At 47.6% G+C, this 144,179-nt stretch overlaps 1 long non-coding RNA gene across 1 annotated transcript; it reads right to left on the reverse strand.

The window, feature by feature from the left end:
• Positions 1–9,322: 9,322 nt before the first annotated feature.
• LOC134956841 (uncharacterized) lies at positions 9,323–58,112 on the reverse strand. The gene is made up of 4 exons (XR_010186224.1): positions 57,732–58,112; positions 54,806–55,046; positions 11,014–11,073; positions 9,323–9,528 (listed from the first exon to the last, which is right to left on the reverse strand). It is a non-coding gene; the product is annotated as an uncharacterized LOC134956841 (long non-coding RNA).
• Between the last annotated feature and the right edge of the window lie 86,067 nt (positions 58,113–144,179).

Raw genomic sequence — 144,179 nt, forward strand, 5'->3', positions numbered from 1 at the left:
TGTAGAACTTTAGAGCGGTGGTTAAAGACACTGGCAACTTGCAAAACTTGGGAGCGGTGGTTAAAGACACTGATGATTTGTATGACTTGAGAGCGGTGATTAAAGACACTGATGATTTGTAGAACTTGAGAGCGGTGATTAAAGACTCTGATGATTTGTATGACTTGAGAGCGGTGATTAGCCCGCAGCACACGCTGACTCCAAGAAGCACTGGTGACTGGATTGCAGAGAAACACACCAGCCGCAGTATACGCTGAACTGTGCAGCAACTGGCACCTGGAAGTGCCGGAGACACTGGGGTACGACTGCAGAGAGATACGTCGGGAACAAGAGCACTGGCATCCACGTCAGGGGAAAAGACGATGCTCAGGCGCCGAGGCTCTGCCCGGCGTCTGACTTTGAATCTCGCGCCTCCGCTGGATTGGCGGAACAGTCTGATGACGTCACCTGCCCCTCGCCCACGTGATGCCGGGTGTCATGGCGGCGCCCCTGTCCTGGGGAACCGCGCCAGCCAGACGCCGGAGCCCGTGGACCACCGAAGGCCGCAACACAGAGCAGCAGGCACGCAGGGGTAAGCGCGGTGAACGCCGCCTATGGCGTGTGACACTATATATGCCTGTTGTGAGAGGCAGAGAGGTTCCTGCATTAGGAGGAGGTGCAGGCCCTGGCATGCCGTATGAAGCATTATGGGGTTGCTCCAAGGTAGGTAGCTCTTAGCTTAGATATATTGTAGTAAGGAGTCATTATCATGTGGCTCCTTGCTGGTTAATCATAGACCCAGATTGGGGTAATGGAGGTGTGGGGTGTGGTGCCTCTGGACTGGCTGAGCTGGATGGCTTTAGTGTGGCATACCTTTACATTCTATTAACACTTATCACTTATTAATTTCTTTAATACTATTTCTCCATTTTAATTACATCTCATTTCTGTATCACTTTCTTTATAGCTTCGGCTTCCTAACACTAATTTTTTAACACTATATTTTTTTCACTGTTATGCTGCCCTGGGCTTTCTGGCTTATGCTGATTTTTTGGGGTGCCACACCCTGCACCTAGATATAGCGCTAGGGACCCCAAATATACAGAGAGGCCTTGACACGGCTTTGGGGCTCAATCATACATTTGCGCAAATATTTGTAACCGAGATCTCTAAATTCTAATATTGAGTGGGATTTAAATCTGGTTACTGTTATCATTCAGGGTGCTGAGGGAAACAAAATGCCTTTTTTTCTATGCTTAGAAATACCCCTCCCTTTCAAGCACCTGAATGATATCACTAAGCTAATTGAGCATCTGCCACTATATATCTCTCCTTTTCTCTCTCTACACATCCTCATTAGGTGAGCTCATTAGCTCTTTTGACTTAAATTATCATCTCTACGCTAATGATACTCAAATCTACCTTTCTTCCCCTGATCTCTCCCCTGCTCTCCTCACTCGTATCTCCAACTGTCTCTCTGCTATCTCCTCCTGGATGTCCCAGCGCTTTCTTAAACTTAACATGTCTAAGACTGAGCTGATCATCTTCCCTCCCTCCCGCATAACCTCACCTCCCACAATTTCATTATCCATTGATGGCACAACTATCTACTCTAGCCCCCAGTGCGATGTCTTGGAGTAATCCTTGACTCCTCCCTCTCTTTCAAACCACACATTCAGTACTTCTCAAAAACCTGCCATTTCCATCTCAAAACATCTCCAGATCAGACCCTTTCTCACCCAGGATGCTACTAAGACCCTCATCCACTCACTGGTCATCTCCAGATTGGACGACTGCAATCTCCTCCTATCTGGCCTCCCTCAAAAATGCCTCTCTCCACTCCAATCTATCCTCAATGCTGCTGCCCGTCTTATCTTCCTCACCAAATGTACTAGATCCACATCCCCTCTCTTGCAGGACCTTCACTGGCTACCATTCCCATTCAGAATCCAATTCAAGCTTCTCACACTTACCTACAAAGCCCTCACCCACTCTTCTCCCTCTTACATCTCTGACCTTATCTCTCTTTACATTCCCACCCATCCTCTTCGCTCTGCTAATGCACGCCGTCTCTCCTGCCAACTGATTACCTCTTCCCACTGCTACCTACAAGATTTTGCACGTGCTGCTCCCTATCTCTGGAATGCTTTACCTCTCCCCATCTGACTCTCCACCTGTCTACAAAACTTCAAACAGGCTCTCAAGACCCACTTCTTCACCAAACCCAGCCAACTCTGCTCCTAACCCTCTTGTCTATGCTCACTGTCTACCCCTTCTGTGTCACCCCGGTCTGTTAGCACCTCACCTTTTAGATTGTAAGCTCGCGAGAGCAGGGTCTTCTTTCCTCATCTGCCTTTCCTTTTCTTACTTACACTATCTTATACTCCATATGGCAACTAACCCAGGATTTTCTATACATGTCCTATATTGTCTTGTACTGTAAGTGCTGTTTTCTTGTTTGCTCATTTGATTATGTACTGTGTAATGGGCGCTGCGGATCCCTTGTGGCGCCATATAAATAACGGATGATAATAATAATAATAAATTTAATGAGTTGCAGTTGTATTTTGGACCACATCCCGGCATGCCCTGCCACAGTTTTGCTATTAGGGAATCATACCTCCCAACTTTGTCCTGGCTGGAAGAGGCACACACGCGTGTGTTCCCAAAAGGGTCGTGGCCTATGAAAAGGGGGCGTTGCTTCGTGGAGGACCCGCAATCGCAGGCCACGCCCCCATTTTCGTCAATGAGGGGGCATACCCAACGCTCTGTGAGCCGCTGGCATGCCTCCTCTCCCTCTGACTCCAGTGAATAGACGCTGTGCGCATGCGCACAGCGTCTATTTACTGCTCTGCTAAGCTGAGCAGCGAGAGACAGAGCCTCCCAACTGCCCCCCCCCACCACGGGACACTGCGGCCCGCGGGTGGGACAGTGCCCAAAAAATGGGACGGTCCCGCGAAAATCGGGACAGTTGGGAGGTATGGGGAATGCTAAAACTGTGTCAGGGCATGCTGGGATGTGTACTTTCACAACAGCTGTAATACTAAATGTAAAGTTAAAATTCTAGGTATTAGACTAGTCAACGAATCTAAAGAGCAAAATCATCTGTGTACATAATAGCAGTGATCAAACTAGTAAAATAAAAATAATATAGTGTTAAAAGTGAAGAAGGTTTTATCTGTGCTGTCCCTGCCATTGTTTTCAACTCTCATGTACTATGAGCCCTTACAGAACAACACTACCTAGTGTGGGAAGATCATCGCAGCTCATTTATCACTCTCAAAGTCATGAATAGATGCATCTTACATGAAGTGTAAATTTGCTTTATTGTATTTTAAGTGTATTTTCCCTTTAGGAAGGATTATGGCTCCCAAAGGAAACAGACAGCGGGGAACAAGTAGGAAATGTCAAACTGCTGATTAGCGTGATTAGGTGTCTGGGTGCAGCAGATTGCCCAATGTTATGGATGTTTGAACACTTCTGTTCTGAAAGCTGTTGGATTCTTTACTGCACCTGTTCTGACTGCAATGAGCCAAGAAATAGAACGGGTGTGTGTAAGTTCTTGTTAACACATAAGCGTTTTAGTGAAGCTTTGCTGCAGAAAAAATATCCATCTTCCATCCATTCTATTTATTTATACTGGACATTTGTATACACTGGAAACTGATTATAAAGTGCTATAACTGCATACATCCTACACGATCAGACGGGTCAAGGTGACAATGGTAAGCTGACACAGAAATTAGAATAACTAATGACACATGGTATACACACCACTACACAATCACACTCTAGAAACGTCACTAACATATGGTATCTTTGGTAGGAGTGCAGCAGGACAATGTTTTGGCCAATAGTCCTTATGCTCGGTATGAAAAAACGGGTTGGGTCTGATATGCCGGCAGCCAGAATGCCGGTCGCCAGAATCCACAAAGGCCCCCTAACTCTCCCTGACCGCAGCCTAAACCTAACCCTTCCATCCCCCCACAGCCTATCCCAACCATCCCCGGTGATGCCATACCCCCCCTCCCTTCCAAAGCCTAAACCTAACACACACAACCCCCCCCCCCCATCTTAGGACTAATCCAAACCCTCCCCAGGGGTGCCTAAACCTCCCCGGGGGTGCCCTCCCTCCCCACAGTCGAAATCTAACCCTGCTTCCCCAAAACCTAACCCCATTTCCTTGCAGCAATGCCGTTCTAGCAGCGGGCGAGCAATGCGATCGCACGGTGCACCCGCCGCAGCACTTTTGGGGCTTCCTGCTCCTCCCCCTCCCTCTTCCCTAGTACTCCATTCAGGGGGGCGCAGTTTCGAGGAATGACGCGGTTGCATCTCTTGGAGAGAGATAAAATTGTGAGAGATAAAGCACCAACCAATCCGCTCCTAACTGCCATTTTTCAGCCACAGCCAGTAAAAAGTAAGGCAGGAGCAGATTGGCTGGTACTTTATCTCTCACAATTTTATCTCTCTTCGTTCTTTGATAAAACCCCTCCTCAGGGATCTATTTATTATCATTTGCTGCCAGCACCTGAAAATAAAGATTCCTTATCGCCCCAATTAGCTGCAATAAGGAATCATTATTCTCCCAGATGTACCATTGGCAAACCACTGGGACGTCAGCACATGGTGCAAGCTGGAGCCACTTCGTCTCCGGGCGCCAGGCATGAATTTATGCCCCTGGATACTAGTACATTGGCTCCTGGTGTCTTTGCATTCCTGCATTGTTCCAGTCACAAGGCGTATACATTACTAGAGAGTGCTCTGCGCTTATACCAGCTCAAGTCTTCAACCAGTGGCGGTTATTGCCACGGGCAAGCGGTACTTTTGCCCGGGGCGCAGCCTTCCGGAGGGCGCCGGCGCCCTCCGGAGGGCGCCGCACCAGGGCAAGATCCGCCACTGTGCCCCCCGCAGTGCCCTGCTGTGCCCCCCCGCTTTGAAGGGAACCAGACGCGTAGCGTCTAGTTTCCCTTCATTGAGAGGACCTTAGTTGTGCGGTGCGCGATGACATCATCGCGCACCGCAAAGCAAAGGTCCTCTCCATGAAGGGAAACTAGACGCTACGGTCTAGTTTCCCTTCGTGTAGAGGACCTTTGCTGTGCGAAGCGCGATGACGTCATCCCGCACCGCACAGCATAGTGGCACAGACACTAGGGGTCATAATTGACCTCTAGTGTCTATGCTGTTCTATGGGAGAGACGTAATAACGTCTCTCCCATAGATCGAAGAGAGAGGGGAGAAGAGCGGTGCCGCCGGCGGAGGGGGTCTGGATCAGGAACGGGGATGGTAAGTATTCTTTTTATTTATTTATTTTCTTGCAGCGTCGTGACCACGCCCCCAATTGAAGCCACGCCCCCATATTTTGCCCGGGGCGCCACAAGTCTTAGAACCGGCCCTGTCTTCAACATTACTATAGTGAGCCCCCTGTGTGTCTGTCTGTGTGCCGCTGTCACTGTGGCTGTGTAAGAGGCACGGGGGTGGGGCCCTGGGGAACAAAGTTTGGCGCGCTCACTTACCAGGCCTACGTACCTCACGCCTCCCGTCCTCCACCTTCAGTCCGTCGAGGTAGCTCAGACGATACTGGCACACGTCCAGACACAGAAGAACTTCCTGGGGTGACCTGAAACGAATGGGGGACACACTACGCAGGGGTGGCCTACACTGGGCTCAGTGAAGGGTCATCATTGGCACTTGTGGCCTCAGACTGGGTGCCCCCGTAGTGGTGCGAAGCACCAGGGGCAACCCTGAACGAAAACGCCCAAAGGGGAGGTGGGGGAGGGGCAACATACAACATGAACACACACGAAACACCTTTATGCTCACCAGCTATATACTCGGCTTCCGCCAGATGACTGGCCCTTCTTCTTTGCTCCTGTAAGAGAACACACAACACAGCCCACGGGACGTGGCGCTGCTTACGCTTTATGACGGAGAGACACTTATACAGAGGTTATAGCACAACACCGTAATACTGTTTCAACCTTGTGGTACTCACCAACGCGTACTTCCGACAGCCTACCTTTCATGGGGGCCTGGCTGTGGGGAAAACTGAGAACTCATCACACATGCGGCGTAGCGCCAACTTCAGCAACCTGCGGCGTAGCGCCGACTTCAGCAACCTGCGGCGTAACGCCGACTTCAGCAACCTGCGGCCTATCGCCGACTTCAGCAACCTGCTGCCTAACGCCGACTTCAGCAACCTGCGGCCTAACGCCGACTTCAGCAACCTGCGCGGGATCCGCCGACTTCAGCAACCTGCGGCGTAACGCCGACTTCAGCAACCTGCGGCCTATCGCCGACTTCAGCAACCTGCGGCCTATCGCCGACTTACTGTACCCACCATAGCGTTGGGCTCCTTGCCCTGGATGCCCCTTGCCAATGTCTGCCTAACTGTGGGGGGATAATGGGGGCCTAACGCCCCTTGCTGCTCAGGCCTGGTGCCTGTTTTTTTGCCCCACGGGCCTAGTGCCCACCTAAGGTGCTTCCGGCTAGTGGGCCTAATGCCCCCTTCGGTCCCCCGGGCCTAGCGCCCGCCTAATGCGCCTCAGGCCTAGTGCCTGCATGCCCTCGGGCCTGGTGCCTGAATCCATGGTGGTCTAGGGGAAGGGGGGGGCCACACCGCCTGTACTTACCCGTCCAAAGGGCCACGGCTGGACCAAGTCTGATCCGGCCACCCCCACCGCGTTGTCTTCGCCGGAGGTGGGATGGCTCCCACCACCTCCGGGCTTCCTGGAGACTTCACCTGGGCAGCGGTGGCCTGTGCAAGCTCTTTCGCGTTGCACACCGCTGTCCCAGGGCTTCCAAGGTCTTCACCGACGGGGGTCGGCTCCTTGTACTTCACCCGGCGGGCGGCGGCGTGTCTCAGCTCTTTTGCAACTACCGCCGCCCTCCGGGACTTCCGGCGCCGTCTTCTTTCTTCACTCTTCAGGAGCTCTTCTCCGATCCTTCTCCGTCGCCGACTCCTCTCCACGCGCCCGGCGCTGGCTAATACAAGCCAGTGCCGGGGGGCGGGGCTATGACGCGGCGAGGCGGGATTGGCTCGCCGCCGCTATTCCCGATTGGTCACCAGCTCGTGAGCCGTGATTGGCTCACGGCTGGCGCCAAATTTGAAAATCCGCGATGTGATTGGCGGGGTCTGCGTCCCGGAGGAGGCAGGCCCGCCGCCATCACCCACGTGGAGCGGCGGTGGCCATTCACCGCCGCCCCCACGCCCGCTGCCGAACTCTGCAACTAGCCGGGCAGGGGGAGACCGGACCAGGTCCGGTCCCCAGCACCGCCTGAAGCCCGCGCTACCTCCGGCCCCATGGGACGGCGCCGGGCCGTCCCAGACGAGGAGGGACGCACATGTTAGTAGCAGGGCCAGTGACCGCACGAGTACACTGGCCCTTGCTACAGCTGCATAGAAAGCCTGCTCCAGGCATGGAGGGGAGGGGATAATTGTGGGCACAGCACATTGATGGGAGCGGAGGGAAGAACAGGGGGCACAGGGGCAGGGGGGGGGGGATTAGGGCCACAAGGCAATTTAGGGATCGGTACCTGGTGGAGTCAGACACAGCAAAGTCTCCTAATCAGCAGAAGGCAGAGATCAGAGGGAAAAACACGGGGGCCACAGATCTGCTGCAGCACTGAAGTCAGGTGGAGTGCACAGACCTGCAGCCAGGTGGTACACAGAGGCCAGAAGCCGGGTGGAACGCATAGGCCGGTGTGTAACATCCTGCGGGTGAGAGGAGGACAGCACGTGCCCTCTCAAAGTCAGGAGCAAGTCAGCATCCCTTCAAACCTAGTGCCCAGGTCGTGTGTCCCCCCACCCCCTGTTATAAAACATCCTATTGAAACTAAGTAGTAGCTAAGAACAGAACATTGCTGCTGGTTGGTCTGAACTGATTAAAAGAAACTATGGACCATTAAATGTAAAATATTCACTCCACTCCTCAACAGTCTTACAGTATGTTGAACCACAACATATGTTTTTCCAGTAACAGTATCATGTGCTTCATTGTGATTATCCCCATTAACCTTGTGCCACTGAACACTGGTCAGCGACCCCAATTATAAGGAACACAAAGAACCTAACTGCCGTCCTAATCTGCAAGTGTGTCCTCTAAATGTCTCCATAGTACAAATATAAGCACATGCTCACAGCAGCAGGGAACGGCTCACCTTCATATATTGTTATGCTGCTTCTATTATTATTATTAGATTAGATTTTATTAGATTTAATATTACTATGTCTGTACATTTCACAGGGCTAATATGAAAGGTATACACTGTCATTAACATTTTTAATAAACTATTTAATACCAAATGTAAACTTTGCAATGTATTTAATAATAATATTTCTTTTTATAATTCCGTTGTTTTCTCCTGGTTTTATGTTGGCAGTACCTTTAATAGCCTGCAGCTGTCACTGTTGCTGTTGGCAAAGAGATTGAATTACAATTTATTAAATAGGAGGATCTATCTATCTTCTATATTTTGATTATAGTATGTTTCTATTCTATCATTAACCACTTCTGACATATGGGGGGTTATTCAATTGTAGACAGAACTGCCATCTTGTTGGAAAGACAGCAGTTTCCAACTTTTTTTAGGTCAGAAACTGTTCCGACCTATTCAATCTCCCTGCCATTTTTCCGACAAATCGGCAATTCTGACTTGTCAGAAAACACGTGGATCTGCGGAATAGCCGCGGATCCACGTGTTCTGTCGGAATTGTGGCCAAATCCGACAGGTTTTAGCCCCGTTTCCGACAATGTCAATCCGACTTCAAAAAATCATTGAATACTGAGATGTTTACTTGAATACTGAGATGTATCATTGAATACTGAGATGTCGGATCCTTTCCATCAGAAAGGTTCCAACATCAATTGAATATACCCCATAGAGGTATATACTGTACATTATATATATATATATATATCAGGGACATGCGGAGAGGTAAATGGCTGGTATGTACTGCTGGAAATTTTGTCAGATTTGATTTGTGCGGATAAGGTAGGCGGGAGGGGGGGGGGGAGTCGGGGCACTGCCTCACCGCACTTCACTGTATATATATATATATATATATATATATACATACGTGTGTGTGTGTGTGTGTGTGTGTGTGTGTGTGTGTGTGTGTGTAAAATAAGCAATACCCTTCTTCTGCACTATAGTTAGTTAAGATAAAAGTTAGATGGTAGGCTGCTCTTCACACTAAGTTTTCTGTTAGTCGGGACTAGGATAAAGGTTATACAAGACAGTAGTGGAAAAGCACCAAAGCGGTGTGGATGCACCCTCCAATAACTGATCAACCCACAATCGTGACGGGACAGTTTCTTTACATTGTCAAAAAATATATACAATGTTCCAATCAAACAGATTTATTGAAAGAGTCCTTTCTTTTATAAAAACAAAGAATTTTTCATATATTTGATCAACTAAATAGAACAGCTTCCATGTTATGACATTAAGTCTTTCTCCCGACCTCTTGCTAGGAAGATCTAGTAGTCACAAAAGAATGCATAAACCGATCGCATTTCGTTTCTCATCAAGACTTCATCAGGGGTATGACTGTAAAAGCAGAATAAACAGTATAAACTTTGCTTAAAAAACCTAATTGCATAAGGACATCAAAAACATTGGAACATGTATATCATAAACAGCCAATTAGACTGAAAAGATGGAGAATAAGACTATAGAACAAAACAAAAAAAGAAGAATGAGGAGACCAAGAAACAAAAATGAACAAAGTTAACCATAACTATTTCTAGTCTCTGTTAATTGCAAAAGAGGCACATACTTTCGTATAAAGCATTGATTAAAAACGTCATTTGTGGGGATGCTGCTAATGTAAACTCACTTGACTGATTTAAGGAGACACTAGGGGGTAAATTTACTAAGGTGGGAGATTTTTAGAACTGGTGATGTTGCCCGTGGCAACCAATCAGATTCTACTTACCATTTATCTAGCTGCTTCTAGCAGATAATAGATATAATCTGATTGGTTGCTATGGGCAACATCACCAGTTCTAAAAATCTCCCACCTTAGTAAATTTACCCCTAGATGTCGCATCAATTAAACCTAATGGAAAAACATTGATATTGAGCCTTCTTAGGGTGTGTACACACGGTGAGATCCTTGCTAAGCCCGATTTTTACTTGCGATTTCCATTGAACTCCCCGGAGCCCAGATAGCACAGATTTTGACTAACTTTTCTTGAGATATGGACTATGTGTGCTTACGATTTTGGCTTATGTGAGATGTCATTGACATGTGAGATGAACTAGATAGTACGCCGATCTAGCAAGGATTTACTTGCCTGCAAAGTCTATCTTTTCTTGCGATGCCGACCTGGCGGGACCACGCATCGAGATCGCAAGGTGACTTTCACCTTGCGATCTGCACTAACTTTTCTTGAGATTTTGACTATATAGTCAAAATCGAAAGAAAATATCTCACCGTGTGTACACACCCTTACTTTATATTACAATAGGGTCCTTTATACATGTACGAGGATATGGCTCAATCGGGGCCATTCTGAGTTGATCTCTAGCTGCATTTGTTCACAGCGCAGCGGTCAGGCTAAAAAACGGCAGTTCTGCGCAATGCGCACGCACAACGTACGGGTACAACAAACAATGTATTTTCACACAGGGTCTAGTGATGCATTTCAGTCGCACTGGCTGCCGCAGAGTGATTGACATGAAGTGGGCGTTTCTGGGTGTCAACTGACCGTTTTCAAGGAGTGTTTGAAAAAACGCTGGCGTGGCTGGGCGAACGCAGGGCGGTTTTGTGACGTCAAATCCGGAACTGAAAGGTCTGAAGTGATCGCAAGTGCTGAGTAGGTTTTGAGCTACTCTGAAACTGCACAAAAAAATGTTGCTGCCGCTCTGCGATCCATTCATTCGCACTTCTGCTAAGCTAAAATACACTCCCAGTGGGCGGCGGCATAGCGTTTGCACGGCTGCTAAAAACTGCTAGCGAGCAATCAACTCGGAATGACCCCCCAATATACGTTGGAAAGTCATCTAGATATCATAAGAAGAGACACATACCTGACTTCCCAGATAACTGGTCAATTCGATTGTGGGGGGAGTCACAAAAGTAGATTCTGCCTGATAAATGCATCATTACAGATATCAGTTCACATTCTTGTGGCAGTAAAAATGATAGATTATAAATAGTATCTGGTTGATGCCATTAAGTGATAAATCCAGTAAGAATAACATTGATACTGTATTTTCTTATTATTAATTCACAATAATACTTTACAATAGGGATCGGTATGCATGAAAAGGATGTAGCTCAAATAAAATTAGAAAAAAACCTCCAAACACAATAAGAAGAGACACATACAGTACCTGATTCCTGATAGATTGAGCATAAAATGGTCAAATGACTGGTCAATCCAATTAAGGGTATAATTTCATACAAATATCAGTTCCCATTCTCAAACAAAACATCGGCGGTTGACTATCATCTGACCGCGGCTTCCTCCTGCAGTGAGGAACCGTTACCTTGATTGTAAGGTCAATCTGGCTCTGATCTTACTACCTGGACGTACGTTTCACCACACTCGGGCTTGCTCACCAGTACAGCCTACGTACCATTGTGAGACCATATGCTGGTGCGGTTGGCCCTGGGTTTCTCCTAATGCAAGACAATGCTAGACCTCATGTGGCTGGAGTGTTTCAGCAGTTCCTGCAAGACGAAGGCATTGATGCTATGGACTGGCCCGCCCATTCCCCAGACCTGAACCCAATTGAGCACATCTGGGACATCATGTCTCGCTCCATCCACCGCCACGTTGCACCACAGACTGTCCAGGAGTTGGCGGATGCTTTAGTCCAGGTCTTGGACAAGATCCCTCAGGAGACCATCCGCCCCCTCATCAGGAGCATGCCCAGGCATTGTAGGGAGGTCATACAGGCACGTGGAATATTTCATTCATTCAGATCTAGGATGTGTTATTTTGGTGTTCCCTTTATTTTTTTGAGCAGTATATATAGACGGTCCTGACTGAGAGGCAGAGGCCATGGGTCCTCTGAGAGCATTTCTTGCAGTTCCGGGTACAGAGTCCTTCTTGGCCAATCTGGAGCAAAGAATATTGTTCACACTCCTTCGTTTATTACAATTCTCAGCCCTTGGGTCTGAGAGGAAGAGGAGGGAATATATAGACCGACTGGAACACCCACGGTGTTACTAGTGCGACCACAGCTATCGCCTGAGAGTCCCTTGACCCAGCGTAAAACCTTTTTTATCTTTTTATTGAGGTGGGACGCCATGTAGTCCACCTGAGGTAGTTTCCATCAATTTGCAAAACTGCGTGAAGACTTCCTAATGAAGTCACCACTTTCCCGGGTGGAGGTCGTGTCCACTCCCGGAATGAACACTGCTGACAGTGCGCTTACTTGATTCTCCGCCCAGCGAAGAATTCTGGTGGCTTCTTCCCTCGCCACCATGCTCCTTGTGCCGCCCTGGCGGTTTACATGAGCCCCTGTGGTCTGACTGAATCAGAACCGGTTGGTCGCGAAGCAGGAACTCCGCTTGACTTAGGGCGTTGTATATGGCCCTTAGTTCCAGGATATTGATGTGAAGGCAAGTCTGTTGGCTTGACCACAAACCTTGGAATTTTCTTCCCTGTGTAACTGCCCCCCACCCTCGGAGGCTTGCATCCGTGGTCACCAGGACCCAGTCCTGAATGCCGAATCTGCGGCCCACGAGAAGGTGAGCACTCCGCAGCCACCACAGGAGAGACACCCTGGCCCTGGGGGATAGGGTGATTAACCGATGCATCTGAAGATGTGATCCGGACCACTTGTCCAGTAAGTTCCATTGTCCTTGCATGGAACCAGCCGAAGGGGATGGCCTCGTATGATGCCATCATCCTTCCCAGGACTCGAGTGCAGTGATGCACTGACACCTGTTTTGGTTTTCAATGGATTCCTCACCAGTGTCATGAGCTCCTGAGCTCTCTCTATCGGGAGATAAACCCTCTTCTGGTCTGTGTCTAGGATCATGCCTAGGCGAGGCAGATGAGCTGTAGGAACCAACTGCGACTTTGGAATATATAGAATCCAGTCGTGTTGCCGTTTCACTTCCAGAGAAGGTGATACGCTGTCCAGCAACTGCTCTCTTGATCTCGCTTTTATGAGGGGATCTCCAAGTATGTGATAATAGTGACACCTTGCTTCCGCAGGAGAACCATCATATCCGCCATTACCTTGGTGAAATTGGTAATGACAATCCCGTACCGCAATTCTGAGGTACGCCTGATGAGGTGGATAAATGGGGACACGAAGGTATGCATCCCTTATGTCCCGATTCATTTCAGGCATGCAATGACCGCTCTTAGCGATTCCATCTTGAACCTGAACCTTTTCAGGTATATGTTCAGGGATTTTAATTCAATATGGGTCTAACCGAACCGTCTGGTTTCGGGATTATAACAAAGTCGAATAATAACACCCTCTTGTTGAAGGAGGGGACCCTTGACCACCACCTGTTGAAGATACAATTTACGAATTGCAGTTAACACTGGCTCCCTCTCTTGGAGGGAAGCCCGCCGGGTCCTCGGTGAGGGGGCATCTTCTCACAGTCCAGCCTGTATCCCTGCGATACAATTTCTATTGCCCAGGGATCTAACAGGGAGTGAACCCACTTGTGGCTGAACTTACGAAGGCGTGTCCCCACCGGGCCTAGCTCCGCCTGTGGAGCCCCAGCGACATGCGGTGGATTTTTGTAGAGGCCGGGGAGGACTTCTGTTCCTGGGGACTAGCTGTGTTGTACAGCTTCTTTCCTCTGCCCCCGGCTCTGACAAGAAAGGACGCACCTCAGACTTTCTTGTTTCTTTATTCGAAAAGCTGCATTTAATAATGTCGTGCTTTCCTAGGCTGTGCAGGAATATAAGGCAAAATATCAGAATTACCAGCTATAACTGTGGAGACCAGGCCCGAGAACCTTTCTCCACACAATCCTCAGCCTTCCATATGCCTCTTAAGTCGGCATCATCTGTCCAATGTATATTCTACAGGACACGTCAAGCAGAAATCGACATAGCTTTTGTCTCTAGGACCCAGTATACTCATGTCCCTTTGGGCATGCTTTATAATTATATATCTGTCACTTAAGACAGCATATTAAAATATTTATATGCATACTAGGGTCTCAATCTCTGCTGATAAGGTACCTGTCCACGCTGCCACAGCGCTATAAACCCATGCCGACACAATCGCCGGTCTGGGTAGAATACTAGAATGTGCACGCTATCTGCAGGATCCCTGAGAATAGCTAGTGCAAACAGGACACCCAAGGGGAAGATTCTCAACACATCCTGGCCCTAGTGGGGAAAGGATACAGCCTGAGAATTCTCTTGTGGGAAGCTGCCGTCTCTTGTCTGGAGATTCCCGCTCTTTTTCCTCATGAGAGGAGGGAAATTTACCTCAGCATTCTTCCCCTTAACATGTGTACTCTCGTGTCAGGGACAGATGAGTCATCAGTGATATGCAAATCATCTTTTATTCCAATAATCATATATTGAATATCTTTTAGCCCTCTTGGCTGTAACTTTGCATTATCGTAGTCGACAGTGGAGTTAAACTCTGTGTCGATACTTTGTTATTTTGGATAGTGAACATAGAGAGACTCTGAAGGTCTCTGTGACATAGGGACAGACCAGGGTAGATTTCCTTTCTGTTCCCTAACCTTTTGTGCAATAATTTTACCTCAGCACTTACACATATCCAAACAGGTGTCGGCGTTGTTGACGGAGACACCCTCCCACACACTTATCCGCTCTATCACCTCCTTAGAGGAGCCTTTTACCTCAGACATGTCGACACACGCGTACCGACACACCACACACACAGGGGATGCTCTATTTGAAGACAGTTCCCCCACCAGGCCCTTTGGAGAGACAGAGAGAGAGTATGCCAGTACACACCACAGCGCTATATAATACAGGGATGTACACTATACTGAGTGATTTTTCCCCTATAGCAGCTTATATACACAGTTTTGCGCCTAAATTTATGTGCCCCCCCTCTCTTTTTTACCCTTTGTGTACCAGGATACTGCAGGGGAGAGCCTGGGGAGCTTCCTTCCAGCTGAGCTGTGAAGAGAAAATGGCGCCGGTGTGCTGAGGAAGAAGGCCCGGCCCCCTCAGCGGCGGGCTTCTGTCCTTTTATGTACTTTAATGGCGGGGGTTAATGCACATATACAGTTTATCAGCCTGTATTATGTGCTTTTCGCCAAGTAAGGTAATCTAATTGCTGCCCAGGGGCCCCCCCCCCCAGCGCCCTGCATCCATCAGTGACCGGAGTGTGTGGTGTGCTAAGGGAGCAATGGCGCACAGCTGCAGTGCTGTGCGCTACCTTAATGAAGACCGGAGTCTTCAGCCGCCGATTTTCAACTTCTCTTCGTTCTTCTGGCTCTGCAAGGGGGACGGCGGCGCGGCTCTGGGACCGGACGACCGAGGACTGGGCCTGTGTTCGATCCCTCTGGAGCTAATGGTGTCCAGTAGCCTTAGAAGCCCAAGCTAGCTGCAAGCAGGTAGGTTCGCTTCTCTCCCCTCAGTCCCACGTAGCAGTGAGTCTTTTGCCAGCAGATCTCACTGAAAATAAAAAACCTAACAAATACTTTCTTTTCTAGGAAGCTCAGGAGAGCCCCTAGGGTGCATCCAGCTCTGGCCGGGCACAGATACTAACTGAGGTCTGGAGGAGGGGCATAGAGGGAGGAGCCAGTGCACACCAGATATAGTACCTAATCTTTCTTTTAAGAGTGCCCAGTCTCCTGCGGAGCCCGTCTATACCCCCCCATGGTCCTTACGGAGTACCCAGCATCCACTAGGACATCAGAGAAATAATGTTTTGTAACCGCGGCACTCAGCAGACTGGTCAACGGTAAGAAAATGCCTTAATTTCGGACCGAAATAAAGGCGTTTTCTTACCGTTGACCAGTCTGCTGAGTGCCTCTGTTACAAAACATTATTCAGGATTACAATATCCCCGGAGGGCACCGCAACAAGTAACTTTTACCCACAAGGGAGTGCCGAGCCTCACTGCTGGCTGTATATATATATATATATATATATATATATATATATATATATATTACAGTATATAGGTTAGGTTAAACAATTTAATTGAGTTGTGAGTATACAGTGAGAGAGTAATTGCATTGGTCACTGTGGCAAGCAAGAACTCTCTAAGCCTCATAAACGGAATAACACTTCTGGTAAACAGCACTTCTAAAATAAGAGTTCATCCAATAAAGGAATGACTGGCGTGTTATAAAAAAAAACACAGCTGGGTTTCAAAGATTCTTAATTCCCTTGAAACTCTTGCACTTTAGATCCCAATAAGATGATTTAGCAAATAGCTGACTATGGATTTGGTGTACTATTTCTGCTCGTAAATATCTCCTAAAGGGACATGCTATTTATTCAGACGTATCTTATTTAACTAGGAGTTATCAGGATTGTGTTCTGACATATTTATTGTTTGCCATCTTCAAAGAGAATGTTTTAGCTATTGTAAATATTCTCTACACTCTGATCTTTAAATAAACTACACTTCAAAGTGTTCTAATCCTTTCTTTCCAATGAGATAAAATTCATTTTCATGTAATTTCAAAGACTTTATTTATAAAGGGAACAGCATGCAACATTTCAAGGTGGGGTTACAGTATTGCAGTTTACAAGTATGAACTGAGAAAAAAATTGTCTGACAAGATATATTCTATCAGGGAGCTTGAAATTAGTATGTAGCGTTGCCAGGCATACTGTACCAAACAGTTTTCAATGACGTGAAGGTGAGGCTTGCGGTAATTTCACCAGATAAGATAAACTAAGGGTCCTATTTATTTAAAAAATAATAATAATCAGATATCACCCCATCCACCCAAAGAAAAAAAAATCTTTTATCAACGCATTTCACAGCAATAAGGTTTGTGAAGTTGCCAGGACACAGCCTCTGATAAGAGCACATCCCCGTAATCAATAAGTAAAGTTATGGCTTATGGCCCTCATTCCGAGTTGTTCGCTTGCTAGCTGCCTTTAGCAGCATTGCACACGCTAAGCCGCCGCCTACTGGGAGTGAATCTTAGCTTAGCAGAATTGCGAACGAAAGATTCGCAAAATTGCGAATAGAAATTTCTTAGCTGTTTCTGAGTAGCTCGACACTTACTCTGCCACTGCGATCAGTTCAGTCAGTTTCGTTCCTGGTTTGACGTCACAAACACACCCAGCGTTCGCCCAGAATAAAATCCCCCGTTTCTCCAGCCACCCCCCGCGTTTTTCCCAGAAACGGCAGCGTTTTTTCACACACACCCATAAAACGGCCAGTTTCCGCCCAGAAACACCCACTTCCTGTCAATCACACTCCGATCACCAGAATGAAGAAAAATCCTCGTAATGCCGTGAGTAAAATACCTAACTGTTGAGTAAAATAACTAAGCGAATGCGCTCTGCGAACATTGCGCATGCGCAGTAAGCGACTAATCGCAATATAGAGAAAATCGGCAACGAGCGAACAACTCGGAATGAGGGCCTATGCTACCTCTGTACTTATGGGTTCCTACCTAGCTGCTCAGGCACGGCCACATGGTCTGTGCGACAGAACTTGCGATGGACATTGCAATCACTCCAGCCCACCAAAGAGGCCTCACAAGACTGAGCTCTGGCCAGGCTTCCCCCATAGGGAACAACAAGCTATCACCGACTGAAGAGAAGCTAGTTTGCAAAGTACTGTAGCTGCCCCCATAGAAAACTATATGGAAGGTTGCAGCGTGCAAAGCAGGAGATATCTCCCATATCTCCTGCTTTACACCTTTGCTAATCGGAGATTTAATTCTGCCCAAACATACGAAAACAGCTGTATTAAAAGATATAGAGCAGGGGGAGTGGCCTGGACGTCGAGGGAAGAGGACGTGCTGTGCCTGGGCTCCTGTCTTAGACCAAATTCAGAACCCTTCTGCCCCCTGAGCTATCCCCAGGACCCCCACTAATGCTCTGTAGAGGTCCCCCTGTTCGAGGCAAGGTGGGTTGCGGAGCCGGCGGGTGCCCCCTGTGCCCGTGCGGGTTGCGGCCTACATGCCAGGAATAAGCCGGGGGCTGGATTTGTGTGAAGTCCGGACCGGAAGTGCCGCGGAGAGGACCCTTTGCTGGACGGAGGTACGGGGTCTGCACTGTCTTCCCCCTGGGCGGCTCTGCTGTCGGCGCTGGTTCAGCCGCTCGGCCGGGCTCCCCGGACGCTGACGCTGGCCGACGCTGAGGGAGATTGCCGGGGCGGGAGAGCGGGTCCGCGAACGCGCCGCCCGACCCCTCTGCTGTGACCGCTACCCGCTGCGAGCACTCATCCCTGCCCGCAGTGGACGGAGACCCGAGAATATCTGTCGCTGATACCACCAATGAATCAGGGGGACAAAGATTATCTGAGCTCCTGCAGTTTGTGACGGGAGCCAGGCGGCGCCATTTTGCTTCCTGGCACATTACCACAGTGGAGGCACATACACTCTGCCTGTCAGCCCTCCCATTTCAGCACAGCTGTACATTGGTTCAAACTACCTGAAAGGGGTTTTTATCTACCACTCTACGGGTGCATGTTTTCTGGCTCTTTGAAGGGACCACCTGATACAACAACTGGGAGATTTTAGGAGATTATATTATTATTAACCCTTCAGGTTTATTTGGCCGGTTTCCCCATAGCAGCACCCGGAACCTGGGCGCTGCAGGGGTGTCACAACTGAGGGCCTGAGCTGACGGGAGGCAGCCTCAGTTGTAGGGGCTGAGATGTACCGGAACCTGGGAGGTTGTATCAGACCCCTGGACATGTAAGTAATATGAATAATAACTGCCCGAAGGCGTGACCACGACAACTTGGATAAAAGTCAATGATGTTTATTATGACAACTCCGCAACACAGCAGCAGTAAAAGAAAACGTAAAAGTCAGCAAAGAATAAATACAGTTCCTGGGTACTACAGGATGGCAGGAGCCACAGGGCACTGGTAGTGTGAGATAGTTCTTATGATCTTCTAGATGGAAAGTCCTTACCAGGCCCGACTGTAGCAATGGAGATAACCCAGGATTGTGCAAGCTGGTGTTCCAGGGAAAGCTGGGTTGCTGAAGATAAAACAGCTGCTGTGGATAATGGCTGGAACCAGACTGTTGTTAGCACGGAGTGGATACTGGCTGGAACCAGTTAAATAATAAATGAACTTGGGAGCGATGAAATATGAACTGAAATGTAGAACTTGAGAGCGGAGAAATAATAATACCGGTGGAGAGTGGTAAAGTGTAGAAAGGACACCGGCCCTTTAAGGGAAGCTGTACTCTGCTGGAAGCTGAGCTGGAAGCAGGTAATGTTGTAGCTAGAAACAGATGAATCCACAATGGATTGGAGAGTCAGGCTACACCGCAGGTGGAATGCTGGTGCGGGTCTCTATGGTGGAAGTCTTGAGACAGGAGCTGGAACCTGGAAGACAATCACAGGAGAGAGACAAACAGGAACTAGGTTTGACAACCAAAGCACTGACGCCTTCCTTGCTCAGGCACAGTGTATTTATACCTGCAGCAAGGAAGGGATTGGCTAGGCAATTATGCAGATTATCAATACTGAGAACAGATTGGTGGAAATGATCAGCTGACAGAATCCAAGATGGCTGCGCCCATGCAGACACTTGGAGGGAAGTTTGGTTTGTAATCCATGTGGTAATGAAAACAGTAATGGCGGCGCCGGCCACCGGAGACAGGAGGCGCCAGGCTGACAGATGCACATCCAACCACGCGGACACAGCGGAGGCCGCGGCTGACGTAATCGCCACTCAGACACTCTGCATGCAGAAGTTCAGGGACGGCGGCGGAGGCCGCGGGAGACGCCATGCCAGGTGTAATATGGCGTTTACTGTGACAGCGTCCCAGAGTGACAGGAGAGGATACAGGAATGTACACATCAGGATAACAGATGGGATCCGGTCCTGGAGCGCTGAGCCAGCCTTAGGAGGCATCTGATGGGTAAGAAATGGCGTCCAGATACCCGGATCGTGACAGCACCCCCCCCTTTAGGAGTGGCCCCAGGACACTTCTTTGGTTTTTGAGGAAACTTGGAATGGAATCTCCGGACCAAGGCAGGAGCATGGACATCAGAAGCATTGGTCCATGAACGTTCCTCAGGACCATAACCCTTCCAGTCAATAAGATATTGTAGTTGACCGTAACGGTGACGTGAGTCCAGGATCTTGGCCACTTCATACTCAACGCCTCGTTGAGTTTGGACTTTCGGAGTTGGAGGAAGTGAGGAATGAAACCGATTCAAGATCAGCGGTTTCAACAGGGAAACATGGAATGTCCTGGGTATTTTTAAGAAGGGAGGCAACTGGAGTCTGTAAGCAACAGGATTGATGACTTGTTCAATCTTGAAAGGACCGATATAGCGAGGTGCAAACTTCATACTGGGAACTCTTAACCTCAAATTCTTCGTGGATAACCATACCCGATCACCCACCTTGAGAGCAGGAACTGCTCGACGCTTCTTATCCGCAAACTTCTTGTACCTGAACGATGCCTTGAGCAGAGCTGATCGTACGCTCTTCCAGATATTGGCAAACTGATGCAAGGTGATATCCACTGCGGGAACAGAAGTTGCTGGAAGCGGTTGGAACTCAGGGACTTTAGGGTGGAATCCAAAGTTAGTGAAGAATGGTGTTGAAGCAGATGAAGAATGATACTGGTTGTTATGACAGAACTCGGCCCAGGGAAGTAATTGAACCCAGTCATCTTGAGATGAGGACACATAGATGCGGAGGAAGGCCTCCAAGTCCTGATTCACCCTCTCGGTTTGACCATTGGTCTGAGGATGGTAAGCCGTGGAAAACTTTAGCTTGACTTGGAGGACTTGACATAAACTTCGCCAGAATTTGGCTGTGAATTGAACTCCTCGATCTGAGATAATTTCTTCAGGAAGACCGTGGAGTCGGAAGATCTCTTGTATGAATACTTGAGCCAACTTGGAAGCTGACGGAAGACCGGTGAGAAGAATGAAGTGTGCCATCTTGGTGAACCGGTCAACTACCACCCAGATGGTATTGAACTTGTTGCACATGGGTAAGTCTGTAATGAAATCCATCGACAAGTGGGTCCATGGTCGACGGGGAACGGATAGTGGAACCAGTTGCCCCGCAGGCGACTGGCGGGATACTTTATGTTGGGCACACTTTGGGCAAGATGCAATAAACTCCAAGACGTCCTTTTTCAGAGTTGGCCACCAATAGGACCTAGAGATAAACTCCAGGGTTTTTTGGATACCTGTATGTCCGGCAAAACGGGAAGCATGGGCCCAATGCATGAGCTTCTTCCTTAGCATCGGCTTCACAAAACTTTTCCCTGATGGGGGCGTAGAGTCCATCCCTACCGTGGAGAATGCCAACGGATTTATAATAGGATGCTTGTCTGAAGACTCTGACTCATTTTCTTGCTCCCATGAGCGGGAAAGGGCATCGGCCTTGCGATTCTGAGAGCCCGGACAGAACTGGAGTTTAAAGTCGAACCTGGAAAAGAAAAGTGCCCATCTGGCCTGACGAGGGTTGAGACATTGTGCGCCCTTCAGGTATAAAAGGTTCTTGTGGTCTGTAAGTATGGTGATTGAATGAGAAGCTCCCTCCAACAGATACCTCCACTCTTCTAGAGCGAGCTTGATGGCTAGCAACTCCTGGTCGCCAATGGCATAGTTGCGCTCAGCTGGGGAGAACTTCCGGGAGAAGAAACTGCAAGGGTGTAAATGGCCATCTTTAGCCCTCTGAGATAACACCGCTCCTACTCCAACGGAGGAGGCATCCACCTCTAAGATGAAAGGAGAGTCGATGTCAGGCTGTTTCAGAACAGGCGCAGAGATGAACCTTTGTTTTAAAAGATGAAATGCTTGCATGGCTTCTTCAGACCACTTGGACGGGTTAGCACCCTTCTTAGTGAAAGCAGTAATAGGCGCCACAATGGTGGAAAAGTCTCGTATAAACTTTCGGTAATAGTTGGCGAACCCTAAGAACCTCTGGACCCCTTTGAGGGTTAAGGGTACCGGCCAATTTTGGATTGCTTGTAGTTTCTCAGGATCCATCTCTAGTCCGGAACCGGACACAATGTACCCTAGAAACGGAATGGACTTGACTTCAAAGACGCATTTTTCTAATTTGCAATAGAGATGATTGACTCGGAGACGGGACAGAACCTCTTTAACCCAAAAACGATGTTCCTCTAAATCGTTGGCAAAAATGAGGATATCGTCTAGATAGACCACGACATGACGGTATAGAATGTCTCTGAAGATCTCATTGACAAAATGCTGGAAGACAGCTGGAGCATTGCTCAATCCGAAGGGCATGACGAGGTACTCATAATGTCCGTCACGGGTGTTAAAGGCGGTCTTCCACTCGTCACCCTCACGGATCCGGATGAGATTGTATGCACCTCGCAAGTCCAGCTTTGTAAAGATGGTAGCTCCGCTAACTCTGTCAAAGAGCTCAGTAATCAGGGGTAAAGGATAACGGTTCTTGATGGTAATGTCGTTCAAACCTCTGTAGTCGATGCACGGCCGCAGACCACCATCTTTCTTTTTTACAAAAAAGAAGCCTGCGCCGGCTGGAGAAGAAGAAGGTCGAATGAACCCCTTTGCTAGGTTCTCTTTAATATATTCCTCCATAGAATGCGTCTCAGGCAGAGACAACGGATAAGTTCGGCCTCGAGGTGGAACCTTCCCTGGAACGAGATCAATCGGACAGTCCCATTCTCTATGAGGAGGAAGGATATCAGCAGAAGCTTTACTGAACACATCCGTGAAATCTTGATATGGAGGAGGTGGAACATCAGACGACCTGGGGGAGGAAGAACAGACAGGCAATACTTTAAACAAACATGTCTCAGCACAGGAGGAACCCCATGCCAGGATTTGCGTAGTCGTCCAATCAATTGTAGGATTGTGAAGACGGAGCCATGGAAGGCCCAGGACCACAGGATGTGTGGCTCTTGGAATCACTAAAAAAGAAATAAGTTCGGAATGAAGAACTCCCACTCTCAGACGAACTGGTAGAGTCCTTAAAGAAATAACTGCATCAAAAATTTTGCTGCCATCCACGGCAGTTAAAGAAATGGACGAAGGAAGTCTCTCGGTGGGTAGGGACCACCGTTTAACATAGGCTTCGGTAATAAAGTTCCCAGCTGCTCCGGAATCAAGGAGGGCAATGACGTTCCGATAACGTTGAGCAACTTGAAGCGAGACTGGGAGATTACAATCTTGAGGAGATGGAGAGGAGATCATTACTCCTAGCCGGCCCGGTCCTTGGCGAGCTAGGATTTGGAGTTTCCCGGACGTTTGGGACAGGCATTAATGGTGTGAGACGGAGCTGCACAATAGAGACAGAGAAACTCGGAGAGACGTCTTCGGCGCTCAGCAGGAGTTAAACGGGAACGGCCAAGTTGCATGGGCTCATCTTTAGATGGTGACAGTTGACGAGGAGGAGGAGCAGAAGATTTTGGAGCAGATGATCTTCCACGCTCAGTTGCTCTCTCTCTGAAACGTAAATCAACTTTCGTGCAGAGTGAGATTAGCTCATCTAACTTAGAAGGTAAGTCTCTGGTAGCTAACTCATCTTTAATACGCTCAGATAAGCCATGCCAGAATGCAGCATACAGGGCCTCGTCGTTCCATGCCAGTTCGGATGCCAGGATCTGGAACTGTATCAGATATTGTCCTACAGTACGTGACCCCTGGCGTAAACGGAGAATCTCGGATGAAGCTGAGGTTACCCGGCCTGGCTCGTCGAAGATGCGCCTGAATGTTGACACGAAGGCAGTGTAGGAAGATAGCAGGGTGTCGGACCTCTCCCATAACGGTGATGCCCAATCAAGGGCTGAGCCACTGAGAAGAGAAATAATGTAGGCAATTTTTGTACGGTCACTGGGAAAATTGCCAGGTTGTAGCTCAAACTGAATCTCACACTGGTTGAGAAATCCCCTGCAGAATCTTGGAGATCCATCAAATTTTGCTGGCGTTGGAAGATGAAGACGTGGAGCAGAAATGGGTAAGGTGGGTGGGGTTATAGCTGGAGTCACTGTGGTTGACGCACCAGACGCGCCTGATCCATGGAGAGTTGTCTGAATCCCATCCAGCCGAGTAGAGAGATCCTGGAGACAGCGGATGATGTGGCCCTGTGCAGCCTCCTGATGTTCTAGTCGGGCTGCCAGTTCTTGCATCGGCCTGGCCGCTTGATCCTGGTCTCCGGCTGGATTCATTAGGTCAGTGCTTACTGTCACAACTGAGGGCCTGAGCTGACGGGAGGCAGCCTCAGTTGTAGGGGCTGAGATGTACCGGAACCTGGGAGGTTGTATCAGACCCCTGGACATGTAAGTAATATGAATAATAACTGCCCGAAGGCGTGACCACGACAACTTGGATAAAAGTCAATGATGTTTATTATGACAACTCCGCAACACAGCAGCAGTAAAAGAAAACGTAAAAGTCAGCAAAGAATAAATACAGTTCCTGGGTACTACAGGATGGCAGGAGCCACAGGGCACTGGTAGTGTGAGATAGTTCTTATGATCTTCTAGATGGAAAGTCCTTACCAGGCCCGACTGTAGCAATGGAGATAACCCAGGATTGTGCCAGCTGGTGTTCCAGGGAAAGCTGGGTTGCTGAAGATAAAACAGCTGCTGTGGATAATGGCTGGAACCAGACTGTTGTTAGCACGGAGTGGATACTGGCTGGAACCAGTTAAATAATAAATGAACTTGGGAGCGATGAAATATGAACTGAAATGTAGAACTTGAGAGCGGAGAAATAATAATACCGGTGGAGAGTGGTAAAGTGTAGAAAGGACACCGGCCCTTTAAGGGAAGCTGTACTCTGCTGGAAGCTGAGCTGGAAGCAGGTAATGTTGTAGCTGGAAACAGATGAATCCACAATGGATTGGAGAGTCAGGCTACACCGCAGGTGGAATGCTGGTGCGGGTCTCTATGGTGGAAGTCTTGAGACAGGAGCTGGAACCTGGAAGACAATCACAGGAGAGAGACAAACAGGAACTAGGTTTGACAACCAAAGCACTGACGCCTTCCTTGCTCAGGCACAGTGTATTTATACCTGCAGCAAGGAAGGGATTGGCTAGGCAATTATGCAGATTATCAATACTGAGAACAGATTGGTGGAAATGATCAGCTGACAGAATCCAAGATGGCTGCGCCCATGCAGACACTTGGAGGGAAGTTTGGTTTGTAATCCATGTGGTAATGAAAACAGTAATGGCGGCGCCGGCCACCGGAGACAGGAGGCGCCAGGCTGACAGATGCACATCCAACCACGCGGACACAGCGGAGGCCGCGGCTGACGTAATCGCCACTCAGACACTCTGCATGCAGAAGTTCAGGGACGGCGGCGGAGGCCGCGGGAGACGCCATGCCAGGTGTAATATGGCGTTTACTGTGACAGCGTCCCAGAGTGACAGGAGAGGATACAGGAATGTACACATCAGGATAACAGATGGGATCCGGTCCTGGAGCGCTGAGCCAGCCTTAGGAGGCATCTGATGGGTAAGAAATGGCGTCCAGATACCCGGATCGTGACAAGGGGGACTTGTCCGGGCCCGAGCCGTGCTGATGTGACCTACGCTGTGATGGCTGAATCTCTCCCCCACTCCTGATGCTGTGACCCCGCCTTAGACGCACATATCAAGTAGACATAGACCTCCGTATCCTCCTCCCGATTTCTTCTGTCAGCGATTATCACTGAGGAGGGAGATATCCCCTGGGATAATGCCGCCTAAACGCCAAAAAGACTCGACCCCGGCCCGCCCGGTCGCTTTTTTCAAGCAGTCTCCGACTCCTCAAAGTCAGAAAACTCCCGCTGTGTCGGATTCCCTATCCAAACACTCCCAAGGTACAGATGACGTTTCCGTGACTCCCCGGGTGCATCAAACGAAACTCTTTCAACTGGATGACGATGCACCCCTCACACTCGGCTCTATGCGGCAGCTGCTGGCTTCCTTTAAAGATGATATTACAATGGAAGTTAAGACAGTGCTCCAAAGCTGCCAACAGACAGTCGACGCTATAGGTCAGCGTACGGACCACCTCGAGAATAAGTGTGAGGAGGTGGTGAAGTCTCATAATGAGGTGATTAACCAACTTGAAGAGCTACAAGCAGAGGTCGCGGACCTACGGCGGAAGACCTGTGACCTTGAGGACAGGTCACGCCGTAACAATATAAAGCTCCGCGGCATCCCGGAAACAGTGTCCAACTCAGAGCTCAACCAATTTGCAACGGACCTCTTCATGGCTCTTCTTTCTACCAACTCTATTGATGACTTTCTTATCGACCGCATCCATCGCCTACCGAAGGCTAGAAATGCCCCAAAAGATGCTCTGAGAGACACTCTGATGAGGATGCATTATTTCCATGTCAAGGACCAAATCCTGCGAGCAGCTATGCGCCCGGATCTACCACCCACGACCTTGGGAGATATTCAAGTATATGGCGACCTCTCAGCGGCTACCCTAGCCATGAGACGTGCGTTCTACCCGGTGACTACAGCACTCAAGAGAGCTGATATCCTTTATCGTTGGGGGTTTCCGACGAAATTGCTGGTCAGACGTAACGGTGTCATGCACGCGATAATCACGCCGGAAGCTGGGCTGAAATTGTTGGATTCCTGGAAGAGGGAGGATACGCCTGAGAAGACACCTGCAACCCTTAAGTTGACCCAGGAGTGGTCAATGGCCGGCAAATGACTCTAGAAACTGATTATCTCATTCAGGTTGTATGATGTAGCTGGCATTGATTTTCCTGTCTCCATTTAAATATATGTTTGCCCCTCAGGTACCCTCCCGGGCAATGTTTCGGATGGGCACGAAGATAGATTTATATTTATATAGACGTATGGTGTTAGCTTGGCTTGGGTTGCGTATATAGCATTGTTTCTACTGCCAATGTATTGCCCGCTGCTCGTTTTACATCTCCCTTGCGAGACGTTCTTGCTACCATTAACACTGTGTATGTAACATTGGTGCGGCCCGGGAGGAGACGTGTATCGTATGTCTTCTTGATGTTTTTCTTTCTATGTCTGTTGATTGGTCTAGGAGTGGGGGGGAAGACCCCTCCCTACACCACGCCCCAACCCCATGTGTTGCCTAGCTGGGCAACCTTGTTTGGCATCCTTGCGATGCCCGCTCTGCTTTCCTTTCTTACTGTTTCTTCTTCCTTTCCTGTTTTTCCTGCCTCTCCAAGTTCTAGTACACAAACACGCTAGTAGATCCCGTTACATAGCTTATGTATGTAGACTGATTTTTGCATTGCTCACCGACAGGACTTATGGTTAATGTTCTATCCTTAAACGTGAAAGGGCTGAATTCACCACATAAACGGCGATTGGCCTTGCGCCATTTTGCCAAATGTAAAGCGCACATAGTGGCCTTACAGGAGACTCACTTCATGTCCTTGTCACCCCCCTCTCTTAAGGATAACAAATTCCCCATTGGTTACATGTCCAACGGCCCGAAGAAGAAGGCTGGGGTGGCCATATTATTTTCTAGTTCCTGTGATTTCTCTCTGGTTCATCAAGTCAATGATCCAGAGGGTAGGTACCTTATTCTGACAGGTAAACTGGAGGACAGACCGGTCACCATTGCCACGGTGTACGCTCCTGTTATGCACACCAGTGCCTGCAGGAATGTACTGGTGTTTGAACTGTTATGCAAAACAAATGGACTCACAGACAAACTGGGGAATATGACATAACGTACACAGAAGGTGATAGGGTAACAAAATACACACACAGTGAACAGAGAAGCCCAGAGGCTAAGGAACTGGGTATCTCCCTTGTATTAGAACTGCTCAGATGTAAAAAGCAAGATGTTGTGTTTTAATACGTAGAGAACCCGAAATGCTGTTGCTAAGGGCAACAGCAAAACCCTAAAGGGTTACCAACGGGTGTGGCAGTAAACTCCTTGGTCAGAGATGGAATGATAGACACAAGGAGAGCCTCCACAATCCTGATTCTCACTTGCAGTGCACAGGTTTAAGCTTACTGCCACTAAACTGACCCCTGACACCTAGCACAGTGAGACAGGATTAGACAGGCAAGTGTTAGAATACAGCCGCAAACTTGCTAAGTTCACAGAGTAATAACAGAACCCCAGCAAGCTAAACGACTGACTCCAGTCTTACTGCTAGGTCTGGATTGGCAGAGTGTAATACCAAATCCCCAGGCCTATTTGCAGTAAGCAACAAACAAATACAAAGCTACACAGTACTGGCTAACTTTCATGAACTGACTAACCAACAGAGATTCAGCAGCATCTGCTTACCCTGAAAAGAGGCCTTATAAAGCAGGTGCTGTCCACGCCCCACTCAGACCTCACAGACTGTGAGCACAAAAACCAGCACCGGATCCCCTGCCGTGCACAGAGCCTATAACCACTGCACAGCAAAAGACCCGAACCGGAGTATCAGCTGCGCTCAGGTTACTCCACTAGCACTTGTCTCCCGGTTGCCATGACGACGTGGCAGCACAGGGCAGGAGACCCTAACAGTACCCCCCCTCTGACGAGGGGTCAAAGAACCCCTACCACCGGGTTTATCGGGGAACTGCGAGAAGAAAGAGCGTATCAGTCTGGGGGCATGAAGATCACAACTGCGCACCCACGACCGCTCCTCCGGGCCATACCCCTTCCAGTGCACCAAAAATGACAGCCGACCCCGAACCACCTTGGAGTCAAGAATCCTTTCAACAACAAACTCCCTCTGGCCATGTATCAGAAGAGGGGAAGGTCTTCCACTGGAAGAAGGATTACTAATCGCCCGTTTTAAAAGGGAACAATGAAATGTTTTATTGATACCCAAAGAACGGGGCAGATCTAACTGAAATGCCACCGGATTGATAACCCTGGTGATCTTATAAGGGCCGATGAACCGGGGCCCTAACTTATGAGATGGCTGTCTCAACTTCAAATTCTTGGTAGACAACCAGACGAAGTCTCCTAATTTGAAGCTGCAGGGTCTTTTCCGCTTATCAAAAACCCTTTTGGTCACTAATGACACAGACACAAGGGCTTTCTTCACTTTCCGCCAAATACCTCTAAGGACCGAAACCACAGAGGAACCACCAGGCGTGGAGTCCAGGGGGTCAAAAGAATTGGCCTTAGGATGATGCCCATACACACAAAGGAAGGGAGAGATCCCTGTAGCAGAGTGAGCCGCGTTGTTATAGGCAAACTCCGCCATGGACAGATGAGCAACCCAGTCAGTCTGACACTTGGAGACATAACACCTGAGGAACTGCTCCAAGGACTGGTTCACCCTTTCAGTCTGCCCATTAGACTGCGGATGGTAGCCTGACGACAAGCTGACAGAAATCTGGAGATCGGAACAAAATGCCCTCCAGAATTTGGCCACAAACTGGGATCCGCGGTCAGAGACCACATCAAGTGGCAACCCGTGGAGACGCACAACATGCAGCATAAATAATTCAGACAGGCGTCTGGCTGATGGCAGCCCAACCAGTGGAACGAAGTGCGCCATCTTAGAAAACCTGTCAACGACAACCCAGATGGCTGTCATCCCTGAGGATTTGGGCAAGTCCACCACAAAATCCATTGAAATGTGGGTCCATGGCTTAGATGGGATAGAGAGTGGATGTAATGGGCCAACAGGAACCCCTCTAGGAGTCTTATTTCGGGCACAGATGTCACATGCCCGAACCCACTGATCCACATCCTTAGCCACCGAGGGCCACCACACCGCCCTAGATAGCAACTCCCGAGTTCTGGCAATACCCGGGTGACCTGCCGACTTCTTGGCATGGAATTCCAGGAACACTCGCTGTCTTAACCTAGGAGGCACAAACAAAAGACCTACCGGAAGGTCTGGAGGAGCCTGCTCCTGTGCTCTAAGGACTAATGATAAGAGGTCCTGGGTAATGCCCACTTTAATACATGATGGGGAAACAATGGGCAACGGCTCCTCGGTGGTCTCCTGGATTGGAGCAAAACTCCGCGAGAGCGCATCAGCCTTGATGTTTTTTGACCCAGGGCGATATGTTATCAAAAAATTAAAGCGAGCAAAAAACAAAGCCCATCGTGCCTGCCTGGCATTGAGACGCTTCGCTGACTCTAAATATGCCAGATTCTTATGGTCAGTGAGAATTGAGACCACAAACTTAGCCCCCTCAAGCCAGTGTCTCCACTCCTCGAGTGCATCCTTAATAGCCAACAATTCCCGGTTACCCACGTCATAATTCATCTCGGCAGGCGAAAATTTACGGGAAAAGTAAGCACAGGGATGAAGGCGATTATCAGACACTCCCATCTGAGAAAGCACTGCCCCAATACCCATCTCAGAGGCATCCACCTCCACCACAAAAGGACGCTCTGGATCTGGGTGTCGCAGCACCTTGGCCGAAACAAATGCCCTTTTGAGACGGGCAAAAGCCGCTTTAGCCTCACAAGACCAGTGAGCAACATCCGCCCCTTTCTTAGTGAGTGCCACCAAGGGCGCCACTATAGACGAAAATCCAGCGATAAATCGTCTATAAAAATTCGCAAAGCCCAGGAAACGCTGAAGCGCCTTCAAACTAGTGGGCTGCACCCAATCCAGGACTGCCTGTACCTTGGAACCCTCCATTTGGAAACCTTCTGGGGAGATAATATATCCTAGAAATGCGATTTGCTGAACTTCAAATTCGCACTTCTCCAGCTTCGCCCCAAGCCGGTGGTCTCTGAGTTTCTGGAGGACTAAGCGTACATGCTTCCGATGTTCCTCCAGGGAATGGGAGAAGATTAGGATGTCATCTAAGTATACAACTAAGAATCTATCCAAATATTCCCTGAGCACATCATTCATGAAATCCTGGAAGACTGCCGGGGCATTACAGAGCCCAAAAGGCATCACCAAATATTCATAATGCCCTGAGTGGGTATTAAAGGCAGTCTTCCATTCATCCCCCTCTCTTATTCGGATTAGATTGTACGCACCGCGTAGGTCAATCTTAGAAAAAATGGTGGCAGTACGAAGCTGGTCAAACAAGACCGAAATGAGAGGCAGTGGGTATGAGTTTTTAATCGTGATACGGTTCAATTCCCTGAAGTCGATGCAGGGTCGCAACGAACCGTCCTTTTTACCCACGAAGAAGAACCCCGACCCAACTGGAGACTGTGAAGGTCTGATAAATCCCTTAGCCAAGTTCTCCTGAATGTACTCTGCCATAGCCTGAGTCTCAGGACGTGACAGGGAGTACAACCTGCTCTTGGGAAGCTTAGCATTTGGCAACAAATCAATGGCACAGTCATAGGGGCGATGGGGAGGTAGTACCTCTGCAACTTTTTTGGAGAACACGTCCGCAAAATCTGCATAACACCCTGGCAATCCTGGCAAACTTAGCTGCGAGAGCCTGACTGGAAGGCTCAAGCAACTCCTGAAACAATCAGTACCCCAACTAAGAATCTCCCCAGAGACCCAGTCAAATTGAGGATTGTGGGCCCTTAACCAGGGTAACCCCAACACCAATGGGGCAAAAGTACAGACAGTCACATAAAAGGACAATTTTTCAGAGTGTGTGGCTCCAATAAACAAAGAAATCTTGCTAGTGCAAGAGGTAATTTTACCTTGGGATAATGGTTCCCCGTTTAACCCACAAATCTCAATTTCCGATGCCAAGGGTACTAAGGGAACAGAGTGTTTTAGGGCGAATTGGCGGTCCATAAAAACCCCGTCGGCCCCACTGTCCACAAAGGCCTCAGTCTTGACAGTTTGACCGAGGATCTTCAAGGTCACCGGAATGATAAAAGTCTTCTTGGGAAATTCTGACTTCTGGCCTGACAGGATATTTCCCATCACCCTCAGGCCCTGAAGTTTTCCGGCTTTTCTGGGCATGATACTACCACATGACCTTTATTCCCACAGTACAAACACAACCCCTGCTGTCTCCTCCGCGTCTTCTCACGCGAGGAGAGGCGGGTAGCCCCAATCTGCATAGGCTCCTCAGAAAATTCCTCAGAGTCTGAGGTTCCCTTGGGAAGGAAGGAAATCTCAGTCTCCCTTTCAAGCCTACGCTCTCTCAGCCGTCTATCCACCCGGATGGATAACTGCATGAGCTGATCCAAGCTATCAGGCAAGGGAAATTGTACCAGTTGGTCCTTTATCTGGTTAGAAAGACCTCTTCGGTACTGGTGTCTCAGGGCTGGGTCATTCCACTGGGTATCATGGGCCAACCTCCGAAACTCCGTACAGTAAACCTCAACTGGCCTTCGCCCTTGCTTAAGGATCGAAATCTGAGCCTCGGCTGAGGCCGTCTTGTCAGGGTCATCATACAACATGCCCAGTGCCGTAAAAAAAGCATCAACACTTTTAAGCGACGGACAGTCAGGCTGCAACCCATATGCCCAGACCTGTGGGTCTCCTTGTAGCAAGGAAATCACTATGCCCACCCGCTGAATCTCCGACCCAGAAGACTGAGGCCTAAGCCGGAAGTATAGCTTGCAGCTCTCCTTGAAACAAAAGAACTGCGAGCGATCTCCAGAAAAACGATCCGGGAGATTTACTTTCGGCTCCTTAACCCCTGCAGGTGCTGCTGCTGCGGGAGCTCCGCCAGCAGCCTGGGAGGTGTGCATTTTAATGGACAAATCATTAAATTGCCGAGTCAGGACCTGCACCTGATCGACCACCTGTTGCAACGTATTTTGAGGGGTATGCTCCATATTCCCACAAAATTTCAACAGGAGTATTAGGCTGCTGAATATGTTATGCACACCAGTGCCTGCAGGAATGTACTGGTGTTTGAACTGTTATGCAAAACAAATGGACTCACAGACAAACTGGGGAATATGACATAACGTACACAGAAGGTGATAGGGTAACAAAATACACACACAGTGAACAGAGAAGCCCAGAGGCTAAGGAACTGGGTATCTCCCTTGTATTAGAACTGCTCAGATGTAAAAAGCAAGATGTTGTGTTTTAATACGTAGAGAACCCGAAATGCTGTTGCTAAGGGCAACAGCAAAACCCTAAAGGGTTACCAACGGGTGTGGCAGTAAACTCCTTGGTCAGAGATGGAATGATAGACACAAGGAGAGCCTCCACAATCCTGATTCTCACTTGCAGTGCACAGGTTTAAGCTTACTGCCACTAAACTGACCCCTGACACCTAGCACAGTGAGACAGGATTAGACAGGCAAGTGTTAGAATACAGCCGCAAACTTGCTAAGTTCACAGAGTAATAACAGAACCCCAGCAAGCTAAACGACTGACTCCAGTCTTACTGCTAGGTCTGGATTGGCAGAGTGTAATACCAAATCCCCAGGCCTATTTGCAGTAAGCAACAAACAAATACAAAGCTACACAGTACTGGCTAACTTTCATGAACTGACTAACCAACAGAGATTCAGCAGCATCTGCTTACCCTGAAAAGAGGCCTTATAAAGCAGGTGCTGTCCACGCCCCACTCAGACCTCACAGACTGTGAGCACAAAAACCAGCACCGGATCCCCTGCCGTGCACAGAGCCTATAACCACTGCACAGCAAAAGACCCGAACCGGAGTATCAGCTGCGCTCAGGTTACTCCACTAGCACTTGTCTCCCGGTTGCCATGACGACGTGGCAGCACAGGGCAGGAGACCCTAACAGCTCCTAACACCAAACAAATACCCTTCTTTAGGAAATTTTTTAAACTCCTCCAGATACACTTATCGGGTGCTCTATTACTGCTAGGGGATTTTAACATGGTCCTTGATCCAGCGGTAGACAAATCCTTACCCCGCCCATCTCTCACAACGAACTCGCAGCGGGATAGTTCCCAAGCATTTAGGAATATATTACATGAGTATGACCTTTATGATGTTTGGAGAGCTAAGAATCCTATCTGTAGGGATTATTCGTTCTTCTCCCTGGTACACGGCTCTTTTTCTAGGATCGATTTAGTGATTTCGGATAAGTGGACTCTCCAGCAAGTATCGAGGGCTTCTATCCTGCCAGTATCATGGTCCGATCATTCTGCCCTCTCCGTCAAATGGAACCCCCGACGCGTGCGGTCTTCTCCCTCCTTATGGCGCCTTGGAGAATACCTCCTCACAAATGCGGATGCTCACCGGTCTATTTCACAGGTCCTCTCCTTGTACATCGAAACCAATGCTCCAGCAGACACGTCCATATTTACGCATTGGTGTGCCCTTAAGGCGGTGGTCCGAGGAGCGGCAATCCAGGCGGCTGCTTATATTCGCAGGACCTCCCGAGAAAAACAGTTAGAACTCGAAACCCGCTTTAAAGATTTAGATACCCTATTTAAGTTGAACCCCTCTAATAAGAAAATTTATCGAGATCTGCTTTGGGTCAGGGATGAGATGAATAAATTGGCTTTAACTGAGGTCCATAAAAACCTCTTCCGGCTGCGGCAAAAGTTCTATACGCAAGGGGATAGGGCGGGTAGAATGCTTGCGCGCAAACTGAGGAGGAAAATTGCTAAAGAGAGGGTGAAATCCATTGTCACTTTAAACAATGTCAAGATATCCGACCCGTTGGACATTGCTAACTCCTTCGCTACTTATTATTCCTCCCTTTATAATCTGAAAGATGACGTATCTATCCCACAGCCCACACCAGCCAATATAGCGGCCTTCCTGAAAGATATTAATCTCCTGTCAGGAATCGACTCACCACGGTCACATCTGTCCGCCGGTGCGGACTCCGTCCAGGGTCCCTGCGTTCCACTGTCATCCGCACCTCTGCCATCAGACGTCATCCTGGGCCTGGGAGCGCTCCTGTGACAGCGGGCGTGTAGCACGGCGCGTTCCCGCTAGGCCGCGGCATGGGCGCCGCCATGACAGTCTTCATCGGTCAAAGCACGGCGGCCAATCCGGTGCTTGGCCGCACCTACTTTCCTCACTCCCACCAATGACTGCACATCAGGGGGTATATCAGGAGCTGCAGGATCAGTCTGCAGGCATCCTGAACTTTGTGTCACTCCTGCGACCCATGTGTCTGGATCTGGTTACCTGTTCCTCCGTGTTCCTGGTTACCTGCCTATACCTCCGTGTTCCTGGTTACCTACCTGTGACTTTCTGCTCCAGGTATCCTCTACAGCTCCGTGGAACTACAAGCCTCAGCATTACCTGCTTCTATTTACAGGCTTCACACTAATCACCAACTCAGTGTGCTTCAGCCTAGCAGTAGAGACTCGCTCCAGGTGCATTCCATCTCCTCACCTGTGATGCAGCTTGCTTGCTGCCTGTGCCCCATCACCTGCACTGTGAACATTGCCAGTCTCCTGCCTCTGCTACCAGGTTTGCCATTTAATACCATCTCTGCTGGCTCCACGTTTTAAACTGCTCTGGTTCCCATACCAGATTATCTCCTGCCAAGTTATTATTCATCAGTGTATATTCATCGGTTATTATTATTACCAGTTATCATTCATCAGTTACCAATCATCCATTTGCCATATTTCTGTTGCCATAGACTTTCAGCTTCCACGCTGCACTATTGACATTTGCATTTCTTGTTGTTTATTTTCTGCTGCCGTTGTGAACTTTCTGTATAATAAATATCATTGACCCATGCGCAGAAACTTAATCCAGCCTCCTCGCTTTCTCCCTTCTACCTCCACTGACCCACTAGCGCCCCCTCCGGGGACACAGACAAAACCTACTCTGACAGTAAGTTCAGGATCGATGGACTCGGACGGTGGTCGGAGTGTGGGGTCAGAGGCCTTACAAAATCTGGTCTCCCGTTTGGACGGTCAAGAGGCTGTGCAGCAGCAGATGTTTCAGTTCCTGCAAGGGATGTCCTCCCGGATTGATACACTACAGCAAACCCTGCCTAGTGTACCTACTTCTACAGTTCCGGTTACGCCAGCACCTGCAAGTGCTGTGAGTTCTTCCATACCGGCTGCATCAACTCCAGTGTCACGCTTGCACCTACCTGTGCCTAGCAAGTATGATGGCAGCCCAAAGTCATGTCGCGGGTTTCTTAACCAATGCGAAATCCAGTTCGAATTATTGTCACACAATTTCCCCACGCCAAGATCCAAGGTTGCCTACATTATCTCACTGCTCTCAGGTTCTGCCCTGAGTTGGGTGTCTCCTCTGTGGGAACGTGCTGATCCTCTGGTGAACAACTACGCTGAATTCGTGTCAACCTTCAGACGGATCTTTGACGAGCCAGGTCGTGCAACATCAGCCTCTGCAGATCTTATGCAACTTCGCCAAGGTACCCGTAGTATGGGCCAATATGTCATCCAGTTCCAGACGTTAGCCTCAGAGATCCAGTGGAACAATCAAGCCCTGGTAGCAGCTTTCTGGCATGGACTTTCAGATCGGATTAAGGATGAACTGGCAACTCGCGATCTCCCTGAGCAATTGTCTGATTTAATTTCCCTGTGCATCAAGTTGGACTCTCGCATTCGCGAACGCAACAATGAACGTGCTCGTAGTGAGTCGCGCAGGTCAAGAATGGTACCTCCTGTACAATTTCAGTCTCCACCTTCTGATGAGCCTATGCAAGTAAATAGGTCCCGCCTAACTCCTGAGGAGAGGTCAAGAAGACTTCGTGAGAGACTGTGTCTTTATTGTGCGGCTGCAGGTCACCAGATTAATTCTTGTACAATGCGTTCGGGAATCGCCAGATCCTGACTTGTAAAGGAGGAGTCAAGTTGGGATCTTCTAGTCAAGCTCCTTCAAATCAAGACCTTATTCTTCCCGTGACTTTAGAAACTTCGGCTGGTCTTCAATCTGCATCTGCGTTAGTGGACTGTGGAGCCGCAGGAAACTTCATCACTCAAGCTGCGGTAAATAAATTTCGTTTGCCAGTCTGTGAACTTTCGTACCCAGTCTACATTACCGCTGTGGATGGAAGCCGAATCTCCAAGGGGAATATCTCTCACCAAACTGTACCAGTGGTGTTGGGAGTTGGGTTCTTGCACTCAGAATTAATAAAGTTCTTAGTTATTCCTCAGGCAACCCAAGAGATCGTTCTAGGTATGCCCTGGCTCCAGCTACATAATCCACAGATTGATTGGTCTACATTACAACTTACCTCCTGGGGTTCACATTGCCACCAGTCCTGTTTAGCCCAAGTTTGTCCTATCAAGTCTACCGAAGTCAAAACCCAGTCAAGTCTTCCCGCGGCTTACCAAGATTTCTCTGACGTCTTCAGTGAAAAGGCCGCTGATGTTTTACCGCCCCATAGAGAGTGGGATTGCCCCATTGACCTCATTCCTGGCAAGAAACCACCTAGGGGGCGTACCTATCCGTTGTCCGTTCCTGAAACTGAAGCGATGAGCGATTACATCAGGGAGAACTTACAGAAAGGATTCATCCGTCCCTCATCTTCACCCGCTGGTGCGGGCTTCTTCTTTGTTAAGAAAAAGGATGGAGGATTACGTCCATGTATCGACTACCGGGGTCTCAATGACATTACCATCAAGAATAGCTATCCATTACCACTCATCACCGAGTTGTTTGACATAGTTAAGGGAGCCCGCATCTTCACCAAGTTAGATCTTCGCGGTGCCTACAACCTCATTAGAATCCGGAGTGGTGATGAATGGAAGACAGCTTTTAATACTCGAGATGGTCATTACGAGTACCTGGTAATGCCATTCGGGTTGAGTAATGCCCCAGCAGTGTTCCAGCACTTCGTGAACGAAATCTTCCGTGACGTTCTGTACAAATACCTTGTGGTTTATCTGGATGATATCCTCATCTTCTCTCAAGATCTCTCCTCTCATCGTCTACAAGTCCGTGAAGTCCTCCGACGTCTTCGTGAGAACCGGCTCTACGGAAAACTATCCAAGTGTACCTTTGAAGTTTCTTCTATACCCTTCCTAGGGTATATAATTTCCGGATCGGATCTCCAGATGGACCCGACAAAGTTGGAAGCCATTGCCAATTGGTCCATTCCAAATTCTCTCAAGTCTATTCAGCGATTCCTGGGATTCGCCAATTACTATAGGAAATTTATTCGAGGATTCTCAACTCTCATCGCTCCTATTACCAACTTAACTCGGAAAGGAGCAGATCATTCCAACTGGTCAGAAGAGGCGTTAGCGGCCTTCCAAAAGATCAAGCTGGCCTTTATGTCTGCTCCAGTTCTGTCTCAACCAGACGTAAACAAGCCGTTCGAGTTGGAGGTGGATGCCTCTACCGTAGGAGTTGGAGCGGTTCTCTCCCAGAAGGGAACTGATGGGAAGATCCACCCCTGTGGATTCTACTCTCGTAAATTCCTCCCTGCAGAAGCTAACTATGCCGTTGGAGATCAAGAACTACTGGCGATTAAGCTGGCCCTCGAGGAATGGAGGTATCTCCTGGAAGGGGCCAAATATCCGTTCAACATCTATACGGATCATAAAAATCTGCTATATTTAAAGGCAGCCCAGTGCCTTAATCCTCGCCAGTCCCGGTGGGCTATGTTTTTCTCTCGTTTTAATTTTAAGCTTCATTTCCGCCCAGGTTCTCAGAACATTAAAGCTGACGCCTTATCCCGATCTATGGAGTCCGAAGAGGAAACGTCTAACTCAGTTCCGCATTCCATCCTGAGTCCAGTGGTATTCGCTGCATCTCAAGTTTCTCCGGCTCCTCCTCCTGGTAAGACTTTTGTTTCCCCAGAACTCCGTCCCAAGTTGCTGTCTTGGGCCCATCAGTCCAAGTTCACTGGACATCCCGGTATCCTGAAAACTTTCAAGTTCCTCTCTGAGACATACTGGTGGCCAAAGATGAAAGCTGACATCAAGGATTTCGTGGCATCCTGTCCTAAGTGTGCGCAGCACAAGATTCCTCGTCAGTCTCCAGCAGGTCAGTTACAACCATTATCTGTTCCCAGCCGTCCCTGGTCACACCTGTCCATGGACTTTATCTCCGACCTTCCTCCTTCTCAAGGATATAATACCATCTGGGTTGTGGTGGACAGATTTACCAAGATGGCCCATTTTGTTCCTCTTCAGGGTCTCCCTTCTGCCCCAAAACTCGCCCAAATCTTCCTACGGGAGATTTTCCGTCTACATGGTCTACCCTCAGAAATAATATCCGACCGAGGTGTTCAGTTTGTAGCGAGGTTTTGGAGGGCTCTCTGTTCTGCCATGCAAGTTAAACTGAAGTTCTCGTCAGCTTACCACCCTCAGACGAATGGGCAGACAGAGAGGGTAAATCAGGAATTGGAGACATTTTTAAGACTTTATGTTTCATCTTCTCAGGACAACTGGTTGGATCTGCTCCCGCGGGCCGAATTTGCCCACAATTTCCGCTATCACACAGCTACTGACACAACTCCGTTCTTTGCTGTATATGGGCAACATCCTCGTGTTCCAGACTTCCAAGAACTCCCTCACATGGATGTTCCTGCTGCCACTACTGCTCTGAGTCAGTTCTCATTAACCTGGAGGAAGATTCACACTTCTCTCAAGAAGGCCTCCAGCCGGTATAAATACTTTGCTGACCGCAAAAGACGTGCAGTTCCTAGCCTGAAACCTGGGGACAAGGTTTGGCTTTCTACCCGGAACCTCGTGTCTTAGGGTCCCGTCGATGAAATTTGCACCACGTTTCATCGGTCCCTTTCCCGTTGAAAGAGTCATCAACCCTGTGGCCTACAAGCTTAAGTTACCATCTTCTCTGCGAATACCTAATGCCTTTCATGTCTCTCTCCTCAGACCTTTAGTCCTGAATCGCTTCCAAAGAGCTCTTCCAGTCGGCCCCAAAGTTCGAACTCAGCGGGGCGTGGAGTTCGAGATAGAGAAGATTCTGGATTCCCGTTGCCGGTACGGTCGTCTACAATATCTTATCGATTGGTCCGGTTATGGTCCGGAGGAGAGAAGTTGGGTGAATTCCGCAGATGTCCATGCTCCAAGGTTGGTCCGTGTCTTCCATAACACTCATCCTTCCAAGCCACGTGGGTGTTCAGTGCCCACCCTTAAAGGGGGGGGTACTGTCAGGAATCGACTCACCATGGTCACATCTGTCCGCCGGTGCGGACTCCGTCCAGGGTCCCTGCGTTCCACTGTCATCCGCACCTCTGCCATCAGACGTCATCCTGGGCCTGGGAGCGCTCCTGTGACAGCGGGCGTGTAGCACGCCGCGTTCCCGCTAGGCCGCGGCATGGGCGCTGCCATGACAGTCTTCATCGGTCAAAGCACGGCGGCCAATCCGGTGCTTGGCCGCACCTACTTTCCTCACTCCCACCAATGACTGCACATCAGGGGGTATATCAGGAGCTGCAGGATCAGTCTGCAGGCATCCTGAACTTTGTGTCACTCCTGCGACCCATGTGTCTGGATCTGGTTACCTGTTCCTCCGTGTTCCTGGTTACCTGCCTATACCTCCGTGTTCCTGGTTACCTACCTGTGACTTTCTGCTCCTATCCTCTACAGCTCCGTGGAACTACAAGCCTCAGCATTACCTGCTTCTATTTACAGGCTTCACACTAATCACCAACTCAGTGTGCTTCAGCCTAGCAGTAGAGACTCGCTCCAGGTGCATTCCATCTCCTCACCTGTGATGCAGCTTGCTTGCTGCCTGTGCCCCATCACCTGCACTGTGAACATTGCCAGTCTCCTGCCTCTGCTACCAGGTTTGCCATTTAATACCATCTCTGCTGGCTCCACGTTTTAAACTGCTCTGGTTCCCATACCAGATTATCTCCTGCCAAGTTATTATTCATCAGTGTATATTCATCGGTTATTATTATTACCAGTTATCATTCATCAGTTACCAATCATCCATTTGCCATATTTCTGTTGCCATAGACTTTCAGCTTCCACGCTGCACTATTGACATTTGCATTTCTTGTTGTTTATTTTCTGCTGCCGTTGTGAACTTTCTGTATAATAAATATCATTGCGCCCATGCGCAGAAACTTAATCCAGCCTCCTCGCTTTCTCCCTTCTACCTCCACTGACCCACTAGCGCCCCCTCCGGGGACACAGACAAAACCTACTCTGACATCTCCCCTCCATCGACTCACTTACTTTACAGACTTTAAATCAACCCTGGACCTCTAAAGAAATTACCCAAGCAATAGACTCCCTCCCATTAGACAAAGCTCCAGGCCCAGATGGGTTTATAAATAAATTCTATAAATGCTTCAAAGATGCTATTACCCCTGTCCTGGAAGGAGTCTACAATCATGCTTCCTCCGTGGGGAATTTCCCGGTGGAAATGCTGGAGGCTCGTGTGGCCGCCTTTCCTAAGCCAGGGAAAAATCCCGCTATGATGCCTAATTATCGCCCCATAGCTTTATTGAATACTGACTTAAAAATCTATGCGAAACTAGTGGCCAACAGGCTCAACCCCCTGCTCCCCTCGCTCATTCATTGTGATCAGGTGGGCTTTATCCCCGGAAGACAGGCCCCCGATAACACTAGACGGGTGATAGACGTGCTGGACGCCTTTTCCCCATCTGATTCTCCCTTACTGCTGCTTTCCTTAGACGCGGAGAAGGCGTTCGAGCGTCTTCACTGGGGGTATCTACAGGCGGTTCTTTGTAAATTTGGCCTTACAGGTAGGATTCTCTCCTCCGTTTTAGCTTCGTATTCTCTCCCCTCAGCAAGGGTGTGTGTAAATGGACTCCTCTCCTCATCTTTTATGATCACGAATGGCACACGCCAAGGGTGTCCTTTATCCCCACTGGTATTTGCTTTGGCAATAGAACCTTTGGCTGAGAAAATACGATCCTCTCCACTGATTGAAGGAGTGGAGTTTTTGGGACAATCGCACAAGATATGTCTGTTCGCGGACGATGTCCTGTTGACACTCACTGCCCCTACTACCTCCCTCCGAGCTTTGCACACACTCTTGTCTGAATACTCGGCTGTATCATATTATAAACTTAATAGCACCAAGACGGAGGCACTACCTATTAATTTTCCACCCCCCCTCCTATCCGCACTGAAAGCTTCTTACTAGTACTCCTGGCAGGATAGAAGCCTTAAATATCTGGGGATCCATATCACCCAGAAGCAGGATGATCTAATATCTGCTAACTATCCCCCCTTGTTGCGCAAATTTACTGTTCCGATTTTGGACTGGATGATGCACCATGTTTCCTGGCTAGGGCGAATAGCTGCACTAAAAATGACGGTACTCCCAAGACTCATGTACTTATTTCGGGCCATTCCTCTCCTCTTACCCGAATACCTTTTGTCCAAATTTAATGCCATGTTTAACTCTTACATTTGGAAAGGTAAGAAACCGAGGTTAGCCACGAAAACTATGACCCGACCCAAACGGGAAGGGGGCCTGGCATACCCGGATTTGCTTCCTATCAACTGGCTTGCCGAATGGCGCAGATAGGGGCATGGTATCTACACCCTCCCTTCAAGCCGTGGGTTCAATTGGAACAAGGGCTGATTGCCCCACTGCCCCTGACTGATGTTTTACTGCACCCGAAATCGGAGGGAAAGTTAATGACCGGTAGATCCCTTTCTGTTCACGCTACTAGGAAGGCTTGGCTGACCGTGGTGCAAAGTGGAAATTATATAACTCTCCCTACCCCTGCTCTATCGCTGACGGGCCTAGCCTCCTTGATCCCTGACTTGAGTTTTGAATCTTGGATATTAAAGGGAATCCAGTCTCTACAGGATATAACGGCACATAATACCCTTTTATCTTTTGCTCAGATTCAGGAAAAATTCCTTTTGCCCCATAGGGAATTCTATAAATATTTGCAACTCAGACATTGGCTCCACGAAACCTCAGCACCCCACCTCACCCTCTTGCCTAACTTCGTTCAAAGGTTCCTGGGTACCGGGGAGGGCAGGGGAGGCATCACGAAATGGTATAACTATATTATTATTTCCCAAACGCTGCAGAAAGCCCCCTTCCAGTTGAAATGGGAGGCAGACCTTAGATGCTCTATCTCGGAGAAAGAATGGGGGATGATTTTTCGGTCCTGCTATACGGTGTCTAGATGCATATCACACATAGAGCTATTTTATAAACTCCTCCACCGTTTATATTTCACCCCATCCCGCTTGCATGCAATGCAACCCTCCACATCCAATTTATGCTGGCGTAAATGTGGCAAGGTCGGTACCTTGGTGCATACCTTCTGGGACTGCCCTATACTTACCCCAATGTGGACCTCTGTATTCCACCTCATAGAGTTAGTCCTGGGTCATTCTGTAGCTCCACACCCGCGACTGGCTCTTCTCCATCTATATTATGGCGACTTATCACCGGGCGATTGTTATATCTTAGGGCATATTCTGATCTCGACAAAACTATTGATTGCTCGCCAATGGCGCTCCACCGAGATACCCCACATATCAGCGATAGAGATGTCCGTACAGTCGCATTGCGAGTTTGAGACAGCGAGTGGGGCCTATGCCTCTACACCATCCTGCCCACTGCTCCGCTGGTTTTCATGGTCTACCTATTGGCATACTCGTTCTCCAGTTCCCTTACCTCCTCCAGACACTTAGGATTATATGTAGTCTTTTCGTTATGTATTTACTGTTGGTCGGATTTGGCCTCCCGATGTATGCCTGTGCAATGTTCTTTTTTATATCATCTATGTAATTCTGTATTTTTGTTGAGCAGACTGTGTACCCCCTCACCCTTCCCCTTCCCTCCTTTCTGTACCCCTCCCCCTTTTGCTTAGCTTACCCATAAAATAATAAAAATTAATATTTAAAAAAAGATATAGAGCAATTGTGAAAAATACTTGGGAAGTAGTTAATTTCCCGGCTGTCAGGATCCCGGCGGTCAGGATACCGATGCCAGAATACAGACAGCCAAGGGAAACCCGACGGTTGGAACCCCAACCAGGGACCGGAATCCCCATTCGGGAGATGTTCCACACCCCCCCCCCCCTTGTGTGGGCGAGCGCTGCGAGCCTGCAAGTGGACATGCTGCACTCACCATCGGGACCGCCGGGATCCCATACTGAATCCGAAATCTTGTCATGGATTGCATCCAGTGCCGAAACTAGAGACTTAGAGGCCCCTGGCAAACTCTCAAGCTGGACCTCATATTTGATTTACATGTTTTATCATTTCTGAATTATTTCTGTATCATGATTATTAGAATTATGTGAGAAGCGCAAAAAGATAGTGTCAAAGCTTTGTAAGTGTATCTGCACCGCTTACGCAGTAGTTATCAGTGTCAGCTGCTGCCCCTGGGCAAAGCCGGGGGGAGGGGGTTGGTTTAAACATATGAACATACATTTAATGATACATGTAATATGTGTGACAGCTGCCTGACCCCTGGGATCAGCAGCGCTGTGTTTCAAAGCCATAGCTGTACTCAGGACGCAGCAATCAGCTTCACTTCTTCTTGTATAAGCTGCCCCCAGACTCTCGTTGGCTTGTTACACTGAAGTCTGGGGACGGGCTCATCCAGGAAGTAGAATCTGAGTTCTGCTGTATTCTGAGTGCAGTGGCGGCTGTGAAACACACATTGCTGTCAATCTCCGGGGCCATTGTATCATTTTATTAGAAATCATAACTCGAATTGAACTGTATAGCATACCAGCCTACTCTCCCAGAAGCTGCGGTTGGCTCCCGTTTTTTGGGGTAGCCCCCCGCACTCCCAGAAGAGTAGGCAGGTCTCCCGCATCCTGCTCGCACCCTAGTGATGCGGACAGGATGGAGATAATCTCCTGTATTCGCTGGTATGACGCAAATCACGTCATTTTAGCCCCACCCCTTTCCCGAGGACCCGCGAATGGTGGCGTTTCATGATGTGGGGGTGGGGCTTGATTATGTCACAGCCCGGCCCCGCCCCCTGAAGTCTTCTGCAGCGTCTCCTCTCCAGGCTTCTCCCGGAGAGGAGAAATGTCAGGCAAGTATGCTGTATAGTAACTTGGAGACATTAATTGCCAAATCACGTATTTAGTCATCAGTATTTAGTGACTGATTTCAGTGAGGGCCCCTTTCACCTTGTTGGCCCCTGCAATCGCTTGCATGAATGGAGCCGGGAAAACTTAATCGAGGCTGCTACAATATGAAAAGTGACTGCTGCTGCTATGTGCCAGAGTAGTTTGCTTGGATGTTGGTGGTTATGGGGGTGTCTGACTGATAGAGTAGGAATCTAGGAGAAAAGGAACTTCCAAATTCGGAAGCATAGACAGCAGGTATTTAATATTCAACCAAAATAATGTTGTCTTAGGGCAACGCCACCATGTGTGCCCGAAGGAGCAAGATGCAGAGAAGCCTCTCCAACAAAGATAGTATTTTTAAACGGGTGGTCTTCAGTATGCCGACTGTCGGGATCCCGGCGCACAGTATACCGACGCCGGAATCCCGACAGCCGGCATACCGACACTTTTTTTCCCTCGTGGGGGTCCACGACCCCCGTGGAGGGATAGTAAAATAGCGTGGCGCGCTACCGTGCCCGCAGCGTGGCGAGCGCAGCGTGGCGAGCGCAGCGAGCCCGCAAGGGGCTCATTTGCGCTCGCCACGCTGTCGGTATGCCGGCGGTCGGGCTCCCAGCGCCGGTATGCTGGTCGCCGGGAGCCCGCCCGCCGGCATACCATACTACACCCTTTAAACATATATAATGTTACCTTGTATAATATTTTATTTGTATTTTTAGCAAGCGGTTCAATAGAGCAAAATGAGCCTGCACTCACGAATTTATTACTTAAAAGCCTTTTTAAAGCATAGTATAAAAAAAAAAATAAGATTTTACTTACCGATAAATCTATTTCTCGTAGTCCGTAGTGGATGCTGGGACTCCGTCAGGACCATGGGGATTAGCGGCTCCGCAGGAGACAGGGCACAAAAATAAAGCTTTAGGATCAGGTGGTGTGCACTGGCTCCTCCCCCTATGACCCTCCTCCAAGCCTCAGTTAGGATACTGTGCCCGGACGAGCGTACACAATAAGGAAGGATTTTGAATCCCGGGTAAGACTCATACCAGCCACACCAATCACACCGTACAACTTGTGATCTGAACCCAGTTAACAGTATGATAAACGTAGGAGCCTCTGAACAGACGGCTCACAACAATAACAACCCGAATTTTTTGTAACAATAACTATGTACAAGTATTGCAGACAATCCGCACTTGGGATGGGCGCCCAGCATCCACTACGGACTACGAGAAATAGATTTATCGGTAAGTAAAATCTTATTTTCTCTGACGTCCTAGTGGATGCTGGGACTCCGTCAGGACCATGGGGATTATACCAAAGCTCCCAAACGGGCGGCAGAGTGCGGATGACTCTGCAGCACCGAATGAGAGAACTCCAGGTCCTCTTTAGCCAGGGTATCAAATTTGTAGAATTTTACAAACGTGTTCTCCCCCGACCACGTAGCTGCTCGGCAGAGTTGTAATGCCGAGACCCCTCGGGCAGCCGCCCAGGATGAGCCCACCTTCCTTGTGGAATGGGCCTTGACAGATTTAGGCTGTGGCAGGCCTGCCACAGAATGTGCAAGTTGAATTGTGCTACAAATCCAACGAGCAATCGTCTGCTTAGAAGCAGGAGCACCCAGCTTGTTGGGTGCATACAGTATAAACAGCGAGTCAGATTTTCTGACTCCAGCCGTCCTTGAAATATATATTCTCAATGCCCGGACAACGTCCAGCAACTTGGAATCCTCCAAATCGCTAGTAGCCGCAGGCACCACAATAGGCTGGTTCAGATGAAACGCTGACACCACCTTAGGCAGAAAATGAGGACGCGTCCGCAGTTCTGCCCTGTCCGAATGGAAAATCAGATATGGGCTTTTATACGATAAAGCCGCCAATTCTGATACTCTCCTGGCTGAAGCCAGGGCCAGTAGCATGGTTACTTTCCACGTAAGATATTTCAAATCCACCGATTTGAGTGGCTCAAACCAATGGGATTTGAGAAAATCCAAAACTACATTAAGGTCCCACGGAGCCACAGGGGGCACAACCGGGGGCTGTATATGTAGTACTCCTTTAACAAAAGTCTGGACTTCAGGAACTGAAGCCAATTCTTTCTGGAAGAAAATCGACAGGGCCGAAATTTGAACCTTAATGGACCCCAATTTGAGGCCCATAGACAATCCTGTTTGCAGGAAATGTAGGAATCGACCCAGTTGAAATTCCTCCGTGGGGGCCTTCCTGGCCTCACACCACGCAACATATTTTCTCCAAATGCGGTGATAATGTTGTGCAGTCACCTCCTTCCTGGCTTTAACCAGTGTAGGAATGACCTCTTCCGGAATGCCTTTTTCCCTTAGAATTCGGCGTTCAACCGCCACGCCGTCAAACGCAGCCGCGGTAAGTCTTGGAATAGACACGGTCCCTGCTGAATCAGGTCCCGTCTTAGAGGTAGAGGCCACGGATTTTCCGTGAGCAACTCCTGAAGTTCCGGGTACCAAGTTCTTCTTGGCCAATCCGGAGCCACGAGTATCGTTCTTACTCCCCTTTGCCGTATAATTCTCAGTACTTTGGGTATGAGAGGCAGAGGAGGAAACACATACACTGACTGGAACACCCACGGTGTTACCAGAGCGTCCACAGCTATTGCCTGAGGGTCTCTTGACCTGGCGCAATACCTGTCCAGTTTTTTGTTGAGGCGAGACGCCATCATATCCACCTTTGGTTTTTCCCAACGGTTCACAATCATGTGGAAAACTTCTGGATGAAGTCCCCACTCTCCCGGGTGTAGATCGTGTCTGCTGAGGAAGTCTGCTTCCCAGTTGTCCACTCCCGGAATGAACACTGCTGACAGTGCTATCACATGATCTTCCGCCCAGCGAAGAATCCTTGCAGCTTCTGCCATTGCTCTCCTGCTTCTTGTGCCGCCCTGTCTGTTTACGTGGGCGACTGCCGTGATGTTGTCCGACTGGATCAACACCGGCTGACCCTGAAGCAGGGGTTTTGCCAGGCTTAGAGCATTGTAAATCGCTCTTAGCTCCAGTATATTTATGTGAAGAGACATCTCCAGGCTTGACCATACTCCCTGGAAGTTTCTTCCCTGTGTGACCGCTCCCCAGCCTCTCAGACTGGCATCCGTGGTCACCAGGACCCAGTCCTGTATGCCGAATCTGCGGCCTTCTAACAGATGAGCACTCTGCAACCACCACAGAAGAGACACCCTTGTCCGTGGCGATAAGGTTATCCGCTGATGCATCTGCAGATGCGATCCGGACCATTTGTCCAGCAGATCCCACTGAAAAGTTCGTGCGTGGAATCTGCCGAATGGGATTGCTTCGTAAGAAGCCACCATCTTTCCCAGGACTCTTGTGCATTGATGCACAGACACTTTTCCTGGTTTTAGGAGGTTCCTGACAAGTTCGGATAACTCCTTGGCTTTCTCCTCCGGAAGAAACACCTTTTTCTGAACCGTGTCCAGAATCATTCCCAGGAACAGCAGACGTGTTGTCGGGGTCAACTGAGATTTTGGAAAATTCAGAATCCACCCGTGTTGTTGCAGCACTACTTGGGTTAGTGCTACTCCGTCCTCCAGCTGTTCTCTGGACCTTGCCCTTATCAGGAGATCGTCCAAGTAAGGGATAATTAATACGCCTCTTCTTCGCAGAAGAATCATCATTTCGGCCATTACCTTGGTAAAGACCCGAGGTGCCGTGGACAATCCAAACGGCAGCGTCTGAAACTGATAATGACAGTTTTGCACCACGAACCTGAGGTACCCTTGATGTGAAGGGCAAATTGGGACATGCAGGTAAGCATCTTTTATGTCCAGGGACACCATAAAGTCCCCTTCTTCCAGATTCGCTATCACTGCTCTGAGTGATTCCATCTTGAACTTGAATTTTTGTATGTACAGGTTCAAAGATTTCAGATTTAGAATAGGTCTTACCGAGCCGTCCGGCTTCGGTACCACAAATAGCGTGGAGTAATACCCCTTTCCCTGTTGTAGGAGGGGTACCTTGACTATCACCTGCTGAGAAAACAGCTTGTGAATGGCTTCCAATACCGTCGCCCTGTCTGAGGGAGACGTTGGCAAAGCAGACTTTAGGAACCGGCGAGGGGGAGACTTCTCGAATTCCAACCTGTAACCCTGAGATACTACCTGCAGGATCCAGGGGTCCACCTGTGAGCAAGCCCACTGCGCGCTGAAATTCTTGAGTCGACCCCCCACCGTTCCTGAGTCCGCTTGTAAAGCCCCAGCGTCATGCTGAGGGCTTTGCAGAACCCGCGGAGGGCTTCTGTTCCTGGGAAGGAGCTGCTTGCTGCCCTCTCTTACCCTTTCCTCTGCCTCGGGGCAGATATGACTGTCCTTTTGCCCGCTTGTTCTTATAGGACCGAAAGGACTGCGGCTGAAAAGACGGTGTCTTTTTCTGTTGGGAGGGGGTCTGAGGTAAAAAGGTGGATTTCCCGGCAGTTGCCGTGGCCACCAGATCCGATAGACCGACGCCAAATAATTCCTCCCCTTTATACGGCAATACTTCCATATGCCGTTTGGAATCCGCATCACCTGACCACTGTCGTGTCCATAAACTTCTTCTGGCAGATATGGACATCGCACTTACTCTCGATGCCAGAGTGCAAATATCCCTCTGAGCATCTCGCATATAAAGAAAAGCATCCTTTAATTGCTCTAAAGTCTGTAAAATACTGTCCCTATCCAGGGTATCAATATTTTCAGTCAGGGAATCCGACCAGACCACCCCAGCACTGCACATCCAGGCTGAGGCGATGGCTGGTCGCAGTATAACACCAGTATGTGTGTATATACTTTTTAGGGTAGTTTCCAGCCTCCTATCAGCTGGATCCTTGAGGGCGGCCGTATCAGGAGACGGTAACGCCACTTGTTTTGATAAGCGTGTGAGCGCCTTATCCACCTTAGGGGGTGTTTCCCAGCGCGCCCTAACCTCTGGCGGGAAAGGGTATAATGCCAATAACTTTTTTGAAATTAGCACTTTTCTATCTGGGTTAACCCACGCTTCATCACATACATCATTCAATTCCTCTGATTCAGGAAAAACTACAGGTAGTTTTTTCACCCCCCACATAATACCCCTTTTTGTGGTACTTGTAGTATCAGAGATATGCAAAGCCTCCTTCATTGCCGTGATCATATAACGTGTGGCCCTACTGGAAAATACGTTTGTTTCTTCACCGTCGACACTAGATTCAGTGTCTGGGTCTGTGTCGAACGACTGAGGTAAAGGGCGTTTTACAGCCCCTGACGGTGTCTGAGACGCCTGGGCAGGTACTAACTGGTTTGACGGCCGTCTCATGTCGTCAACTGATTTTTGTAATGTGCTGACATTATCACGTAATTCCATAAACAAAGCCATCCATTCCGGTGTCGACTCCCTGGGGGGTGACATCACCATTACCGGCAATTGCTCTGCCTCCACACCAACATCGTCCTCATACATGTCGACACACACGTACCGACACACAGCAGACACACAGGGAATGCTCTATTGAAGACAGGACCCCACTAGCCCTTTGGGGAGACAGAGGGAGAGTTTGCCAGCACACACCCAAGCGCTATAATATATATGGGAACAACCCTATATAAGTGTTGTATCCTTATAGCAGCTTAAATATAGTAATATCGCCAAAAAAAGTGCCCCCCCTCTCTGTTTTACCCTGTTTCTGTAGTGCAGTGCAGGGGAGAGTCCTGGGAGCCTTCCTCACAGCGGAGCTGAGCAGGAAAATGGCGCTGTGTGCTGAGGAGAAGAAGCCCCGCCCCCAATTTCGGCGGGCTCTTCTCCGGAGTTTGTGAGATCTGGCAGGGGTTAAATACATCCATATAGCCTCAAGGGCTATATGTGATGTATTTTTAGCCATAAAAAGGTATTATACATTGCTGCCCAGGGCGCCCCCCCAGCGCCCTGCACCCTCCGTGACCGCTGTGTGAAGTGTGCTGACAACAATGGCGCACAGCTGCAGTGCTGTGCGCTACCTCAGGAAGACTGAAAAGTCTTCTGCCGCCTGCTTCTGGACCTCTTCCATCTTCGGCATCTGCAAGGGGGGTCGGCGGCGCGGCTCCGGGACGAACCCCAGGGTGAGACCTGTGTTCCGACTCCCTCTGGAGCTAATGGTGTCCAGTAGCCTAAGAAGCCAATCCATCCTGCACGCAGGTGAGTTCACTTCTCTCCCCTAAGTCCCTCGATGCAGTGAGCCTGTTGCCAGCAGGACTCACTGAAAATAAAAAACCTAAAAACTTTTTCTAAGCAGCTCTTTAGGAGAGCCACCTAGATTGCACCCTGCTCGGACGGGCACAAAAACCTAACTGAGGCTTGGAGGAGGGTCATAGGGGGAGGAGCCAGTGCACACCACCTGATCCTAAAGCTTTATTTTTGTGCCCTGTCTCCTGCGGAGCCGCTAATCCCCATGGTCCTGACGGAGTCCCAGCATCCACTAGGACGTCAGAGAAAAAAAGATTTATCCCAATAACAATATATGAGGGTGCTTTTACTTATCAGTGGATTTCAAAGTTGCCATTTTGGAAGTAGGATTTAAATGGTGAAAAATATCAAGTCAAAACCGGGATGAATTTAATACAGTTCAGCACACAAGAACCGTGAAAGCAGCACCTTAAAAAATAGCCATCACTTATAAGTTATAACCCAATGTTTTCCAAATGTTTACAGATGGAGAAGGGCTTATTGCAGAGAATAGCTAGAAATTTAGCATGACAGAAAACTCAAATATATAATTTGCCTAGTATATGGGAATGGGTTCGGTATGAATGACTACCGGATGGGATGCCGGCGGTTAAAATACCAACGCCCGGCATCCCAATGTATGAAATCCCGACAGGGGTGAGTTTACTATGCTAACTCCTGTCCCTTACCTCTTAACCCTCCCTTCCGGAAGCCGAACCCTAACCTCCCCCCGGTTGTGCCTAAACCCAAACCCCCCCTGCCCCGCAACCTATCCCTCCCCCATTAGTGCTTAACTTAACCTCCCCCTGGTGGTGCCCGAGTCTAACCCCCCCCCCCATCAACAGCCAAACCCTAACCTCCCCCACATCCCAGCAGCCCAATATCACCTTCCCCTCCAGCACTAACATTAGCTCGGTGACTATACTTACAAGGGTCGAGATCCCATCTTCAGTATAGTGAACCTGTCGGGATTCCGATGCAGGGATTTTGACGGGGATCAGGATTCCGGTGTCAGTATTTTGACAGTCGGGATTCCGACAGCTGGGATCTTAAATCCCTATGGGAATGTATAGAATGTATAGACAGCTTTATGAGACCCCTCTGAACAAGTCATAAACACACTCAGTGGGTTGTGTCTGGCGTAACTCCTGGAGGCAATGGAAGCAGAGGGGTACCGAGGAGCAGTGCCGTAACTAGACATTTCAGCGCTGTGTGCAAGAAACAGCATTGGCGCCCCCCCCCCCAAAAAAAAACAACAACCCAGGGTTGGCTTAGCCTTACAGAGCAGCGTATGCAGCAGAAGGGCATCAGAAAACAAAAAAACAAAAATATGTTTCTCACCACTCTGCGTTGCAGCTCTTCTGCCACCTCCAAACTCCTGAGCAGGCCCAGGATGTAAAACACTGCACGGTGCTGCTCCTGCCGTGCCGAAGGTCCTTGCCGATCCTGTCTGGCAGCTGGCTTGACTCTGTCACGATCCGGGTATCTGGACGCCATTTCTTACCCATTAGATGCCTCCTAAGGCTGGCTCAGCGCTCCAGGACCGGATCCCATCTGTTATCCTGATGTGTACATTCCTGTATCCTCTCCTGTCACTCTGGGACGCTGTCACAGTAAACGCCATATTACACCTGTCATGGCGTCTCCCGCGGCCTCCGCCGCCATCCCTGAACTTCTGCATGCAGAGTGTCTGAGTGGCGATTACGTCAGCCGCGGCCTCCGCTGTGTCCGCGTGGTTGGATGTGCATCTGTCAGCCTGGCGCCTCCTGTCTCCGGTGGCCGGCGCCGCCATTACTGTTTTCATTACCACATGGATTACAAACCAAACTTCCCTCCAAGTGTCTGCATGGGCGCAGCCATCTTGGATTCTGTCAGCTGATCATTTCCACCAATCTGTTCTCAGTATTGATAATCTGCATAATTGCCTAGCCAATCCCTTCCTTGCTGCAGGTATAAATACACTGTGCCTGAGCAAGGAAGGCGTCAGTGCTTTGGTTGTCAAACCTAGTTCCTGTTTGTCTCTCTCCTGTGATTGTCTTCCAGGTTCCAGCTCCTGTCTCAAGACTTCCACCATAGAGACCCGCACCAGCATTCCACCTGCGGTGTAGCCTGACTCTCCAGTCCATTGTGGATTCATCTGTTTCCAGCTACATCATTACCTGCTTCCAGCTCAGCTTCCAGCAGAGTACAGCTTCCCTTAAAGGGCCGGTGTCCTTTCTACACTTTACCACTCTCCACCGGTATTATTATTTCTCCGCTCTCAAGTTCTACATTTCAGTTCATATTTCATCGCTCCCAAGTTCATTTATTATTTAACTGGTTCCAGCCAGTATCCACTCCGTGCTAACAACAGTCTGGTTCCAGCCAGTATCCACAGCAGCTGTTTTATCTTCAGCAACCCAGCTTTTCCTGGAACACCAGCTGGCACAATCCTGGGTTATCTCCATTGCTACAGTCGGGCCTGGTAAGGACTTTCCATCTAGAAGATCATAAGAACTATCTCACACTACCAGTGCCCTGTGGCTCCTGCCATCCTGTAGTACCCAGGAACTGTATTTATTCTTTGCTGACTTTTACGTTTTCTTTTACTGCTGCTGTGTTGCGGAGTTGTCATAATAAACATCATTGACTTTTATCCAAGTTGTCGTGGTCACGCCTTCGGGCAGTTATTATTCATGTTACTTACATGTCCAGGGGTCTGATACAACCTCCCAGGTTCCGGTACATCTCAGCCCCTACAACTGAGGCTGCCTCCCGTCAGCTCAGGCCCTCAGTTGTGACAGACTCCTCCTGTTCTGACTCCCACTGCAGTGCTCCTGTCACCCTCTCTACTACAGGGGTCCTCTGTAAGGGGTTCTTCAGGTCGAATCCTCACTGTAGGGGTTCTTCCGCAGGTCCTGATGGGTCTTGAAGCCGGTGGAGGTTGTCTTCTGCGGTACCTGCACGCCCTTGGCCGGTTGCTTCCCCCAGAGACGGCCCTAAGCAGTTTGATGCCCTAGGCAAGATTTTGACTGGTGTTCCCCAGCATTGACGCTAGTTCTGCATCTGACCCAGCGCCGTTCACAAAGCAGTACAGATCAAAACAGAGAGGGGGCGGGCAGGGGGGTGAGAGAGAGGGAGAGAGAAAAAAGAGAAAAAGATAGAGGTGAGACAGAGTGGGGTGAGAGTGAAAGTGAAAGGAGAGAGATAAGGGGAGAGAGAGAGAAAGGGGAGGGAGAGAGAGAGTGAGAAGTGAGACAGACAGCAAGGAAGAGAAAGCACTATGAGAGGAGAGAGGCACAAGGGGGAGAAAGATAGAGAGAGGAGGAGAGAGAAAAAAAAGAAACAGAGGGGGGAGTGAGACAAAGGGTTGATAGAGTGGGGGACAGAGTGAGGGAAAGAGAATGAAACAGAGTGCAAAAGAAAAAGGGAGAGATACGGGGTAGAAAGGGTTCGAAAGAGAAAGAAAGAGAGAGGTGAGTCACAGAGTGAGGGTGAGAGAGTTGAGAGATAGAGAGAGAGAAAGAATGAGAGAGAGGTGAGACAGGGAGGATGAGAGATAAGGTTAAGTGAGAGAGAGAGTTGAAAGAGGGAGAGGGAACAAGGGGGGGGGGAGATAGAGAAAGAAAGAGAAAGAGGGGAGACAGATGGGGGGGTGAGAGAGAGGGGGCTGGGGGGAGAGAAATGGGGAGAGAGAGGTGAAAAAGGAGTGTGAGAGAGAGAGAGGCGGGGTAGAGTGAGTGGGGGGGGGGGGCTACATGTGGGACTGTGTACCTCGCTCTGTCTTCCTACCCCTGATACTAGTGTCACTGTGTGCACCCCACCCTAAGTACAAGTGGCACTGTGTACCTCAGGCAGCGGCGGGTCCCTCTTCTCATCAGTGCCGGTAGCAGCTGGTCCTCCTTTCAGCGCCGACAGCAGCAGGTCCCCTCTTCTGGTTTTCTTGGGATCATGATGTTGGGCAACAGCGGTAGAGAGAGGAAGAAAAGGTGAGAGGGGGGGCTGGATTGGCTGGACCGCCTCCTCCTGCTAGTACTGCGCTGACAGTACTGCTGCATGCCCCTTCATTGCACCACACTGCCGCAGATCCCTGTTTCAAAAAAAAAAAAAAAAGTGGCAGAAACGACATGGGGTGGAGACGTGCCTGTGTGCCAAAACACTGCCTCCAGTCACCACACACACAGCCTGATCCCCCCATTCAAAACATACACACACACAACCTGTCGTCTCCAATCACTATACATACACCAGGGGCGGATCTAGACATTTCTTATAGGTGGGGCAGTTTCAATTTAATCCTGACTCCTCCTCTTCCTATTTATTTCTCCTCCCCCTTCCAGTCCTCTGCTTGGTATATAATATATTGGGGAACTGTCATTATTCTGTTCTATTCTTCGGTGAGGAACACCTGTCATAACAGCGGTGCCTTACCTGTGTGTAGCAATAACTCCGCAGCAGTGTCCTGGGGAGGCGTCTTGGTACTGGGCTCAGCTGCAAGGTGGAGGGCAACCCTGAGCTAGGATCGCTAGCTGTATTGGTATCAGGCTGAGCAGACTGGTCTCCCCGGCTAGTCTCTGTAGTGGGTGATCAGACACACTGACACTGTCTGTGACTAGCAGTAATTGCATATAATAATCCAGCAGCAGTGTCAGTGTGACCCTTCAGAGAGAGTTTGGGATGGGAAGGAGAGGTTCATATGTTCCACCATGCCCATTGTCCCCTTGTCTGGTCCCGCATGCAGGCTGCTGTCACACACAGGCCATACGTGTTAGTTTCCCGACACTTTGCTAGTGACAAGACCGGCGTGGGCTCCCATGAGGCGTTGTGGGTGGCCAGAGATGATGTGCCCGCTGTGGGTGTGATGATCGCTACGGGCTCCCCCCTCCCCCACGGTGTGTGCGGTGCCAGCTTGCGGCTGGGCTGTAAGCTGCTTTACAATCCGCTCAGCTGCAGCCGCCACTGCTACAGGGAGACGGAATTGGCAGTGACTGCTTCTGTCGCACACCGGCGGGAGACGGGTGAACCAGGTGACACCGGCCTATCATCATCATCAGCGGCTGGCAGAGAGAAGGACGTATGGGGAACATACAGCAGCAGCAGCAAGCACCAGGACCCTGGAACATTACAACCTGATTCGAGGACAGGACACAGGGACAAGGTAATATACAGGGACGCCGGACAATGAGTGACACACTGCCTCAGCACCTTGCACTCAGATTCTCAACGGCGGCTGCGGGCGGAGACGGTCTCACATTGGCGGTCTGAATTTGACACTTGTCAGACTCAGACTGTCAGTCAGTGCTGCTGCAGATAATCACGGTTGCGACGCGTTGCGGTTGCGGCGGGCGGAAGTAAGGTACGGGAGTGGACCCTAGCTTCTCAAATCTGCGAGGCAGGTGTAGGGGGGCCCATCGCCCTTTCCTCACCCCTTTAAATCCGCCACTGACATACACATAGCCTGTTACCCCCGATTACCACACACACACACACACACACAGCATGTTCCCTACAGTCACCACACACACACAGCCTGTTACCCCCCAGCAGAGGCGTATCTAGGGTAGGGTGAGTGGGGCATGGTCCCTGGGCGCCTTGGCAGGCCCAGGAGAGGGGGGGGCGCCGCCGCTGGCCAGGGCATCATGCCCCACTCGCCCCCAACAACCCTAAATGTGAGGGGAGGAGAGCGCAGCGTCTCTCCCTCACCGCCGCTGCCAGCACTAGCAGCGCTGCCAGCAGCGCTGCTGTGTCCGGTCTCCGGCGTTAGCCAATCAGAGCTTGCGGACCGGCTCCTGATTGGCTGTCGGTCCGCGAGCTCTGATTGGCTAGCGAACCGGCGCCAGACACAGCCGCCGGAGACGGGACGGGAGACCTGGACGGAGCGGTGAGGGGAAGGAGAGGCGCTGCGCTCTCCTCCCCTCACATAAGCGGCCGGTGAGTGAACGGGTGGGGGGGGGGGGAACGGGCACAGTGGGGCATGTATCTGGCACCAAATGGGGCATGTAACTGGCACTGAGTGGGGCCTGGCACTGTGGGGCATGTATCTGGCACTGTGGGCATGTATCTGGCACTGTGGGGCAATGTAACTGGCACTGTGGGGCAATGTAACTGGCACTGTGGGGCATTGTATCCGGCACTGTGGGGCATTGTATCCGGCACTGTGGGGCAATGTAACTGGCACTGTGGGGCAATGTAACTGGCACTGTGGGGCATGTATCCGGCACTGTGGGGCAATGTAACTGGCACTGTGGGGCAATGTAACTGGCACTGTGGGGCATTGTATCTGGCACTGTGGGGCATTTTCAGTGGCCACACCCCTTCTGGAGCGTGGCCACGCCCATTTTTTTCGGCACGCGCACGTGCTTCTTCTTCTTTTTTTTTTTTTTTTTTTGGGGGGGGGGGGGGGCGCCATTTTACATCTTGCCCTGGGCTCCAAAAACCCTAGCTACGCCTCTGCCCCCCAGTCACCACACACACACACACACACACACACAGCATGTCTCTACAGTCACCACACACACACACAGCATGGTCCCTACAGTCACCGCAAACACACACACACACAGCCTGTTTACCCCTCCCCCCCATTCACCACACACACACACACATGCACAGCATGTACCTACAGTCACCACACACACACAGCCTGTTACCACCCCCCCCCCCCCCTTCTCCCCAGTCACCACACACATCATGTCCCTACAGTCACCACACACACACACCATGTTCCCTACAGTCCCCCACCCCCCAAACACACACACACATGCATTCATGTTACCTCCAGGTCCTGCAGAGCCACACAGACACCCACCGAGGCCCAGGCAAAGTCGGAGGCGGGGCCTAACCACGGACCTCCGTGACCACGCCCCTTTCATTAAAATAATAATAATGAAAGCTGTTTTGGGAGAGCAGGAGGAAGCACTAGAGTCGGGATCTGCTTCCCTGCAAAAGCGGCCTCTGCCCCCAAGCTCCGCTGCTGTGGTGCTGCTGATGCCTGTCTGGTTGGCTGTGAGTACGGACGGCTCGGGTGCAGAACGAGGAGGGGGAGGGACCAGATAGTTGCTGCAGCCTGGAGTCGGGGATGTTACGCGATATGTACAGTGAAGTCTGTGGCCGTGTGCCGCCCAAGCCCGCGCAGTCCTGCTTAACACTTTGCATTCTGCTTCTGTATCCCGCGGGATGTGCGTGACTGCATGTGTGAGTCAACATAACCGCGCACATCACAAACGCCGCGTGGGAGAATAGTAATTAGAAAGTCACGCACCACAGCGCCTGCACTGCGGAACAGCTCTAGATCTGCTAGAGCGGCCAATCGGGAGCACACAACGCAAGATGCGCTCCCACCGCAAGTGCGTTGTGTGCCAGGCACACTCAGCACACACCTAGTTACTGCACTGCCGAGGAGCAGGGACAGCTGGAGGAACAGTGTGGCAGCCGATCAAGACTGGTGGTGCTGCATGGCCAGGCGCACTGCCAGGTCTCACTTCTCAGATGTAGCCTGGGGCCATGACCTGCAACAGCGTGACATCATAGGTCACACCGCCGCCTGCCATCCTGCCTGCTTAGCCATGCTCTAGAGTGGACAGAGTGACAGTCTGCACTGATGCTGCAGCCGCTGATGGACTGCAGGTGGCTGAGAGCAGGGAGGGACAGGGAGCTCCTCTTTCTCAGCTTCTACTTGTTACGTTCTTGGTGCTCAGAACAAAAGAAGTATTGCGTAGTTAGTCCAGAGCACAATAACTTGACGCTGAAACGATGGCAAGGTGTAGTAGTAACCCCTAGCAACCTACCTCCGTTGTTTCACCCGCGTGGTCAGTTTACGCCTGTGAGACTATGTGTTCTTGGGCCTCCGGCAGCCGCGTTTGAAGGGCGGATTAGGTCTGCCCAACTCCGATGCCCCCAGGTCTTGATATGAGACAAGGCGTAAACCGAGATGGAATGATAACAAGGGGACCTCTAACTAAACCAAACCCAGAGCTAGGGGCTACTAAGAGACCTAAAACTAAATGTATGTGCAGCACAGCCGCCAGGACAAACAACAACAAAGGAAATGCTGTCCACACACCGACACAATACTGTTGTTTACCGGTGGTGACAGCATACGCAGAACCTCTGCAGAACCTCCAAAATAAATATAACAAGATGCTGCGGCCTAAGCCGACGAACGCGGCAGAGCCACTACTCACGAAACCGGTACAAATACTGGCAAACGAAGAGGAACCCCCAAAGTAGCTGACACAGGCACTCAGGACCGGAGGACAGGCAGAGTTCTAATGGCAGACCAGTGGACACCAAGGAACAGGATACGGGATCAGGAACAGACAAAGCCACTGGACTTCTGGACAAGAATGCTTCAAGGCTGGAAGCAGCTAGACAAGCTATCACCAGCGTCTGTGTAATGCACCTAGACAGACTATAACAAGGATTTCTTCCAATCACAGCAGGGACCCTAATTAATTATGTCGTGCAGCTGCCCTGCTGCACAACTCCAAACTGACAGATGCAATTAACAGACAGGTGAGGCTAGACACATGGAAACAGGCTGCAATTACACAGACTCACCACCGGCGGCAAACAAGAGTCTTCTAAACCAGAGCAAAAGGAAATCCTGGCCTGCAAGAAAACTATAACATAAAATACATGAACAGTAATGAACCACTGCTTGTGGTTCATAACACTACTGACATCTGAGGTACGTCTTCTGTGGGGGCTGTGGCACATTGTATGTGAAACGAAGGTTTGGAAGATTCCTTGGTGCAAATGGTGGAACACAAATGCTATAGCTTGCTCCATCCTGATCCTGGTTATACCCCAATAACCAAGAAGGACTATGAGTAATGGATGTGGATCAAGAGAGTGCGCTTTTGTGATATAAGGGAGAGTCAAGTGGAATATTGGTACTTAGACGTGCAATAAAAGGAAATAATATGACATAAAATAACTTTCCTTTAATCTATGGTCATCTTTGTGTGCCTCTTTGCTCATTCACAGCATATGTCCAATCACTGGTACATATGTAAATATAATTAACGGCAAAGCATAGTGTGATTCCGTAAAAAAAGTATTATAATACGGTTACATGAAAATATAGTATAAAATAGTATTGGCTACAATAAAGTGGTGTACTGGCTAAGAGTCGACAACAGTAGCCAGATTATAACAATACACAACTACAATACACTCATGTAGCATCCAGGTAAAATATATACAAGGTGGGTGATTACCAAATTCTGGTGAAAATCAGGCCTCTACAGATGTAAACACAGAAACTGGCTCCGGAACCGGTTTGCGGGACTTTAATTATCAGGATCTGAATTGTCATAGGTGTAAATGGTAGGTTAACACTCCTGTCACCTGCTGACGCGTTTTGGGTGTCTAGACTCTTTATTAAGGCAGTGCCTATCTCTTAGGATGACTTGAAGACTTCTGTCATATTTTGGCTCTGACATAGCCACAAATTTATATGTGTGTTATACTGTCCACTATGATATCATCTTGCTACTATGGGCCTAATACAGACCTGATCACGGCAGCAAAATTGTTCCATACCTCCCAACTGTCCCGATTTTCGCGGGACAGTCCAGTTTTTTGAGGACTGTCCCGCTGTCCCACCCGTGGGCCGCACTGTCCCGCGGTGGGGGGTGGGGGGGGGCAGTTGGGTGTCTCTTGCACTCGCTGCCCTGCTTAGCAAAGCAGCGGTGAAAAGACGCACAGCATCTATTCACTGGAGTCAGAGGGAGAGGGGGCATGCCCCCTCAGTGATGAAAACGGGGGCGTGGCTCGCAATTGCGGGTCCTCCCGCGAAACCACGCCCCCTTTCTTAGGCCACACACCTCTTTCGGGAGTGCGCGCGGCTTCGCCGTGCATGTGTCCCTCCTTGCAAGAAAGAAAAATTGGGAGGTATGTTGTTCTCTAATCGTCAAAACCATGTGCACTGCAGGTGGGGCAGATATAACATGTGCAGAGATATTTAGGTGGGGGGGTGTTCAAACTGAAATCTAAATTGCAGTGTAAAAATAAAGCAGCCAGTATTTACTCTGCACAGAAACAAAATAACTCACCCAAATGTAACTCTCTCTGCATATGTTACATCTGCTGCCCCCCCCCCCCCCCCCCCCCCCGACTGCAGTGTACATGGTTTTGCCCATTAGATAGCAATTTTGCTGCTGCGATCAGGTTTGAATTAGGCCCTATATCATGCTTTGTAGATATTGTATTGTGACATGATTTCATAATGGAGGATATCTCTGCGCAGTGCGGACTGGTACATGAAAGGGCCCACTGGGGGAATGTAATGGTAGGGGCCCATTTTAGGGGTGTGGTCAGTCTCCTGAGGGGGTGTGGCCAGTCACCACATTGGTTTACCTAACAGAGAGTGCATGGACTGGGCCCCTTGATAAATATATATAGTAAATACTGTTAGTACATGCATGATAATATAACAGATTGTACAGCATTGCTTTATAGAAAATGTAAATACCAAATTGCTTTCTCACAAATATTTAAAATGCCCGCTCTAATATATATTGTAAACGCCTGCACATCTTATTACCATGTGCCATGAATGTGCGCTATACATAGCAAAACACTGCATCCCATAAGATAAAACAATACACCCACACATTATCTGAGTTCCAAAGCTCATTGATGTATATATTTGTTTTTAAAAGGATATGGATTCAAAATATATTACAATGCACAGTATACCTATAGTTACATGAATACAATAGCACAGTAATCAGTTAATACAAAATACATATAGTTACAGTTACATACAGTTACCAGCCAGCATACAATACCATTATCTTTCTCATAAATTCGTCTCTCCATATCACTCTCTCTCTCTCTCTGTAAAATCATGCAGGAACTGGTCTAGAAGCAACTCCATCATCCTCTGAGACAAAACAGCAACTGCCTCCTGTGTGATCAGCAATGTGTTATCTAGTTTTTGGGGGAGGGGACTTTCTCATTCATGATGAGTCACTAGTCTATTTGTATATGCTCCACAGGTTCAGCCTTGAAGACATCCAAAGGGGCTGGCCTGAGCTTCCTGTCCACTACCTGTTTGGAATATCTATTGTTCTAATAAAAGTGATTTTACCTTTCATACATTTAATCATAACTATTTGTTGCAATGTCCTACAACTTAATAACAAGTATCAAATGAATCTACACATTAATCTGGTTGCTTAAATACCAAATATGACAGGTGTATCTTGCTTCATTCAAATAATACACATACATGACATTACTTCATTATATAGATGTCTGGCGCTTGATATTATTATAATTATGTGCTGTATGAAATAAGTGTTGAATCCATCTCTGTGGCATGTCCGTGTAAATGCGTGTTTTACCATATATATTGCTGTGCTCGCTGCGCGTATTTGCAAGTATAGCGACTTATATGTGTGTAGAGTTTGTATGTTCTTTCTATGTAATATTTTTGACTTCGACAGTCCACCCTTTGGGAGTAAACAATAACTGCCATCAATTATTAACATAAGAAAAAAAAAATATTTCATACAATAATCGGTGACCTAGACACAAGTATGTATTCATTTCGCAAATCAGACACTTGACTATATTTGGGGAAGACAGAGAGGAGGACGAGACATCCTCTATATGCACTCGGCGGTCATGGGACCACTGGTTGGGTGTGGAACAACATTCAACCTATAGAGTATGCTGGGACAGTGCTTTGGCCTATAATGTCTTATTTGCGACGAACATTTCACACATACATGTACCTACGTCTTTGTACACTGATGTTTGGATTCGATTGAGGTTCTGCTGGGTAGATGAAGAAGGCACAAACAAATCGTGAAAGTGACATATAAAATCCCTATCATTTTCTGAACATTGTTTCCATTTCTGGAACGTATGCTAGGTCTGTTTAATCATTGAACAAGGGTTATAAGTGGTGTCCTTCCTAAATAACATAAACCTTCGGAGTTCGGGGAGAGCCACTCATAAACCTTTCTTCCACATATATTAATGAGCTCTTTATCTGCAATGTGTGAATAGCCATTGTCTGATTGTTCCTGATTACCTCCGAACTCCATAACTACTAGACCTTTGATTTTTCTCTGATTTTAACAAACTGATCGGCTAATCCTGGGATCCTATAAGGAAATCACTCCTTCCTCCAGAACCAGTTCCAGTCCCACACTCGACTCCTCATAAAAAAAACTTGCAAAAATAGAATATCCTGAAAAAAACTGTTTGTCAGCGGGAAAGACAGAAAAGAGAAATAGAACAAAACAACTCTTGTTCATAACATAACAAATCAATTACAATGACTGGTCTTTCTGCAATCCTTTAGTACGCTCAGGTAGTGTTCAACAGTGCCGCCTCTCAGTCTTCACGGAACAGAGTCTCTGGTGATACTTTTGCGATCTCACTCCATTTACGAGTTCCTTCCAGACTACCGACTTTCCTGCAATGGGAATCGTGGACCCAAGTCTCTCTCTCGGCTACTTTCACTGGGATAGTGCTGTCAACAAAACTTGGTATGGTCCTTCCCACCTGTCTATTAGGCAACCTGAGCGTAAGGACAAACACACAGTCTCTTGGTTCACAATCAAGACAGTTAGTATTTGGCATGCCAGCAATCAACAATTTCAAGTTCTTTTGTCAAGTTCTCAAATGCTGGCTCATCTCAATAAGGTACTGTACTGTCACCTCATTGGTGTATTTCTGATCATTGTGCGGATCAATCATGACATGAGGTTGTCTTCCAAAAACAACCAAAAAGACACAAATACCAAAACAAATTTTGAAGAGGGTGATTTGTCAAGTGAAGATCTGGGAGTGGTTCTGATGCTACATGATACTAGTGGCAGTATCTATGATCACAATGGTACAATTTCAAGCTTTGCTCCTACTTCTAGGGGTACCATTATCTACACAAATTTCTGCACAATTTTTCTTTGTGGTAAACACAGCAGCATCCGTGGCGGCAGGAAATGCCTCTACCCAGTTTGAGAAAACATCAGTGCACACCAATACATAAGCAGACAAACAATTTGGCAGTTGCTCAATCATACCTGGAGATAATTATATATCAGGTGCTGGAAGGGGGAGGGGTCACAGACAAACAACAGACAGAGAGGAGGGGGGGGGGGTGCAAATCCCCACCCCTAAATTCCCTTCCGCACACTGAAAATGACCTGTAACCATCCCTGAATCTATCTGGTAATAAAATTCAGAGAATTCGTCACAAATGTTTGCAAACACATGTTTAGCTGCTGGCCACTTCACGGCTTCTCTGATACAGCAGTCCTAACCTACATAATAGCAGTGCCCACATAGGGACATGTAATTTGTCACAGTAGGCCTCATGATAAAGGCTATTACTAAAACACTTCCAGACAGAGAGCTAACTTACCCAGGAGCCACCCCCAGGATCTCCCATTGGCACTACAAGGAACAGCATGCCTTCCAAATGCTGCTCCCATTCAATGCCTCTTGCACACAAGCAGACAAACAATTTGGCAGTTGCTCAATCATACCTGGAGATAATTATATATCAGGTGCTGGAAGGGGGAGGGGTCACAGACAAACAACAGACAGAGAGGAGGGGGGTGCAAATCCCCACCCCTAAATTCCCTTCCGCACACTGAAAATTACCTGTAACCATCCCTGAACCTATCTGGTAATAAAATTCAGAGAATTAGTCACAAATGTTTGCAAACACATGTTTAGCTGCTGGCCACGTCACGGCTTCTCCGATACAGCAGTCCTAACCTACATAATAGCAGTGCCCACATAGGGACATGTAATTTGTCACAGTAGGCCTCATGATAAAGGCTATTACTAAAACACTTCCAGACAGAGAGCTAACTTACCCAGGAGCCACCCCCAGGATCTCCCATTGGCACTACAAGGAACAGCATGCCTTCCAAATGCTGCTCCCATTCAATGCCTCTTGCACACAAGCAGACAAACAATTTGGCAGTTGCTCAATCATACCTGGAGATAATTATATATCAGGTGCTGGAAGGGGGAGGGGTCACAGACAAACAACAGACAGAGAGGAGGGGGTTGCAAATTCCCACCCCTAAATTCCCTTCCACACACTGAAAATTACCTGTAACCATCCCTGAACCTATCTGGTAATAAAATTCAGAGAATTAGTCACAAATGTTTGCAAACACATGTTTAGCTGCTGGCCACGTCACGGCTTCTCCGATACAGCAGTCCTAACCTACATAATAGCAGTGCCAACATAGGGACATGTAATTTGTCACAGTAGGCCTCATGATAAAGGCTATACATAACAATAACCAATAACCAATACATAACAATAATTCCTAAAGGGTGTTAACTGTACGAAGTCGATTTGTATTTCCTGAAAAGATCCGTCTACAGGAGGGATATGGGATGGCTCTGTTGGTATTGCTTCACCAATATTCTTCCCCAAGCAAGCAAGACAGGTCATTGCTCTCTTACCTGCATGAGAATAGAATCCTGGTGCACACCAGTAGGTTCTCATCAGCCGGCACATACCCTCTTTGCCTATATGAGTCAGACCGTGTGCCACCTCAGCTAGACTTGGAAGGTATGCTCTGGGGGCTACTGGCTTACCGTGTCCACCTGTCCACAGTCCTGAGGACTCCTGGTCATACCCCTTTGTCCTCCAGACTGCCTTTTCCTATAGGGAACACAAATTTTTCATTTTAATTTACTATCGTGTGTTTGCAATGTAGAGTACCATGAGCATAACTAAAAAAAAAAACATCTCTAGAGGAGAGAAAGAAGAAGAAAATGAAAAAGAAAATGTCAGGTTTGCCATTCACCAACAGGCATATCAGTGTCTATACAAAATTTCCCTTCACCAGTATTCCCATTCTCCACCCTTTGTGCATGACAAGGCACACTGCAGTAATACTGGTGTTATCGTGCTGTTGAGATATACTGGGTTTGGGCAGAACTCTGAAGGACCTAGGCATGTGGAGTTTGAACTGTAATTGGGTCCATGTATTGTACCACCCTGTGTGAACGCAAAAGATGAAGAGGAAACTGTAGAGAAACAGAATAGAGGTTGGTGACAGATGAGTTTGTAGAGGTGAAGATTTTATAAAAATTTGACAACTGGATTGGGCACTACAGGGAAGTGATTCTCTACTTGGTCTACTCCCCTTAAAAAAATTCTATGTTTATCGTATCGCTATTGGGACTATCCCAGCCATCAGTCCAGTGTCCTGTTCATCCTAAATTCATAGGGAACCCGGTATCTGTGAGATAATTTCCTCCACCTGTGATGGACATGCATCTAGAACCATGAAATGTAACATTAGTCTTCGTGGGTGTCTAACATACTTTGTACTTCCTGAGCGGGAGCACAGTATATGTATATCATATCTAACAAAATTAAGTTAATCAGGGGCCATTTCTGCTAGGAAAAAGAAGCAAAAGTTTAGAGACCCCATCTTAACCCCAGCAAGTTTTGTCAAAGGGTAATGTTGCATTTATTTTGTTCTTCCCATTAGCCGAATCTGTGTTTTCTATATGGCTTATGATTCCTTACTATATGTCCCTTGGTCCCGTCTATGTGTTTAATAATCTGGCTTGTGTTTTCTGTCTAGGGGGTCTATATTGACTATGTGTCCTACTACTCCTACAATCTCTGGCAAAATGCCCTTCCTTCCTACAAGTGTAACATATTATTGACCATTAGGGATCTGGGGTTTGGACTGATGGGTCTTTCCTGTATGTGCCAGTATACTTACCATCCTCAACTTCTCCACCTGTTGTTCTCTGTGCCTAGCACTATTCTTGTGATGTTCAATAGCACACTATCTAAGACTAGCTACTGTGACCCCTTTCCAATTTTGCAAAGAAGTCTGCACCCTGACACTCAATGCCTTATTGAGCCCGTCCATTTGCACAGAGACAGCCACCTCCCATTTGCCGAATTAGTGTTTACCAGTGATCTTATCCAGATAGAGAGTTTTCTATTACTGCAAAAGACAAAAAAAAAAAAGTTTAGTTTAACAAGCTTCTAGGTCATGCAAAGTATTCATTCAATCCTTCTCATCCCGTATTAAGGGTCTGTACATGGTCCAACAAACATTTCCGAGCTCATCTTGACTAGGGGCATTACTAGGAATGAATACTTCTTATATGGTAACTGAAAGAAATACCCGGGGGTTACCTTGTCTCTATCCGCTTTCCTACTGGCAAATACTAATGTTCGGACAGGTTTTTCTCCATTTCTGATGTTACTTTCTTTCTTTCTTTCTTTCTTTCTTTTTTTGGGTTTTACTATATATGTACACAAATGATACCATACTTACCTGTTCCACTGGTCTCAGCCACTTCCCCCACAGGCTACTGCTCTTCTTTTACCGGTTGGATACTCCTCTGGGTGCATGAGAAATGGCTGAAAACAATCAGGTCACCTTCTCCTCCTAAATTAAAACTTCAACAATCATTAGTACATATATAGGTTACAGTCATATTTTTCATATTTTTATTATTTTCTATAGTTTGTATGCTGGCCGTAACTGCTTCCACATCTACATAAGGTGGTGTACTTGCATTCTCTTTTTTTCTTCCTACTTGTTTATTGTTGCTACAAGTTCAAACAGTTCTTATATTTCCATTCTTGTCTTATATGACTTTGGTTAGACATACCACCTGCAATACCTTAGGATCAAACTCACCAACCACTCTTGCTGCCACAGGTTTAAACACTTTGTATGTCTGACCCTTTATTTTCTGGATTTTATCAGACATTTTACTGCTTACATTCGGCAGTACTTCTGGTTCAAAGCTGCCCACCTTAGGGAATGGTACCCTATCTTTGTCAGTCATACGTACCCATTCGTCACAATAAACTTCAGCGTGTGGACCATATTTCCCACACATAATAAACCTTGCTGACCCCTTTAGCCATGGCTCTTCAGCCTGAACTCTGGCTAAACATCCCTTAGTTGAGCAACTGGCTCCCATAATTGTGGGCCTTTTCCCACAAACACGAAAATACTCTATATAAGGTGACGGTGAAAGTTCTCCGAGCGCTTTCACCCACTCTCACCCACGTTGGCCAGTACTACCATACACTGTCGATAGCGAAGGCGATGTACCCAACCTAGGGCCCCTAATTGACCTATATTTACTGGAAGTTTTTAGGAATAACTTACCCTTTCCAGTAAAGTATCTGTCGTTGGAGATTTTCCTGAGAGATACCAGCAAAAACTCCCTATGCACTTTTTATACACAAATCACGCTTGCGTATGCTGTATACAGCGCTAATGATACCGCGATTTTACGCAAAAGCTCGTAAAAGGGGTATCAAGTTGCGCTATATATCGCACCCAGAAACGCGCGGTCCAATCGCACAGCGTATAGGTACTTGTTACCTATCCGCCGTACGACCACTGGAATCGAATCACAAGCTGCGAAACCTCAGCCGGAGCGTATCAAAAAACTATATGGGTCACAATTCACAATTCCCTACCATGCTCCTGTGTAAGTCTCTGCACAACTTACATATTTCAAATCCTATACTAACGTGAGTCAGCCGCCTCACGCCACCAAGCCTCCACTCACTTGGTGTACCGAACGACGGGATCCCGAATTCCGGGGTTCGAATCCACTCACTCCTACGTTCGCTCACTCAAATACACTTTGTTTTTCTGTACAGAAAATTTTAATTCATTCAGATTGGCAGCTTTACCCCCAGAGGCAATACTGTTTAAACAAAAGTTTTATACTAATCTGCTTTAGAAACCGGGTAGTTTTGTGCTATTGTCTGGCTACTGTCCCACCTTTGAACTAAACGACACTATTGTGTAATTTGTACTTAGCGCCCGCACTCTTACGCACTTTGCGTAAAAACGTGACCGTGCGTGTCTCTTACGCTGCATGTGCAGTCCTGTACTTTGTCCGAGACACGTGTACAAAACCCTGCGTCCGCAATAAAACAAATCACACAGCTCTATAAATGTGAACAATACTAATTACTATTGCCCACTAGACACAACTTGTTCTGTATAAACTTTTATGCAGACCTGTGTTTGTGTCTTTACACTTACTTCCTTAAAATACTGTTATTTCAAATTTACCTATATAGCAACAAATGTATCCGATTTCACACAGATCTATAATGAATGCAATAATCTATCATTTAAATGATATGATTCAGATTGTATAGCAATCTTGCAGAACATACCCTGATATAAATATACACATAATTATAATAATATTATATATATGTATCATTCACTAGCCTTCTATGTGACTCATTTACCCATTCAGTGCTTCTAATTTGCATATCAAAGCTATTTGCTTTTCACTGCTAAGAAAAAGCAGTTAGACAGGTTGATTTGCATTTCAATGGCTATCCTATAGCAAACAGAGAGTTAACTAAATCCTGGGAAAGAAGAAGAAAAAAAAAGTATTTTTTTTTCTTTTCTTATTTGTGTGCAATTTCTTACACCAAGCCAAGCATTTATCTCACCATTTACTCTCACTAGGCCCAATTGAAACTATTTGTAATTGACTATGGCATGGGTTAAATAAATGCATTGGTAACTCATAAATGGTGCTTGATGTGACCAAGGAAACTGATTGTTCTGGGCAGACAGAAAATCCGCTATTTAGAAAATGACCTTCCTAAAATGGCCACTGCTCCTCCCCCTTCCACATCTATGAGGTTTACACAAGATGGTGGACAGGCCATGTGGTTAGTCCAAAATGGAGGACAGACCATGCGGCTTCCTTTGTCACAAAGATATCACACATTATACAAGCACCAGAAGTTATTTTAGGCCTGAGTTAATAAAAACTATATCAGGGGCTATGCAGCAACTTTTAAATGTACTTTTAAACCTACTTAACAGATAAACAATCCAATCTGAATCAAACACAATATGACTTATTTGAACTTTGTTTTGCAACAATAAAAATACATTTTAGCATGTTAAATATTATGAGAAACGCATTGTCCCTTGAAATTTCATATCATTGGCTTACTGATATCACAACAATACACACGGATATGATTTTCTCAGCTTTACGATGCGTCCACTACAAGCTGATCGACCACAGCGTCGCGTTTATAATGTACAGTGCATCATTAAGACCATGATATCCCGGACGAGCCCCCATCTGTAAATACCAAATTGCTTTCTCACAAATATTTAAAATGCCCGCTCTAATATATATTGTAAATGCCTGCACCTCTTATTACCATGTGCCATGAATGTGCACTATACATAGCAAAACACTGCATCCCATAAGAGAAAACAATACACCCACACATTATCTGAGTTCCAAAGCTCATTGATGTATATATTTGTTTTTAAAAGGATATGGATTCAAAATATATTACAATGCACAGTATACCTATAGTTACATGAATACAATAGCACAGTAATCAGTTAATACAAAATACATATAGTTACAGTTACATACAGTTACCAGCCAGCATACAATACCATTATCTTTCTCATATAAATTCGTCTCTCCATATCACTCTCTCTCTCTCTCTGTAAAATCATGCAGGAACTGGTCTAGAAGCAACTCCATCATCCTCTGAGACAAAACAGCAACTGCCTCCTGTGTGATCAGCAATGTGTTATCTAGTTTTTGGGGGAGGGGACTTTCTCATTCATGATGAGTCACTAGTCTATTTGTATATGCTCCACAGGTTCAGCCTTGAAGACATCCAAAGGGGCTGGCCTGAGCTTCCTGTCCACTACCTGTTTGGAATATCTATTGTTCTAATAAAAGTGATTTTACCTTTCATACATTTAGCCATAACTATTTGTTGCAATGTCCTACAACTTAATAACAAATATCAAATGAATCTACACATTAATCTGGTTGCTTAAATACCAAATATGACAGGTGTATCTTGCTTCGTTCAAATAATACACATACATGACATTACTTCATTATATAATTTTAAATCATCATGATGTCTGGCACTTGATATTATAATTATGTGCTGTATGAAATAAGTGTTGAATCCATCTCTGTGGCATGTCCGTGTAAATGCGTGTGTTGCCATGTATATTGCTGTGCTCGCTGTGCGTATTTGCAAGTATAGTGACTTACATGTGTGTAGAGTTTGTATGTTCTTTCTATGTAATATTTTTGACTTCGACAAAAACATATGCATAATGTATAATTTAAGCGCACAGTCTGGAACCTGATCCCTGGAGGAGGAGGTGGGTTTCCCAGGTGGTGGGGCCCACAGCGGGTTTCCCCTGTACCACTGTGGGCCAGTCCATCACTGACTCTGCGACATATAGTATAAAGGAACTATGTGGGGGGAAAAATCATTGGTTGCTGTACTGGATAGTGAGCTCAGCAGCCAAAGTAACTAACACCCTCAAGGAAAGAATAAGAATATTTAAATAAATGTATAATTTATTATTTATATTTTAGAAATACTAATCAGAAATCTATAACAAGATTATACACTGTTGTGCGCTTTCGCAAGGCAGCCGTTTATCGATCGACTGCTCATGCGCGAGGCCAAAGAATCTGCAAAAGAATCCAGCGTCTTTTTTGATCACTAGGCGTACGCAAGATGATTGACAGGAAGCGGACGTTTGGGAGTGGTAACTGGACGTTTTCTGGGAGTGTCAGGAAAAATGCAGGCGTTCCCAAGCGTTTTCTGAGTGGGTGTGTGACGTCAGCTCCAGCCCCCAAACAGCCTGATTCTATCGCACTGTAGCAGTAGGTCCTGGGCTGCGCACAGACTGGAAAAAACATTCGATGGTGAGTGAGTTGCGAACGGATGTGCAGCTGACCGGTGTATGCAGATATTTTCGCAAGGCATATTCAGACTTGCACGGGGCAGGTTTTCACTCTTTTTGGGCGACGACTATCCAATTGCAAACGATCAGGTCGCAATTGGGCCCTTAGTTAGGTAGGGCTATTTGCTGCAATATTATCTGCATTTAAGCTATTTACATTTTTAACCCATTTTTACTGTATCAGGCCACAATAAAATGTACATTTTATAGTTAACAATAATTAATACAAATCAGATCATATTAACAATAAATATTAAAGAGAATATACTGTAAACAGGAAATTTTCAGACAATTCCCTTAAAGATTACAAAAAGCATGGCACTCGTATTACCTTAATATCATCTCAATAAAAACATAGGATCATATTAATAAAATGCGACCCTGAAAGATTAGAATCCTTATCACCACATATTGCAGCAATAAGGAATATTTTTTCAGGGGAATTTATTCATCTAAGTTGCCTGGACGCTGGCACCGGTAATGGCAGGGGCAGTTCAAGAGAGTAGAGGGCCGGCGTGCAGGCCCCTTCCTTTCTGGCTGTGCCACAGACTCTGGCTTTGTGCTTTGTTCCCAGGGACATCTCTACTGTGCATACACAAATCACCGCAAAAGTGATTTCTGCAGGTTTGCAACCAGTGCTGGGCCAAAGGAGCAGTAAGTACAGGTCCACCATCGGGGAGGGACTGCTGGGACTCCAGTCCCATCTCGGATAGACAGGGGGCCGGGATCAGGTCTGAAGATCGACACTGTCTAGGACGACAATGTTTAGGTTGACCACTAGTCAGGGTTTCTAGGTCGACATGTGCTAGGTCGACAGGTCCAAAGGTCGACATGAGTTTAAAAAAAAAACTTTTTTGAACTTTTTCCAACTTAACGATCCACGTGGACTACGATTGGAATGGTAATCTGCCTGAAGCATGGCGAATGAAGCGAGCCATGCGAAGGGACACGGTGCACTAATTCAGCTTCCCGGTCACTGGTGGTCATTCCGAGATGATCGCTAGCAGAAAATGTTTGCTGCGCAGCGATGAAGCCAAAAACCGGCACTTCTGCGCATGCGTATGCGGCGCACGCGCGACGTACTTTCACAACGGCCGATGCAATTTTACACAAGGTCTAGCAAAGCTTTTCTGTCGCACTGCTGGCCGCAGAGTGATTGACAGGAAGAGGGAGTTTCTGGGTGTTATCTGTCCGTTTTCTGGAAGTGTTCGAAAAAACGCAGGCGTGTCAGGAAAAACGCAGGCATGGCTGGGTGAATGCAGGGCGTGTTTGTGACGTCAAAACAGGAACTGAACAGTCTGAAGTGATCTCAAGCGCTGAGTATGTCTAGAGCTACTCAGAAACTGCACAATTTATTTTTGTAGCCGCTGTGCGATCCTTTCGTTCGCACTTCTGCTAAGCTAAAATACACTCCAATGGGCGGCGGCACAGCGTTTGCACGGCTGCTAAAAACAGCTAGCGAGCGATCAACTCGGAATGACCACCAATGTACGCAGAAAACGACACCCAAAAAAAAAACCTAATGTCGACCTTTTGACCTAGCACATGTCGACCTTCCAACCCTGTCGACCTAGTGACTGTCGACCTAAACACTGTCGATCTAATGATCCACACCCAGGGGGCCCACAACTTTCTCTGCACTATGAAGATTTTGTCAATTTAATTATTGCTGGCCACCAGTCTCCTCTTATTTATTGCTCCTCTCCTCCTCTGATTTACTAATAATGATTTACTAATGATGATTTACTAATGATTACTTATATATGGACAAAGAGGATTACACAATTCACCGTCTCATAGCTATCCGGAAGTCACGTGACCGGAACCGGAAGTCGGGTGCGTTCCAATATTTACTTCCTGAAGTCCCTTATGCATTCCACCGGCCGAATTCCATGACCGGAAGTCACGTGACCGGAACCGGAAGTGAAGTGCGTTCCAGCAGTTCCTTATGCGTTCCACCTGCCGTTTTCCTATTTTATTCTTTTTTGTTATGGGTATAGAATGGATCTACCTCCCAAACCTATTTGGACTACAATATTGTTGAGAACATTTTAAACTTGGAACTGGACCTGAGAATCTTTGTTTTCGGCGGAAAACGGCAGGTGGAACGCATAAGGAACTGCTGGAACGCACCTCACTTCCGGTTCCGGTCACGTGACTTCCGGTCGTGGAATTCGGCCGGTGGAATGCATAAGGGACTTCAGGAAGTAAATATTGGAACGCACCCGACTTCCGGCTCCGGTCACGCGACTTACGGTCGCGGCGGAAATCGGTGTTTTCGGCGGGAGGACATTGTTCAGATGGACCTGGTTATGTAATTAGGATAGAGGTATAAATATGTGTACTAGTGCCACTCACCACCATGCTTCTGAGGAAGGACCAAGAGTGTCCGAAACGCGTTAAGCAGGTGGTGCTAGCTGATCTCTGGACCGTGGGTGGACTGATCCTGGTACTTCGACTTCCCTGGTACCGCTGTGGTGTCCGGAACCTCCGGTGCTTTCCCTTGTGCCATCTTGGGAGGGTAACTAGAAGATACCCCATATCAGTTCTTCCCACTAGCAGTGGTTATATGCTTGTTGTTTTATGATTTTTGTAAGTGTTCTGTGTAAAATAAATATGTTATCCCTGTGAAAAGTGATCTGCACTATGACCTCTTCTTCTTTATTGAGAAAAAGAAGTACTCCATATTATTGAGGCTGTGTGGACAAGGGATCCAAGAACACGAAGTATACACCAATCCAAGATCCTACTCCTGTCCGTTCATAAGGATACTTATGTAAGGACTTATTTTTAGTGTTGGCGCCTACTTTTAACGTTTGTTTTTCTTTGTGGTTTATTCTTGGAATTTTGTGTGAAGGTTCCTTGTTTATTAGTGGGCTGCATTCACATAATAGGCAGCGCATTTGTACAATAACTTTTTTGCAAATTGTTTCTATTCACTCATTTGAACATCTGCTGCAGCCATGTTTACTTTCAGAGAAAACAGGAAGGAACTCCTGTCTAGTATTTTTGATGATGAAAATGATAATAATATATGTGATGAAGATCTAACTACAGTTTTACATAAACTGGAAACAGCTGTACTGAAGGAGAATCGCTTGTTTTGGGAGATCCTAACCCTAGAAAAATATCAAGCTGATAAAATAGTCCCAAAAGGGTTAAAAATAAACAAGCCATCCTCCTTCAATAGTAATAATGAGAACTTTAAAGAGGAGTGGAATATGATTTTGGAACAATGTTCGTTCAGATTAATTGATTTGATTATCAAAGAACGACGGCATACATCTGAGTTACTAAATAACGAAATCTCTAAAATGCAATTATTGGTAACTCCATGTAGGGAGTTGGAAGATTTCAAAGAAGCAGAAATTGAAATCGTTAGGAAATTAAATAAAGAGACTAGAGAACTGAGGGAGAAAAAAAGTTAAAAAATTCCGTAGTGATAAGGAAGATTATAGAACCATTGATGAGATTAGGACTATTCCGGAGGTCAAAGTAAATGACCCTTTAGAAAAAAGCAATAATTCCCATTTACAGTGGAGAAAAGCAGAAAGAAAAAGGAACTTTCTGAGACAACCTTTTATTAAAGAAAATTGGAGACAGAATAGAAGGGAGGAATGGAGACCCAATCAACAATATGGAGATAGATGGGGTCAAAGAAGTGAAAGGAGGAATAGGAAATATTTGTTAAGGGAAGATTTCCCTATTAATAGGAATAGATTCCAACCTTTAGAAAGAGATGAGGAAGTGCACACCCCTTTTTTAGATTGGGGTCCCAGGTCTGTAAGGAGAAGATTTTAAATAAGAGAAAGTCTAAAAGGGGAAAGAGGGCAGGAATCAAAAATAAAAAGAAAATTAAACCCATTTGCAGTAGTCAGGAAAATAACAATAAATCACCGACCATGAAAATATTTAACCTTAGTAAAAAAGAGCTCTCTAAGGATGAAGAAAGTGTGTTAAAAAAGGGCTTAAAATATGCCCCCACAAGTAAAAATTATCCATTTGAATTTTACATTGACCTAGAAAAATTTACTCGTAAGTTAACGATTAAAAAATTCTTTTTAAATAAAGAGGGTGATAGAATATCAGATATTGAAAATGAAGGACCCCAAAATCAGGTTTTAAACCTAAATCTAGTTTCTATCCTACCCACTGTAAAGGAAGCTTTATAGACTGTTTTGGTAAGATAGTCAATGAAGAGGTGGAGAATATCTTACAGAAAAAGAATAACAAAAAATGTAACCTGACAAGTAAAGAACGCCTTGCTTTAAAATCCTTGAGAGAAGACAAGGAATTAATAATTAAACCTGCAGATAAGGGTGGAGGGGTGGTCCTTATGGACAAGACTGACTATATGGCGGAAATTGATAAATAGTTATCCAGTGGTGGGACATATAAGAAATTGAAAAATGACCCCACCACTAGAATTAAAAATGAACTGTCGAATCTTACTAAGGAGGCAGTGTCTAATGGTGCACTGAGTCAATCTGAAGCCGATTTTATTAATATTTTACATCCGTCAGTACCCACTATCTATATATTACCTAAAGTCTATAAGGACCCCCTCCACCCACCTGGCAGACCTATTGTGTCAGGCGTTAACAGTATTGCGTCAAATTTATCTGCTGTCATAGATGCACACCTTCAACCTTTGGTTAGGGAAACTAGAGCTTTCCTTAAGGACACAGGAGATGTCTTACGTCTTCTTAGAAACTTTGAGTGGCAGGAAGACATGATAATGGTAAGTGGAGATGTATCCACACTATACACTATTATTAACACGGATCTGGGAATAGAAGCCGTGTCCTACTTTTTAGATAGGTCAAATGTATCTCTCAATGTTAGGAACTTTATATTAGAGGGCATTAAATTCATTTTAAATAATAATTATTTTTATTACAATGGTACGTATTATATGCAGATGGTGGGGACCGCCATGGGCACCAGATTCGCACCCAGCTACGCTAATCTTTTCATGGCATACTGGGAGGACTTAACAGTGTGGTGTGATGGGTGGCTGGGTGCGGGTCTGGTGTCCTGGGTCAGATACATTGACGATATTTTATTATTTTGGAAAGGTACAGAAGAAGATCTTAAAAAGTTTTGTGAAGTTCTTAATACTAATCATTTTAATATTTCGATCACTTTTAATTCTAGTAAGAAGGAATTGTCTTTTCTCGATTTATGTATTTATGTAACAGATGGGGTACTACAGACCAAAACCCATAGGAAAAACACAGACTCTAACAGCTACATAGATAAGCAAAGTCTGCACCATAGGAACTGGCTGGACGGTATACCCTACGGCCAGTTCCTACGTGTAAGACGTAACTGTACTGAGGATAAAATTTGTGAAGAACAAATGAAAGAAATGGGTGAGCGTTTTTTAGAAAAGGGATATGATAGAGCCCAAATACAAAAGGCAAAAGGGAGAGCCTTGAATATAGGGGGTAATTCCAAGTTGATCGCAGCAGGAAATTTTTTAGCAGTTGGGCAAAACCATGTGCACTGTAGGTGTGGCAGATATAACATTTGCAGAGAGAGTTAGATTTGGGTGGGTTATTTTGTTTCTGGGCAGGGTAAATACTGGCTGCTTTATTTTTACACTGCAATTTAGATTGCAGATTGAACACACCACACCCAAATCTAACTCTCTCTGCACATGTTATATCTGCCTTCCCTGCAGTGCACATGGTTTTGCCCAACTGCTAAAAAATTTCCTGCTGCGATCAACTTGGAATTACCCCCATAGAGAGACAAAGCCTTTTGGTTGAAAAAGAGAAAGATAAAACTAATGACCAATTTAACTGGTTCTTTATCAGTAAATTGAATTCTAACCATAAAGAAATTGAGGCTGTCTTCAAAAAAAATTGGAAAAACTTAAAACAGGACCTCATTATTGGCGTAAAATTACCAGCCAATCCCGTTTTTATATATAGACGAGCTCCATCCCTTAAGGATAAATTAGTTAAGAGCTCGATTGATGAGGTTAAAAGGACCAGTATTAGAACAATTGGATTTCATCAGTGCGGTCTCTGCACTATGTGTAAACTAGTTAAAGGTCCGAGTAAATTGAAGGAATTCTGTGTGAAGGATAAGCCCTACAGTATTAAAGAATTCCTGACCTGCAATACGAAAAATGTGATCTATGGATTGGAATGTAAATGTGGCCTTGTTTATGTGGGGAAGACTAGTAGAAATTTAAAAGTGAGATTGGCAGAACACACCTATAATATTAGAAAGGGTCTGGAAAGCCATACTGTCTCTTCACATTTTAAAAAGTTCCATAATTCCAACTCAGCTGCTATTAAAGCCTTTTGGGGCATACAGGGAATTACCCCTTCATGGAGAGAAAAAGATGTTGAAATAAGACTTGCAAAGGCAGAGATGAGGTGGATCTACATGTTGAAAACACTGTCCCCGGGAGGGCTGAACGGGGACTTTGAACTTAAGTGGTTCCTGTAGATCCCCTCATTCTCTATGATCCTCCTTATTTATCTACCTTTTGTGATATTTATTATTCATTGTAAGATCTTAAAAATAAATCTGTGGAAGTTTTATCAAAATTATGAATTATTTCCTGCTGCTATTTCCCTTATTCTTAGATTGTATTTTTAACATTTAAAGTTTTTATTCAGATGTTTTTATTATGTTATATCTGATTCCTATTTTATTCTTTTTTGTTATGGGTATGTAATGGATCTACCTCCCAAACCTATTTGGACTACAATATTGTTGAGAACATTTTAAACTTGGAACTGGACCTGAGAATCTTTGTTTTCGGCGGAAAACGGCAGGTGGAACGCATGAGGAACTGCTGGAACGCACCTCACTTCCGGTTCCGGTCACGTGACTTCCGGTCGTGGAATTCGGCCGGTGGAATGCATAAGGGACTTCAGGAAGTAAATATTGGAACTAGAGATGTGCACCGGAAATTTTTCGGGTTTTGTGTTTTGGTTTTGGGTTCGGTTCCGCGGCCGTGTTTTGGGTTCGAACGCGTTTTGGCAAAACCTCACCGAATTTTTTTTGTCGGATTCGGGTGTGTTTTGGATTCGGGTGTTTTTTTTAAAAAAAACCCTAAAAAACAGCTTAAATCATAGAATTTGGGGGTCATTTTGATCCCAAAGTATTATTAACCTCAATAACCATAATTTCCACTCATTTTCAGTCTATTCTGAACACCTCACACCTCACAATATTATTTTTAGTCCTAAAATTTGCACCGAGGTCGCTGGATGACTAAGCTCAGCGACCCAAGTGGCCGACACAAACACGTGGCCCATCTAGGAGTGGCACTGCAGTGTCACGCAGGATGGCCCTTCCAAAAAACACTCCCCAAACAGCACATGACGCAAAGAAAAAAAGAGGCGCAATGAGGTAGCTGTGTGACTAAGCTCAGCGACCCAAGTGGCCGACACAAACACCTGGCCCATCTAGGAGTGGCACTGCAGTGTCAGGCAGGATGGCCCTTCCAAAAAATACTCCCCAAACAGCACATGACGCAAAGAAGAAAAAAAAGAGGCGCAATGAGGTAGCTGTGTGAGTAAGCTAAGCGACCCTAGTGGCCGACACAAACACCTGGCCCATCTAGGAGTGGCACTGCAGTGTCACGCAGGATGGCCCTTCCAAAAAACACTCCCCAAACAGCACATGACGCAAAGAAAAAAAGAGGCGCAATGAGGTAGCTGTGTGACTAAGCTCAGCGACCCAAGTGGCCGACACAAAACCTGGCCCATCTAGGAGTGGCACTGCAGTGTCAGGCAGGATGGCCCTTCCAAAAAATACTCCCCAAACAGCACATGACGCAAAGAAAAAAAGAGGCACAATGAGGTAGCTGTGTGAGTAAGCTAAGCGACCCTAGTGGCCGACACAAACACCTGGCCCATCTAGGAGTGGCACTGCAGTGTCACGCAGGCTAGCCCTTCCAAAAAACACTCCCCAAACAGCACATGACGCAAAGAAAAATGAAAGAAAAAAGAGGTGCAAGATGGAATTGTCCTTGGGCCCTCCCACCCACCCTTATGTTGTATAAACAGGACATGCACACTTTAACCAACCCATCATTTCAGTGACAGGGTCTGCCACACGACTGTGACTGAAATGACGGGTTGGTTTGGACCCCCACCAAAAAAGAAGCAATTAATCTCTCCTTGCACAAACTGGCTCTACAGAGGCAAGATGTCCACCTCATCATCATCCTCCGATATATCACCGTGTACATCCCCCTCCTCACAGATTATCAATTCGTCCCCACTGGAATCCACCATCTCAGCTCCCTGTGTACTTTGTGGAGGCAATTGCTGCTGGTGAATGTCTCCACGGAGGAATTGATTATAATTCATTTTAATGAACATCATCTTCTCCACATTTTCTGGATGTAACCTCGTACGCCGATTGCTGACAAGGTGAGCGGCGGCACTAAACACTCTTTCGGAGTACACACTTGTGGGAGGGCAACTTAGGTAGAATAAAGCCAGTTTGTGCAAGGGCCTCCAAATTGCCTCTTTTTCCTGCCAGTATAAGTACGGACTGTCTGACGTGCCTACTTGGATGCGGTCACTCATATAATCCTCCACCATTCTTTCAATGGGGAGAGAATCATATGCAGTGACAGTAGACGACATGTCCGTAATCGTTGTCAGGTCCTTCAATCCGGACCAGATGTCAGCATCAGCAGTCGCTCCAGACTGCCCTGCATCACCGCCAGCGGGTGGGCTCGGAATTCTGATCCTTTTCCTCGCACCCCCAGTTGCGGGAGAATGTGAAGGAGGAGATGTTGACAGGTCACGTTCCGCTTGACTTGACAATTTTCTCACCAGCAGTTCTTTGAACCCCTGCAGACTTGTGTCTGCCGGAAAGAGAGATCCAAGGTAGGTTTTAAATCTAGGATCGAGCACGGTGGCCAAAATGTAGTGCTCTGATTTCAACAGATTGACCACCCGTGAATCCTTGTTAAGCGAATTAAGGGCTCCATCCACAAGTCCCACATGCCTAGCGGAATCGCTCTGTGTTAGCTCCTCCTTCAATGTCTCCAGCTTCTTCTGCAAAAGCCTGATGAGGGGAATGACCTGACTCAGGCTGGCAGTGTCTGAACTGACTTCACGTGTGGCAAGTTCAAAAGGTTGCAGAACCTTGCACAACGTTGAAATCATTCTCCACTGCGCTTGAGACAGGTGCATTCCACCTCCTATATCGTGCTCAGTTGTATAGGCTTGAATGGCCTTTTGCTGCTCCTCCAACCTCTGAAGCATATAGAGGGTTGAATTCCACCTCGTTACCACTTCTTGCTTTAGATGATGGCAGGGCAGGTTCAGGCGTTTTTGGTGTTGCTCCAGTCTTCTGTACGTGGTGCCTGTACGCCGAAAGTGTCCCGCAATTCTTCTGGCCACCGACAGCATCTCTTGCACGCCCCTCTCGTTTTTTAAATAATTCTGCACCACCAAATTCAAGGTATGTGCAAAACATGGGACGTGCTGGAATTTGCCCAGATTTAATGCACACACAATATTGCTGGCGTTGTCCGATGCCACAAATCCACAGGAGAGTCCAATTGGGGTAAGCCATTCTGCAATGATCTTCCTCAGTTGCCGTAAGAGGTTTTTAGCTGTGTGCGTATTCTGGAAAGCGGTGATACAAAGCGTAGCCTGCCTAGGAAAGAGTTGGCGTTTGCGAGATGCTGCTACTGGTGCCGCCGCTGCTGTTCTTGGTGCGGGAGTCCATACATCTACCCAGTGGGCTGTCACAGTCATATAGTCCTGAGTCTGCCCTGCTCCACTTGTCCACATGTCCGTGGTTAAGTGGACATTGGGTACAACTGCATTTTTTAGGACACTGGTGAGTCTTTTTCTGAGGTCTGTGTACATTTTCGGTATCGCCTGCCTAGAGAAATGGAACCTAGATGGTATTTGGTACCGGGGACACAGTACCTCCAACAAGTCTCTAGTTGCCTCTGCAGTAATGATGGATACCGGAACCACGTTTCTCACCGCCCAGGATGCCAAGGCCTCAGTTATCCGCTTTGCAGCAGGATGACTGCTGTGATATTTCATCTTCCTCGCAATGGACTGTTGGACAGTCAATTGCTTGGTGGAAGTAGTAAAAGTGGTCTTACGACTTCCCCTCTGGGATGACCATCGACTCCCAGCAGCAACAACAGCAGCGCCAGCAGCAGTAGGCGTTACACGCAAGGATGCATCGGAGGAATCCCAGGCAGGAGAGGACTCGTCAGAATTGCCAGTGACATGGCCTGCAGGACTATTGGCATTCCTGGGGAAGGAGGAAATTGACACTGAGGGAGTTGGTGGGGTGGTTTGCGTGAGCTTGGTTACAAGAGGAAGGGATTTACTGGTCAGTGGACTGCTTCCGCTGTCGCCCAAAGTTTTTGAACTTGTCACTGACTTATAATGAATGCGCTGCAGGTGACGTATAAGGGAGGATGTTCCGAGGTGGTTAACGTCCTTACCCCTACTTATTACAGCTTGACAAAGGCAACACACGGCTTGACAAATGTTGTCCGCATTTCTGTTGAAATACTTCCACACTGAAGAGCTGATTTTTTTGGTATTTTCACCAGGCATGTCAATGGCCATATTCCTCCCATGGACAACAGGTGTCTCCCCGGGTGCCTGACTTAAACAAACCACCTCACCATCAGAATCCTCCTGGTCAATTTCCTCCCCAGCGCCAGCAACACCCATATCCTCCTCATCCTGGTGTACTTCAACACTGACATCTTCAATCTGACTATCAGGAACTGGACTGCGGGTGCTCCTTCCAGCACTTGCAGGGGGCGTGCAAATGGTGGAAGGTGCATGCTCTTCACGTCCAGTGTTGGGAAGGTCAGGCATCGCAACCGACACAATTGGACTCTCCTTGTGGATTTGTGATTTCGAAGAACGCACAGTTCTTTGCTGTGCTTTTGCCAGCTTAAGTCTTTTCATTTTTCTAGCGAGAGGCTGAGTGCTTCCATCCTCATGTGAAGCTGAACCACTAGCCATGAACATAGGCCAGGGCCTCAGCCGTTCCTTGCCACTCCGTGTGGTAAATGGCATATTGGCAAGTTTACACTTCTCCTCCGACGATTTTATTTTAGATTTTTGAGTCCTTTTTTTACTGATATTTTGTGTTTTGGATTTTACATGCTCTGTACTATGACATTGGGCATCGGCCTTGGCAGACGACGTTGATGGCATTTCATCGTCTCGGCCATGACTAGTGGCAGCAGCTTCAGCACGAGGTGGAAGTGGATCTTGATCTTTCCCTATTTTTGGAACCTCAACATTTTTGTTCTCCATATTTTAATAGGCACAACTAAAAGGCACCTCAGGTAAACAATGGAGATGGATGGATACTAGTATACTTATGGATGACGAGCGACTGCCGACACAGAGGTAGCTACAGCCGTGGACTACCGTTCTGCGTCTGCTAGTATAGACTGGATGATAATGATATAAAAAATATATATATATCACTACTGCAGGACAGGTATATATTGTATTATGATGGACCTGCTGGACACTGTCAGCACTGCAGACTCCTAAACTACTAGTATGAAGAAGATGGGAAAAAAAACCCACCACAGGTAGGTATACAATTATGGACGAGCGACTGCCGACACAGAGGTAGCTACAGCCGTGGACTACCGTACTGCGTCTGCTAGTATAGACTGGATGATAATGATATAAAAAATATATATATATCACTACTGCAGGACAGGTATATATTGTATAATGACGGACCTGCTGGACACTGTCAGCACTGCAGACTCCTAAACTACTAGTATGAAGAAGATGGAAAAAAAAAACCACCACAGGTAGGTATACAATTATGGACGAGCGACTGCCGACACAGAGGTAGCTACAGCCGTGGACTACCGTACTGCGTCTGCTAGTATAGACTGGATGATAATGATATAAAAAATATATATATATCACTACTGCAGGACAGGTATATATTGTATAATGACGGACCTGCTGGACACTGTCAGCACTGCAGACTCCTAAACTACTAGTATGAAGAAGATAGAAAAAAAAACCACCACAGGTAGGTATACAATTATGGACGAGCGACTGCCGACACAGAGGTAGCTACAGCCGTGGACTACCGTACTGCGTCTGCTAGTATAGACTGGATGATAATGATATAAAAAAAATATATATATCACTACTGCAGGACAGGTATATATTGTATAATGACGGACCTGCTGGACACTGTCAGCACTGCAGACTCCTAAACTACTAGTATGAAGAAGATGGAAAAAAAAAACACCACAGGTAGGTATACAATTATGGACGAGTGACTGCCGACACAGAGGTAGCTACAGCCGTGGACTACCGTACTGCGTCTGCTAGTATAGACTGGATGATAATGATATAAAAAATATATATATATCACTACTGCAGGACAGGTATATATTGTATTATGATGGACCTGCTGGACACTGTCAGCACTGCAGACTCCTAAACTACTAGTATGAAGAAGATGGAAAAAAAACCCCACCACAGGTAGGTATACAATTATGGACGAGCGACTGCCGACACAGAGGTAGCTACAGCCGTGGACTACCGTACTGCGTCTGCTAGTATAGACTGGATGATAATGATATAAAAAAAATATATATATCACTACTGCAGGACAGGTATATATTGTATAATGACGGACCTGCTGGACACTGTCAGCACTGCAGACTCCTAAACTACTAGTATGAAGAAGATGGAAAAAAAAAACCACCACAGGTAGGTATACAATTATGGACGAGCGACTGCCGACACAGAGGTAGCTACAGCCGTGGACTACCGTACTGCGTCTGCTAGTATAGACTGGATGATAATGATATAAAAAATATATATATATCACTACTGCAGGACAGGTATATATTGTATAATGACGGACCTGCTGGACACTGTCAGCACTGCAGACTCCTAAACTACTAGTATGAAGAAGATAGAAAAAAAACCCACCACAGGTAGGTATACAATTATGGACGAGCGACTGCCGACACAGAGGTAGCTACAGCCAAGGACTACCGTACTGCGTCTGCTAGTATAGACTGGATGATAATGATATAAAAAATATATATATATCACTACTGCAGGACAGGTATATATTGTATAATGACGGACCTGCTGGACACTGTCAGCACTGCAGACTCCTAAACTACTAGTATGAAGAAGATAGAAAAAAAAAAACCCACCACAGGTAGGTATACAATTATGGATGAGCGACTGCCGACACAGAGGTAGCTACAGCCGTGGACTACCGTACTGCGTCTGCTAGTATAGACTGGATGATAATGATATAAAAAATATATATATATCACTACTGCAGGACAGGTATATATTGTATAATGACGGACCTGCTGGACACTGTCAGCACTGCAGACTCCTAAACTACTAGTATGAAGAAGATAGAAATATAATGAATGACGGACCTGCTGGACACTGTCAGCAGAATGCGTTTATAGAATAAAAAAAAAAACACCACACGAGTGTTTAACTTTTTCAGGCAGACAATATACTGGTGGTCACTGCTGGTCAGTCACACTGGCACTCTGGCAGCAAAAGTGTGCACTGTTAAATATGTACTCCTGCTATAACTGCTCCCCAGTATCCCCCACAATTAAGCTGTGTGAGCAGTGAGCACTACTCAGCACAGTCAGATATACATAGATGATATTATCATGCAGCACACTGAGGCTGAGCACAGATATGGTATGTGACTGTGTATCGTTTTTTTTCAGGCAGAGAACGGATTATATTAAATAATAAATAAAACTGGTGGTCACCACTAGTATAACTATCAGCAAAACTCTGCACTCTCTGAGTACTCCTAATGCTCCAGTAAATCAAGTGTCTCACTCTCTATCTAAATGGAGAGGACGCCAGCCACGTCCTCTCCCTATCAATCTCAATGCACGTGTGAAAATGGCGGCGACGCGCGGCTCCTTATATAGAATCCGAGTCTTGCGATAGAATACGAGCCTCGCGAGAATCCGACAGCGGGATGATGACGTTCGGGCGCGCTCGGGTTAGCCGAGCAAGGCGGGAAGATCCGAGTCTGCCTCGGACCCGTGTAAAAAGCGTGAAGTTCGGGGGGGTTCGGATTCCGAGGAACCGAACCCGCTCATCTCTAATTGGAACGCACCTGACTTCCGGTTCCGGTCACGCGACTTCCGGTCGCGGCGGAAATCAGTGTTTTCGGCGGGAGGACATTGTTCAGATGGACCTGGTTATGTAATTAGGATAGAGGTATAAATATGTGTACTAGTGCCACTCACCACCATGCTTCTGAGGAAGGACCAAGAGTGTCCGAAACGCGTTAAGCAGGTGGTGCTAGCTGATCTCTGGACCGTGGGTGGACTGATCCTGGTACTTCGACTTCCCTGGTACCGCTGTGGTGTCCGGAACCTCCGGTGCTTTCCCTTGTGCCATCTTGGGAGGGTAACTAGAAGATACCCCATATCAGTTCTTCCCACTAGCAGTGGTTATATGCTTGTTGTTTTATGATTTTTGTAAGTGTTCTGTGTAAAATAAATATGTTATCCCTGTGAAAAGTGATCTGCACTATGACCTCTTCTTCTCTATTGAGAAAAAGAAGTACTCCATATTATTGAGGCTGTGTGGACAAGGGATCCAAGAACACGAAGTATACACCAATCCAAGATCCTACTCCTGTCCGTTCATAAGGATACTTATGTAAGGACTTATTTTTAGTGTTTGCGCCTACTTTTAACGTTTGTTTTTCTTAGTGTCTGAACTGACTTCATGTGTGGCAAGTTCAAAGGGTTGCAGTACCTTGCACAACGTTGAAATCATTCTCCACTGCGCTTGAGTCAGGTGCATTCCCCCTCCTTTGCCTATATCGTAGGCAGATGTATAGGCTTGAATGGCCTTTTGCTGCTCCTCCATCCTCTGAAGCATATAGAGGGTTGAATTCCACCTCGTTATCACCTCTTGCTTCAGATGATGACAGGGCAGGTTCAGGACTGTTTGCTGGTGCTCCAGTCTTTGGCACGCGGTGGCTGAATGCCGAAAGTGTCCCGCAATTTTTCGGCCCACCGACAGCATCTCTTGCACGCCCCTGTCGTTTTTTAAATAATTCTGCACCACCAAATTCAATGTATGTGCAAAACATGGGACGTGCTGGAATTTGCCCAGATGTAATGCATGCACAATATTGCTGGCGTTGTCCGATGTCACAAATCCCCAGGAGAGTCCAATTGGGGTAAGCCATTCTGCGATGATGTTCCTCAGTTTCCGTAAGAGGTTGTCAGCTGTGTGCCTCTTCTGGAAAGCGGTGATACAAAGCGTAGCCTGCCAAGGAACGAGTTGGCGTTTGCGAGATGCTGCTACTGGTGCCGCCGCTGCTGTTCTTGCTGCGGGAGGCAATACATCTACCCAGTGGGATGTCACAGTCATATAGTCCTGAGTTTGCCCTGCTCCACTTGTCCACATGTCCGTGGTTAAGTGGACATTGGGTACAACTGCATTTTTTAGGACACTGGTGACTCTTTTTCTGAGGTCTGTGTACATTTTCGGTATCGCCTGCCTAGAGAAATGGAACCTAGATGGTATTTGGTACCGGGGACACAGTACCTCAATCAAGTCTGTAGTTGCCTGTAAATTAACGGTGGATAACGGAAACACGTTTCTCACCGCCCAGGCTGCCAAGGCCTGAGTTATCCGCTTTGCAGCAGGATGACTGCTGTGATATTTCATCTTCCTCGCAAAGGACTGTTGGACAGTCAATTGCTTACTGGATGTAGTACAAGTGGTCTTCCCACTTCCTCTGGGATGACGATCGACTCCCAGCAGCAACAACAGCAGCGCCAGCAGCAGTAGGCATTACACTCAAGGATGCATCGGAGGAATCCCAGGCAGGAGAGGACTCATCAGACTTGCCAGTGACATGGCCTGCAGGACTATTGGCTTTCTGTTACGATTCCTGTACTCCAGACTGGAGAAGATCTTATGGCAGAGATCTGAGTACAGGAATGAAATACAGGTTGTGGGAGCTGGAAAGCCTAGTAACCCCTGGCACCCTAACTCCGTTGTCTCGCCCGTGTTATCAGAAATCCCCTGCGAGACTATGGTTGCTTGAGCCCATGGCAGCCGCGTTCGAAGGGCGGATTATGTCTGCCCAACCCCGATGCCCCCGCAGGTCTTAATGGGAGACAAGGGGAAGTCCGAGACAGGGTGATAACAAGGGGCCCTCTGACTAAGCAACCAAGCCAGGGGTTACAAGCTAACTTAACTAAATCAAAAGGTATGTGCGGACTAGCCGCCAGGGAAAAGGACAACCAAAGATCCACTGATCCGACACTCCTATCCGGCACCGCTGGACACCAGAGTGGATCTTGTGGAAGCGGAATCCTCCGCAAAGCTCCAGAACACAATATAAACAAAATAATAAAAAATAGCGGACAAGCCGCAACACACGGCTGCGCCGCGACTCACGAACACCACCAGATGTTAAAGGTGCTCGATCAGACTCCAGGAACAGCTGGTAACTTCCGAGTACAGGATCACTGAGAACAGGAACAAACGAACAGACCGGGACTGGGAACTCTCTCTGCAGCAGAATCAGGCAAACAGGAAGCTATCACCGGCGTCTGTGAGGAGTCCTGGGAGTGCTTTTAACAGAGAGTCCTAATTAAACAATCCAGAGCAGCTGGCCCACTGCATGATTCCAACTGACAAAATGCAATCAGCAGCCAGGTGAGGCTGAACACATGGAACAAGCTGCAATTACACAGACTAACCAGCGGCAGCAGACAAGAGCATACTAAAACAGAGCAACAGGAAATCCTGGCATGCAAGACAACTAATAAACATGAAATACCTAACAAAAATGCAAAACAGGAATGAGCCACAGCCGTGGCTCATAACATTACCCCCCCCTTGAGGAGGGGTCAAAAGACCCCAATATTCAGACTATCCAGAACAAGGGATACAAAAAAAAAAAAAAAAAAAAAAAAAAAAAAACCTGACACACTGGTCTAACAGACAAGAAAACAAAAAACAAGCTGTAGCAACAACTTATAACAGTGCCCTCCCCTTGATGGTGGCCACTGGACACAAGACAAGGAAAAAAAAAAAAATCTCTCTTTTTTTTTTATCAAGGCAAGAGTCAAAAATTATTTCTTTTTCTTCTTCTTCTTCTTTTTACAAAGCTCTTTAGGTCTGACCAAGGTAATTCCCCAAACATTGTCTGAACTGATGGTACCACCCAGCAAGGCTGCGTTCAAATCAGAGACAGGTCTCTTACCCTTGGGAGCTGAACTTTCTGGTAAAGTACTATTATTAGAAGAAGAAGTCAGAAAAGCACATCCTGCAGTCAAAGCAACGGGCTGGGACTCTTGTGCCGAGTTTACAGTATTTGGTGGACTCTCAGCAGACAAGACGGGTGACTTAGAGGAACCTGAACCAATTTCTTTGGAACCGTATCTTTTAACAATTGCATCACAGAATGCTTGGGGATCCTGAAGAATGGGATCTTCAGCTTTCATTAGGCTGGTTGCCCACTCAGAAGGCTCTCCTCTAAAAGAATAAATCAGATAGAGCCCAAGGTTTTCTGAAGTGATGCCCAGAAATGGTCTAGACAACATAATAGTGTAATAGTGTTTGAAAAGCGCCAAAAATTGGGCGAAGTCCCCATCAAAGGTTATGGATGTTGAAATATCAGAGTCAGGATCTGTTTCCTTTTCATCTGACTGACTGGAGTGCTTTGCTAGGACCTGGTCACTATTGACCTTACTCGAGGCTGAGACTCTCTGAACCCCACCCGGGGCTGAGACTTTCTGAACCCCACACGGGGCAGTGACTTTCTGAACCCCACATGGGGCAGTGACTTTCTGAACCCCACCCGGGGCAGTGACTTTCTGAACCCCACCCGGGGCAGTGACTTTCTGAACCCCACCCGGGGCAGTGACTTTCTGAACCCCACCTGGGGCAGTGACTTTCTGAACCCCACCCGGGGCAGTGACTTTCTGAACCCCACCCGGGGCAGTGACTTTCTGAACCCCACCCGGGGCAGTGACTTCCTGAACCCCACCCGGGGCAGTGGCCTCCGGGAACCCCGCTAGGGCAGTGGCCTCCGGGAACCCCGCTGGGGCAGTGGCCTCCGGGAACCCCGCTGGGGTCAGCACCTCGGATTCTTTTACTGGGACCGGGCCGTTGGCCTCCCTGACTGGGATCGGGCCACCGGCCTCCCTCTCTGAGTCGATAATTATCGAAAGTCCTTTCGTGACTATGACTTCCGGGACTTTTGCTGAAGCAATAACGTTCAGATCCTCCACTAATGCTATGCTTCTTAAGTTCTTTCCTGGGGAAGCGACTTCTAGACCCTTCTTTGGGGCTGCGTCTCTCGAGACCCCACTTGGGGATATTACTTCAAAGATCCCTTCTGGGGTTTTGCTTCTCGAGTTCCCTTCAAGAACAATGGTTTTAGATACCCTTTCTGGGGTTGCGCTCCTCAAGTCCCTACCTGGGGTAACAGCTTCTGAGACCCCTTCTGGTATGGAAACCTGAGCTACAATATTTGATTTCCCTCTATAAGCTTGGGTATCGGGTACCGCTCCAGCACTCTGGGCATCGGGTACCGCTCCAGCACTCTGGGCATCGGGTACCGCTCCAGCACTCTGGGCATCGGGTACCGCTCCAGCACTCTGGGCATCGGGTACCGCTCCAGCACTCTGGGCATCGGGTACCGCTCCAGCACTCTGGGCATCGGGTACCGCTCCAGCACTCTGGGCATCGGGTACCGCTCCAGCACTCTGGGCATCGGGTACCGCTCCAGCACTCTGGGCATCGGGCACCGCTCCAGCACTCTGGGCATCGGGCACCGCTCCAGGACCCTGGGCTACGGGCACCACTCCAGGACCCTGGGCTACGGGCACCACTCCAGGACCCTGGGCTACGGGCACCACTCCAGGACCCTGGGCTACGGGCACCACTCCAGGACCCTGGGCTACGGGCACCACTCCAGGACCCTGGGCTACGGGCACCACTCCAGGACCCTGGGCTACGGGCACCACTCCAGGACCCTGGGCTACGGGCACCACTCCAGGACCCTGGGCTACGGGCACCACTCCAGGACCCTGGGCTACGGGCACCACTCCAGGACCCTGGGCTACGGGCACCACTCCAGGACCCTGAGCTACGGGCACCACTCCAGGGACTTGCAACTCCGCTTCCACAGGAACCTCAAGAGAGGAGAGAAACATTCTCTTTTGATTCCTGAATCTATAATGGGGCTCCCTTGCCCAAGGACCCCAATTATAGGACAGAGAGCTTTTGTGTGTGGGTTGTGTGACAAGTACCTCTGCCACAGTAGAGACAGGAGTAGGTCTTGTATCATGACTCAACTTGGACAGAGGGCAAGACTCGTCACCACACTTTGGCTTGCGCAACTCACAGGTCTGCAGATAATGGCCTAAACCCCCACAATATAGGCATAAGTTTAAGTTTCTGCGACGCAGACGCTCCTCTTCTGAGAGCCTGGGCCGCAGAAAACTTTTAAACTTTTTCTCTTCAATTAAACCAGAGGATTCTCTTGTCACCATACTGTGAACAAGAGTCTCTTTAGAGATAGATGTACTCTCAACGACTTCTGGCAAAATAAGCAAGATTTTAGTCAGAAGGTTTTGCAGTTGCTTTAGGGATTGCTGAAAAGCTTCTAGTCGCTCTGGTCTCAAAGCACTGAATACAGAGTTCAGGGCTGCGAGAGATGCCTGCAGGGCTTGCATAGTAGACATAGGAGGATTTAAAACTAGACAAGACAAGACAAGGCAAGACAAGGCTAGGCAAGGCAAGGCAAGGCAAGGCAAGGCTAAATTTTGCTAAACAAATCAAGACTTTTTTTTTTTGTATTTTTTTTTTTTTTTTTAAACACCGGACTGGATTCTAAACACCGGACTGGATTCTAAACACCGGACTGGATTCTAAACACCGGACTGGATTCTAAACACCGGACTGGATTCTAAACACCGGACTGGATTCTAAACACCGGACTGGATTCTAAACACCGGACTGGATTCTAAACACCGGACTGGAGTCTGCACACTGAATTCTATACAGGACTGGATTCTAAACACCGGATTGGATTCTGCACACTGAATTCTAGACAGGACTGGATTCTAGACTAGACACTGGACTGGGCCAAAAAAGAAAAAAAAGTTTTATTTCTTTTTTTTTTTGTGGTATGGCCGGTGATAATGTTACGATTCCTGTACTCCAGACTGGAGAAGATCTTATGGCAGAGATCTGAGTACAGGAATGAAATACAGGTTGTGGGAGCTGGAAAGCCTAGTAACCCCTGGCACCCTAACTCCGTTGTCTCGCCCGTGTTATCAGAAATCCCCTGCGAGACTATGGTTGCTTGAGCCCATGGCAGCCGCGTTCGAAGGGCGGATTATGTCTGCCCAACCCCGATGCCCCCGCAGGTCTTAATGGGAGACAAGGGGAAGTCCGAGACAGGGTGATAACAAGGGGCCCTCTGACTAAGCAACCAAGCCAGGGGTTACAAGCTAACTTAACTAAATCAAAAGGTATGTGCGGACTAGCCGCCAGGGAAAAGGACAACCAAAGATCCACTGATCCGACACTCCTATCCGGCACCGCTGGACACCAGAGTGGATCTTGTGGAAGCGGAATCCTCCGCAAAGCTCCAGAACACAATATAAACAAAATAATAAAAAATAGCGGACAAGCCGCAACACACGGCTGCGCCGCGACTCACGAACACCACCAGATGTTAAAGGTGCTCGATCAGACTCCAGGAACAGCTGGTAACTTCCGAGTACAGGATCACTGAGAACAGGAACAAACGAACAGACCGGGACTGGGAACTCTCTCTGCAGCAGAATCAGGCAAACAGGAAGCTATCACCGGCGTCTGTGAGGAGTCCTGGGAGTGCTTTTAACAGAGAGTCCTAATTAAACAATCCAGAGCAGCTGGCCCACTGCATGATTCCAACTGACAAAATGCAATCAGCAGCCAGGTGAGGCTGAACACATGGAACAAGCTGCAATTACACAGACTAACCAGCGGCAGCAGACAAGAGCATACTAAAACAGAGCAACAGGAAATCCTGGCATGCAAGACAACTAATAAACATGAAATACCTAACAAAAATGCAAAACAGGAATGAGCCACAGCCGTGGCTCATAACACTTTCCTGTGTAAGGAGGAAATTGACACTGAGGGAGTTGGTGGTGTGGTTTGCAGGACCTTGGTTGCAAGAGGAAGGGATTTAGTGGTCAGTGGACTGCTTCCGCTGTCATCCAAAGTTTTTGAACTTGCCACTGACTTATGATGAATGCGCTGCAGGTGACGTATAAGGGAGGATGTTCTGAGGTGGTTAACGTCCTTACCCCTACTTATTACAGCTTGACAAAGGCAACACACGGCTTGACACCTGTTGTCCGCATTTGTGTTAAAATAATTCCACACCGAAGAGGGGATTTTTTTTGTAATTTGACCAGGCATGTCAATGGCCATATTCGTCCCACGGACAACAGGTGTCTCCCCGGGTGCCTGACTTAAACAAACCACCTCACCATCAGAATCCTCCTTGTCAATTTCCTCCTCAGCGCCAGCAACACCCATATCCTCATTTGGTGTACTTCAACAGTGACATCTTCAATTTGACTATCAGGAACTGGACTGCGGGTGCTCCTTCCAGCACTTGCAGGGGGAGTGCAAATGGTGGAAGGCGCCACCTCTTCCCGTCCAGTGTTGGGAAGGTCAGGCATCGAGGCCGACACAATTGGACTCTCCTTGGGGATTTGTGATTTAGAAGAATGCACAGTTCTTTGCTGTGCTTTTGCCAGCTTAAGTCTTTTCATTTTTCTAGCGAGAGGATGAGTGCTTCCATCCTCATGTGAAGCTGAACCACTAGCCATGAACATAGGCCAGGGCCTCAGCCGTTCCTTGCCACTCCGTGTCGTAAATGGCATATTGGCAAGTTTACGCTTCTCCTCAGACACTTTTAATTTTGATTTTTGGGTCATTTTACTGAACTTTTGTTTTTTGGATTTTACATGCTCTCTACTATGACATTGGGCATTGGCCTTGGCAGACGACGTTGATGGCATTTCATCATCTCGGCCATGACTAGTGGCAGCAGCTTCAGCACGAGGTGGAAGTGGATCTTGATCTTTCCCTATTTTACCCTCCACATTTTTGTTCTCCATTTTTTAATGTGTGGAATTATATGCCAGTATCAATAGCAATGGCCTACTACTATATATACTGCGCACAACTGAAATGCACCACAGGTATGGATGGATAGTATACTTGACGACACAGAGGTAGGTAGAGCAGTGGCCTACTGTACCGTACTGCTATATATTATATACTGGTGGTCAGCAAACTGTGCAAAACTGAAATGCACCACAGGTATGGATGGATAGTATACTTGACGACACAGAGGTAGGTAGAGCAGTGGCCTACTCTACCGTACTGCTATATATTATATACTGGTGGTCAGCAAACTGTGCAAAACTGAAATGCACCACAGGTATGGATGGATAGTATACTTGATGACACAGAGGTAGGTAGAGCAGTGGCCTACTGTACCGTACTGCTACATATTATATACTGGTGGTCAGCAAACTGTGCAAAACTGAAATGCACCACAGGTATGGATGGATAGTATACTTGACGACACAGAGGTAGGTAGAGCAGTGGCCTACTGTACCGTACTGCTATATATTATATACTGGTGGTCAGCAAACTGTGCAAAACTGAAATGCACCACAGGTATGGATGGATAGTATACTTGACGACACAGAGGTAGGTAGAGCAGTGGCCTACTGTACCGTACTGCTATATATTATATACTGGTGGTCAGCAAACTGTGCAAAACTGAAATGCACCACAGGTATGGATGGATAGTATACTTGACGACTCAGAGGTAGGTAGAGCAGTGGTCTACTGTACCATACTGTTATATATTATATACTGGTGTTCAGCAAACTGTGCAAAACTGAAATGCACCACAGGTATGGATAGATAGTATACTTGACGACACAGAGGTAGGTAGAGCAGTGGCCTACTGTACCGTACTGCTATATATTATATACTGGTGGTCAGCAAACTGTGCAAAACTGAAATGCACCACAGGTATGGATGGATAGTATACTTGACGACACAGAGGTAGGTAGAGCAGTGGCCTACTGTACCGTACTGCTACATATTATATACTGGTGGTCAGCAAACTGTGCAAAACTGAAATGCACCACAGGTATGGATGGATAGTATACTTGACGACACAGAGGTAGGTAGAGCAGTGGCCTACTGTACCGTACTGCTATATATTATATACTGGTGTCAGCAAACTGTGCAAAACTGAAATGCACCACAGGTATGGATGGATAGTATACTTGACGACACAGAGGTAGGTAGAGCAGTGGCCTACTGTACCGTACTGCTATATATTATATACTGGTGGTCAGCAAACTGTGCAAAACTGAAATGCACCACAGGTATGAATGGATAGTATACTTGACGACACAGAGGTACAGATGTAGCCACCTTTATCTTGACTGTTTCTCCGCCGAGACGGGCGTTTAGTCACGCTAAGGCGATAGCTGAGTTTAATCACAGGTAGGCGCGTTGAGGCGATCTAGATACTCATCATGCATTACACATCTCCACCACTGTGTGGCTAATGCTCCACTAATCCAGTACTTTCGATCGTACAGTATAGCGGCGGATTGATCTACAGCTCTGGCAATACTGTAGGCGTAACGGGAGGCGGTGGAAAAAGTATGGAGTACTGTATGTGTATGGAGACGCAACTACAGTAATTGTGTAAAAGGAAGAATGTACAGGACAATGTATAAACACCGTGCTTTTAAAATACATGAGCGTCTGGGAATGGAGGGCTACAGTAACTAGCAGGAGGCGGTGGAAAATACCGTGCTTTACAAATGCGAGCGTCCGAGTCCTCTAAGGCATAAACCAACACCAATGGGGTGGGGGCCGGGCGCTGTTTGCAGTACTTTCACACATGAAATTGGGAGTCTCTCATGAGGCGTCGTGGGCTAGGGGTGAAGGCTCCCACCTCCCACGCTGGGGGTCCAGGGTTCGAGACGTGATGTGCCTTCTTTTTTTTTTTTATTGTAATAATACACTGTATTATTTTATCTACATTGTAAGACAGTCAATGGAAAGGTGCACACAAGTTACATATAAATCAGAGTACATCTGCAGGAGCGATTCTTTATGCTAAATGCAACTAAACAGCGGGAATGAAATGAGGGTATTCTGATGCTACTAACTAAGCAAAACAGTACTGTAGATCTTCAGCGTTTGTGTACTGCACATGACCTGAATTCCCTCCCTGTGCAGGCTCCCAGGGGGGAAGGGCGATGGGGGTAGGGGGAGACGATGGGAAATACTGTACTGTGCCTTTGAAATGCAATTACATGAGCGTCCGAGTCCACTACGGCATACTGTAAACCAACACCAATGGGAAGGAAATGCCAACCATTTTTTTATGTGTTCCCGTGACATTCATTTAAAATTTTTTTTTTTTCTCTCTAATACATCAAATGGAAGGATGCACACAGGTTTCACATAAATCAAAGTACATCTGCAGGAGCGATTCTTTACGCTAAATGCAACTGCACAACGGCAATGAGTAGAAATGAGTGTATTCCGACGCTACTAAGTGAGCAAAACAGTACTATACAGTAGATATTCGGCGTTTGTGTATTGCACATGACCTGAATTTCCTCCCTGTCTACTGCATGATCTGTGCAGGCTCCCAGGGGGGAAGGGCAGTAGGCTAGCAGGAGGCGGTGGAAAATACCGTGCTTTACAAATGCGAGCGTCCGAGTCCTCTAAGGCATAAACCAACACCAATGGGGTGGGGGCCGGGCGCTGTTTGCAGTACTTTCACACATGAAATTGGGAGTCTCTCATGAGGCGTCGTGGGCTAGGGGTGAAGGCTCCCACCTCCCACGCTGGGGGTCCAGGGTTCGAGACGTGATGTGCCTTCTTTTTTTTTTTTATTGTAATAATACACTGTATTATTTTATCTACATTGTAAGACAGTCAATGGAAAGGTGCACACAAGTTACATATAAATCAGAGTACATCTGCAGGAGCGATTCTTTACGCTAAATGCAACTAAACAGCAGGAATGAAATGAGGGTATTCTGACGCTACTAACTGAGCAAAACAGTACTGTAGATCTTCAGCGTTTGTGTATTGCACATGACCTGAATTCCCTCCCTGTGCAGGCTCCCAGGGGGGAAGGGCGATGGGGGTAGGGGGAGACGATGGGAAATACTGTACTGTGCCTTTGAAATGCAATTACATGAGCGTCCGAGTCCACTACGGCATACTGTAAACCAACACCAATGGGAAGGAAATGCCAACCATTTTTTTTATGTGTTCCCGTGACATTCATTTAAAAAAAATTTTTTTCTCTCTAATACATCCAATGGAAGGATGCACACAGGTTTCACATAAATCAAAGTACATCTGCAGGAGCGATTCTTTACGCTAAATGCAACTGCACAACGGCAATGAGTAGAAATTAGTGTATTCTGACGCTACTAAGTGAGCAAAACAGTACTATACAGTAGATATTCGGCGTTTGTGTATTGCACATGACCTGAATTCCCTCCCTGTCTACTGCATGATCTGTGCAGGCTCCCAGGGGGGAAGGGCAATAGGCTAGCAGGAGGCGGTGGAAAATACCGTGCTTTACAAATGCGAGCGTCCGAGTCCTCTAAGGCATAAACCAACACCAATGGGGTGGGGGCCGGGCGCTGTTTGCAGTACTTTCACACATGAAATTGGGAGTCTCTCATAAGGCGTCGTGGGCTAGGGGTGAAGGCTCCCACCTCCCACGCTGGGGGTCCAGGGTTAGAGATGTGATGTGCCTTCTTTTTTTTTTTTTATTGTAATAATACACTGTATTATTTTATCTACATTGTAAGACAGTCAATGGAAAGGTGCACACAAGTTACATATAAATCAGAGTACATCTGCAGGAGCTATTCTTTACGCTAAATGCAACTAAACAGCGGGAATGAGTAGAAATGAGTGTATTCTGACGCTACTAAGTGAGCAAAACAGTACTATACAGTAGATATTCGGCGTTTGTGTATTGCACATGACCTGAATTCCCTCCCTGTCTACTGCATGATCTGTGCAGGCTCCCAGGGGGGAAGGGCAATAGGCTGGCAGGAGGCTACTGGGGACTCAGACTCATACAGTACTTGCATTTCAAAAGCACAGTATTTTCCACCGCCTCCCGCTTGCCCATCGCCCTTCCCCCCTGGGATCCTGCACAGGTCATGCAGTAGACAGGGAGGGAGTTATTCACGTAAACTAGGGCAAAGCTGCAGGAGCAGTTGTACTGTTTAGGGTCTATGCACCATATGGTATACATACAATTCTATAGCAGGGCAGACTCAATTGAAATGGCTACCGCCTGTGTCTCCTCGCCCAATGGAGGCCCTCGGCTATGGAGCAAGTAACAGCACAGATTTGGTAGGTCACGGGGCAATGCTGAAGGAGCGTCAGAATCCCCTAGCTAAAATACACAGGGGTGATAGGGATAAGTGAGGTCTTTGCGCATAACGATACACCGCAAAGTTCCCCATGGTTTTGATTATGCCTTTTCTTTGAACACGGTATTTTCCACTGCCTCACCCTACCCCCATCCCACTTTCCCCTTCCCCCCCTGGGAGCCTGCAAAGTACATGCAGTAGACAGGGAGGGAGTTCCGATCAGGTTACAAGACATGTGCAACAGTATACTACTGTATGTAGGAAAATCCACCGCCCACCCTGATTTATGTGAAACCTGTGTGCACCCTTCCATTGAATGTATAACAAAGAAAAATAATAATAATAAAGTGAATGTTACAGGAACACATTAAAAAAAGGTTGGCACTTCCTTCCCATTGGTGTTGGTTTATGCCTTAGGGGACTCGGACGTTAATACTTGTATTTCAAAAGCACAGTGTTTTCCACCGCCTCTCCCTACCCCCATCGCCCTTCCCCCCTGGGAGCCTGCACAGGTCATGCAGTGGACAGGGAGGGAGTTCAGGTCAGGTACAATACACAAATGCTGACGATCTACAGTACTGTGTTGCTCAGTTAGTTGCGTTGGAATACACTAATTTATACTCATTACCGCTGTGTATTTGTATATAGCGGAATGAATCGCTGCTGCAGATTTACTTTGATTTATGTGAAACCTGTGTGCACCCTTTCATTGAATGTACAACAAAGAAAAAAAATAATAAAGTGAATGTCACGGGAACATAGAAAAAAAAAGGTTGGCACTTTGTGACTCTCAGCATGGGAGGTGGGAGCCTTCATCACTAGGTTGGTATGGAAGGGGAGACAATTAGCTACCGGAGGGTACCAACCCCAAGTTTCTGTGACCCCCACAAGGCTCATGGCAAGCGTCGGAACCTATGGTGGGTCTGAATTAACGGTCCCATTATAGTCTATGGGAAAATGGGTCCACTTTGTGTACTGATATCTCTGGTTCTGGGTGTCCCAGAGACTCAGGACTGGTACCATACAAAAGAGGAGACTCTTGGCTTTCGGGGCAGACCAACCACTAGTTTATGTGACACTGGAAAAGGAAACGGGAAGCAACCGTGTTTCGGGTCCCCTCCAGTTGTCCGCCTAGCTTGCACAGGATACAGGGTTTCTGGCTAGATAGGAAATACTGTACAGAAATGCTAAGCATGGTAATTTGACATCCAGGAACATAGGCCCTCATTCCGAGTTGTTCGCTCGGTAAATTTCATCCCATCGCAGCGATTTTCCGCTTAGTGCGCATGCGCAATGTTCGCACTGCGACTGCGCCAAGTAAATCTGCTATGCACTTAGTAATTTTACTCACGGCTTTTTCATCGTTCTGACTATCGTAATGTGATTGACAGGAAATGGGTGTTACTGGGCGGAAACAGGCCGTTTTATGGGCGTGTGGGAAAAAACGCTACCGTTTCCGGAAAAAACGCAGGAGTGGCCGGAGAAACGGGGGAGTGTCTGGGCGAACGCTGGGAGTGTTTGTGACGTCAAACCAGGAACGACAAGCACTGAACTGATCGCAGATGCTGAGTAAGTCTGAAGCTACTCAGAAACTGCTACGAGGTGTGTAATCGCAATATTGCGAATACTTCGTTCGCAATTTTAAGAAGCTAAGATTCACTCCCAGTAGGCGGCGGCTTAGCGTGAGCAACTCTGCTAAAATCGCCTTGCGAGCGATCAACTCGGAATGAGGGCCATAGGGAGGAGTTTTTATCTCACGCCATTATACTTAGAAAAATTACACTTGCCACTGTACGTTACAAGCTGTTTGTGCTAATTAGTACACTAGTAGAACATACTGTACAGAGATACTAAGGACAGTGATTTGGCATCCACGAACTTAGGGAGGAGCTTTTATCTCTCTCCATTGTAATCTTTCGAAGTATAATGGAGAGAGATAAAAGCTCCTCCCTAAATTCCTGGGTGCCAAATAACCGTCTTTAGTATCTCTGTATAGTATTTTCAATTAGGGTACTAATTAGCACGGACAGCTTGTAAAGTACAGCGGCAAGTTTAATCTTTCTATGTAAAATGGAGAGAGATAAAAGCTCCTCTGGAAGTTCCCAGATGCCAAATCACCATTCTTAGTATCTCTGTACAGTATGTTCTACTAGTATACTAATTAGCACGAACAGCTTTTAACTGGATGCCAAATCACCATACTTTGTATCTCTGTACAGTATGTTCTATTAGGGTACTAATTAGCACGAACAGCTTGTAACGTACAGCGGCAAGTTTAATCTTTCTATGTATAATGGAGAGAGATAAAAGCTCCTCAATAAGTTCCTGGATACAAAATCACCATACTTAGTATCTCTGTACAGTATGTTCTATTAGAGTACCAATTAGCTGTTTGTGCTAATTAGTACCCTAATAGAAAATACTATGCAGAGATACTAAGGATGGTGATTTGGCAACCAGGAACTTAGGGAGGAGCTTTTATCTCTCTATATTATACATAGAAAGATTAAAATTGCCACTGTACGTTACAAGCTGTTCGTGCTAATTAGTACACTAGTAGAACATACTGTACAGAGATACTAAGTACAGTGATTTGGCATCCACGAACTTAGGGAGGAGCTTTAATCTCTCCATTGTAATCTATCTAAGTATAATGGAGAGAGATAAAAGCTCCTCCCTAAATTCCTGGATGCCAAATTACTGTCCTTAGTATCTCTGTACTGTATGTTCTACTAGTGTACTAATTAGCTGTTTGTGCTAATTAGTACCCTAATAGAAAATACTATGCAAAGATACTAAGGATGGTGATTTGGCAACCAGGAACTTAGGGAGGAGCTTTTATCTCTCTATATTATACATAGAAAGATTAAAATTGCCACTGTACGTTACAAGCTGTTCGTGCTAATTAGTACACTAGTAGAACATACTGTACAGAGATACTAAGTACAGTGATTTGGCATCCACAAACTTAGGGAGGAGCTTTAATCTCTCCATTGTAACCAAGATAAAAGCTCCTCCCTAAATTCCTGGATGCCAAATTACTGTCCTTAGTATCTCTGTACTCTATGTTCTACTAGTGAGTCCGGTGTACCGTAATGTGCAGACCTAGCTTATCCCTATCGCCCCTGTGTATTTTAGCTAGGGGATTGTGACGCTCCTTCAGCATTGCCCCATAGCCTGTAAAATCTGGACTGTTACTTGCTCCGTAGCCTAGGGCCTCTGTGGGGCAAGGAGTCATAGGTGGTAGCCATTTCTATTGAGTCTGCCCAGCTACAGAATTGTATGTGTACTGTACGGTGCATAGAACCTTAACTGTAGAACCGCTCATGCAGCTTTGCCCTGGTTTATGTGAATAAAAATAATAATAAAGTGTCTGGAAAAAACTAACATGCATTTGTACTTTAGGAATCGAACTCAGGACTCTGAGTATAGGAAGCGGAACACTTCACCACTTCGCCGCAGACAGATGAATAAATCCATTGGTTTTGATTATGCTGTAATGACTACAGGATTAGGACGCTAACATACTGTACAAAATTCCTAATCTCAAGAGGCAATAGTGAACTTCTAACACGTCCATTTGCGACAGTGTACACTACTGGTTTTCTGTTGTTTTGTCTGCGGGACTTGGACGCTCACATATTCATAAAGTACTGTAGATGGATCATATACTGTATGCTGTACTATCTGTGTCTGTATCGTATATACTGTATTAAATAATGCAGCGTAATGAGTATTTACTGTATGCAGCGTAATGAGACGCCTTAGTAAAGTAGTCCTTATTATATATTTCAGTATTGTATTTTACGGGAGACCACACGCATGCTCAGTGGTGATTGTAAAAAGCGACATCTGGTGGATGATCGCAGGTATTACACGTAAAGGTAACGCCAAACGCTCTGTCTGCCTCCGTGCGATTAGGTACGCCTCTCTGTGACTAGGCGCGCCTCCCTACGCTGCGTATGCTCGAACGGGACAAACGCCTCAGCCAGTCAAGATAAAGGTGGCTACATCTGTAGGTAGAGCAGTGGCCTTCTGTACCGTACTCCTATATATTATATACTGGTGGTCAGCAAAATTATGCACTGTACTCCTACTATATACTACAATGCAGCACAGATATGGAGCGTTTTTCAGGCAGAGAAAGTATAATACTGGTGGTCACTGGTCAGCAAAACTCTGCACTGTACTCCTCCTATATAATACTGCTGGTCCCCAGTCCCCACAATAAAGCAGTGTGAGCACACATATATGCAGCACACTGAGCACAGATATGGAGCGTTTTTCAGGCAGAGAACGTATAATACTGGTGGTCACTAGTCAGCAAAACGCTGCACTGTACTCCTCCTATATAATACTGCTGGTCCCCAGTCCCCACAATAAAGCAGTGTGAGCACAGATATATGCAGCACACTGAGCACAGATATGGAGCGTTTTTCAGGCAGAGAACGTATAATACTGGTGGTCACTGGTCAGCAAAACTCTGCACTGTACTCCTCCTATATAATACTGCTGGTCCCCAGTCCCCACAATAAAGCAGTGTGAGCACAGATATATGCAGCACACTGAGCACAGATATGGAGCCTTTTTCAGGCAGAGAACGTATAATACTGGTGGTCACTGGTCAGCAAAACTCTGCACTGTACTCCTCCTATAATACTGCTGGTCCCCAGAATAAAAATATTTGCAGCCCCCTGAAACAAAGTGAGAGGACGCCAGCCACGTCCTCTCACTATCATTTCCAATGCACGAGTGAAAAATGTCGGCGACGCGCGGCTCCTTATATAGAATCCGAATCTCGCGAGAATCCGACAGCGGGATGATGACGTTCGGGCGCGCTCGGGTTAACCGAGCCATACGGGAGAATCCGAGTCTGCCTCGGACCCGTGTAAAATGGGTGAAGTTCGGGGGGGTTCGGATTCCGAGGAACCGAACCCGCTCATCACTAGTTCAGACACACAGCAGCCTGCTTGGAGACACACAGTCAGGGAGCTTCTGCGTGCCGAGTGGGAGCCGGGGGAGGACCAGAAGTGACAGGGGACCGGAGCTCCATGTAGACTGCAGGGCCGCACAGGATGCCAACTGGAGCGCGCACACCAGCGGACCAGGGGAGCATCAGAGACAACCCGCGGAGGCAGCAGTGTCTGGAGAACACAGGTGGGCAAGGCAGGAACGGGAACTGGGCTCAGGATGTGGGACCCGGGAACTCACACAGCCAACGTCCTACTCGCTTGCCGCCGTGGCCACTCCCCAAAAACACCAAATGTTTTAATAATTTACTACACTGCACCTTCACCTGGGGGGTGGCAGCCTTTAAGCTCTGTTGCATGGCCACCACCTCCCCAGGGCTTCCGTCGTCTTTGTCTTCTTATTTGATCTTCACTTGGAAGACGGCTCTTTGCATAGCCACCTCCCACCAGAACTTTCTCTGCATCTTCTGTCTTCAGGATGTCATGCCTGAAGGTTGAGGCTGACCTGGGGAAGCCTCAGGCGTAGTGGCTGAGGTGTATGTGAACCTGGGTGGCAGTATGGGATTCCTGGACATACAGGGTACCCTTAGCACAGACGCCCAAAGGCATGACCAAGACGACAGAGGTGTAAAAGTCAAGTTCTTTTATTATGCACCCAGTTCAATAATCACAACGGCAGTTAGGTGAAAGAACTAATGCTCAGCAATTAGGATTCATAGTGTAATTATAGCAGCACAGTTCCTTAGATACAGTAATAACAAGTATGCTGTTCGGAGTAGTACGATATCAATATGGCAGTGTCTTGGAAGACACTGGGATGGTATTGTCCACAGATATCCACTGTACTGACGAGATGTACTGATACTGACCAGAGGATGACACACTGGAAGCTGGAGTCGAAGGCACAGCACCGAGGTAGGCTGAGAGCTGGAGGACTGCCGAGGATGCTGGGTGAACTGGCACAGATGGTAATTACAGTGGAACTCACTGATGGTGACAGAGTTCGATGTTGTGGCACCGAAGGTGATCTGAAGGCAATGTAGGAACACCGCTGGTAACTGGAAACGATGTAGGAACACCGCTGGTGACTGGAAACGATGTAGGAACACCGCTGAGATCTGGAGAAGGTGAGGGAACACTGCTGGTAACTGGAGGCAATGTGGAAACACTGCTCGAGTCAGGTAGCACCGCAGGATGGAAATTGGTGCAGGTCTCTTTAAGTGGAACAAGCAAGGTCACAGGAGCTGGAATTCCTGGAGACAGCAAGCAGGAACAACCACAGAATGTAGAGACATCTAACACTGGGTTAGACAACCATAGCACTGACAACATGAAGCCTTGGTTCAGGATACGTATACCTGCTGGGAAGCAGGGATTGGCTGAGCAATCAGAGAGGATTGGCTGAGGATTGGCAGCGGATTGGCTGTGGAGAGTCATGTGATTAATTCAAACGTGGCTGCACCCATGTTCGGCTCTGGAGGGAAAAGTCTGTTTGTAAACAGCATGTGGAATCTTGTAGTAATGGCAGCGGCGGCGGCAGAGTCCGTGGAGAGCAGGAGACGCAATCCGCTAGGACAGGAGGGACATGCTGGATAGCTGCCATGTCAGGGTCACCGGCAGTGCCGTAACTAGACATTTTAGCGCTGTGTGCAAGAAACGGCATCGGCGCCTCCCCCATGCAAAACAGGGGCAGGGCGCGCCGTAGGCGTGCGCAAAAAATATAGAATCGTGGCTTCATGGGGAAGGGGTGTGGCCACAAAATAATACCAATTCCTATAACGGTGCACAGTAGTCTCCATTATTATGCCGCACAGTAGCGCCACTACACCAGGTAGAGACCCTTTTACACATTATGACGGACAGATTCCTCTTTTTTACACATTACGGCGGACAGATTCCCCTTTTTTACACATTACGGCAGACAGCGTCCCCTTCTTACACATTACGGCAGACAGCGTCCCCTTCTTACATATTACGGCAGAAAGCGTCCCCTTATTACACATTATGGCAGACAGCGTCCTCTTCTTACACATTACGGAAGACAGCGTCCCCTTATTACACATTACAGCAGAAAGCGTCCCCTTATTACACATTATGGCAGACAGCGTCCCCTTCTTACGTATTACGGCATACAGCGTCCACTTCTTACACATTATGGAAGACAGCGTCCTCTTCTTACACATTACGGAAGACAGCGTCCCCTTATTACACATTATAGCAGACAGCGTCCCCTTATTACACATTACGGCAGACAGCGTCCCCTTCTTACATATTACGTCAGACAGCGTCCCCTTCTTACACATTACGGCAGACAGCGTCCCCTTATTACACATTACGACAGACAGCGTCCCCTTCTTACATATTACGGCAGAAAGCGTCCCCTTATTACACATTATGGCAGACAGCGTCCTCTTCTTACACATTACGGAAGACAGCGTCCCCTTATTACACATTACAGCAGAAAGCGTCCCCTTATTACACATTATGGCAGACAGCGTCCCCTTCTTACATATTACGGCATACAGCGTCCACTTCTTACACATTATGGCAGACAGCGTCCTCTTCTTACACATTACGGAAGACAGCGTCCCCTTATTACACATTATAGCAGACAGCGTCCCCTTATTACACATTACGGCAGACAGCGTCCCCTTCTTACATATTACGGCAGACAGCGTCCCCTTCTTACACATTACGGCAGACAGCGTCCCCTTATTACACATTACGACAGACAGCGTCCCCTTCTTACACATTACGGCAGAAAGCGTCCCCTTATTACACATTATGGCAGACAACGTCCTCTTCTTACACATTACGGAAGACAGCGTCCCCTTATTACACATTACAGCAGACAGCGTCCCCTTATTACACATTATGGCAGACAGCGACCACTTTTTATTTTCAACCACATCTGTAGCTGAGTGGCTGAGCTCTCTCACCCGGTGCAAGTGGCTCTCCCCCCGCAGCAGCGACTCCCTCCCGGCGGCAGCAGCTCCTTCCCCGCAGCAGCGCTTCTCTCCTGGAGGCAGCGGCTCTTCCCCATCAGCAGTGGATAACGGAGGCAGCGGCTCTCTCCAGGTTGCAGTGACCCCCCCCCCCACGGCGGATGCAGCGGCTCTCCCCCCCGGCGGAAGCGGCTCTTCTCCGGCCGCAGCGGGTAACCTGGAGGCAGCGGCTCTCCCCCCCGGCGGAAGCTGCTTTTCTCCGGCCGCAGCGGGTAACCCGGAGGCAGCGGCTTCAGAGCGGGTCAAGAGAGGGCGCGGGAGCGCAGGGGGAAAATGCGCTCTAACTAGGTGTGCACTGTGGGCAATGCCCCTTCTGCACACACCTAGTTACGGCGCTGGTCACCGGGATCGCTGAGGAGAGACCGTTGAGATGCCGTGCAGCGCTCTGCACGCAGACAGCGCAGATGGAATCCAGGCTTGGAGCACAGGGACAGTCTTAGAAGGCACTTGGATGGTAAGTGTGTTTAGTTACCCGGATCATGACATAGGAGCTTTTCTCGGCTCTTCCTCTGCCGTCAAACTGCCTACCCCTGCCTCGTGCTGGCTAATATTAGCATACCTCCCAACATGACCCTCTCCAGGAGGGACAGAATGCTCTGCTCCTGGACTTCCCTCTTATACCGCATTCACACCGCAAATGCCGGATCCTACCCGGTAAGACAAACGTGTACTTACCGGGTGGGATCCGGCATTTGCGCTCCGCTTCTGGCTTTCCGACCCGGCAATATACCGGGTCGGTTGCCATAGCAGCGGAGGGAGCAGCAGCAGCAGGGGCGGGGGTGGAGGCAGCGCTGGGAGATGAGCTCATCTCCTGCGCCGCCTCTCCCTATGCTGTGAATGGGAACCGTGTCGCATCGACACGGCTCCCATTCACACCGCACCTGACCCGGTAATCAACCCGGGTAAAACCCTTCTTTTTTACCGGGTTGAATTACCGGGTCAGGCGACCCGCTAAATCTTCAAAGGACCTTTCACATCGCACACTGACCCGGTTCGACACGGCAATATGCTGTGTCGATACCGGGTTATTTGTGCAATGTGAAAGGGGTATTAATGTATGAATTCCAGCACCTGTGGTGAAACACCTTTCTTATCCATTACCCTGTTCAACTAATGTGTCGGCAATCATACATTAAGAGAAAAGTCCAGGAGCAGAGCATTGTGTCCCTCCTGGAGAGGGTCATGTTGGGAGGTATGTATTAGTTAGCCCAAGGAGGTGGGATGATGACCCAATAAGACGCAATTGGCTCTCTGTGGCCATCTTGAATTCTTTAAATGGTGCCATGTGCGAGTCAATCACAGCTCACACCGCCATTTTTTTAAATGAGCAATGTTTGAACTTTGGTTTGCAAAACTTACATGATTTTATATGTTTTTATTGATTTTTATCAGTGATAATCTATTTTAAACCGAAACAAAATCCAAATCCAAACTAAAATGTTTTATGGTGGTTTTGCCAAAACTAACACCAAAACCAAAACACGATGATGAATTAGAACTAAAAGCAAAACACGGGTGTCGTGCGCATCTCTAATCATGCCTTGTATAAGCCTGTCTCCTAGTAAAGATAAGAATGCTATACACTGTTTTCTCATTTTCAGCAGCAGTTTGATATTTAAAAGGAAATCCTGTCTCATCAGTCAACATTCAACATATATTTGTGTCACTTTAAATGAGTTAGTCTACTTGCAAACCTCTGTAAACATTCTAGACACACATCTTCAGTGTTCCTCTGTGAAATGTTGTGTACTATGCCCGAGGCATAGTAGTATAATTAATTCTCATCCCATACATTTTAGTTAAAATTTGTAGTCATTTATGGAAATCTCGCACACCATGTTAATACCAGGTGCACGCTACCTCCAAGTTAATCAAGTATACCCAAGTGGCATTGTAGTTCCACTTTGTATTCCTCTGCTTTCTTTCTTTTTTTTAGTTACTAATGGGCATTAGCAATCCAGAGAGCAAACTTTACTTTTTTAGTTATTTCAATGAGTTGGAGCCTCACTATTGTATAAAGTGGAATTAAATATTGCTCACAATGGGGGTCATTCCGAGTTGATCGCTCGCTAGCAGTTTTTAGCAGCCGTGCAAATGCTATGCCGCCGCCCACTGGTAGTGTATTTTAGCTTAGCAGAAGTGCAAACGTTTTTATCGCAGAGCGCCTGCAAAAAAAAATTGTGTAGTTTCAGAGTAGCTCAAAACCTACTCAGCGCTTGCGTTCACATCAGACTATTGAGTTCCGGATTTGACGTCACACACCCACCCAGCGTTCGCCCAGCCACGCCTGCATTTTCCCTGGCATGCCTGCGTTTTTCCGAACACCCTGAAAACGCCCACTTCATGTCAATCACTCTGCGGCAACCAGTGCGACTGGAATGCATCGCTAGACCCTGTGCAAAACTGCATCGTTCGTTGTGACTGTAAGTCGCGTACTATGCATGCGCAGAACTGCCGTTTTTTAGCCTGACCGCTGCGCTGAGAACAAATGCAGCTAGCGATCAACTCGGAATGACCACCAATATCCATGCCTCCCAACTGTCCCGATTTCCGCGGGACAGTCCCATTTTTTGGGGTCTGTCACGCTGACCCACCCCCGGGCCGCAGTGTCCTGCGATGGTGGTGGGGGAGGGGGAGTTGGGAGGCTCTTGTCACCACTGCTCTGCTTAGCAGCGCAGCAGTGAATAGACGCTATACGCATGTGCACAGCGTCTATTCACTGGAGACAGAGGGAGAGGGGACATACCAACAGCTCACAGAGCGCTGAGGAAGCCCCCCCAGGAACTGTAAACAGGGGCGTGACTCGCAATTGCGGCACTGCTGCGAGGCCATGCCCCCTTTCAAATAGGACATGCCCCATTTCGGACGCGCACGCTATGCGCACATGAGGGAGTTCCGCTTTTCTCATTGGAAATGTTGGGAGGTATGCAATATCCACTGCCATGTACCACACACCCCTTCAGCACAGGTCCTGGTCCAGCTGCTGAAGCTATGGGAATAACTCAGTGTCACTGCAGTGACTGGGGTCTGTTTACTAAGCCTTGGATGGAGATAAAGTCCCAGCCAATCACCTCCTGTCATTTTTCAAACTCAGCCTGTGGCAGTTAGGAGCCGATTGGCTGGGACTTTATCTCTGTTGGATTTATCTCCATCCAAGGCTTAGTAAATAGACCCCAATGTCTCATTGCTCCGCCTGTGGCACAGGACAGACCTACTTGGCTGTGAGGAAGAGGGTGGTGGCGTAATGCAAATCCTTCTCCTGTTTGCAGTGCTGGGAGTGGGACTCTAAATGAGGAGGCAATTGGGCCATATGCAAAGGTGTGCAGTTGCTGCCCATGCCCCCCTCATTTGGCTGAAAAAGGCTGGCTAAGGAGACACTGGGCCGCTGAAGAGACAGAAGGGGGCTGGCTGGGGAGACACTGGGTGGCTGAAGAGACAGAAGGGGGCTGGCTGGGGAGACACTGGATAGCTGAAGAGACAGAAGGGGCTGGCTGGGGAGACACTGGGTGGCTGAAGAGACAGAAGGGGGCTGGCTGGGGAGACACTGGGTGGCTGAAGAGACAGAAGGGGGCTGGCTGGGGAGACACTGGGTGGCTGAAGAGACAGAAGGGGGCTGGCTGGGGAGACACTGGGTGGCTGAAGAGACAGAAAGGGGCTGGCTGGGGAGACACTGGGTGGCTGAAGAGACAGAAGGGGGCTGGCTGGGGAGACACTGGGTGGCTGAAGAGACAGAAGGGGGCTGGCTAAGGAGACACTGGGCCGCTGAAGAGACAGAAGGGGGCTGGCTCGGGAGACACTGGGTGGCTGAAGAGTCAGAAGGGGGCTGGCTGGGGATACAATGGGTGGCTGAAGAGACAGAAGGGGGCTGGCTGGGGAGACACTGGGTGGCTGAAGAGACAGAAGGGGGCTGGCTGGGGAGACACTGGGTGGCTGAAGAGACAGAAGGGGGCTGGCATGGGAGACACTGGGTGGCTGGACAGACAGAAGGGCATGGGCTGGGGAGAAACTGGGTGGCTGGAGAGACAGAAGGGGGCTGGCTCGGGAGACACTGGGTGGCTGAAGAGACAGAAGGGGGCTGGCTGGGGAGACACTGGGTGGCTGAAGAGACAGAAGGGGGCTGGCATGGGAGACACTGGGTGGCTGGACAGACAGAAGGGCATGGGCTTGGGAGACACTGGGTGGCTGAAGAGACAGAAGGGGGCTGGCTCGGGAGACACTGGGTGGCTGAAGAGACAGAAGGGGGCTGGCTGGGGAGACACTGGGTGGCTGAAGAGACAGAAGGGGGCTGGCTGGGGAGACACTGGGTGGCTGAAGAGACAGAAGGGGGCTGGCTGGGGAGACACTGGGTGGCTGAAGAGACATAAGGGGGCTGGCTGGGGAGACACTGGGTGGCTGAAGAGACAGAAGGGGGCTGGCTGGGGAGACACTGGGTGGCTGAAGAGACAGAAGGGGGCTGGCTGGGGAGACACTGGGTGGCTGAAGAGACAGAAGGGGGCTGGCTGGGGAGACACTGGGTGGCTGAAGAGACAGAAGGGGGCTGGCTGGGGAGACACTGGGTGGCTGAAGAGACAGAAGGGGGCTGGCTGGGGATACAATGGGTGGCTGAAGAGACAGAAGGGGGCTGGCTGGGGAGAACTGGGTGGCTGAAGAGACAGAAGGGGGCTGGCTGGGGAGACACTGGGTGGCTGAAGAGACAGAAGGGGGCTGGCTGGGGATACAATGGGTGGCTGAAGAGACAGAAGGGGGCTGGCTCGGGAGACACTGGGTGGCTGAAGAGACAGAAGGGGGCTGGCTGGGGAGACACTGGATGGCTGAAGAGACAGAAGGGGGCTGGCTGGGGAGAACTGGGAGGCTGAAGAGACAGAAGGGGGCTGGCTGGGGAGACACTGGGTGGCTGAAGAGACAGAAGGGGGCTGGCTGGGGAGACACTGGATGGCTGAAGAGACAGAAGGGGGCTGGCTGGGGAGAACTGGGTGGCTGAAGAGACAGAAGGGGGCTGGCTGGGGAGACACTGGGTGGCTGAAGAGACAGAAGGGGGCTGGCTGGGGAGACACTGGGTGGCTGAAGAGACAGAAGGGGGCTGGCTGGGGAGACACTGGGTGGCTGAAGAGACAGAAAGGGGCTGGCTGGGGAGACACTGGGTGGCTGAAGAGACAGAAAGGGGCTGGCTGGGGAGACACTGGGTGGCTGAAGAGACAGAAGGGGGCTGGCTAAGGAGACACTGGGCCGCTGAAGAGACAGAAGGGGGCTGGCTCGGGAGACACTGGGTGGCTGAAGAGTCAGAAGGGGGCTGGCTGGGGATACAATGGGTGGCTGAAGAGACAGAAGGGGGCTGGCTGGGGAGACACTGGGTGGCTGAAGAGACAGAAGGGGGCTGGCTGGGGAGACACTGGGTGGCTGAAGAGACAGAAGGGGGCTGGCATGGGAGACACTGGGTGGCTGGACAGACAGAAGGGCATGGGCTGGGGAGAAACTGGGTGGCTGGAGAGACAGAAGGGGGCTGGCTCGGGAGACACTGGGTGGCTGAAGAGACAGAAGGGGGCTGGCTGGGGAGACACTGGGTGGCTGAAGAGACAGAAGGGGGCTGGCATGGGAGACACTGGGTGGCTGGACAGACAGAAGGGCATGGGCTTGGGAGACACTGGGTGGCTGAAGAGACAGAAGGGGGCTGGCTGGGGAGACACTGGATGGCTGAAGAGACAGAAGGGGGCTGGCTGGGGAGACACTGGATGGCTGAAGAGACAGAAGGGGGCTGGCTGGGGAGACACTGGGTGGCTGAAGAGACAGAAGGGGGCTGGCTGGGGAGACACTGGGTGGCTGAAGAGACATAAGGGGGCTGGCTGGGGAGACACTGGGTGGCTGAAGAGACAGAAGGGGGCTGGCTGGGGAGACACTGGGTGGCTGAAGAGACAGAAGGGGGCTGGCTGGGGAGACACTGGGTGGCTGAAGAGACAGAAGGGGGCTGGCTGGGGAGACACTGGGTGGCTGAAGAGACAGAAGGGGGCTGGCTGGGGAGACACTGGGTGGCTGAAGAGACAGAAGGGGGCTGGCTGGGGATACAATGGGTGGCTGAAGAGACAGAAGGGGGCTGGCTGGGGAGAACTGGGTGGCTGAAGAGACAGAAGGGGGCTGGCTGGGGAGACACTGGGTGGCTGAAGAGACAGAAGGGGGCTGGCTGGGGATACAATGGGTGGCTGAAGAGACAGAAGGGGGCTGGCTCGGGAGACACTGGGTGGCTGAAGAGACAGAAGGGGGCTGGCTGGGGAGACACTGGATGGCTGAAGAGACAGAAGGGGGCTGGCTGGGGAGAACTGGGTGGCTGAAGAGACAGAAGGGGGCTGGCTGGGGAGAACTGGATGGCTGAAGAGACAGAAGGGGGCTGGCTGGGGAGACACTGGATGGCTGAAGAGACAGAAGGGGGCAGGCTGGGGAGACACTGGATGGCTGAAGAGACAGAAGGGGGCTGGCTGGGGAGAACTGGGTGACTGAAGAGACCGAAGGGGGCTGGCATGGGAGACACTGGGTGGCTGGACAGACAGAAGGGCATGGGCTGGGGAGAAACTGGGTGGCTGGAGAGACAGAAGGAGGCTGGTTGGAGATAATGATGGGGGGTACCACTGTTTATTTTACCTCCATGCACCTGGTATGAACTTATGCCACTGCCCCAGCAAAACACAGAATTCTCCTCTCTGAGGGGTCTATTTACTAAGCCTTGGATGGAGATAAAGTCAGCAGAGATAAAGTACCAGCCAATCACCTCCTAACTACTATTTTCCAAACACAGCCTGTGGCATGGCAGTTAGGAGCTGATTGGCTGGTACTTTATCTCCAGCAACTTTATCTCCATCCAAGGCTTAGTAAATAGACCCCTGAGTCTGCATCTATCCTGCACTGCATGAGAGCAGTGCCCTGTGTGCAGCCGGAGAGTTGTCACTGTCACTGTATGACAGCGACTGCTGGTGTGTCCCAGTTGACCCTGCCACCTGCAACTCTGCAGCGGGCCCCCAGAGACCTGTCAGGCCCTAGGCAGGTGCTTTGGTTGTCTAGTGGGTAATCCGGCTCGAGGTGGATTTAGACCTCTCGGGCCCTAAGCAACAAACCGATTTAGGGCCCCCCTCACTCAAACAATAAATAGCCCTATATTTTCATTCCTGATTTATGCCCCTTACATTATTTGTAGTTTTTCCTCCTTATATTCTATTACAGTATATTACTTCCCCCTTCACTGATTACACCATGTCCCCATACCTCTAAAGGGCCCCATACACTACAGCGACATGTTGGACCCTTATGTCGCATAAGATTTTCCTTGAACCGCCCGGCAGCCTCCCGGGCGCAGGATCGCATAGGATACATTGTATGCGGTTCTTATGCATACGATGTATCTTATGCGATCCCAGCCATGACTGCGGGAACCGACATATCACAAGTGCGGCACTAACGACCTATGGGCTCCGATCCGATGCTCACGGTCCGCGCATCTGATCGGATCGGATGTAAACCACATCCGATTTGCCACTTTCCATCGGATTTATTGACCCGAAAGGTCAAAATCGGATGAAATCGGGCATTATCGTTATAGTGTATGGGGCCCCTAACTTCCATTATTACATCACTCAGTTACTGCATTTTAGATCAGTGCTCCTGTCACTGAATATAGCAGGTCCCCATAGCCCATTATTACACCCTCACTCACTGACCGCACTGTGTATGAGTGATCACAACCCTGCAGGACTGGATAGACAGGCATGTGCTGGAGCCGGCATCTAACAGCTGTCTAATCACTGACAGCCTGCTGGGAGCATTCAGCCAGCCCAGTGCTCCGACATTTTTTACGGTGATCACGGTCTACCAGAAATGCCCTCCATACAGCCTTATCGGCGGGCCCTCTGAGACTCACAGGGCCCTAAGCAGCCGCTTTGGTTGCCTTGTGGTAAATCCGCCTCTGGGGGGGGGGGGGGGGGGAAGCAGTTTTTATATCTGTTGTCTGAGTTGTGATACATCTATACCACCTTTTTAATGGTAGGAGACTTACTATTTACTAAGCCTTGGACAGAGATAAAGTGGACGGAGATAAAGTACCAGCCAACCAGCTCCTAACTGAAATTTTCCAAACACAGCCTTTGACATGGCAGGTAGGTGCTGGTTGGTTGGTACTTTATCACCGCAATTTATCACTCTCCAAGGTTTGAGAAATCGGGGGGGGGGGGGGGATGTATTATAGCAGCACGGATCATGCCGCTATAACACTTCCTGCTTCACCTCATTACCGAGTCGAAGCAGGAAGGGACATTGACAAGATGTATGAACATCTTGTTTGCCGAAGCCTCCAGCGATTCTCCCCTGTACACACAGCGCATCACCTCGGTGCTGAAGCGCTGTATCTCCCTGACCGGCCGGCTCTACTGCGCAAGCATGGGATCTCGATACTCACACGAGATCTCCTGCGCAGTCCGGAACCAGCGCCCGCCACAGCCAGGGACAGCTCTGTCCCTACTGTGGTGTATGGAAATCAACAGCTGCAGGTGTCTAAACAGTCACAGAGTGATAAAAGACCAATCAATCAGCTTCCTAACTGCCAGCTTCCTAACAGGCTCTGTTTGAAAAATGACAGTTAGGAGCTGGTTGACTGGTACTTTATCCGTCTCCACTTTATCACTTTTTAAGGCTTAATACATTTGGGCCATAGGGCCTTATTCAGGATTGTTAGCAAACCAAAAAGGCAAACAAATGGGCAAAACCATGTGTACTGCAGGTGAGGCAGATGTAAGATGTGCAGAGAGAGTTAGATTTGGATGGGGTGTATTCAAAATGAAATCGAGATTGCAGTGCAAAAATAAAATAGCCAGTATTTACCCTGCACAGAAACAATATAACCCACCCAAATCTAACTCTCTCTGCAAATGATATATTTGCACATGGTTTTACCTATTTGCTTATTTTTTTTTGGGTATTTTATTATTTATTATTATCCTTTATTTATTTATATGGCGCCACAAGGGTTCCGCAGCGCCCGATTACAGAGTACAAATGCACATAAAAAAAATAGGAAAACAGTGACTTACAGTTGAATACAATATAGGACAAGTACAGGGCAACTAAGCATAACTACACCAGTAAACATAGAGATAAGTTCCAGGTGGTCAAAAAACTGTGGGATCTGGGCAGTTGAGGATTATTAAAGTAAGAAAAGTATAAGCACATGAGGGAAGAGGGCCCTACTCGTGAGAGCTTACATTCTAAGGGGGGTATGGGTCGTTGGGTCGACGCAACTTAGGTCGACAGTCATTAGGTCGACCACTAAAGGTCGACATGCATTGAGTCAACAGGGACACTAGGTCAACATGGTCATGAGGTCGACATGTACTAGGTCGACAGGTCAAAAGGTCGACGTGAGTTTTTGGACTTTTTTTGGTGTAGTTTTCTTCGTAAAGTGACGGGGAACCCCAATTAGTGCACCGTGTCCCCTCGCATGGCTCACGAGCTTCGGGCAAGGTGCCTCGTTCTGCTACCGTTGTGCTCGGCACAGGTTACCGTTCCCAATTGTAGTCCACGTGGATTGTAAAGTATGAAAAAGTAAAAAAATGTGAAAACTCATGTCAACCTTTTTTACCTGTCAACCTAGTACATGTCGACCTAATGACCATGTCGACCTAGTGTCCCTGTCGACCTTTAGTGGTCGACCTAATGACTGCCGACCTAAGTTGTGTTGACCTAACGACCATAATCCCTTTTTTAGTTTTCAAACAAACCTGAATAACCCCCTTAACAGATTTGGGAACACATTCCTAAAACACAAAGGGGGTCATTCCGAGTTGTTCGCTCGCTAGCAGTTTTTAGCAGCCGTGCAAACGCTATGCCGCTGCTCACTGTGAGTGTATTTTAGCTTAGCAGTAGTGAGAACGAAAGGATAGCAGAGCGGCTACAAAATAGTTTTGTGCAGTTTCAGAGTAGCTTCAGACCTACTCACCGCTTGCGATGCCTTCCGACTGTTTAGTTCCTGTTTTGATGTCACGAACACGCCCTGCGTTCGCCCAGCCATGCCTGCGTTTTTCCTGGCACGCCTGCGTTTTTACGAACACTCCCTGAAAATGTTCAGTTGACACCCAGAAATGCCTACTTCATGTCAATCACTCTGCGGTCAGCTGTGCGACTGAAAAGCTTCGCTAGACCATGTGTAAAACGACATCGGCCGTTGTGAAAGTACGTTGTGCATGCGCATTGCGCCTCATACGCATGCGCAGAAGTGCTGTTTTTTCCCCTCATCGCTGCACAACGAACGATTGCAGCTAGCGAACAACTCGGAATGACAACCAAAGACTTAAGTGAAGCGTTACTACTAAATTGATTTTATTATTATAAAGATGATGATGATGATGATGATGATGATGATTAATAATAATAATAATAATTGGAGGTTTTCTCATTACTATTAGCTAACCTAACAAAATAACTGCCTGCACTGTATTGGATTCACCCCAAGAAACATTTAAACACAGCTGTGGCTAGATAAGCATAAGCCACACAAGGAGATTACAAGTTGACTTTGCACATAAATATATCACAGGAGGTCACATACAAATCGTAGTTGTATCAGAACCTTTACAAATATATGTTTATGGGATAGAAAAAAGTAAGCTTTCCTTTGGGTGTAGGTCCCATTCAAGTTAAATAAGGAAATGTTTGTCTGTATTGTTTTACACATGTTTTGCCCATCCTGTTCTTGTTTGAGGAGAGAATACGTACTGTAGCTCTATTTAACACAGCCACTTCCTGAACATGCTGATAGTCAAGCAGGGGAAGAACAAATAAATCTGATTTTAAATCATTCAATAACCAAAACAAGCTCATTCACAATCAGCCTATTGTGCCAACATTAACTCTTTAAGGCAGGGGTGGGGTACCTCAGGCCCGCGGGCCGTATAAGGCCCGCAAAGCCACTTGATCCGGCCCGGCCAGGCTCACCTAACCGAGGGAGATGCTGGGCGCCCGCTGAGATTTTGTTACCAGCAGGCTGGCGGCTCTTTCCCCTCAGCAGCAGCTGGAGGGATCGCTTGAACCCTTGTTCTCCTTATGAGCTTTAGAACTCTTGGGATGAGTGGAAGTGGAGGAAACACGTACACCAACTGGAACACCCACGGAGTCACTAGGGCGTCCACCGCCACTGCTTGCGGTGTCTCGACCTGGAACATTACCGCCGAAGCTTCTTGTTGAGACGAGAGGCCATCATGTCGATCTGGGGTACACCCCAAAGATCTGTTACCTCCTTGAACACCTCCGGATGGAGACCACACTCCCCTGGATGGAGATCGTGTCTGCTGAGGAAGTCCGCTTCCCAGTTGTCTACTCCCGGAATGAAGATTGCTGACAGCGCCAACGCGTGCTTTTCTGCCCAGAGGATGATTCTTGTTACCTCTGCCATTGGAGCTCTGCTCTTCGTTCCGCACTGTCGGTTTATGTAAGCCACTGTTGTCACATTGTCCGACTGCACTTGAATGGCCCGATTTCTCAGAAGATGGGCCGCTTGGAGAATACCGTTGTATCACTGACCTGGGTTGAGAGTGTTGTGAACTCGGGGGTTCTTCCGGTGACCGGGAAGGGGAACCACAGCTGGGCCGAAGTAGAGATGGCCGAATATAGGTTTTCTTCATGCAGGACTTTAGCGGCAGGCAGAGCTCGTGACGGATACTGGAATCCACCTGAAAGACAGGACTTGAGAACGGTGCTGGTGATTACTGTGAGATATGCTAAAGAATCCCTGTAGTGATGCTGAAGCACACTGAGTGGTGAGAAATTTGTGAGCGATGCTGAAGCACATGGAGTGGTGAGAAACTTGTGAGCGATGCTGAAGCACACTGAGTGGTGAGAAACTTGTGAGCGATGCTGAAGCACACTGAGTGGTGAGAAACTTGTGAGCGATGCTGAAGCACACTGAGTGGTGAGAAACTTGTGAGCGATGCTGAAAGCACTGGCGACTGTGACAGAGGAACACGCTGAATGCTGGAAACACTGGAGACTGTGAGACGGAGAACATGCTGAATGCTGGGAACACTGGAGACTGTGAGACGGAGGACACGCTGAATGCTGGGAACACTGGAGACTGTGAGACGGAGGACACGCTGAATGCTGGGAACACTGGAGACTGTGAGACAGAGGACACGCTGAATGCTGGGAACACTGGAGACTGTGAGACGGAGGACACGCTGAATGCTGGAAACACTGGAGACTGTGAGACGGAGGACACGCTGAATGCTGGAAACACTGGAGACTGTGAGACGGAGGACACGCTGAATGCTGGGAACACTGGAGACTGTGATACGGAGGACACGCTGAAGGCTGGTAACACTGGAGACTGTGAAACAGGGAACACGCTTGCACAAAGGGAGCACTGGAGTCTTTCACTAAGGAGAGACGATACTCAGGCGCTGGGCTCCATCCGGCGTCCACCTTTGAATTTCCCGCCTTCCTCCGATTGGTGGAGGGGAGCCAGCGACGTCACCCGCCCAGCACCCACGTGACAGCCGGGCGCAATGGCGGCGCCCACGCTCCGGGGGAACCGCCGGGAGCAGCGCCGCCAGACGCCGGGACCCAGCGACCACTGGAGGCGGGGAACGCCAGGAGGACCAGCGGACACGTAGGGTAAGGTCTCCACACTTCTTCTGGATTCCGCGTCGGCAGACCACTGGCGCAACCATAGTCCTCAACGAGCTGATACTGACATGGAGGAAATTCCCGCAGCCATGGAACCCAGGTCTTTCATGGATTCTACCAGAAATTCTGCCGAATCCTGAATGTTACGTAAAAACAATTCAACATCACATTTCTCCATAGTATCCAAGTCCTCAAGCAACGTGCCTGACCACTTTACTATTGCTTTGGCAATCCAAGCACTGGCAATAGTGGGACGTAGTATTGCCCCAGAAGCCGTGTGCATGGATTTGAGCGTATTATCAATTTTACGATCAGCCGGCTCTTTCAAGGCGGTAGATCCTGGAACAGGTAAAACCACCTTTTTTGAGAGTCTGGATACTGACGTGTCAACAATAGGCGGGTTTTCCCATTTTTTCCTATCGTTTACCGGGAAAGTAAACGCTACCAGAACCCTCTTGGGTATCTGAGATTTTTTTATCGGGGTTTTCCCAAGCCTTTTCAAATTTAGCATTTAATTCCTTTGACGCAGGGAAGGTTAGCGAGGCTTTCTCATTTTCAGTGAAGTAAGCCTCCTCAACCTGCTCGGGTGTTTTATCAGCAATATTCAACATGTCTCTAATAGCCGCTATCATCAACTGCACCCCTTTTGCAAGAGATGCTGCCCCCCGCAACACATCCCCGTCACCGTCTGCAGTATCAGAATCGGTATCGGTATCATCCTGCATGATTTGTGCAAGAGCACGTTTATGTGAATATACAGCGGGGAGCCCTGATGTACCAGAACTGGGCCAGACTGCCATAGAGTTCTGTAAAGCCTGAGTTGCAGATTCATTTTGTGCAACCCTGTTAGAAATCTGAGAAATCATAGATTTGATAGAGGATAACCACTCAGGCTCCCTTGCTGGTATCTGTGCTAAACCAGTGCAATCCTGATTACATGGAATGGGATCATCCTGAGAGGACATATCCTCTGCAGCATATGACACAAAGTTCCTGGACATTGCTTAATGGAGACCACAGAGACTCCACACACACACACAGGGGAGGATAGACAGAGTTTCCCCCCCCAAGAATGGCAAGAGAGACACAGCGATTGGAGCCAACCTCCCACCCCCTTCTACAACTCCCGGTACCATTAGAGATAGCTGGAGTTGCTGTGGAGGGACTTGCTCTTTACTGACAGCGTTGTGCAGGCAGGAAAATGGCGCTGAACGCTGCTGGGTCCGCTCTGAGGAGAAGCTCCGCCCCCAAAATGGCGCTGTTTTCCCGCTCTTCATAGGATTATACTGGCCTGAGGATTTATGCTGGCTGAGATCCTGAGACCCCGACAGGCTGTGTGACCAGTGTAGGGTGTAAGCGCTGCTTCAGGGCGCCCCTCACAGCGCCGCACTATGTACCGCTGAGCCTCCGGAGCGCAGTTAATACTGCGCTCCTACCTTAATGCTGCCATCTTCACACCGGCCCCACGCTTGCTAGGGGGGTCGGTGACTCACTCGCCACCGATCTTCAGCTCTGTAAGGGGGTGGCGGCATGCTGCTGGGGTGAGCGATCCCCTGTGGCGGGGAACGATCTACCCCTCTGGAGCTCAGTATCATATAGTCTCAGCAGAGATAGTGGCTCAGACCCCGCAGGGCGGACACTACTCCCCCCTTAGTCCCACGAAGCAGGGAGGCTGTTGCCAGCAGCCTCCCTGTAAGATAATTAACTCTAAAAATAAACTTTACTAGAGAAATCTGGAGAGCTCCCTAGCTGTGACCGGCTCCTCCGGGCACATTTTCTAAACTGAGTCTGTTAGGAGGGGCATAGAGGAAGGAGCCAGCCCACAATCTCAAACTCTTAAAGTGCCAATGGCTCCTGGTGGACCTGTCTATACCCCATGGTACTAATGTGGACTCCAGTATCCTCTAGGACGTAAGAGAAATTCTATTTTTGAAAGTTTGGCCTCATTTCTCATAGGTACAAAGCTTCAGAATGCGATAATTTCTGGAACTTGGGCTTGGTAGTCAATGTAGCTGCTTAGCACACAGCAGATGCACGTGCGCGACAAGGGGGCATGACCACGTCTTACAGGGGCATGTCTAAGGCCACGGGGCATAGCCTCACGGCACGCTCCTGTGTTTCTGTATGCTGGGCTACTGAGCAGAGCACCAGGAGGCAGAGCTGCTCGGCCTGCCCTGGACTCTATATCTGCTGTGCAAACATACCAACCCATCAGGCCTTTCGTCCTTCTAGCATTTGCCAAAAGTACCAAATGGCCAGACTGACCCTAAATCGCATTGTCTAATAGAAGCCTATGGGCTTCTTTTCGCAATGTGCACTGAGAGGGATCCATTTCGATCCCTCCCAGTGTTCCCTGTGGTGCGCATGTCATCTGACGTAGGCGCAAAAGGACTCCTGGGTCATAAACCTGGAATTCCATGTATTGCAAATTACATCTTTTTTAAAGCATGCAGTGTTGCTAAATTATGCTATGCTTGCAATGAGTGATGCATGCAATGCTTGGTGCACCCTTCCCAAAATGTTATAGATCGCAGTGATCAGACCCATTTTACATGTATTTGCATTGCAATACAGAAAAAGAAAGCAGGTGCACCATACAACCATTGGAATTATAATAAATGTAATAATTAGACATCATATCTGAGGTTTTTGTCATAACATTGGCCAATATTTTGAGTCTGCCCTCCAATCGTCAAGGTTAACCTCATCACGCAGGTCCCTAACATTATAGGGGTTCACCTCTGAGGCACAGGGCACCCCTAAACCACCCCAGGGCACCACACAAAGAGTGTTACTGTTCATAAGTGAAGACAGCTGCTGATAGAGAAGACAGCAATGAAGTATCAAAGTATTAAAAATGTGAAGGTAGCTGATCAGTGTTAAGGTGCATACACATGGTGCAATGTGTGCTTACGAGTTTGACTATATAGTTAAAATGATAAGAAAAGTTAGCACACAGTATATCGCAGCGTGTGTATACAGCTTGCGATACCGATGTGCGCTCCTGCGGGGTCGGTATCGCAAGAAAAAATAGACTGTGCAGGCAAGGCAATTTTGACTAGAAAGTGTACAATCTAGTTTCTAGTATAGGCAAAATTGTACATAGTCAAAATCGCAAGTAAATGTAGTCAAATTTGGTGATTCTGCGCTCCGGAAGTTCAAGGAAAACCGCATAGTCAAAATTGGCATTTAGTCAAAATCTCACTATGTGTATGCACCTTTAAAAGTGAAAAATAGATGTGTAAAAATGTTACATAAATAAAAAAAGCAGTGTGATTTAAGTGTTAAAAATAAATGTTAGATGGTGATGCCCCAAAGAGGCCCAGCAGGGGCAATCCAAGGAGCACCACAAGCCAAAAGTTCACCTCACAACTGACTTTCTATATAATAATAATAATAAAGATGGCAACTCTAAATGACTAAATGACTCCCACAGTGTGGAATTTCATGCGAGTCTGGACGGATTTTTAAAGCAGCAAACACTAACACGGCAAAAGTAACCTGGTTATGCTGTGTAAATGATTGGCACTTTAAAAATCCGGCCAGACTCGCACGAAATATTGCACTTCGTGCTTCTCGCATCTAGCTCATATATCGGACAAGAATCCTATCCCCAACCATTCTGCACAGAGGTATAGCTAAGGATGCAATTGCTACGAGGCCCAGAGGCATCACCAGGTGAAGTGACACCCGGTGTGCACACTGCACTGCTCCCACCGTACCTCCGGTGTTTCCGCCCTTAAGGGGGCGTGGCCTAACACAAGGGGGCATGGTTTTGTGGGGGTCTCCATTTCTTCACTTCGGGGGCGTGTCCAGCATCCCCAGAAATGCTGGCTGCCCCTGGAGACTGGGATGAGTGCAGTGCCGGTTCTTCATGTGTGACAGGAGCCGAGTGCTGCAGTTGTATATCACACTGCAGCACTCAGCTCCTGTCACTGCAGAAGAGTCGGCACTTTGGTGTCACCCCTCCCGAGGGTGACACACCCTGGCCAATATTTACTAATATTCGTGTTTGATTCGGTTTGTGTAGTGTTTAAACTCGTTTTGTATCGGGTGCATTTTTATGCAACTTTTTGAATCCATATACACAAAGTTACGAAGCAGTCGACTTTATGCTTTTCGAGTTTTCCGATGTCGATGCCAGTCGGTTTTTTTTGGCACATTTACGGCCGTCATTGTCGTTTGCGTATGTGTTTTTGTTGGATTAGCAGTTTTTTTCCCTAAGTTAAACGCGGCAGGGTTTTTTTTTCCCGCGGCCGCATTTTCACTTTCAGTTTCGATTTTCATCCCCGTTCGTGATTGGTTGTGTTTCAGATGGTAGGAGTGTCTGTGCGCAACCATATAAATACGCCCCAAACCGTCCGCACCTCGTGGGTTTAGTTAGTGGTGAGGAGGAGGGAGGTTGTGCTGTGGAGGTAGGTGAATTTGTGGTTTGTTGAGGAGTGTTGGTAGCGATTTCTGAGTGTGGTATTGTGTTTGAAAGTCGTCTTGTCATTCTTGTTGTCTTGTATTTTGTGGTTTTGTCTCATTTTTAGTCCAAGTTATTTTTCTTTATAGTCCCTTGTCAGTGTTTGTGTGTGTGTGTGTGTGTGTGTGTGTGTGTGTGTGTGTGTGTGTGTGTGTGTGTGTGTGTGTGAGTTGTGTAGTGGTAGTGGAGGAGTGTGTTGTTTGTCTTTTTTTTCCCTGTGTTAACTGTGTAGACACACAATTATGTGTGACTCAGAGATGGAGGGTGTGAGTGAGGGGGAGGAGGTCGGTCAGGTGGAGGAGGTGAGTGTTAGTGAGGTTAGTGAGGTGGAGGAGGTGGGTGAGGTTGCTGCAGCAGCCTCAAGTGACAGTGACAGTCAGAGTGCTCTGCAGCCACGCACCACTACTAAGACTGGGCGGAATGTTAAGTTTAGTTTTGCAGAAAATCTGGCATTGGTGCGTGAGCTGATGAAGTATCAGAGGCAGCTATTTGGCCCTGAGTCTGCCAAGGTGCCAACACGGAGGAAGACGGTGTTGTGGTCGAAAGTAGTTGCTGCTGTCAATAGTGAGGGGGTGGTCAAGCGGACGGAGGACACAAGTCCAAAATGGCCAAGGAGGCCAAGTCTGCTCGGAAAACCGGTGGTGGGCAGCCCTATATAGCAAGTTATCTGGAGTATGAGGAGCCCATGCGGAGTGTAATACCTCCTGAAGTTGTCTCTGCAACCCATGTCCGGGATTCAGATAGGCCAAGGAAGAATGGTGAGCATGTGTTTTTTTTGTTTTTTGTTTTTGTTAAAATGTTTTATTTTGTAATCTGTGTCATGTGACGTTGCATATTACTCCCATCTTCAAGTGTGTGTCTGCAAATTCATTGTTTTGGGTCATGTGTTAGCTAAAAGCCAATGTAACATCTTACTTTATTGTATGTCATGTGTTTTTCAGACAGATATTTTGCATGTGTAGTTTGGACTTGGTGTGTCTCTGATTTGTCCTGCAATAATGTGTTCCTTTTGGGTTTTTTTTTTTTTTAAACATTATGACTATGTTTTATATATGTGTTCCATGTTTTTTTTAAGTTAACAAATTCGTTGTCATGTTAGAGGCTGGAGTACTGGAAAGTTGTTTTTAAACCACTTACATGTGTAATGTCATCTTTAGAGAATGTTATTGTTTTTTTTTGGTTTTTTTTATTTGGCTTGTATTTGTACCGTGACACCATACTGCATATTTTTTTGCAAAAAAATTAGTTTTTTACATTTTTTGGACATATACTGGTAATGTGTCTTTGGAGTGCCACATCACAGAGCAAATTAGATATTGCATCTGTAATATTTTTAAAATCAATACAAAATGAAGTTGTCTTTTTAAAAAAAAAAAAAACCTTTCCTTGAACTTGTGGCCTATGTCAGTGTCCTGTACATGTTTGGCTGTCTTGATGTTGCCATAGTGCATATGTGTTTTGGTTGTTTTTTGTGTTTACTTTTTGGCTTTCTGGTCCTTATGTTTGTTTGAATTCAAAACCAAGCATTTCTAAATGTAAAACTGTTTATAAGCATAATGGGTGGATGTATACACAATAGCATGATTTATGAATATATCTCATTTTATACAGTGTCTGAAAAAAGCAGTACTACTCGTTGGCCAGTAAATCCTAACACATCTGATGATGATGACGCTGCGGAAGCAGGTAAAGTGTCCATTGTAGTATAGGGTATGCTTGTAAAGGAATGGCCATAACAAAATTGCACTTTCATTAAAAGGTCCATCAAAAGAAGTATGGAGCAGCAGAAGTGGCTCTTCTGGAAGACATCACCACAAGAAACCTGTGGCGGAAAAGAAAGCAAGGACGTCTGTCCTGGCACAAACACAGCAGGCTACCCCGCCACGAAGATTATCGTCCGTATGTTAGGTGCCCCCACTCCAAATTATGGACACACCTCTAAGACGTCATCCACACTCCCCTCATCTTGATTGTGAGTATCAAACTGGAATCAAAGTGAAAAATGTCAGAACATAATCATAAACAGTCATAACCGCATTAAGTCAAAACACTTCCAAAACAAAAATTCTTACCGCAGTAAGTAAAAGCTGAAATGGAATCCAAACTAAATGTCCTTGTCCACATCCAGTAAAGATATGTATGTCCACTTGAGTCATACAGTATGACATTGGGTATAAGATGCTGCAACAAAAAAGCATGTTGTTTTTTTTGTGAAAAGTTTTTTTTTGTTCTGAAACTCTCATGTGTGCTTGAGGTTACATTGCAAAAGACATTCAAAAACATTACTATGTTTGTTGGAACAAAGCTATAAGGTAACACATTATGTATTCCAATGTTTTTTTATGGTGGAGTATGTGTGAGCTCCAATAAAACTAAAGTGTTTGCTTTCACAATTAAGTAACCAAAACAAACTATATAACCCCTTGCGCTATTAAACTTAGTTAGAGGCAACAGGACATGAATACACTCAATAGAATAATTGTAAGATAATTTTAATATCTATAAAATCAATCATGTATAAAATACACAGAAAATTCATCAAAAATTTAAATGATTAGGGGGGGGGGCGTGGCCTGAGCGTTAACCTGGAGAGTTGTGCTGCATATGAGCTCCAGCCAATAAGGGGTTAAATCTACCTATTACTGCTGGCCCCTGCATCTAGACAACCCCACACAGCTCTACCCACGACTGTGACCAGGGACCCTTGCACAGGGACATCATCAGGTGGCCCCTCCGACCCGTTTTACGATTGAGGCCTACCATCCGTCCTGAAGCCGGGGCCTCGATTTCGGAGCCTCCCCGGCGCCGAGCTCCGGGGCCGGAACGCGGACGAAACGGGACCCGCGGCTACTCCCCCCCGAGACTAGGAGCTCCCCCATACCTCCTCCAGCCTGCCTTGGACCCTCGGGCACCTCTGGGACAGGGTGGACTCGCTGCCTGACCCCTGGAAACGAGGTTGCTGTGAGAGATCCCCTGCCTTGGTGTATGACGGCGGCCATCTTGGATTCCACAGCTAGAAAGTAAGTGGAACAGTTTTCACACAAGCTGGGCGCGCTGCTCACGATCCTCTCCCCTCATCCCATCACAGGGTCTCAGAACTTGCCCTACTAAGGCCCCCCACGATTGGAAGTACACCTTGCGAGCTATCTTTACACCCCAGCTTTTCCCCACACTCCAACACTGAAGGAGCTCAACCTATCTCCATACATAATAAACAGCCCTTACAGAGGGGAGTCGGGGTCGACGCTCTAGTGAATACATGCTGGGAATGCCAAACCCTACAGTCGGTCCTTAGATCACCTCAAGCCCTGCGTGGTTAGAGATCAGAGAACACCGGCAGCCCCTGCCGTATCGCCCACGGGACGAGACTCCCTGCCCTTCCGGAATAACGGATTTGGGCAATATTCTGCCCTACTTTGTCCTGCCCCTATACTCTCAACCCTCCTACTCTACGATCTCGATGCCCTATATCTGCAAGACCTCTGCAATGTGAGTGCTCTCCAAATTGTGCACCGCCACTCATGTTCATCTGAATAACACGTACACACCACCAATGTGACTGAGTTCTCCTGTTTCACCACTATCAGCTGATTGGACCCACCCCTGAAGTACGTCTCTTTGTGCCTTCTACATGCGCTACTACCGACGAGAAATGGCTCCTAAAAAAAGCAAGGAGATAATACCCCCTAAGGTCTCCTACCCCACTCAAAAGTCCCTCCAAATTTCCCCTCTACAAAATGTCTCCTCCCCCTCCGCCATGCTGGACCCCACGGGATCTAGTGTCCTAACTTCTGCTCTCTCAGTGTCGGGTGTGGACTGCGAATCGGATGCCCCCCTAACCGTGAGATCCCTCTGTCAGATTCTCTCCGCCTTCAAGTCTGAACTTTCTAAGGATTTGACCTCTGCCGTCCGCGAGGTCAAAACTGAACTGGTAGCATTGGGAGACAGAACAGACCATCTAGAACGTAAGATGGAAGAATTGGTCGCCTCCCACAATGACCTGCTTTCATCCCATGATCGTCAACAACAAGACCTGGACCAATTCAAATCCAAACTGGCAGATATGGAGGACAGATCAAGGCGGAATAACCTCAAAATTAGAGGCATCCCAGACTCAGTTACCAACTCTGAACTGGAATCCTACGCCACTGCATTATTTAGGAAACTTCTCCCAACGGCGGACGCCTCGGAACTCCTGATCGACCGCATCCACCGACTCCCTAGACCCCGTACCGTTTCATCTGACCTCCCTAAAGACACCCTCCTTCGTGTTCATTTCTTCCCAGTTAAGGAGCGTATTATGAGGGCCGCTAGAGAATCCAAGAACTCCGATACTTTAGGGGGACTTCAGATATTTAAAGATTTCTCAGCTGCTACTATTGCAAAGAGACGCGCTTTTACCCCCATCACCCTTGCTCTGAGGTCCCACGACATTCACTACCGCTGGGGATTCCCAGTTAAATTGATAGTCTCGTATGAAGATTCGACCTATATAATTTCCTCCCTAGACGCGGGTGTGAAGCTATTGCTGGATTGGGACATCTCTATCCCGAAGCCGTCTACTTCGACAAGAGCTGCTACTGTCCGTCAAGACTGGGCGTCCACCTGAGCCACCGGACTGCCACATCGGGTCCTTTCAAAATTTACCCACTGACATCTCCGGTTCACGGAGACTGTAGACCTCCTACCCCCTGTCAAGGGGAGATGAAAGTACTTTTTCTATTTTTCCTCCTTCAAATGACATAATATGTCTTATTACATGTTTTCTTTCTAGGTCTACAAGTTACAGGCTTACTCTTTCACATGTTGTTTAAATGTTGTTTCCTATTAAGGGGCGATACTTTGCCCGGTGATTACTACCCACTAAATCCCTGTTGGTGCCTTATAGTGCACCTCCCGGTTAATTAGAGAAGTTTACACTAGATGTACGTGCTTTAATCTTACCTTCTTAGTAGTTATATTGGAGTGGCGGTGCATGTTCACCCAGCCCGCCTCCACCTTTTTCTGTACTACTGCAAACCCCCGAATCTGTTTTCCCTTCCCTGCAGTAGTCATGCAGGTCCAATATACCGGACCTTTTCTTTTTGTTGTTTACCTCCTACTCCCCTGTTTTCAACCCAACCCATGCCATTCCCGCATGCTCCCTCCACCCCTGAGCTCCAGACTTGATTCATTTCCCCGGTCACAACTGTTCATCAGTACTCGGTACAGGTACGCTACAGTAGATCAGTATAGATCCTTCTTTCTCATGTCTAACATATGTTTACAATGCTGAACCTTATATCTCTAAATGTCAAAGGACTGAACTCGCCCAATAAGCGTAGGCTGGCCCTCTCCTCCTTCCACCAGCAAAAAGCTGATGTTGTAGCACTACAAGAAACACACTTTTCTTCTGCTAACCCTCCCCTTTTTAAGAATAGTCACTTCCCTGTGGGATACTATGCCAATGGTCCATCCAAGAGGAATGGGGTAGCTATCCTTTTTAGCAAAAATGTCTCCTTTTCCCTACAGTCTCAACTTTCAGACAAAAATGGCCGTTATCTTATTCTCACTGGCCTCCTGGATGACAAGCTGGTTACCCTGGTATCCCTATATGCACCTAACTCTAACCAGGTCCCCTTCCTATGAAAACTATTCCTCATTATACGCAATACACTAAAGGGTTCTCTGGTAGTCTTGGGTGACTATAACCTTGTTCTTGACCCTAAAATGGACAAGTCCCGCCAATTCTCCCAGACTGTGCCCACTACCCTCTCTGGCCCCTCCCTGGCCTTTCGCAATCTGCTTGCGGAATTCGACCTTTATGATGTCTGGAGAACTCATAACCCCTCGGGTCGGGAATACACATTCCACTCACTGGTCCACAACTCCTACTCCAGAATAGACCTGATCTTGTGTGATAAATGGTCTCTCCAGAGAACTAAAGACGTTGATATTCTACCAATTACATGGTCTGATCACGCCCCAGTTCTCTGGAAATGGAATCTTCACGGTACTTACAACCCTCCCCGCCAATGGCGTTTATACCCTTACCTTCTAAATAACCCTGTGTCTAAAAAAATAATCTCCGACTCTATTGACTCTTATTTAGCTACTAATTCCCCCCAAGATACTTCCCTTATTAACCACTGGTGTGCTTTTAAAGCCGTTACCCGTGGAGCCGCAATCCAGGCTGGCGCTACTCTCAAAAAACAGGCCCATCAAATGCAGAAGACACTAGAAGCTGATCTGTTAGACCTTGAAGCTAAGAATATAGCCCATCCCTCCAAAATCCTTAAAAACGAGATCTCTAATGTTCGAGGTCAGCTCCAAAAGTTGCTCCTCGCCCGCACTCAAGCGGCTCTTAACAGAATGCGCCACAAATTCTACCTCCTAGGCAATAAAGCTGGCAAAATGTTGGCACGGAAATTACGTGTTCAACAAGCCAGGAATAGGATTAAATGTATTTATTCTCCCACCAAACAAAAGATCTTGAACCCCAAAGATATAACGAATCAATTTGCAAAATATTACGCCAAATTATATAACTTAGCAACTGACCCTTCCACTCCCCAACCCACCCCCCCGTCTATTTCTTCCTTCTTAGAAAACCTTTCTCTCCCTACTCTTACACAAGATCAGCTGTCTTCACTTAATGCCCCTTGGTCGACGGCTGAAATCTCCACCGCTATTAAAGCCACCCCTAGGAACAAAGCCCCCGGCCCAGACGGCTTTGTCTCTGACTTCTATGCCACTTTTCATGACGTCCTCTCTCCCCACCTGACTGCGCTCTACAATACATTTTCAGACCACGGCTCCCTCCCCCCGGAACTCCTAGAAGCGCGAATTGTCACTATCCCTAAACCAGGAAAAGACCCCGCCTATGTACATAACTACCGTCCAATAGCACTACTTAATTGCGACATCAAACTCTATGCCAAAATGATTGCAACGCGCATTAACAGATTCCTCCCATCGCTGATACACCCGGACCAGACTGGCTTCGTCCCTGGGAGACAAGCGTCCGATAACACGTGCCGGGTCTTCAACCTGATAGACTCCCTATCTGAGGACCAGGGCCTTCTCTTGCTATCTTTAGATGCAGAGAAGGCCTTTGACAGATTAAATTGGTCGTACATGCGTGAAACTCTCCTCAGATTCGGATTTAGAGATCGCATTTTAACCTCTATCCTAGCACTATACAGCTCTCCTACGGCCCGGGTGTTCAGCGGAGGCTTCTTGTCCGACCCTTTCCCTATCACAAATGGCACCAGACAAGGCTGTCCCCTATCACCTCTAATTTTTGTCCTGTCAATTGAACCCTTAGCAACTAAAATACGAGAGAATCCCTATATCCCGGCACTCCAATTCGGTACGTCCTTCCATAAACTAAGCCTCTTCGCAGACGATGTCCTCCTCTTCATCTCTAACCCCACCACAACTCTTCCTGTCTTACACTCTGTCCTAGATGCCTATAGCCTCGCATCTTACTATAAACTTAACACTACCAAAACAGACGCCCTTCCCTTTAACCTATCTCACTCCATCTCAACACTCCAAACCTCCTTTCCGTATAACTGGCAGAAACACACAATAAAATACCTGGGTATCAACATCCCTGTCTCCATTACAGACGTCTTCTCTGTCAACCTCGCCCCTCTGATAGAGTCATTGGAAGCACTTACGAAATCCTGGTCATCCTATGAGGTCTCATGGCTGGGACGTATGGCGGCATTCAAAATGTCCCTACTACCCAAACTAATGTACCTCTTTCGCACGATTCCATACCCCTTTCCAAAGAAGTACATTCAATCTTGTTCTTCTATCATGTCCAAATATATCTGGTCTTCTAAACCACCCTCGCTGGCTCTCTCAAGAATGGTCCTGCCGAGAGCATCTGGAGGCCTTAATATACCTAATATTCCCCTATACCAAGAAGCCTCTCTCCTGGCCCCCATTAAACATTATTTCGCAGCCCACCCACACATCGGTTGGATGGAGCTGGAACAAATTCGAGCAAACCCAATCCCTTTAGCTGATCTTTTCCGCATCCCAAAGTCGCTCCGACCTACTCACTTAAACCTCCTCCCCTCCACGCAGGCTTCACTACAAACCTGGGACAAACTATCGGCCTCCCTAATATCCCCTATTTCCCATATCCCCCAGATATCCATCACTACCTTAGCACTGATGATACCCCATCTCAATTTAACTAAATGGAGACGAGCTGGGATACTATACTTAGGCGACCTACTAGATGGACTTTCTCTAAAACCCTTCTCCACTCTCCAGTTGCAGTACTTTCTCCCAGCCACTGAACTCTTCCACTATATGCAAGTGGCACACTGGTGGAGGACGATCCCTCCTACTTACTCAACGCTACACACAACTTCTTACACCCTCTTTGCCCGCCTCTCCTTGCCTGAATCCAAAGGCGACATTACATACTGGTACAACCTACGGATAACCCCTACTTCCCCTTTCAAGTCTAGTGCCCAATTAAAATGGGAACAGGACTTGGGAAGAACCCTATCCCCAAACGACTGGCGCCAAGTCTTCTTAACCTCGTACTCCATGTCCCAGTGTTTAAACCACACTGAAATGCATATAAAACTAATAAACAGATTGTACCAGACCCCAGACCGAATTCATAAATTTTGGCCAGCAATAAGTGCTGGAGATTGTGCGGCTCGGTAGGCCATATCTTTCATATATTCTGGACGTGCCCAAAGATCACTAAATATTGGTTAGAGGTATTTTAACTAATAAATAAGGTTTTGTCAATTCACATCATGCCAGACCCGACCCTAGCATTACTTCAAGTTGTCCCCCCCTCAGTCCCACCTCCTGCTAAATATGTCCTGGGCCACATCTTGATAGCCGCCCGCGCCAACCTGGCCCAAATGTGGAAACAACCCACACCCCCCACCTTGTTAAGAGTCATCCATAAGATGAACCACCACTCCCTTATGGAAACAGAATGTGCCTCCTCTTCTCTCAACTCTACTTCCCTCAAAACACGTTGGTCCCCGTGGCACCGCTATATCTCCTCGACTGAAGGGTCCCATTACTCTCATAACCCCACCCCAACCCTTCCTAGTTCAACTGACCAACCCGACATGGCCTGAATCTATTGATACCGTCTACTACTGTACTCTCCTATATCAAGGTAGTTATATACCCCCCTTGCCTGTTGAGAGACGACCCCAGCTTTGATTCCCCACACTGTCTTCTCCCAATTTACACCTGTAAGCTTTAACCTCTAGAGCTAGACCAATATCTCCTTACGGCAATGTAATGGTTTCCTGTGTGACTTAACCTAACTGATGCATAATGTTTGTTTGGTTCTGATGTACTACCCCCCCAATTTTAGTCTGGATGCCCATCCCCCCCCCCCCCCCCCATACCTCTGTATCCCTACCATACCTACCCTTGCAATGTATTGTTATATCATCCCCTTTTTTGTTCTGTACCCTATAAAAGTGATTCTGTTTTCTCAATAAAAAACTTTTGTTTAAAAAAAAAAAATTAATTGATTAGTATGCGCATACAAATAAAACTAAATCAAAAGCTAAATACTAAAACTACTAATTGAGCATAAGAGGTGGATCATATAGCTAATAGTGACCACAGAGAGCTAATTCAATACTCATATAATTGACAATGTCCTTGTTTTTGTTCCCAAATAGGACAGTCCCATTAGATGTGCTCATAAATATTTCATGATTAAATATCATGTGGTGTGATAGATATATATGTGGAGCCTTTGTTTATGTATACACCAATCAATGGACTTGACCAATTGCTCACATAAATGAATGGTTTCTTTACATGTGTACAAGATATCCAGAAAACATGGAGGAATTTGATATATCACCCGGGGCTTGGTGCACCGCAAGCACCTATAGAAGAAAGCTCCCGTCTTCCAATATCCACAAGTGGCGTCCTCCGTCTCCCACTGTGTCTGGCTCCCGTGCACACACCTTTGATCCCTTTGAGAGAGAGAAGTTAGTCCGGCTCCCGGAGCTCTGCGCACCGCAGGCGCTGAACAGCTGATTCTGCTCCTGTCTTCAAGCCACCGCATATAGCGTCCTCCCATCTCTCACTTGTCAATCTTGGGCAGCACTGCACATCAATGTGGACCTATAAGCAATGTCCACTGGGTCACAGAAAGTGCCCTTTATGTGACCCAGTGGACATTGCATATGCTCAATTAGTAGTTTTAGTATTTAGCTTTTGATTTAGTTTTATTTGTATGCGCATACTAATCAATTCAATTTTTGATGAATTTTCTGTGTATTTTATACATGATTGATTTTATAGATATTAAAATTATCTTACAATTATTCTATTGAGTGTATTCATGTCCTGTTGCCTCTAACTAAGTTTAATAGCGCAAGGCGTTATATAGTTTGTTTTGGTACACCTGGTTTCAATCAGGTGAGATTGTGTTGGCCATATCCACAGGCCATTATACCTTGCTGGCTGCTACATAGAATTTATCAGTTGTAAGAGATAATTTAGAATCCTGTGTGGAGCGGGTGTGATTACAGATACAGACACCCATCCGTAAATATACAAATTAATTAAATATTATCGCCAGACATTAGTAGTTGTTTTTAAACAATTAAGTAACCAGACACATTTGCCACAAACAGGCATATGTATGCATTTAAGCAATGAGTGATGATGTTGCTAGGCAGAATAGTTGTAAGCAACAGTGAATGACATGTGTTCCATGTGTAGTGTTTTTTTATCATTTAAAAAACATATGGATAGCTAACGTAGATATGTTTAATATTTCAGCTTCGAGTCCTGGGACCAGCATCCCTCCGCAATAACACCAACACAGTGACATGGAGGAGACAAACATCTTAGAAATGCTGCCATTAATGCAAGGAATGAGCCCCCCAGCACCTGTGAGTACAGCACCACAGCAAAGCACACCACCACCACAACACAGCCCAACAACACCAGGAACACAAGGCCCTGATCAGGTGTTTTGGACTATTTGGGCTAGACAGCAGGCCACTAATGAAGATTGCCTGCGTAAGCAGACACAATTGTTTGCAAGCCTACCATCTCACCTCAGAAGAATCTCAAGAAATCTGAGTCGACAAAATGAGCAAACAACCAGAATAGGCAATACCATGGAAGTCATGCGTACAGACATTACACAGGTCATGGGCAACTTACAGCGCATAATGGAAGAACAGCACAGACTAATGGAAGAACAGCACAGACAACAGCAAAGTTATATGAACATTTTTCAAAACAGTCAAAAGATTAATGAAAGTTTAATCAGAATAGTAGACAATCAAAATGCTGCTACACGTGAACTCAATGCCACCCTCACTAACCTGAATGAAACTCTCAGATGCATGCACCAACAGCAAACAACCAGCAGTTCTGGTACGACTACTCCAAATATCATGCCAGTCTCATCACCACCAAGACGGTCCACCAGAGCACGCCAACATGACAGTGCTAAAGGCAAAGGCCAGGACAAGCAGCCACCCAAAAAAACGTAAAAAAACAAGTTAGACATTTGTGATAATTAACACAAAATAGTTTGCAAGTGTTTTTGATGGTTTACAAAATATCACACTTAGCTCCTTCACCCTTTTTTTAACATCATTAATTATAAGTGGGCCAAAATAATAGAAAAAAATATTACGCACATTTATTCCTTTTCTTTTTTTTAGGGTATTGGAGGAGGAAAAAGTTGATGTAGCCACACATACATGTTAGCAGGAAGTAAACTGACCACTTGATTTTTTTCTAATCATTAATCTTTCTAGATTCCAATCATTCTCTTTGCCTGCAGATACAATAATTGCCTGCCAGGCTGAATGTCTTTAACAGGAAGTAAACTGACCACTTGATTTTTTTCTAATCATTACTCTTTCTAGATTCCAATCATTCTCTTTGCCTGCAGATACAATAATTGCCTGCCAGGCTGAATGTCTTTAGCAGGAAGTAAACTGACCACTTGATTTTTTTCTAATCATTACTCTTTCTAGATTCCAATCATTCTCTTTGCCTGCAGATACAATAATTGCCTGCCAGGCTGAATGTCTTTAGCAGGAAGTAAACTGACCACTTGATTTTTTTCTAATCATTACTCTTTCTAGATTCCAATCATTCTCTTTGCCTGCAGACAATCCAAATTACAATGTTAGTGATACATATCTTAGCTATCTTATCTATACAACATTACAAGATGAACTCAATTGAGTGGCGTAAAAAGCTTGTAATATGTTGCCTTTGTTTTGTTTATAAAACATTGTCCAAATGAATGTCAGTATTGTTGGGACATGTTTGTGTGTGTTAAAAATTATTAAGCATGTTTTTACACATGATGCATAAACAAACAAATATGTACTTTTACCCTTTAAAAAAAAAAAGTACAATAATGTATATGTGTGGCAAACTGTGTATTTACTTACACATCATCAAGTTTACAGCATCAAACATGAGTATAAAAAATATTCAAGATTACAGCAAGTTTGTGAGTCTTAAATATGATGGTGCATCACACATAGGGACACATGTTTTCCTCAAGGCTAACATATTATATGTTGAGGAGTGTTTTTTTGGGAACACAGGTTCTCAAACTCGGCCTTCAGGAACCCACACAGTGCATGTTTTGCAGGTCTACTCACAGAATCACAAGTGACATAATTAGCTCCACCTGTGAACCTTTTAACATATGTCTGTGAGTAATTCATACACCTGTGCTTCTACTGTGTTACTTGAAAAACATGCACTGTGTGTGGTCCTGAGGGCCGAGTTTGTGAACCTGTGCATTAGGACATTACACACAATGATAAAGTAAAATACTAAATGGTTGATGTTGGCTTGTAAGAAATTAGCACTGCAAGATTTCAAACACTTATCCAGACTTAATGCATGCCACTCATAATCTGTTGTTTTGATATAAAAAAAACACACAATACACATGCAACATTTTTTAAGCATATAGCGAGGGTATGTTTGTATGTGTCAAGGAGACAGACACATTCAGAGTAATGGATTTTGGCAAAAAACACAAAACATCTATTTATGAAGACACAACAAATGAAATAAGCAAACCAAGCTTACCTTAGAAATAGCGATTTATGATCTGTTGCCTAACCTGCCTCCCTACATCAGTACTCCAAGTATCACCAGATGTCTCTAATTCCTCTGCTTGCTGGCTGCTTTCTTCCTCCTCCTCCTCAACATGTGGCAGATGTTGTTGCAAACACATGTTATGAAGAAAACAGCAGCAGAACACAATTTGAGTCACCTTGGAGGGACTATACAACAAAAGTCCACCAGACTTATCCAGACACCGAAACCTAGATTTCAGCACACCAAAACATCTTTCTATCACATTCCGCGTGGACTTATGTGCATTATTGTAATTGTGTTCAGCAGGGGTATCAGGTCGGGACAATGGAGTTAGAAGCCAAGAGTAACAGCCATATCCTCCATCACCTAAAAGACAGATATAGTAACGTGAATCATGTTAAGATACAGCAACACATAAGTAACACACTGTGGGGCAGATGTATTAACCTGTAGAAGGCATAAGGAAGTGTTAGGGTCTCCTGCTCTGTGCTGCCACATCGTCATGGCAACCGGGAGACAAGTGCTAGCGGAGTAACCTGAGCGGAGCTGATACTCCGGTTCGGGTCTTTTGCTGTGCAGTGGTTACAGGCTCTGTGCACGGCAGGGGATCCGGTGCTGGTTTTTGTGCTCACAGTCTGTGAGGTCTGAGTGGGGCGTGGACAGCACCTGCTATATAAACCCTCTTCTCAGGTTAGGCAGATGCTGCTGAATCTTTGTTGGTTAGTCAGTTCCTGAAAGCTAGCTAGTACTGTGTAAACTTTGTATTTGTTTGTTGCTTACTGCAAATAGGCCTTGGGATTTGGTATTACACTCTGCCAATCCAGACCTAGCAGTAAGACTGGAGTCAGTCGTTTAACCTGCTGGGGTTCTTTTGCTACTCTGTGAACCTAGCAGGTTTGCGGCTGTATTCTCAGACTTGCCTGCCAAAATCCTTTCTCGCTGTGCAAGGTGTTCAGGTGTCAGTTTAGTGGCAGTAAGCTGAACCAGTGCACTGCAAGTGAGGACTAGGATTGTGGAGACTCTCCTTGTGTCTATTACTCCATCTCTGACCAAGGAGTTTACTGCCACACCCGTTGGTAACCCTTTAGGGTTTTGCTGTTGCCCTTAGCAACAGCATTTCGGGTTCTCTACGTATTAAATCACAACATCTCGCTTCTTTCCATCTGAGCATTCCTTATACTAGGGAGACACCCAGTTTCTTAGCCTTTGGGCTTCTCTGTTCACTTTGTGTTTATTTTGTTACCCTATCACCTTCTATATATGTAATGTCATATTCCCCAGTCTGTCTGTGAGTTCATTTGTTTTGCATCCCTCTCTGTTCAGACACCAGTACATTCCTGCTGGCACTGGTGTGCATAACATATTCAGCAGCCTAATACTCCTGTTGAAATTTTGTGGGAATATGGAGCATACTCCTCAAAATACTTTGCAACAGGTGGTCGATCAGGTGCAGGTCCTGACTCGACAATTTAATGATTTGTCCATTAAAATGCACACCTCGCAGGCCGCTGGCGGAGCTCCCGCAGCAGCAGTGCCTTCAGGGGTTAAGGAGACGAAAGTAAATCTCCCTGATCGTTTTTCTGGAGATCGCTCGCAGTTCTTTTGTTTCAAGGAGAGCTGCAAGCTATATTTCCAGCTTAGGCCTCAGTCTTCTGGGTCGGAGATTCAGCGGGTGGGCATAGTGATTTCCTTGCTACAAGGAGACCCACAGGTCTGGGCATATGGGTTGCAGCCTGACTGTCCGTCGCTTAAAAGTGTTGATGCTTTTTTTACGGCACTGGGCATGTTGTATGATGACCCTGACAAGACGGCCTCAGCCGAGGCTCAGATTTCGATCCTTAAGCAAGGGCGAAGGCCAGTTGAGGTTTATTGTACGGAGTTTCGGAGGTTGGCCCATGATACCCAGTGGAATGACCCAGCCCTGAGACACCAGTACCGAAGAGGTCTTTCTAACCAGTTAAAAGACCAACTGGTACAATATCCCTTGCCTGATAGCTTGGATCAGCTCATGCAGTTATCCATTCGGGTGGATAGACGGCTGAGAGAGCGCAGGCTTGAAAGGGAGACCGAGGTTTCCTTCTTTCCCAAGGGAACCTCAGACTCTGAGGAATTTTCCGAGGAGCCTATGCAGATTGGGGCTACCCGCCTCTCCTCGCGTGAGAAGACGCGGAGGAGACAGCAGGGGTTATGTTTGTACTGTGGGAATAAAGGTCATGTGGTAGTATCATGCCCAGAAAAGCCGGAAAACTTCAGGGCCTGAGGGTGATGGGAAATATCCTGTCAGGCCAGAAGTCAGAATTTCCCAAGAAGACTTTTATCATTCCGGTGACCTTGAAGATCCTCGGTCAAACTGTCAAGACTGAGGCCTTTGTGGACAGTGGGGCCGACGGGGTTTTTATGGACCGCCAATTCGCCCTGAAACACTCTGTTCCCTTAGTACCCTTGGCATCGGAGATTGAGATTTGTGGGTTAAACGGGGAACCATTATCCCAGGGTAAAATTACCTCTTGCACTAGCCAGATTTCTTTGTTTATTGGAGCCACACACTCTGAAAAATTGTCCTTTTATGTGACTGTCTGTACTTTTGCCCCATTGGTGTTGGGGTTACAATCCTCAATTTGACTGGGTCTCTGGGGAGATTCTTAGTTGGGGTACTGATTGTTTCAGGAGTTGCTTGAGCCTTCCAGTCAGGCTTTCGCAGCTAAGTTTGCCAGGATTACCAGGATGTTATGCAGATTTTGCGGACGTGTTCTCCAAAAGAGTTGCAGAGGTACTACCTCCCCATCGCCCCTATGACTGTGCCATTGATTTGTTGCCGAATGCTAAGCTTCCCAAGAGCAGGTTGTACTCCCTGTCACGTCCTAAGACTCAGGCTATGGCAGAGTACATTCAGGAGAACTTGGCTAAGGGATTTATCAGACCTTCACAGTCTCCAGTTGGGTCGGGGTTCTTCTTCGTGGGTAAAAAGGACGGTTCTTTGCGACCCTGCATCGACTTCAGGGAATTGAACCGTATCACGATTAAAAACTCATACCCACTGCCTCTCATTTCGGTCTTGTTTGACCAGCTTCGTACTGCCACCATTTTTTCTAAGATTGACCTACGCGGTGCGTACAATCTAATCCGAATAAGAGAGGGGGATGAATGGAAGACTGCCTTTAATACCCACTCAGGGCATTATGAATATTTGGTGATGCCTTTTGGGCTCTGTAATGCCCCGGCAGTCTTCCAGGACTTCATGAACGATGTGCTCAGGGAATATTTGGATAGATTCTTAGTTGTATACTTAGATGACATCCTAATCTTCTCCCATTCCCTGGAGGAACATCGGAAGCATGTACGCTTAGTCCTCCAGAAACTCAGAGACCACCGGCTTGGGGCGAAGCTGGAGAAGTGCGAATTTGAAGTTCAGCAAATCGCATTTCTAGGATATATTATCTCCCCAGAAGGTTTCCAAATGGAGGGTTCCAAGGTACAGGCAGTCCTGGATTGGGTGCAGCCCACTAGTTTGAAGGCGCTTCAGCGTTTTCTGGGCTTTGCGAATTTTTATAGACGATTTATCGCTGGATTTTCGTCTATAGTGGCGCCCTTGGTGGCACTCACTAAGAAAGGGGCGGATGTTGCTCACTGGTCTTGTGAGGCCAAAGCGGCTTTTGCCCGTCTCAAAAGGGCATTTGTCTCGGCCAAGGTGCTGCGACACCCAGATCCAGAGCGTCCTTTTGTGGTGGAGGTGGATGCCTCTGAGATGGGTATTGGGGCAGTGCTCTCTCAGATGGGGGTGTCTGATAATCGCCTTCATCCCTGTGCTTACTTTTCCCGTAAATTTTCGCCTGCCGAGATGAATTATGACGTGGGTAACCGGGAATTGTTGGCTATTAAGGATGCACTCGGGGAGTGGAGACACTGGCTTGAGGGGGCTAAGTTTGTGGTCTCAATTCTCACCGACCATAAGAATTTGGCATATTTAGAGTCAGCGAAGCGCCTCAATGCCAGGCAGGCACGATGGGCTTTGTTTTTTGCTCGCTTTAATTTTTTGATAATATATCGCCCTGGGTCAAAAAACATCAAGGCTGATGCGCTCTCGCGGAGTTTTGCTCCAATCCAGGAGACCACCGAGGAGCCATTGCCCATTGTGTCCCCATCATGTATTAAAGTGGGCATTACCCAGGACCTCTTGTCATTAGTCCTTAGAGCACAGGAGCAGGCTCCTCCAGACCTTCCGGTAGGTCTTTTGTTTGTGCCTCCTAGGTTAAGACAGCGAGTGTTCCTGGAATTCCATGCCAAGAAGTCGGCAGGTCACCCGGGTATTGCCAGAACTCGGGAGTTGCTATCTAGGGCGGTGTGGTGGCCCTCGGTGGCTAGGGATGTGGATCAGTGGGTTCGGGCATGTGACATCTGTGCCCGAAATAAGACTCCTAGAGGGGTTCCTGTTGGCCCATTACATCCACTCTCTATTCCATCTAAGCCATGGACCCACATTTCAATGGATTTTGTGGTGGACTTGCCCAAATCCTCGGGGATGACAGCCATCTGGGTTGTCGTTGACAGGTTTTCGAAGATGGCGCACTTCGTTCCATTGGTTGGGCTGCCATCGGCCAGACGCCTGTCTGAATTATTTATGCTGCATGTTGTGCGCCTCCACGGGTTGCCACTTGATGTGGTCTCTGACCGCGGATCCCAGTTTGTGGCCAAATTCTGGAGGGCATTTTGTTCCGATCTCCAGATTTCTGTCAGCTTGTCGTCAGGCTACCATCCGCAGTCTAATGGGCAGACTGAAAGGGTGAACCAGTCCTTGGAGCAGTTCCTCAGGTGTTATGTCTCCAAGTGTCAGACTGACTGGGTTGCTCATCTGTCCATGGCGGAGTTTGCCTATAACAACGCGGCTCACTCTGCTACAGGGATCTCTCCCTTCCTTTGTGTGTATGGGCATCATCCTAAGGCCAATTCTTTTGACCCCCAGGACTCCACGCCTGGTGGTTCCTCTGTGGTTTCGGTCCTTAGAGGTATTTGGAGGAAAGTGAAGAAAGCCCTTGTGTTTGTGTCATTAGTGACCAAAAGGGTTTTTGATAAGCGGGGAAAAAGACCCTGCAGCTTCAAATTAGGAGACTTCATCTGGTTGTCTACCAAGAATTTGAAGTTGAGACAGCCATCTCATAAGTTAGGCCCCCGGTTCATCGGTCCTTATAAGATCACTAGGGTTATCAATCCGGTGGCATTTCAGTTAGATCTACCCCGTTCTTTGGGTATCAATAAAACATTTAATTGTTCCCTTTTAAAATGGGCGATTTGTAATCCTTCTTCCAGTGGAAGACCTTCCCCTCTTCTGATACGTGGCCAGAGGGAGTTTGTTGTTGAAAGGATTCTTGACTCCAAGATGGTTCGGGGTCGGCTGTCATTTTTGGTGCACTGGAAGGGGTATGGCCCGGAGGAGCGGTCGTGGGTGCGCAGTTTTGATCTTCATGCCCCCAGACTGTTACGCTCTTTCTTCTCGCAGTTCCCCGATAAACCCGGTGGTAGGGGTTCTTTGACCCCTCGTCAGAGGGGGGGGGTACTGTTAGGGTCTCCTGCTCTGTGCTGCCACGTCGTCATGGCAACCGGGAGACAAGTGCTAGCGGAGTAACCTGAGCGGAGCTGATACTCCAGTTCGGGTCTTTTGCTGTGCAGTGGTTACAGGCTCTGTGCACGGCAGGGGATCCGGTGCTGGTTTTTGTGCTCACAGTCTGTGAGGTATGAGTGGGGCGTGGACAGCACCTGCTATATAAACCCTCTTCTCAGGTTAGGCAGATGCTGCTGAATATTTGTTGGTTAGTCAGTTCCTGAAAGCTAGCTAGTACTGTGTAAACTTTGTATTTGTTTGTTGCTTACTGCAAATAGGCCTTGGGATTTGGTATTACACTCTGCCAATCCAGACCTAGCAGTAAGACTGGAGTCAGTCGTTTAACCTGCTGGGGTTCTTTTGCTACTCTGTGAACCTAGCAGGTTTGCGGCTGTATTCTCAGACTTGCCTGCCAAAATCCTTTCTCACTGTGCAAGGTGTTCAGGTGTCAGTTTAGTGGCAGTAAGCTGAACCAGTGCACTGCAAGTGAGGACTAGGATTGTGGAGACTCTCCTTGTGTCTATTACTCCATCTCTGACCAAGGAGTTTACTGCCACACCCATTGGTAACCCTTTAGGGTTTTGCTGTTGCCCTTAGCAACAGCATTTCGGGTTCTCTACGTATTAAATCACAACATCTCGCTTCTTTCCATCTGAGCATTCCTTATACTAGGGAGACACCCAGTTTCTTAGCCTTTGGGCTTCTCTGTTCACTTTGTGTTTATTTTGTTACCCTATCACCTTCTATGTATGTAATGTCATATTCCCCAGTCTGTCTGTGAGTTCATTTGTTTTGCATCCCTCTCTGTTCAGACACCAGTACATTCCTGCTGGCACTGGTATGCATAACAGGAAGTGAAAAACAAGTGATATGTGCAAGGTAAAAAAGGCAGCAGACAATTTGTTCCTAAATGTTAATTTACATATTGGAGCAGATTGGCAGGTGCCTTTATCACCTTGCACAGATCACTGGTTTCTCACTTCCTTATGCCTTCTACAGGTTAATACATCTGCCCCTGTATTTGGACAAAGTATACGCAGGCCTACACATATCAAATTACATACCCAGCAGCCATCCATCTGGCATTTGTCCGTCCTCAAACTTATCAAAGAGGGATGACTGACTGAGGATGAAGGAGTCATGGCAGCCCCCAAGGTAACCAGCAACAACACTCATTAATTTGAGATTTTCATCAAGAACCACCTGCACATTTGTGGAGTGTTGAAAATGGCGGTTAGTATATATGTGCTGCCTGCCCCTAGGTGGTCTCAGCTGAATGTGTGTGCAATCTATGGCTCCAAGCACATTGGGCATGCCAGCCAGCTCATAGAAATCTACCCTGACGGCATGCCACTGAGACTCCTGGGTAGGGAAGCAGATTGAGGCCTCGATGTGGGGCTGCAAAACAGCCAAAACCTGTGTGAACATTTTAACGAACAATAAACTTGATATTTTAGGACAGAACTGGCCACCGAGAAATTAAAACAAACACAAAACAGAAGAGGTTGTTAGGTATACATCACCTGTATTAAGATTCTTGAAAATGAGGACTGTGAGATTCCTATGACATCCCCAGACACAGCCTGAAAGCTGCCAGTAGCCATAAAGTGCAACACAGCCAGGAGTTTGTGCAGGCCTAAGACAGGGTGAGAGCGTGCTGTCTCAGGGTCTAGGCCCAGTTTGACAAGGTCATACAGACGGAAAATGTTGTTACGATTTAGACGGAACATCTGTATGACCTTATCATCGGACAATGCGTTCAAGTTTAAACGCCCCCTAAAAAAACGAGGCCTGCGCAGCCTCCGCGGAACCTGTACAACCTGCTGACCATGTTCATTTTCTTGGCCCTGGGTACTTACAGGCTGATGTCTGAGTCTGAGGAATCCCACAGCACACAAAAGATCACTGGCCCACAGTCCTGCTGCCATTTCTGAGTGTAGGTGTATTGAAATGGGCCTAACATCCTTTTATAGGCATCCTAATTCAGGTGTGAGTGATTTATTATTGTCAACACATGTAAACACGCCTGAAAAAAGCAGGTCTATTTTTTTGCCGCTTTTTTTAACAAATCGCAAAAAAATACGACCGCATTTGAGCCCTCAGAGACTAACACCCAAATACGAATGAATAGTGA

This window comes from Pseudophryne corroboree, chromosome 9, assembly GCF_028390025.1.
Source record: "Pseudophryne corroboree isolate aPseCor3 chromosome 9, aPseCor3.hap2, whole genome shotgun sequence".
Classification (NCBI taxonomy): Eukaryota; Metazoa; Chordata; class Amphibia; order Anura; family Myobatrachidae; genus Pseudophryne; species Pseudophryne corroboree.